Here is a 117,275-nt window from a genome sequence, read left to right on the forward strand (position 1 = left end):
GAGCTTTAAACTAGCCTCGCTGGGGGAGGGGGCCGTAGGAAGACGAGGAGATACCACCTGAGCAAGACAGGTGACAAATGCAAGGAGTGCCCAGGTAAGAAACAGGGGTCCAGACAGTCTCCCAAATTGGGGGGTGGCACACACAGCTAGGCAAGGCCTTAAATGCCTATATACCAATGCTCGTAGTATGAGGAACAAACAGGAGGAACTCGCCCTCAGAATAGCCAGTTCAGACCCAGATATAATAGGGCTTACAGAAACTTTGTGGGATTCATCCCACAACTGGGCAGTTAGCATTAGGGGCTATAGGCTTTACAGGCAGGATAGAGCGCCACACCCCCGCTTTTCCTTCCTTCTCTATGTCAAGGAGTAACACACATCCTCTGCCAGGAAAATGGGGTCAGAGGGGCAAGCTGAAGTGCTCTGGGTCAAGATACAAGGGGGCCGTGGGGAGAGGGATCTAACAGTGGGGGTCTACTACAGACCCCCCAACCAAGGGGAGGAGCTGAACCGGGAATTTTCGGGCCAGCTTGCAGAGGCAAGGGATGTAGTTGTCATGGGTGATTTAAATTACCTGGACATCTGCTGAGAGGAACGAACAGTCAGCCAGGTCGGACCATTCCAGGAGGTTCCCGGCCGAGATACAGGACCTCCACTTAATTCAGGAGGTGCATGGTCCCACCAGAGGAAATTCCTTGTTGGACCTGGTAAGGGGCCTCCAGGTCCTTGACCACCGGGGTGATAGCGATCATCGCTTGCTGGAATTCACCATCCAGTGCAGGGTGTCAAGGGCCTGCAGCAAGGTGGTAGCCCTAGACTTCAAGAGGGCCAACTTCAATGAGTTTAGTGGGAGAGGCACTGAGGTTCTCAAGGGCAGGGGAACTCAGTGCCCAAGATGAGTGGTCATTCCTTAAGGAGACAATGCTCAGGGCCCGAGGGGTGACCATCCCAACAAAAAGCAAGGGGGGCAGGAGTGTCCGAAAGCCCCCCTGGCTCACCAAGGGTGTATGGGAATGCCTGATTGCCAAAAAGGCAGCGTACACCCAGTGGAAGGGGGGTGCTATCTCCAAAGAGGAGTACACCTCCTCTGCTCAGGCCTGTAGGGGGGCTGTCAGGAAAGCTAAGGCGGACATAGAGGTAGGACTTGCGTCCAAAATCAAAGATAATAAAAAGTCCTTTTTCAAATACATAGGGAGGATGAAGAAAGTACCAGGTAATGTGGGGCTCCTGCAAGATCCTCTGGGCAATCTGGTGGTGGTTGCGCCAGAGGAGAAAGCAGACCTCTTTAACCAATTCTTCACCTGTTTTCTTGGGCAGGGACTGGGACTTCCCCATGATGCAAGACGGACTTGAGGGGAATGTCTCCAGACCTCAGGTTGGGGAGAACCGGGTTAGAGAGCTTCTGGAGGGGCTAGACATGCTCAAATCAGCAGGTCCAGATGCTCTCCACCCCAGGGTGTTGAGGGAGCTAGCAGGGGTTATTGCAGGGCCCTTGGCACGGCTTTACAAGCACTTGTGGTGCTCGGCCCAGGTGCCGGATGATTGGAAGATAGCTAATGTGGTCCCCATTTTAAAAAGGGAGGGAGAACCTGGGCAACTATAAGGCTGTCAGTCTTACCTCAATCCTAGGGAAACTCTTTGAGAAGATCATCATGGAGCACATCTGTGATGGGCCGGCTTCAGGGATGATGCTCAAGGGCAACCAGCACGGTTTCATTAGGGGCAGGTTATGTCAGACCAACCTGATTGCCTTTTATGATCAGGTCACTAAAGCCTTGGATGGAGGTGTTGCTGTGGATGTAGTCTTTCTGGACTTCAGCAAGGCCTTTGACACCATCTCCCACCCCATCCTCATTAAAAAATTGGGCGACTGTGGCATTGGTGCCTACACAGTCAGATGGATTGCAGATTGGCTGAAGGGCTGCACTCAGAGGGTGGTCGTGGACAGGTCATATTCGACCTGGGGAGAAGTGGGCAGTGGAGTCCCCCAGGGCTCAATTCTTGGGCCCGCGCCATTCAATTTCTTTATCAGCGATTTGGACGACGGGGTGAAAAGCAGCCTGTTTAAATTTGCTGATGATACCAAAATTTGGGGTAAGGTGAGCACGCTAGTAGGGAGGGAAAGATTGCAGCAAGATCTGGATAGGTTACAGGGGTAGGCTAGCAAAAACAGGATGCGCTTCAATACTGATAAGTGCAGGGTGCTGCACTTAGGCAGTAGTAACCAGCAGCACACGTATAAGATGGGAAATGCCCTTCTTGAAAGCACGGAAGCAGAAAGGGATCTTGAGTCATTACTGACTCCAAGATGAACATGGGCCGACTATGAGAGGTCAAGGTTGGCAGAGCTAACCACACCTTGTCGTGCATCCAAAGGTGCATGTCAAGTAGAGCAAAGGAGGTGATCCTCCCCCTTGATTCGATGCTGGTTAGGCCACAGCTGGAGTACTGCATCCAGTTCTGTACGCTCCATTTCAGGAGGGATGTGGACAACATGGAGAGGGTCAAGAGGAGGGTGACCCACATGATCTGGGGACAACAGGGCAGACCCTACAATGAGAGACTGAACCTGTTCAGCCTTCATAAGAGAAGGCTGAGGGGGGACCTGGTGACTGTCCATAAACTCACTAGAGGGGACCAGAAAGGTTTGGGAGAGACCTTGTTTCCCCTAGTGCCCCCTGGCATAACAAGGAATAACAACCACAAGTTGTTGGAGAGCAGGTTTAGATTAGTCACCCGTAAGAACTACTTCAGTCAGGGCGGCTAGGATCTGGAACCAACTTCCAAGGAAAGTGGTGCTGGCTCCTACCCAGGGGGTCTTTAAGAGGAGGCTTGATGCCTACCTGACTGGGATCATTTGAGCCGTTTTTTCTCCTGCCCAGGTGGAGGGGTCAGACTTGAAGATCTACAAGGTCCCTTCCGACCCTACTTCTATGATTCTATGCCATCTTCCAGACCTATTGCCATTATTTGAATGACTGCATAAGGGTGCCTCATTACTAGTCCCTGCTGATATTTAAAACTATTTACATCACTCTTAATGATCTAAGTTGGATGCTTCTGTTCAGCTGCTCTAGTATGCAGACAACAGTCCTACTCTGTTCAGAAGACACATGGCTTCAGATGTCTGAGAGTCTGTTTTTATCTGCTGTTTCTATTTCCTTCACTTGCTCCATGCTTTAGGTCCTATTTCTACAACACTTCAGGACTAATGACACAAGTTGCCAAACTTTCAGTCCACACTCTGAGCTCCTGCGTGTTTCTTGAGGCTCTCTGCTGGGCTCCAGTCTGATATGGACTGTTTACTCCTCATAATTAATGAGTTTATGTTGACAATCTTTTGCACTAGTTGCTCTCATTTAGTATTTGCATTTGGTTACTTATGGAAGTGAAGTTCATGTTTAAATTATACCCTTGATATTTAAGGCTCTGAGACCTGCATTGGTTTTAAAATACGAACCCTGTTTACCTTCTCTCCATGCAGCCCACACTTACTGCCGAATGTGCCAGGTTTTGTTGCCTAATTTGCATCAACTGTAATGAAATTCTTATCTCCCTGCTATTTACAGTACATTCCACTGTACTGCAATAGCCATGCAGTACTTACTGCACTATTCCATATCAGCAAGCTGCTTTACTGTTTTCATGCATAGGTTGCTCTAAAGCACTGATTCATGTAATTTGTTTCATATTTATTGCTAAAGCAGCTGCTGCATGCCAGCTTGCCCTAAAAAGTGAGAATCTAAAAAAGGTGACACCTGCAATCAGCACTTACTGGTGTTACAGCTGATATGATGGGAGACCCAAGATTTAGCTTTTGAAACAACTGATGACATCTTGAGAAACGGGTTTATCAATTAGTATGGTAGCCTTGTCCTTCAAAATGGACAGAGGAAGTTGTGCTCTGCAATTAACAACTAGCAGCTGCTTGCATTATTAAAACAGAATTCCCAGCCCATAATGAAATTAGGGGCTGAAGTGGCTTCTTGAGCTGCAGGACAGGGTCCTGTCTCTAGCAATGTCCTTCTGCCCCCAACACACACTTTATAGGTCTGCCTGTTTTTCCACCAGTCTTCCACCCTGCCTCTAGTAGGATTGCTGCACCTGTGATGATCCAGGGAATGTGAGAGTGGGGATCTGTTAAGGGAATATCTTTTACCAAACCAACTACCATCAATTACAATCTATATCTGTAGAGGGTCACAACTTGAAAGACATTTTCAACTCATTCTCGTCTTTCAAACAAGTCCATTAAAAGCAAACTTCAGTGATCAGACGGAATGTGACCTAAGCAACAACTGCAAAGCTTGCCCAAACATCTCCACATCACCATGATCAGTGCACTAAAACCACCAGCCTTGGTAAATACTAAAAATACCTTGGGGTACAATTTAATAATGAGAATATACTGTTAAAAGCTTTATAAAACTACATTGAAATATAAAAGGTAAATATCTGTAAGTCAATAAATCATACTTGTTTTAAATCATTCAGCTCATTCATCAGGAAAGAGCTGGGTGGGCAGGGAGCAGAGGAGGGCAGCACTCCCAGAGCTCTGCAAACATGGGGAGAAGTAGCAACTGCCCTCAGTCCCATGTGCTCTGGCCTAGGCAGGACTCAGTTTACATTCACATGAGACAACCAGACTGTGTGAACTTACACCAGGGGTGGGCAATTATTTTGGGCAGAAGGCTGCTTACTGAGTTTTGGCAAGCCCTCAAGGACTACATGACAAGCAGCCCAGGGCAGATAAATATGAATTTTCTAAATTGTTTTAGGGGCCCCGCGGGCTGAATAGAATGTCTTGGCAGGCTGCATGCAGTCCACGGGCTGCATTTTGCCCACCCCTGACTTGCACAGTACTGAGTTATTCTCTCCTGGGACAAGATCTCTGAATACGTCTCCGAAGTTCTGAACCAGCGATCCAGATCTACGAGGCAAGAAAACACTCCAGAGGGTGCACAGCTGTATTTGAGGCTTTCTTGCTAGACCAAAATTTTGGTACCACAAGGTCCACTCTACTAACGCTAAAATAGCTTCCATGTTTGTAGGAGGTTGGAACATAGTCATGATGGTCTAGAAAATGGCTGAGGCAAGGGTTCCAGTGATCTTTTGTTGGACCAACTGTAGAGTTAAGACTGAGAAAGGGTCCTGGATGCCTAAAAGCTTGTCCAACAGTTTTCCCCACTATAGTTGTTGCAGTAAAAGATCACAGAAATACTTACCTCTCTTCTGTTAGGACAGAAAAAAAAGGTGCTGTCACTTAAACATAAAACTTGAACCATGCTCAAGCCAATCTAAGACTAAGGAATCAAGGTGGACACTAACTTCATGGCACCGCTGCTGCTGGTTAGGATCTCTCAAACTCAAGTTTTGTAACAGCAGTCCTTGGTAGTGGGAAGGGAGGGAGGTTGATTCTGTTGTAAGTGAAGGTTGCTCATGTATTGCAGTCAGTCACTCATCCAGTCTTCTTTCCAAGTTTTCTAAGGCCTTAGCTTGTATTTCTAGCTGCAGAAAACAAAATTAGGGGAGATAGGCCTTTGATCCATGTGATATTTGATCCAGGCCTCTCATGGATATTTATACCACCAAAAGGATCATTTCTCCTTGAATCAGGATCATCTCCAGACAGGACTAGCTTAACTTGGCTCTGCAATATTTCAGTAAGTGGGCTTTGTGTAAAGCATTTCAGCACAAAATTCTCGACACATCTGTGCATACTTGGATGCAAAAGGAAATAACATTAATTTTTCCATCTTGATAAGAATTTCACAGCATTAATTTAGAGACCCATAAAAGAAATCTTACTGTAATGTGTCAAGTAATTTCTTCCTGAAAGCTAATCAGAAATAGGAGCTTCCAATACTGGAGGAGTCTAAGCTTCATTTTTTACTGGAAATGTGAGTGTGTAAAATATCTGAACCAATACTGTATACATGAGTCAGGCACCTTGGCAGGATAGGTAATTTTTAACCCAAAAAATAATAAAAAGATGCATGAAGAACAGGGTTCTGCTTATTTTGGTTTAAATAGATAAGTTTGTTTTAAAATCACAGCGTTAGCTAAAGCAGTGAAAAAGCTCTTCCAGCTTAGCCCTCTTTCATTGAGGGAGACCAAATGAAATGCCCCCAGTGGAAGAAGGCTAAGTTTCTGTGGTTTACCTTGCATCTACTGCAGATAAAAGTACCCAGAACAGCACAGCTTCTGCTGTTCTTTAGTTTTACATACTTACACAGCAGAATTGCAGAATCCCTCTGGAAATAAATTAGGGAGGGAAACTTATTTGTTTAAATTAACCCATGTGACAAACCAGAGAGACTACTTCCAGCTTAGTCAAAAGAATTTATTAGAAAATGTTAAGCACTACATAAAACTAGTTTGAGAATATTAGTTCAGCAGACAGCACTCCAGCCATATGCTACAAATATCACAGCATGGACCTGGGGCAGCCACTGTGTTCCTGAAGATACATATTTAGAATGAGATATTCAAGCAGCATGCACAGTGTAGCGCTGCAAGGATATAGGAAAACCCCTTCTGCTTTGCATACAGTCTGCAAAATCTAGACAGTCATAATTCTTCTCAAGGCAATTTAGATCAAATGAATTTGTCCTTGAGGTATCAGCTGGGTCCAGAATTTCCCACCACTATGTACGTACTTTAGTGCATGTTGGGAAATCCCAGTACCCAGGGGTTAAATGCAAGCAATTTCAATAAATAGAAATACAGCTTTAATACTAATCTTAACAAAAAAAAGTCCACAAAGTTAAAGCACATGCTCTCTCATGCACTCATATTAAGGTAGACCTTGTTGATTTTCTGGAAAAATAGAGAAGGATAATCTATGTATTAAGGCAATACATGTTAAAGTTAACACAATTTTTAATCAGCTGCATATTTTCTGATAAATTCTTAAGTATTTCAGTGTAAAAAATAAAAAAATTTACTGATCACATTCTCATTTATCAGATATTCTTCATTAGAATTTGAAATACAGTGGAGCATCACTATAATCACTGCCTCAATTACAATGTGATAGCAAGTGGCATCTTGTCTTCCAGACAGGAGCTGTGGAAACAAACAAAAAAAAAGAACAAATCCTCCCCGTCTCGTATGTTGAAACAAGCATTACCACAAAATTCCCTTTTGCCCCCTCTCCACACTTCTCTTAAAGGACATTCATATGGCTCCTGAAAGAGCACTGTAGCAAGGTTCAACTGTATAGAATAAAAAGATATAAAAGTCATTAACCTCCAAAAATCTGTCAGAGCAGGAAAATGCAATAAAAATAGGTACGCATGGCGTGATTAACCAGGATAGGTATAGCAATTTGCTACAAAATATTTCAAAAAGTGCTAACCAGTTGTAGCTTAAAGTAGTTCAAGAGCCCATACAAATCACTAGCAGAGTAAACCTGGATCAGTTTTGAAAAATCTAAAACATGGCTTGACTGTAGAAAAACTTGTATCAGTCTCTAATTTACACATTTTGATTTAGGCACAAAAATAAATATAGCTAGTCAAACACTTCATTACATCTGCAGAAAGCTGCAATTAAAAGCAAGTGATCAACTGTTGCGACAGCATCTTATAGTTATATCTCCCTTTATATCCCCTGTCTCAGGGTCCTGTGAAAGTTACTGGAAAGGACAGGATAGGTAAGGAACTTGAAGATGCTTGCAACTTTGGGAAGCCAACTTCCATACAGCTCAGACTTTTCTCAAAGTCCTTAGAGACAGAGAGTCCACATAGCACATGCCCACTTTTTTGCGAGGAGTCTTCTGGCTGGAGCATCACAGGGTCTTGGGCTCTTGCACAGTGCTTTCACCATATTCAAGCACTGTGGGATGTGTGCCACTTTTAGTAGTGCTGTTCTTCCAAAACAGAAGAAAATCAGCTGCCCACTGACACTCCTGATGCAAGTTAAAAGACTTCCAAGAAACTTTTTCCATGAGAATTAGAAACCACACTGTCCTAACAAGCCAACCAACTCCATAAACAGGTTTGAATCAATTTTTTCAGAGCAGTTAATCGTTCCACTACCAGCCTTTGGAATGACTGAACAATCTGGACCTAACTCCTTACTGGAAAGTGTTTTTGGGACGTTTAAAAGCTACTACTAAGCTTTTTACTAAGCACTAAGTGACTTTAAGAAACTAATTACCCAGGATTATCTTTGTGCAACTTTAGTGACATGAGCTTGGTGGCGTCTGCTGTAGTCCCTAGCAAACTATAGTTCACATTAATAAAATATCTTACACAGCTAAAATTGGCACAACTGGCAACCTCTGGTCAACAGAGACCCTAGTAAAGATTTCCCCCTTTTACTATATTTGAAGAATTATAGAAAAGTAAAAACAGAACTGCAGTACTTATTTTTCCTGAATATCTAGCCCTAAAGCATAATCATTTCTTAGGTCATTTACCAGAGCTATGCACAGTGGTTGCCTGAACCATACCTTTTGTGACTAGAGGCCTTTGAGTTCTTTTCCAGAAGTTACTCAAATGCAGCCCACTATCTCAAAACAAAAATTGAAAAAAGTCACAAAACAAAACCAAGCAGCATAATCTTTATTTGGTGTTAACAAGAGTGCCCATGGTTCTGGGCACCAAATCTTACTGACGGATGGTGAATTTGTTCTCTTTTCATCTAAACAGTTCTTCTGTTCAGACACAGCCACGTGCTTTTTACATACACATTGTGACCCCTGCATTCAGTCTCTCCAGTTAACACTAGAAATATTTGTCAAGGCAATACATTATTTTATCTTTACTATAATTAGGGAGAAATCAAAAAAAAATCTTACTTTAATATCTTTAATCTGACTGATTACATGTACTGTACATACCTGTTCCAAAAACCAATGTACTTAGACAAGATTTCTAATTTTATGCACTCCATTATTCAAGTGAAATTGCTGTACATCTAGTATCCACACAATCATACATTCCTAATAAAAATGCATTCTCCTTTATACCTTTTACTTTCTTTTAGGCATCTATTTTGAAAAGGGATAAAGAAGTTGCAGCTTAAATCTATATTTAGAACAAAACATTATATACTACATTGAAAAATAATTTTATCAAAACCAGATTCCAATCATAGTCATAAACAATTTTCAGTTAATGGTTCTTGTTGAAATTGCACTTTGCAGATAGAGCATGTTTTCAGGTTTTTCGTTTTACTCTTATTTTCTTTCCGCAGAGAATGCCTCCTCTGGATTTTTCTTCCGTGAATGTTTGTATTTGTCTACATATGCTTTCACCAGATTTGCTACTTTTGTCGAGTTGACTTCTCCACTCTTGCTGTGACAAACCTGTGACAGGTTTAAAACAAACCAACAAGAGGTTCATTAAAAAAATTAAGAAGATAAAATGCCTTTTTTTGGTCAAGACTGGCAGATTCCAAAGAAGAAGGCTGTCTTATGAAGCCAAGAGGAAGCATCATCTACCTCTTCACTGTTATTGCTTTTTTAACTAGGGAGGTGCTGAGCACTGGCTCTGTTACACCCTATGTCAGGATTACCTGTGGAGTAAATATGTTGTGAAACTGATTATTAAAATGTCATTCTTGAATATAACTTACTTTATCTACCGCCTTCCGCACAATCTCTTTATATTCTTCCTTGCTAATATCTTTATTCTGGTAGAAAGGTTTAATTGCCAGTTTGACCTCTTGCGCTGCTTTTTCCTGAATTAACAATTTCTGACAAAAAACAAAATCATATTTTATAATCTTGTAGAAACACCCTTCACACAAAATTACTTAAGATTAGTTCTAACCATCAAAACAGTTTAAACTCTGCAAACAGAAGTTACTCAAATGTAAGGCATCAAAACCAGAGCCACGTTCCAGTCCTTGGAACACAGCACCTGCATGGATCGCAGTGGAAATAGTGGTTGAATCAGAGCAGAATGCAGATCCACTATTGATCAAAATATTTTAACACATTTCCAGTTGTACAGTTCTAAGAGTCTCACTAGTTCGTTAGAGTCAAAGTTAAAGTTCTTGTACTCATACAGTGTCCACAGGGTGACTGCACTGAGAATCCTGCACACACAGGAGACTGCTCTCTAATTTTCAGCGCTGTACAATTTTATTAATTGCTCAACTTGCACTTGCCTGGTCTTTCTTCGAGCTGTCTGCGCTGGCTTCCACGGTTACACTTCCTTTGCTTTCTCCCACTTTTACAGCAGCATTAGAATTTTTTACGTGACTTGATGAAGTTGCATTACCAGAAGTTGGTCCCTGAACTGTTTCCACATTTCCCAGGGCTGCTGTTGGAGCAGGCAACACTGGTACAGTCATGTTATTACTGACATGAGGTGCATTAGGCATACCCTGTTTTAAGAAGTAGCCAGCAGTTAATGCATTATTCTTCAAAGAGGCAAAAACTATTTTTCCAGCATTCTAAGCAACTACAGAAAAATACAACATGAGCTTCAGTTTCTTAGCTAACTTCTACACTGACTATTGGTACTGCATCTAGGACTACCATTAGATTAGCACACAAGAAAAACAAAAGCAGTCAAAAACTGGAAAGAAACCCCCTCCCCCCCACATGCACATCTGTTGTCAGACTGCCATTTTCAAGGGACAAAGACAAGTTGCAGAAATATGGCTAGAGCAGGAGCCCACACACCCATCTGAGTGATCCTTTTGTAGATGTTACCTGGCCAAAGTACAGAAAGCAATCGTGTCCAGTAAACCAGCAGGGAGACAAAATTAAAACAGCAAAAGGCTTGAAGAGGAGGCATTATACAAGGCAGCCTTCAACTAGATAAGCTAAACATTATAATAGCTTTGGTTTTAAAATGTTACCAGTAGTGACTGATGTAACAAAGTCTCTTAAATGTGGTTTTGCTACAGATGCATAGGTAAGTGTTAATTTTAATTTGGTTGTAAAAATAAAGCAGCCTCATCAGGGAAGATCATAAAGCAAAGGGAAAGGAAAACAGGATAGTGGCAAACAGCATTCCAGGATGACAAAAGGAGTAAGAAATCCTCCCTTCCAAAGTTTTTATTTTTACAAGGATATAAATCCCGTCTTCCAAGTCCACAGAACAGTGATTGTCAACCAAGGTGCCGTGGCACCCTCTGACTGATGCACAAGAACATCCTGACCTACTGTGGTCTGAGTTCTCTGCAACAAAAGAATTGCTCTTATTTTTCTTGTAGTCAGAAATAATGGAGTGAGAGCTAAGAGTTTTCCAAGGGCTGCCTTGAGTTTGGCGAGGATTAAAGAAACTTGTTCAGTCTGGCTCCCAAAGTCTCAACAAAGTAGTTTACATAAATCAAAGAGTGTTTTAAAGTAAGACACACATAAATACAGTAGATGAGAGAAAATGGAAGAACTCTACAAATTCAATGCCCTGCTGTTACTCTGCATATCCAGTTCTCCCCTTTCCTGGATCTCCCCTGTGAAGTATATGTAAGAGCAGGTAATACTGCATGGTCCCAGGTAGCCAGGCTGACACTGGGTTAAGTGTCTGTTCTTGAGCTTTGGGGTATAAGCAAACAATCAAGATACAGACCTGTCTGTTGCCTCTTATTGGCAGCCAACACAGCAATCACCTGTAATCCAGGTAACAGTTCTTACCATATTTTGCCATATTGTGTCATTAATACTGCTACTGGCTCTTACGGACCTCCAAATGGAAAGGAGGAATGTTCTGTAACTTGAGACAATGATCAAACCTAAGGAGAGCAAGTTCTTTCAAAACCCGAGTCTTGTCAAATGCATGAGATAAATAGGTCCCGGGTCATTCACCCCTCTAAATATCTTCACCAACACATTGAAATACATGCAAAGAAGAGCTTGCAAAGACCATTCAGGTATTGCAGTAATGCCCATGTTCCATTTTAGAAGACTTGTTCCATTGTTTTATATTAGCTGGAGCTATGGGATTCCCACAGCATGCAACTTAGGATTCTGGGAGCAGCAGGGGCCCAACCCTGAGACTCAACAGCCCCAACAATGTTTGGAAAGGCCAGTGAAATAAAACAACTGTGGCAGGACTCATTCCAGCACACTTGATCCTGTTCCAAAAACGACATCTGTTTATAGCCTGAATGTCCTTAACACAGAGATTATAATGCAGCTCAAAGCATCTTTTAATCTCCCCTCATAGAGATGCAGGGCTGGAAAGGACCTCAGGAGCTAACCCAGTGCAACCACCTCCTCAAGGCAGGATCATCCTCATCTAAACTATCCTAATGCAAGTGTTGATGTAACCTATTCGTAAAACTACACAAACAACCCTGCTGCACAACTATCAGGCACATTGCCCCAAAACACCAAGAACTCCCAAGCCTGCCACAGGTAAAGAAGGGAGAAAAAGGTGCAATAGCACACTGTTGCAAGTGGTAATTAAAATACACCCAAGAGATCCAAGGAAGAGACTGCTAGAGGAAGACAAAAATCCACAGTTCATACCACTCTGACTATGGGTAAAATGCCTTCCTGATCCTAAATGGTCTGAGCGGAGGAGCAAGACCCTGTGACCAGGAACCGCTGGGTTTTAGTCCCAACAGGAGCACCAGTGCACTCCAGTTAAAAATCCCAGTCTTGGATGCAGCAACACCCAATGCTTCTGAGAAAGCTGAAAAAACCCTAACAGATTGGAGGGAAAAATTCCCAGCCCCACATGGCAAAAAGCAAAACACAAAAGCATAAGAAAACCCTATCACCCTCCATCCTGCTCTGCAAGCTGGTGATTGCAAACCCAGCTCTACACACCCTAACTAGATAGCCAGAGATCCTCTTTCTGTCATCCTATCCACTCCATGAACTATCCCAGTTCTCTTTTCTGTTGTATCTAATAGTGGTGCTCTGATTAATTCTGCTGCTTTTGAATATGAGCCTTTCCAATTTCTACCTGCTCCGAGCCACACAGTTCTCCTGATCCACGCAAGGTGGAGCGGAGGCATGCGCTCCTGTCTATTTCACTGCTCTAACAGCAAAGAAGTTTGTGCTGGTATCCAATCTAAACCTACTCTAAAAGCAATTTCAAGTCACTGCTCCGTGTCCTATGCTGCTGCAACAGAGAAACAGTGCTCTCTCTCTTCTTTATGGCAGCTCTTCAGATAATCTGAACACTACTGTCATGTCCCCCTCTTAATTGCCTTTTCTGCAAGATCAACATGCCTATTTCTTTCAACCTCTCTTCATATGATTTGCCTTCCAAGTCCTTCACTGTTTTTGTTGCCTGCCTTTCTTTAGACCCATGATGTCTCCACTGAGAAGCATAAAATTCTACGCTGGGCAAGCAACTGCATGGTCCTGCCCTTAAGGACCTTAGCAATAAAGGGGCAAATCTAACATAAAGATCCTCCCAGAAGATCCTTTAATCAAGTTTCTCAGTCAGCTACTAACAGACTCCAGCTCCTGTAAAGATACCATTGTGTGATGGTGGATGAGGGTCAAATAAATCTGTTGTTCCAATTCTACACCCATTCTTTTGAGCCACAGACTTGGCATTTACAAGCCAAATTACCACTTCACTGGGCAATTCAGTTAGGGAAGGGATTACAGCACAAATTCAGCTCCCACGTTGCTGGGATTAAACTGAAATTCTAACTAATAGTTTTAAGTCTATCAGACTCTGCCTACTGCCAGTTAAAACAGGACTTCATCATTTTGGCCCATGGGACACATGAAATATTTCACACTAACTGAAACATACAGTACTCCTTTTGATTTGTTTCTATAATGGCAAATTTGCCAATCAAGTTGAAAGTGAGTACTATCTAAAACATGGGATTCCAAGATGTTGAATGTGAGCTTCATGATCAATCAAATCACTTCATCTTTTTAGGAGGCAGTAAATGAGGTAAAGTTTGGGAAACGCTGCTTTCAAACCTGGACTGCAAAGGGAAGTATGTCAAAGTAGCTTAGGGACACAGACTATAGCAGAGGATCAATACACAACAAAGTGAACTCCAGATTCACTTGACACACTGAAGGAATGCTCCTCTGTGCCCTGGTAAAGTGTCAGACATCCTAGTGGAAGCCACCCAGCTTTCTTCATGATTCCCGTTTTGACTCCTATAACTGAAGACTGCAGGAAAAGCTTACCAGGCGAGGACTGACCCAGCAGTCGAAATACTTCTTCAAAAAACTTTACAAGTTTCAAGCAGATGCTCTGACCTATTCCCAGCATAACAAACTGGTAGTGACTGGATAAACAAAGAACTGAAGCTCCCAAGACAAGGAATGATGCAAGGGGCAAAATAGTATGACATACACAAAAGAATGAAAGAAAATACGAAAGAATGTTAAATAATGGAAAGAGTTGAGAGAAGAAAGACTGAAAAACTTCACCCCACCCCCTTTCTCCTCCCACAAAAAAATCTCACAGTGGACAAATTATGAGAAAACTGCAACACCCCATTCTTGATTGGTTTATTACAGTAACATACAGTATCAGCATGTTACTGTAATAAAAAGAAACATTACCAAATTATATACTATAAGTTCAGTTTTAAATTAGGCTTCATTTCTCCATAAATACTTCAATAAGATCATTTGGGGGGTAGGAGGATAAGGAGGAACTGTTCACACAAACAGCACCAAAATAAAGCAAGATGCTTTTGTTTGTTTATAATTCATATGGCTCTGTCTTATGACTGTTTAGATCCATGTTTCTGAAAAAACAAAACAAAAAAACAAACAAAAAAACCCACACACCTGCAATTGTTTTCCATCTTGCTGCGAAGCAATATAGTTGACTTGCTGGGATGGAGGAGGAGGAGGTGGAGGTGGTGGTAATCCCTGAGTTACACTGGTAGGAGGAGCTACCTGTATGAGAGGCACTCCTGCATGGAGATGCAATGGTATTGGAGGACGAATATTAAATGGATTGTGTTGGATATTCATCATAGGTGGAGGAACACTGACTGGATATGGGAAGATATTCATAGGCTGGTGTTGTGCATTCACTTGTGGCATGACATTCATTTGTTGCTGCATCATAGTTACTGGTAGCTGAGACCCTTCCCCTTGTTGGTTTGTTTGGTCTTTGAGGTTTGGATCTATCAAACAAGAGAACACAGTATTTAAAGTAAAAAAATCCGTGTTTTGAACATATAGACACACTAACACCAAGATCCTACGCCACCTCTGAGAGTACATCTAGGTGCCACTTAGGTGGCTTTTAGGCATTTAAGTCACAACCATGGACCCATGCACCAGCCACAAAACCACCAAGGTATCTAGGTTCCTTATACACCTGTATTTTGACCTAGAAAGATCTCTATAGCTGTAAACAGATGTCTCCCAAGGAGGAAAGTGTTTGTCCTGGGATCCTACAGATGGTCACACCCATTGTCTAACTTCAAGTACCTGTGAAAATGTATTAAAAAGGTTTTTTCCAAGCACTGTGTGCATCCAGGTTAACTGCAGCTGATTTAAATTAACTGCAAATCATTCTAGGGACAAGCCTATCAGTACATGTGCTCTCCCTTGCCACCTACTGGCAGAAGAATAATGCAATTTGGAAGGGCTACGCATGTAAAGGGCTGTGACACTCCTGTTTTGATCCAAATCAAAACCCAGGACAACCAGAATCACCACAAATGAGATGACTGCTTACAGCCGAGGCAACTGGTCTCTAGTAGTGCTCACACTCAGAAGCAAATCTGACACTACCTAGGCCCCTACCTCCCAGTTTGATCTTACTATTTGAAGAAGTGAAAGACTGCAGAAGTCCCCAAATCTTACCAGAAAAACACACTGTAACTGTTTGGCAGCATGGGTAGAATAATGCATAAATGGCCATGGGAGCAGGAAACTGGAGCCAGAACCCAAGGCTCCCCTCTCCTCCCCTGCAGACCAGAGCAAGGCCCCCTTGATTTTCCCCTGGCCTCATGAATCTTTCACTCTTAGCTGCCTAGAAGAAGAGGGTGGTGGGTTCAACACCATTTAGACTGTACAGGGCCTGGAACCCAGGAAGAACATTTTCTAAGTGAATGCCTTAAGTTAGGCTGTTGGGCAAAAGATGGTCACCACCTCCCTTTTACTTCACAAGTGATACTCCAATAATATAGCTCAGTATGCCATTGAGCTTTTTCATAAGAGCACACTTGGCTCATATTCAGCTTATGAAAAAACACAGTGGACTGGTAACTCTGCAACACAACTCTTATGCCTAAATGCTTTTACAATGATACAAATGAGCTAAATCTCTGTAAATTTAACCTCAAATGAAACAAGAGTGCTACCGAATATTCTCTATAGCATGAATATCACTACCAGTATTTTTAGAGGAACACGTGAGTGTTAAACCTTTTAAACTTTTTGTGCCATCAGGTCAACTAATTACCAATTCTTAAACCTAATACATGCATTTTCAAAGGAAATGCAAGATCTCTCTGAAGAAACGACCTTAATTAAAAAAAAAAAAAAAGGAAAGATAAACTGAATGAAACTACGTCTTGTCTGATCACACTTTACCAGTTTACAAGTGCATCAGTTAAAGCAGTAAAAGAATACATATTTTAAAGGGTATATTTGGTTGCACTGTAATCCTAAGGGCCAGAAATTTAATTCTTAATTTACTGAATGGTCAGACAGAAGCATTTTTTGGTATAGAGGCAGGGTCAAAATTAACAAGGATATTTCCCAATCATCTGTTGTGACATTCTTATGAGTTACATTTTATGGACAAAACAGTAAAAAAAAGTAAAAAAAAATTGTAGGGTTTAAAAAAAAAGTTTATGAAAATATTCCCTATTTAAATCCCTAGATCTAAAAAAAAAAAAAATAAAAAAATTTAAAAAAATAAAAAAAAATACCTTGCTCAGAAGTCTCTTCTTCCTGCCTCATCCATCCAGACTGTGGACTGGAGGAATTTCGTCCTCTTCTTGAATAATAGTTCTGCACGTCGGCAGGTAAAGTCTTCCTTACCGCCCAACTAGATGCAGATGTCCACCCAGATCTATCAGCAGGCGTATCAAAAGAAAAATCCTGTTCGTTTTTACGCCTGTACGGTTGATGTTCTGGGAACCTGACAGTTTCATTCCCAGAACCATTTGAATTCCCTGAGAGGGGTTTTCTATTTTGCCAATGATTTTCATTTCGGTCTCCATACATGAAACCACCTCTGCCCCGGCCACCTCTGCCTCGGCCACCTCTGCCACGATTTGAAATCCAACCTGAACCAAAATTTTTATTCCAAGTATATCCTGAATTATCACATCTGTTGTCTTCCCACTGTGGATCTTTAAAAGTTTCTCTCTCTCTGCTCCTAGTTTCAGGAACAGAATTTATTCTTTCCATTACCCAATCTGGATAATCACTCCCATACTTGTCAGACAAACAATGGTCATTAGAATCTTTGTCTATATTGTCCTTTTCTTTTTTCATATTTTCATTCTGTTTCTCTTGTTCACCTCTTTTGTACCTATCATTTCCCCTTGGACTTTTCCAGCTGTCATTGCTCCATTTCTCCTTCCACCGAGGTGAGCGACCACCTCTCTCATTCCTAGCATAGGAAGGACCCGTATTTCTTGTTCGAGATCGGGATCTTGACCTGGATCGAGATCGGGATCTTGACCATCTCCTACTTCTTCTGTCTCTGTCACGTTCTCTTCTTTGGCTATCTCTGTCGTTATCTCTATCTTTGCTTTGAGACCTAGATTTTTTCTCTCTTGGAGAGAAATCTTTAACTCTTGATCGAGAAGGAGATCTTCTGCTCTCCCTGACAGCCTCCCTTTTGGGAGATCGTGAAGGTGTTCTTTTGCCCTCCCACTCAGTCTCCCTTTTGGGTGAACGAGACCACCTGCCCTCCCTGTCAGCTTCCTTCTCGGGTGAAGGAGACCGCCTGCCCTCCCTGTCAGTCTCCCTTTTGGGTGAAGGAGACCGCCTGCCTGCCCTCCCTGTCAGTCTCCTTCTTGGGTGAAGGAGACCGCCTGCCCTCCCTGTCAGTCTCCTTCTTGGGTGAGCGAGACCGTTCTTCTTTGATAGTCTCCCTTTTGGGTGATGGTGATTGAGATTTCCTGCCCCCCTTCCTTGAAGGAGACCAGGTTGTTGATGGAGAGTGAAATCTAGACCGTCTGGTGCGAGTCTTTTTATCTTTTTTAAATTCTGTTGGATACTGTGTTTCATGTAAACTACTTTCACCTTTTTTGTCAGAAAGTAATGTACAATTTTCAGTCTCCTGAGATAAGGCATTTGCCTCCACTGGTTTTACACAATTAAGTGATGGTGACTGTTCGATATGAGATTCAGCCTGATCACTACAAAATGAATCGCATTCCATTGGTATAATTTCATTGTTATCTTCATTAAAATGTGTATTAGATTGTTCATTAATTATCTTGGATGATTCTCCAATTCCGACTTCTTCATTTACAGGCATGCTCTCCTCTTTAAAGGACTGGTCCAATTCATTAACATCTTGAATAGTAGTTATTAAGACATCTGTTAAAGCATCTTGAACAGGCGAGTTCTGAACTGTTGCACTTTTATCATTTGAATTTTTTTCTTTATCCTCACAACTATCCAAGTCTACAGAGTCAGTTGGCTCAGACAGCTTGTTTCTTGGGCTATCAAATGGTTTATCATCATTTTCCACTAATTCTGGGTACTCCAACAGTTTGTCTCTGGGACTATCTAGTGGCTGATATGCTTCTGTCAAAGTTTCTGTATTTTCCAGTAATTCATCCTGGGGAATAAACGTTTGATCTATTTTTTTAAGTGTTACTGAATGTTCCAATAATTCATTTCTGGGACTATTCATTGTATCAAACGTATTTTCACAGATACCCTCATTCTCAAAATCTGCAATGTTTTCATCGCCACTTTTTATTTCAACTTTCTGACTCTCTTCTTGTAAAGCAGGAGGTTCTTGGATACAAGAACCCAAGTCTGCATTTTCTAAAATACCCCGTTCTTGAGCATAATCTTTTGCAATTTCCTCATTTTCTACATGTTCACTACAGCTTTCCAAGCCATTAGCAGACTCTGTTTCTGCATTACTTTTGTGCAGAAGGCTTTCATTATCTGACTGGTGATCTTGATCCAACACTGGAGGTGCATCAGACTCAGCAGCTTCATCATCTTCCACTGAATCACCAGATGATTTTTCTGTGCGCACAGAACTTCTAAGTTTTTTTTTAACTACAGGTGCCTGCTGTTTAACTCCTCTTTTAGATTGTCGTTTTGGAAGTGGTTTTTCTTCTGGTGCTGCAGGAGAAACTTTCAGAGATGAGTCATCATCATCAGGGGCGTTGCATCTAGAGTTACTTGATCTTGGTGAGCTTCGAGATTGACTCATAGCCTCATTCTTGCTATTCCTTGCAGATCTTCTTCTTGGAGTAGTATTTGTAGGCTTCTTCCTAGTTCCTCTAGTGCCAGATGTGCCGGAAGCTTGCTTTTTCTCTTCTCCTCCTTGCGTATGTGCAACAGCATACCCTTTACCTGAGGATTCTAACATAACAAATAAACATTAAAATCCAATAAATACACCAGCTAAGCATAACATGACATTCTTACGTTTAAGGAAGAATAGACAGCCTTCTGTAATTTTATCCTTGATGGCTCAAATAGCTAAGTCTATCATTTTAGCCAATGCATGTTTTTTCTTCAAAAGCACAGAATGGCAAAAAATGCTAGGAATGAGGCATATTTGCAAACGCATAATGCAAAGTTCAAAATTACTGCAAGATGTGTATTTAAAAATTACTATCAATGTATTTCCTCAGGAAAAGTGTACCGACTGTATCACTCCTACTAAAATCTGATTTGGACAATGCAAACTTACCTTTCCACATTACACACAAGACCCTGAGTGCTCCACGATCAACTGAATATAAACTCAGTTGCAAGCTCTGTGACTTGAGGCCACTCCAGTAACTGATTGTGGTGAAAGTAAGTAATACAAGCAGCACAGGACCTCTTTTGATGGTCTGATATTGTGCTAATTTGTACAGCTCATAATTCAGTTTTCAATGTGCCAAAGATTTTTGTACGAGTGTTATTAAAAAAACCCGTCATAGTGAAGCTAGAGGATTTTACAGCTTGGAAAGAGAAGAGTTGGGACTTTTTGCATCTGGGAAATCATATAATCTGGTACAGGATTATAAACCAGCAAATTAGCTGCTTTTGTTAAAATGACTGGCAATGCAGTAGTTAACAATACTGACATTTAAATTGGGTTACAGTTTCAAAGCTAATATCCCAAAGCAATTAAAGACACATCACAGTCATTAAAATCAGTGTTTCAGGCTGTATCCAGATTTAGAAAAAGAACATTAGTTTATATTTTAATTCAAACTTTAATGTTATATTTTCAATCATAGGGGCTAGAACTCAATTCTCTTTTAAGAGCTGGATTCTGCAGGAGGTTGCATTGTCACAGAATGACAGACTATATGGTACCATGCTTACAAAGTCACAATTCCAAGTCTTAATAGGAAGCTACTGAATTCTTATTCTTATATTTCCCATAATTTTACACTGTGAAACGTTTCAGCTTAGTAGATTTCTGAATTCACCAAAAGGGGAATAAACAACATAAAAAGTGTTTAAGGGACCTAAGGCCTCATCTGCTGCTCTGCTAATAGAATACATTGCCTACTAAGTAGTGGCATGTCATTTGAGGACAGGTTATAAAAGGTATGTTGCAAAATGGTTCATGATCTATGAATCTGAAAGGGCAGAAAAGGGAACACTGTAATTATTTAGCCCAGGGGCCTACAAAATATGGCCTGTGGGTTAGATCTGGCTTGACAGGCGATTTCATCGCAATAGATGGTTGCCCAACTATTAATTGTATCCCGCGTGTGGCTGCCCCTGCTGAGCTCCATGTGGGACTGAGCCCCACCTACTCCTGGCAGGGCAGCAGTCTGTGCTCCCATCCTTGCTCACAGGAGGGCCCTAACCTTGGTCAGTGTACACAGCTGGGCAGGGCTGCTACAGCTACCCAGGGAACTGCTTGGCTCCTCCTCCTGTCCCTGCTACAGCACTCTAGGCAGCAGGTAGGGAAGCAACAGTGGGCATAAGGTAAGATGCAGCTGAGCAAGAGCGCAGGGCCAGTGACGGCAGGAGTGGGCTAGGACTGGAGCAGGATGGAGGGAGTGCAGGGCCAGGGCTGGTGGGAGCACAGAGCCTGGAGTGCAGGGCCGGCAGATGCATGGGGCCAGAGTCAACTCCATCGTGCGAGACTCCCCACGGCTCACATGCAGCTCCTGAGACTTAGCTGGGAGCTGTGCGTGATGGAGCCAGAAGTCTAGTTCCACTCCCTGCTGCCACGTGCAGCTCCTGGAATTCAGACAGGCGGAGCTGGGAGCCCCACGTGATGAATCTAGTGGCCTGGCCCCTCTCCCTTCCACCATGTGCAACTTCCAGGATTCAGCCAGAGCCACATACTACCAGGGGCTCTGCCTGCCACAGGCTACGAGTGCCTGCTACCTGCTGCTGTCGTGGACTGTGCGCCATGGGGGGGGTGGAGGGGGAAGGGAAGAAGGGAAAGTGTGTAGGGGGCCCCCTCAACATGCACAACCCACCATACCCACACACATGCACCCACTCCCCAACCACGCCCCACAAACAATATACAAGAGTAAGACTTGATTTTGAGCTATTATACAAATCACCTCTACATACACTACATAAACACACAAATCAGGATGAAAATATTTTTTGAAACAAAACATGTTGTAGTAGAAGTCTGATTTTTAGTACATAAATTTGGGGATTTTTTCCAGTTCCACGATGGCAACTCCACCGCTTCCCCCACAAAAGGAGCACTTCTGGAAGAGACTTCCAGTGGCACCAGGCAGGAGTTAGAGATGGGACTTCTGGTCCCAAGGTGGCAACCAAGAGGTGGGGCACCTGTCAAGGAATAATGGTCACAAGCTGGCAGAGGGCAGGTTTAGGCTAGATATCAGGAGGCGCTACTTCACGGTCAGGGCGGCTAGGATCTGGAGCCAACTTCCAAGAGAAGTGGTGCTGGCTCCTACCCTGGGGGTCTTTAAGAGAAGGTTAGATGTACACCTTGCTGGGGTCATTTGACCCCAGTACTCTTTCTTGCCATGGCAGGGGGTCGGACTAGATGATCTACTCAGGTCCCTTCCGACCCCAGAAACTATGAATATGAAACTATAAGGGGTGAGGCTACCCTTGTGGCCTTTGACAGCTCACCAAAACTCATTAAGCAGCCCTCCAGCCAAAATAATTGCCCATCTCTGTTTTAGCCTGATCCCACCCCCAGGATAAAGTAGGCCATAGGATTTTAAAACTGAACTAGAAGGTGTCTTCTATAAAAATATCCAATCTTGGTTTAAACACTGATGAGAATCCGATGCAACCGGTGTTGAGAAAAATAGAATTTCTATAAAAGATTCTGTATTTGAGACAACAAAAGAACTAAAAGGGGTTTGAAGGAATGCCAGGTAAGCAGAGGAATTTGAAATAACATTACTCTGTGAGCACAGCCATTGACATCCTATGGAGGTAATCTTATGTTGATCAACCAACTATGTAGTCTCGAACATCTGAAATTCAAAGCAAACTTAATCAGGTCTTTAAACCTGCTATAACTATAGTCAAATGACCTGAAAGGTGAAGCCAGAGATTTCAACCATTCACTTCTATCCACAGATCGTGAACTTTAGCAACTGACCTTCTTTCAGAAAATATTTGCAAGGTATTTGAAAGAAAATCAGGATTAGGATTCATAAGGGAAAGGCAGAAATGACAATCCATGTCACACTTCCAAAATCCATCAGCGAGGAGAAAACACTTTGACATATGAAATATTTCTTACTACAATATAAACAGCGAAAAATTACAGAAGAGACTTAGTAATTTTTATTTTTTTTTAAATAAAAGGAGTTCTAATTGCACCAAAAAGCACAGGCTGACTACCCAAACCAGAGTGTAATACAGGGTATTTTGTCTCAGAATCAACAGGGAAAACAGAGTTGAAGTAGGTAGTACAATTATAAAAACACTACCTAAACTCTTCAACATGGTAACTGAAGTCTTTCAAAATCCTCCTCCATAAGAATAATTCATTTAAGAATAAAGCTGGCTTCTCACAGATTACATTTTGAAACCTCCTGAGTTAAGTTGTGGGGGGAAGGTTCAGCAAGAGAGACCTAACTGTAGGTGTATACTGCAGACCACCAAACTAAGGGGAGGAACTTGATCTGGAGTTCACCCAAGAATTGACTGAGGCCGCATGTGCGCATGACATGGTTGTCAAGGGTAATTTTAATTATCCAGACATCTCCTGGGAAGAACACTTGGCCAAGTTGGACTGGTTGTAATCCTTCCTGACCTATGTGTCAAGGAGCAGATCCTGATTCAGGAGGTGCATGAGCCAACCAGAGGTGACGCTCTGCTGGACTTGATCCTAGCCAAAGGAGACTACCTGGTGACCGACATAAATATAGAGGGAAGTCTGGGCAACAGTGATCACAAAACCATCATGTTCACTGTCCGATGCAAGGCAGATAAATCTGATATTAGGATTGAAGTCTTAGATTTCAAAAATGCAGATTTCAACAAACTTAGGTCACTAGTAAGGGAAGTGCTGCAGGACCAGGGATCAAAGGTGAAAGGTGTGCACAAAGAGTGGTTGTTCCTTAAGGACACTATCCTTGAAGCACAAAGGAAGTCCATTCCCATGCAAAGAAAAGGTAACAAGGGCTGGGAAGCCCTCTTGGCTAAACAGGGAAATCACAGTCCTCTTAAGAAAGAGGCTTATAAACAATGGAAGCTCTGGGCAAGCCCCAAGGAGGACTATTCCATGGTGGCCTGCGTTTGCAGGGAACAGATAAAAAAGGCTAAAGCATCGATCGAATTTAGATTAGCAACGGGAATCAAGGACAACAAGAAGTCTTTCTTTAGGCACACAGGGAACTAGAGGAAAACAAATGGGAGTGTGGCACCATAGCCCAACAACTCAGGAGAGCTTGTTACTGGCACCCACAAGAAAGCTGAACTCCTGAATGACCACTTTGCCTCCATCTTTCGCCAGACCAAGGGGATAACAATGCCAGGAAGAGTACAGGATGAGCAAGGTAGGAGTAATCACTTTCATGTTAATACCATAGAATTGGTGTATGACCAATTAAAAACATTAGACATATACAAGTCAGCTGGACCATATGATCTTCATCTGAGAGACTGCTGAAGGAGCCAGTCGAAGTAATTGCAGAACCCCTGGCAAAACTCTTCCACAACTTGTGACACTCCGGAGAAGTCCCTGAGGACTGAAAGAGGGCCAATGTTGTGCCCATCTGCAAGAAGGGCAGGAGGAAGGACCTGGGTAACTATAGGCCAATCAACCTAACTTCCATCCTAAAAAAATCCTAGAAAAGTTCATCAAGGAGTCTATCTATGATAAGCCTGCAGAAGGTAAGATTCTGAATGACAGCCAGCATGGCTTCATCACAGGCAGGTCTTGCTTTACCAACCTCATCTCTTTCTATGACCAGGTAACTTGCCACCTGGACACGAGAGACCAGGTTGACATTGTATACTTTGACTTCCAAAAGAACTCTGCTCTAGTATCCCACAACATTCTCATGAGAAAAGTGGAGGATCGTTGGCTTAACTCCAAGACAGTCAGGTGGGTGAGAAACTGGCTGCAGAATAGGACCCAGAGTTGTAGTGAACGGTTCTGTGCCATCCTGGTGAGAAGTTGGCAGTGGTGTCCCACAGGGGTTAGTGCTTGGTACTTTTCAACATCTTTATTAACGCTTTGGATGTGGGAGTCAAGAGCTCACTGCCCAAGTTTGCGTACGACACCAAGTTATCGGGAAACGTGCTCATGCTTGAAGATAGGCTACAGATACAAGCGGACCTAGGCAGGTTAGCGAGTTGGGCAGATCAGAATCTAATCAAGTTCAACGTCAAGAAATGTAAAGTGCTCCACCTTGAGATGAGCAACCCCCACCCAACACATGTACAGGCTTGGTGGCACCAAACTGACTAGCACCAAAATTAAAAGGACCTGGGGGTAATAAAAGACCACAGTATGAACTTGAGCCGGCAGTACAATGCTGTAGCCAGTAAGGCAAATAATACTCTTGCATGCATCAATTGGTGCATCTCCAGCAGAACCAAGGAGGTGATTCTTCCGTTCTGCTCAGCACTGGTGAGACTGCACCTGGAGTACTGCATCCAGTTCTGGGTATCACACTTTAACAAGGACATGGACAGGCTTGAGGGAGTCCAAAGAAGAGCCACCCGTATGATCATTCCCTTACACGGCAAGCCATACAAGGAAAGGCTGAGGGATCTGGGACTTTTCAGCCTGAAGAAAAGAAGACGAGAGGGGACCTGGTAGCAGCTTACCACTACACTAGGGGAGTACGTCAAGGGTTCGGTGAGCAACTGTTCACCAGGGCACCTGAGGGCAAAACTAGGAGTAATGGTCACAAACTCCTGGAAGACAAATTCAGGCTCAACAATATGAAAATCTTCTTCACCGTCAGGGTGTCCAAACTGTGGAATAAGCTCCCTCCTGACGTGGTGCAATCACCTACCCCGGAAAAATGTCTTCCTCGGAAGAAGCCAGAATGTTTCAGCATGTAGGCACAGAGCAGCTGTTTGCAGCCTCCTGGCTATAGCCAGCCCATGGAGGCCAGTCTGCTTGCAGCAGGGCTTGCAGCCTTCCAGCTGCCTGCTGGGAGCAGCCTGGGCTCAGTGGCTCCCAGCTGCTTGGAGCCCGGTCTGGCAGTGGTGTGCTGGCAAAATGGTGCCATGCTCAGCATGTGTGCCAGGAGTTGCTGAGCCCTGAACTAGACAGTCACCTTGCTGGGGTCACCTAACCCCCAGTTATCTTTCCTGCTGGGTGCAGAGAGTTGGACCCAATGATCTTCCAAGGTCCCTTCCAGCCTTACAATGTATGAATCTTCTACAGATATTCTCTCAGACTTACTTGCATGCCACTGAAAGTGGACTACCAACTATTCTTCTGTGGTAAGCTTTTCAAATGACTGATGCAAACCAGAAGTCAGGTTAGTGCCTGTAAAAGGTTATGTTACTACTTCCCATCTCATACTGCCCTTTATCTCCATAGAATTAAACCAAGGTGAATTTTAGGATAGATTATCTACGAAGAGTTTGAAACACTCACATCTGTTCCTCCAAGTTCTCCTAATAGACCAGTGTTTCTGCTCTCTCTCATTTCACCTCTCACCCGCCACTCTGGCCCTCTCTCCCATCTCTCTCTCTGATTACATTTTTGTATTTCTGTAGATTGTCTTGCAATATTATTTTTGTCAATTTCTCTCCTTTGCCTTTGTGGAGCCTTCATTTTTTACCTTCTCTCTCACTCAGTCATGTCATCAGCACTTGTAGATGAGTTGCTAGAACAAGTAATAATTTGGGACTTGCTTTAATCTTTCCTATAAATTCTATAAATTTATTTATTTTTGGTGCAGATTAACACAGAAGCCTCATCATCTCATTATGCCTATGCCTCACCAATAAAATTGTGGCAATTATGATGAGGTGACCCAAAAAGGAGTTAGGATAAGTATCAAAACTGCCAAACATCTTCATGTAGGCACAGAGCTTGAATGGAGAAGCTTGAACTGCCTCCATTCAGGGCTCAGTAAGACTAAAAAACACATTATCTGTGGCAACACTCTAAATGCAAACATCACATACAAATCTGGGAGACTATAAAACATCAACTGATCTGCCCACAGATAGTGGAACCATGCACCAATGTGGACCTCGCTAAGGCTGTAGATTAAGCAATAGTATGTACATTTTGGACTGAAATTTGAACATGACAGGACATGGAATGATCATCTAAGGGGAGGCAGTCTAGCACTCTCACTGTTCATAGCAGCAAATTTCCTTGAACCCTGCTCAATGCATCATTAAAAAACAGCTGTTTCTCTCATGCTCCTTCTCACCCCACCTCTCTATTACAACATAGAAGTCATCAAGCTTCCTGTAAAGAGCCCTTCTCACTAACTCCTAAACCCAGCAATAAAGTCAAATGTCTGCAACCAGAAAGTTGGGTTCTTCCAAGGGTGAAAAAAGTGCATTAAAGTAACCAGTATTTAAAACTATAGTCAAATAAAACTTCAAACTTTATAGGTACAATTAGAAAGTAACACAAAGTGTTAAGCTGCTGTCAAGTTTTTCTCTGTTCCAGCCTCCAATACCCAGAGGACTTAAAATCTTTCATTTGAAAAATATAAAAATTCTTGTCTGCATTGGAAAATTGACTATAGCTATAAAGCAACTGCTATTCTGCTATTTAAAAACAATTCCCACCTGTGGATAGCCCCTCAAATTTTAGTCCTTTGAAATATGAACTACTGAAGTGTGCTCCTGAATCTCAAATAGCACGAGAACCAACAGAGAGGATATGGATTAGTAAGCATCAACTGTGAAAACATGACTGGAACATCCACATTAATTACTCAATTTCTAACTGTTTTCATAGTTTCATAGTTTCTAGGGTCGGAAGGGACCTGAGTAGATCATCTAGTCTGACCCCCTGCCATGGCAGGAAAGAATACTGGGGTCAAACAACCCCAGCAAGGTGTTCATCCAACCTCCTCTTAAACACCCCCAGGGTAGGAGCCTGCACCACTTCTCTTGGAAGTTGGTTCCAGACCCTAGCCACCCTGACCGTGCAGTAGCGCCTCCTGATATCTAACCTAAACCTACCCTCTGCCAGCTTGTGACCATTATTCCTGGTCACTCCTGGCGGTGCTCGGGGGAACAGTGACTCCCCCAGTGCCTGCTGATTACCCCTGACTAGTTTATAACAGGCCACAAGATCCCCCCCTCAGCCTTCTCTTTTGGAGGCTGAACAGGTTCAGGTCCCGTAGCCTCTCCTCATAGGGCCTGCCCTGCTGTCCCCTGATCATGCGAGTGGCCCTCCTCTGGACCCTCTCCATGCTGTCGACATCTCTCTTGAAGTGTGGCGCCCAGAACTGGATGCAGTACTCCAGCTGCGGCCTGACCAGTACCGCATAGAGGGGGAGGATCACCTCTTTGGACCTGCTCGAGATGCATCTGTAGATGCATGACAAGGTGCGGTTGGCCTTCCTAACTGCCTCCCCACACTGCCGGCCCATGTTCATCTTGGAGTCAATGATGACCCCAAGATCCTTTTCCGTCTCCGTGCTGACAAGAGGGGAGTTCCCTAACCTGTAGGTATGGTGCCGGTTGTTCCTCCCGAGATGCATCACCTTGCACTTGTCTGTGTTGAATCCCATCCTATTCTCGTCCACCCACCCTTGTAAGCTGTCTAGGTCTGATTGTAGCCTGTTGCATCCTTCCAGTGTGCCCACGTCCCCCCACATCTTAGTGTCATCAGCAAATTTGAACAGGGTGCTTTTTACCCTCTCGTCCAAATCACTGATGAAGATGTTGAACAGTGCGGGCCCGAGGACCGAGCCCTGCGGAACCCCACTGCCCACGTCCTTCCAGGTTGAGAAGGACCCATCCACTACCACCCTTTGGGTGCGGCCCTCCAGCCAGCTGGCGACCCATTTGACTGTGTGGGTGTCTACACCACAGCCCCCCAGTTTCTTAATGAGAACGGGGTGAGAGACAGTGTCAAAAGCCTTCCGGAAGTCCAGGAAGACTATATCCACTGCTACCCCTCCGTCTAATTATCTGGTGATCTGATCGTAAAAGGTCTGACAGGACCTGCCACTGATGAACCCATGTTGGTTGCCCCTAAGCATGCAGTCCCCTGCTGGCCCCTCTTGGATGTGTGCCAGCATAATTTTCTCAAACAGCTTGCTTAGGATCGAGGTAAGACTAACCGGCCTATAGTTTCCCGGGTCCTCCTTCCTGCCTTTTTTGAAGATGGGGACCACGTTGGCCCTCTTCCAGTCCTCCGGTACCTCACCAGAGCAGAAGAAATATGTTTACCTATTGCTACTGGATGCACTAGTTGACATAAAACCAGGAAAGGACCGAGGAGAGGGAAAAAAATTAACAGAAACATTTAGGAAGTCTTTTGGGTTTTTTTTGCTATAAGAACTGCTCTCACTCTCCCCCACCCCACTTCTCGCTCCTTTTCCTTGCCAACTGTGTCCCTGTTGAAGCAAGAAGCCTTTAGATTCTTCCCATACTTACCTGGCATTTAAATCTGAATCACTGCTTCTGCTGAGAGCTCTGCTTTTCCTGCTTCAGAATACTGGAGATTGTGGGAGGGGAGGAAGAGCTCTCTTCTCTTTGAGTTTGGAGATAGAAGAGACTGAAGCAGACACTGGACTGCAGTTCCAGCAGCAAGAGGCAGAAGAGACAGAGTATGCGCTTCTTCCCTGCCCCCTCCTTCCCTCAAGACCAAATGATTCTGCAAGTCTCTTCCCCAAAGCTTGTGGGGTATAATACATGAACACCTTCTCATGACCCAAAGGGCTGTGCCCAAACACTCTCTCATAACCCACCAATGAACTACTTCTAAAAACAGCTACACAAGAAAGGAATGTTCCCTACAATACACTGCCCACTCCGTGTTTTTAAGCAACTAACAATGCGTCAACAAAACTGCTAAAGTTATAAGACTAAAAGTTTCCTACAATGTTGATAGAGAAAATAGTTATTAAACTACACAAGAAACCTTTTAAAATAGAAAGCATGTTTCTTCGCACCAAACGAAAAGGAGTGTGTTGTTGTAATAGACCATTTAGCAAGTGGGAGAGTTTACTCTGTACATTTTAACCACAGAAATAGATTATAAATCAGATGAATTTGATGTTTACCAATTAGACTACATTTTGTTACAATTTAATAGCTACACACTAGGGCTATGCAAAGCTTTGGTCGCCAATACAACTCGGCAGAGATTCGGCCCAATTCAGTGGCTAAATCTCCAAATCTGAACAGAATCAGGAGACCCTTTAATCTCTCCAAGTGGAAATGGAACCCTCCAAATCAATTTGGAGAGATTTGATGATTTGGACATAAACACACCTTTAAATGTTTTTTCTATATACCTCAAGGTACTAGGCAGTTTGTGAACAGTGAGATGGTTGGGCAGATGGAGTGTCCCATGGGAGTGTGGCGGGGGAGTGGGGTGGGGGTGTCAGTGCTATCACCAGCATGCTTGGCAGCAGACGCAACAGTAGACCAGAAGCACTTCTGGGTCCACTTCCAAGTCCGCTGCGGAGCACGCGTGGAACGCCCCCTTCTCTTCCTGGCTCAGCAACTGGTGCCTCCTGGGGCTGGGGGGGTACCCAGAGCCCCCCTGCAGCTGACTGCTGAGCTGGGGGTGGGGGGAAGGGGCGCGGAAGGGTCCCCTGTGCACCCGATTATGGACCTGGAAGTGGGTCCACCACCAAACATGCAGGGTGCCCCCCCCCGCACTCCTATGGGATGCTCCATCCACCCCACCATCTCTGCATTCACAAGTCACACCTGATACCTCAAGGTATGTAGAAAAAACATTTAAAGCTGTGTCTATGGGCAAATCGCTGATTCTCCAAATCAGCACTGAATCTTCAGATTTGGATTTGGCCAAATCAAATCAGGACAGTGATCCAAATCAAATCACTGTCCGCCGATTCAGGTTGAATCTGAATCGAAAACGGCCTGTTTCGCACACCCTTACCTCACTACACATTATTTTAAAAAAAATCATACATGGACAATAAGTCTACATGAACTATAAATAAAACTTACAAAAAAAAAGTTTACCAAAGTTTTCCAAAGGTCGGCTATTTGTTGGGAAAACGGTTCCTGGAACTGATGTTGAAGCAAAGAGAAAAGTTTCTATTCCAGCTTCAGCTTCACAAGACATGAAGGGAATGCTGGAAAATTAAAGAACATTTAAGCAATGATTTAGGAGTAGTTTTGGAAATAAGGCACTATAGTGTCATTTAATACGCTAAGTAAATAGTATCAGGTTTCACCATATAGCAAATGGAATATCTGGCCTAGCCAGGACTGCCAGATAAAACACACGATACAGACACTAAAAGCTGATAAATGAGCTCTTCTTCAGAAAACATTTTTTCCAAGAATTCTTCTTTACCAGCAGCCAGATTAAGATTTCTCTCTCTATATATTTCTGATTAAAAACATAACAAACCTGCAGTAGGGTTTGGGAAAGAATCTAGAGTCCTGCTGTGGCACTCTGAAGTTACTCCATATATTTTTAGCTTGGGCTGAAGCAGGGACTCACTCTGAGGCACATTTGACTAGACTGTGATTGGTTATGGGTAATTGGTGCCTCCCAAGTCTGAGGGGGGCACCAGATAGCCGACAGGAAGGCAGGGGTGTCTCCCTGGCTGATCAAAGACTCTGAGGGTTCCCCCAGCAGCAGATCACCAAGCACAGAACCACCAGCGATGAAACTTCCACTGGCACTTTCAGTTTCTCAGCTGGTGCTTCCAGGGGGTGCATGGCCAATCTTGGGGGTGCACATACACTTGCGTGCACCCCTTACACATTGCCCATGTTATTCGTCAGACAGCAAAGTACTGCCTGAGGATCTTGCTCCATTGCAACATAAAACTGACACATGAGGAATATTCACTGTTTAATGCAGTAAGGCAAAATGGACAGAAAAGAAGAGTGTGACAAAAACCTGAATTTTAAACCAAGCTCTTTTATTAGCTTGCTAGGTGACTTTCACCAATTATTTCTTTCTCCATTTCTCAGCTTCCTCATCTTTAAAACTGGTCCAAGGATAGTTTGATCTCTCTTGTAAAAGGAGGTAACTGTGATACTATCAGTATGCTGAAATCTACTTACGGTGATTGTAAATGCAGCTTAAGGTGATTTTCACTGGTACAGCCTAAGTGAAATGTGGCTTAATCTAATTAATAACATATGGAACCATACAATAATAAAAAATTTGTCAAAATGACTTAAAACATTTAAAAGTTGATTTTATTTAACTCTCATGTAAGTATATTTAAAAAAAATAAACATAAAACAATGACAAGCATTTTTATTCTAATTTAAATTAATATGAACTTAATAAACAATATTAAAAAGGGACTATATTTTCTATCCACTGTAAGTCAACCCACTGACCTGGTGCAATCACTGGCTGAGCACCTATAACCACAACTCCAACAACTTTATATCAACTTTAGACAGCAGAAGCCTTTACTGTGGGTCAGAGAATGTTTTCTTATGTCAGTTTGCTTAACTAATTAGTTTAAATAACAAGTTTATTAAAAATTAAGAAACTTAGAGGTTGAAAATGAAGGAATTTTTTCTCCAGGGTTGGCGTGCGTAACCAAAACATAAATGCTACGGAGTAACTGGTCCCAGAGTTCACTCTGTAGTAAATTTATTGCATAGCGTAAAACACATGACCAAGTCTTCTCAAGCTGCTACCCACAGTCGGCAGTATTATTACAGAGCCCCACTGTTAGATGACCTGAGGCTGTTTAGAGATCTTTTGTATAGAGAACCCTAGGTGGCAAACAGCCACCTAGGGATGAAACTGACCTGGGGAAGGGAATAGACATTTTCTCCCACAAAGTGACCATCAGGCAAAGTTACTACAGGTTTTTTCCCCTTGAGTAACCTTATCCCAGAAAAAAGATACTCCATAGTAAGGTTGTTCTTTGTATGTGCACTCCACTTTTACTACTGAGTAATCATATGTGGTGTCCAACACTCAAGTAGTAAAAACTAGATCTCAGACAGTTAAATGTACGAGTTCAAATATCTTGATGAATATTTTGATGGTTGCTAAATTATATGAGAAATAAGGTAGATATTAAATCAGCTGAGCCCATGATAGCTCCTTCCTTTATTTCTATTTTATGTGTTACAAGATTTACGTTTTCTCTAGGGAGGTAAATAATAATTAAGTACCCGTTTAAACTCCCATAATGTTACTGGTTAAAATGGTTAACCAATAACATGCATCTACAAGGGACTGGCCTAAAAGTCCAAAAAGGTTGAGAACTGCTGATCTAGAGTGATGTATCCCTTATATTAGCCTTCCTGGAATCCACCATTATTGGTTTACGCATGCCAAAGAAAACATCTCCAATCTTTGTTTTCAACAGCTATTAATAGATTTGTCCATAAATATGCCTAGTTCCTTTTTAACCCGGCTATACCATTTGCCTCTACCACCTCCTGTGGCAATGAATTCCACAGTTAACTATGTATTGCATAAAAACATTTAAATATGGTGAAAAATTGCAATCACTTAAATAATGCAAAGCATTTCCCAGGGCTGTTAAGTCTGAATATGTACAACAGATTCAGAATTCAGTATCTGGCAAGGTTAACATAAGAGGAGCAATTACGGGTCTTTACAATAATATATATAAAAAAGGTCTTAATCTCCATTAAACCAGAGTTCAACATGCTATTAAACCAGAAAATTATGAGGACATAAATTTTAGTTCTTTGGTTTATAGTTAACAATATTAAACCTAAAAAGCAATTTGATCCCAAATCTGATTTTAAACCCAGCAATTCCCATTTAACCACTTCAAAGCACAACCAGTTTGGATAAACTTCATTTACCTTTCAACTCTAGCTCGCGCAGAAGACCATAACAATTCTATTTCTCGTCTCTTATGCCTTATCATTGCATTAATTTCTGTAAGTTCTGTACTGAAAGATAAATTTCAAAACATATTTAAATAAGTTTATGTAATGGATGTTTTGCACCTTTAGCAATCAACATATTAAAAGGCATTTTCACCAAATTATGTTGTAACACTTTCAAATGGTATCATCTGATTTCTCTAAAATCTTCCGCTAAGTAAGAATATTCCACAACTACACAAACTTGTGGTAGATGAGGAGTTACTGAAGTGTCATAAAGATAGCATTTTTGACCTTTTGTCCAGATTAAATAGATACAACTGAAGTTATGATTTGCCATATTACAGTTCAGAGGTCAAGGTAGAACTGAATTCATGAACTTCCTAGAATGAGTTGTGCATCAGCAGTTGTTCACTCCCTTTAGGGAGGCTTTCAAAATGTGCAACTTTGAGAAAAGGTCCATGAGGAAGCTAAAAACTGAAGAAACTGAACAAACCTAGCAAAATTCACACTGATATACACAGGACAAGTAAGTTTATTCCCTTATAATACAAGATATACAAGTACCATTTTAGGTTCTATATTATTGAATTAATATTCTTTAAGGCATTAATTACTTTTTTATCACTTTAGACTTCTGTATTTCATGAGGTCCCAAACATTTCCTTCCCCTAACCCCACTCTTCCCAACTCTCAAGTCATCTGTGTTTTTATTAATGATTTATTTAAATATACTGGTTCAACTTAGCAAGGGTGGTTCAGGTAAAGACATGTATTCCTCACTGAGCTGAGTAAAACAATCAAAGAAGATTCTCCCTCCTACATAGCAACCTAAATTCCTGAACTTCTCTTTTTCTGGCCCTTTCCTAAGTATTTAAGGCCTGAATTCATCCAGTTAAGCACTTAAACACATGCTTGTATTTCAAATATGTGGTTAAATCCCATAAAGCCTAGACTTGGGCGAGCAATCAGGTAGTATGCTGAACAGAGATGACTGGTGAAAAGGAAACAGTTTGTGATATTAATTGTTAACATTTTCAAGGATAACCACAGACCTTTGCTTGGCAGTGAGCAAAGAAAAAGTTGAAAGTTTTTCAATGTTTTCAGGCAATGATACATAAATGGAGGTATAATTTAAGTATGATACCCACAATGCTAAAATGCAATTAACTGCAGGCAAAGCATTAGCATATACTAACCAGTCACTTCTATAACCAGAAAAAGATTCTCCAGTGCGAATACTGGACGGAATTTTATTGTAGAAATGATTTCTGAAATGCTCACTTGAGCAGGTCTGTCTTCTGGGCTACAAAATAAAATTAAAATTAAACAGATCCAATACTAAATCTTTAGCAATGAAAACATGTTGATTTACAGAAATACACCAGTAAAATCTCATTTAGATAACAATATTGAGGCATCTCACTGGCTATATAATTAATCCAATATTGGCTTGCAGTTAAAGCCAATTAAAATCTGTTTTTTATTCTCAAATAATTGAATTTAGTCTTCTTTATGTACCTTCTTCACAAGGCAATTTTAATTTTTCAAAATATTCTCTAGCTTTGGCATATAAAAATATTTAAAATAATACTCTCTTGAATGTTTTTCAATCCTTTTTTGTAATTCCTTTAACAAGTGTGCCAAAATGTCTGTATACCCCATACACTAGGACATGCTCATAATGGTTAAATGATGACAGGTTTTAAAAAAAGTTTAGGTTAAGAAAACTTATTTCATCATTGATAACTCATAATAATACTTCCATTGACCTATTCTGGTAAAGAAGTATCAAATTCCAGCACTGGAAAAAGGAAAGGCTTGGTTACCAGCCTGCCTCTGAGTCACTATTTAGTAGAGAGACCCTAAGGAGACAGTTGAAAAGCACAGAAGACTTTTGGGTATAGACCTGTGGATATATAGGGACAGACTTATGAGGCAATACATGCAACTGGGCTCTGCTTTAAAGGACTTAGAAGCAGAGAATTCTGCAACAGGCTTCTCAATTTGTGTGTCAAACCTCAGCAAAAGCACACAACATCACTGGACAGAAGCATACAGCAATTCAAAGGCTGAAAAAGGACTGGATTATGATGGTGAAAGCATAAGAGACACTTGAGAAGGAAGAAGCAGCTGTTTACAAACAGGAGACACTAGGATAGTGGGGGAGAGTTGGACAAGATTTTAAGAGAAACCATGAGTTGAGGGTCCTGATCTGTGTACTGAGACAAGATCTTCCCAGTGATTCAGTTGGGGCAGGAGGGGGCGGGGGGCGTGGACAGGTGGATGGATGTTGGTTCAATGCATCTCTACAACATATTCCATGATATTTCCAACAAAGAAAAAAAAAAAACTGTACACATACTCAATTCCTCCAAAAAAATTGTAAATCAATACCAACCTCATACTCCTCTAACACCATTTGTACTTATTCATCATACCAAGTCACTGTAAAAAGAGTTACTGTGGTTGAGGTCAGGATTAGATTTTTTTTTGCTTTGTTCTGGTCCAATTCAACAGAATCTGGTGTATTCACTGTATAAGCTGGTAACATCAGAATTGTCTTACAAAGACACAGAGCTTATGAGTGACTGGGTAACTCAATGTGGGATATTATAAAATGGTCACTACTTTGCACAAACTGCAAGAGAGTTATTATGCATTTGTGAATTTTAACTCTAAAAGTATTGTTTTTTGAAAGGTAAAAAAAACTCAATTCATGTAATGGTTTTTGTTAGATACAGTTTTCTTCTTGAAATTTACTTTGTAAGTCTCCAAAAATTTACCTGACCACTGTCTTCTCAAATATATCTTAGTTTATTAGAATTTAGATAGGACACCTGTACTCTATTACATGTTTTATACTATTTCCAAAATTCCTCATTGTACACTTGGAGTAATCCAACAAAAATTTCAACCACTCTGGCAAACTCCACAGAATATGCACACCATCTTAAAAATCTGGTGGGGGATGGGGAAGATGTGCTAGCTGTACACCTTGCTGGGGTCGTTTGACCCCAGTACTCTTTCCTGCTATGGCGGGGGGTCGGACTTGATGATCTGCTCAGGTCCCTTCCGACTCTAGAAACTATGAAACTAAGAGGAGAAAAAAAAAAATCAATGTTTCTCACTTGCCCAACAAGTGTATCACTGATTAAAAACGAAAGATTTCTTGTTCACATTCTTTGAAAAGCAGTGTTACTTGAGGAAGAATGCCCCACCCCCTAAAAAAAAAATCCTTTAAGACAGTGGTTCTCAACTTTTCCTGGACTCAAGGCATTCCTTGTCAGACTTGAGACACCCCTCTATAACTTTTTGTTAATTGAGAGGCACCCCATTTTGAAAACTAATTTATTACAGGGCTTACCACCTTGCAGAGTGGCTGGGCAGTGGGGGAGCAGCTAGACAGAAAGAGCCTAAGTCTGCCCTTACTCGCTTATCGGTTCACACGTGTATCTCTTCACATCACCTGCAGCACCTTTCAAAGGATTCTGTAGCACGATGGGTAACCCAACACCCTGACGGAGCATCACTGGTTTAGAAGTACGTTAACCAAAGCTATCTTTTCACACATGGGTACCTTTGAAGGTACTATTCTTTAATAATACTGTAAAACCTCTGCCAGTGTAATAAGGGGCATTTAAATGTTTCCTGAGATCACTGGAGTCCTGACCCAGTTGGAAATCATTTTAACATCAGGCAAGCTTTAACTCAGGGGTGTCAAACATAAGCCTGTGGGCTGGATCAGTTCACAGAGGAGCTCTGCTACCCAGCCCCTGGTGCTGCCTGGGTCTGATCAGACCCACATAGAGCATGGCCTGTGCCCATGTTGCAGGGCCAGACCCTTCTTCCCCCTCCCTACAACCTTCCCCCAAGAAAACCTGATCCAGTGGCTGGTCCAGCCAGTCTGAGACCCATGCTGCATGTGGATCCTGGACTACCTGAAACATGCTGCATGCTGCAGTCTAGTTGAAGCAGCTGCTGTGCTGTGCTGTGCTGTGCTGTACATGGTGGCCATCCCAGCCAGACTGCACTACAAGCAGCACCTGCTCTGACATGTGCACCACACACAGTGCCCACTCCAGCCAATCTGGGACCCACCCTGAACAGGTGTTCCCTAGTGCCACATGCAGCACGGCCCTGGAGTAGGTGGAACAGGTGCTGCATTGATGTACAGCCCCAAAGCTGCTGTGATAGCCACCACAAGCAGCACAGCTGCTGTCCTGGCCAGACTGCATGCTGCACTCATTCCAGCTGCTCTGGGATTTGCATTGCAGCATGGGTCCCAGCCTGGGTGAAGCAGTCACTGGATTGGGTACACCGAGGAGGGACTGGGGGGGTGGGGTGGGGGGGTAAACAGCCAGAGATTTAAAAAGAAGTTTGTGCAACACTGAATTGGTATACATGGTAATACTGACCTCTGCACATGCTACTCTGAACTTTCATAGATTTATAGATTGTAGGGCTGGAAGGGACCTCAGAAGATGATCAGGTCCAGTCCCCTGCACCAAGCAGGAAAGACAGTTGGGGTCAGGTGACCCCAGCAAGGCAACTGTCCAGTCTTCTCTTGAAGATTTCCAGGGTAGATGACTGCACCACCTCTGGAAGGAGCTTATTCCATGGTCTGGACACCCTAGCTGTGAAGTTTTTCCTAATGTTGAGCCTGAAACAGTCTTCAAGGAGTTTGTGACCATTACTCCTAGTTTTCCCCAAGGGTGCCCTAATGAACACTTGTTCACCAAGCCCTTGATGTACACCCCTAATGTAGCAGTAAGTTGCTACCAAGTCCCCTCTCAGACTTCTCTTTTTCAGGCTGAAGAGTCCCAGATCCCTCAGCCTTTCCTCGTATAGCTTGTCGTGCAAGTCTCTAACTATACGTGTGGCCCTTTTCTGGACTCCCTCAAGCTTTATCATGTCCTTGTTAAAGTACAGCACTTAGAATTGGATGCAGTACTCCAGCTGCAGTATTACCAATGCTGAGTAGAGTGGAAGAATCACTTCCTTGGTTTTGCTGGAGATACACTGATTGATGTATGCCAGAGTATTATTACCCCTGCTGGCTATGGCATTGCACAGCCGGCTCATGTCCATACTGTGGTCTATTATTACCCGCAGGTCCCTTTCATTCGTAGTGCTGGTCAGATTGGCACTGCCAAATTTGTAGGTGTGCAGGGGATTGTTCATCCCCAGGTGGAGCACTTTACATTTCTCAGATGTTGAACTTCATCTGGTTCTGATCTGCCCAGCTTGCCAACCTGTCTAGGCTACAGATTCAGGCAGACCTATCTTCAAGCGTGACCACGCTTCTCCATAACTATGCGTCATACGTGAACTTGGCTAGTGAGTTCTTCACCCCCCACATCCAAACCACTGATGAAGATGTTGAATAGTACTAGACCAAGACAGACCCCTGCAGGACACCACTGGCCACTTCTCTGGGTCCTACCCCACAGCCAGCTTCCTACCCACTCAACTGTTGAGCAATTAAGCTCACAATCCTCCAGTTTTCTCATGAGAACATCCTGGGATACTAGATCAAAAGGTTTTTGGAAGAAGTCAAGGTATACAGTGACAACCTCCTCTCTCTTATCCAGGTGGTGAGTTATCTGATCATAAAAGAAGTTGAGGTTGGTAACACAAGACCTACCTGCGACAAAGCCCTGCTTGCTGTCATTCAGAATCGTATCACCCATAGACTCCTTAATGAATTTTTCGAGGATTTTCCCTGGGATAGAAGTTAAGTTAATTGGCCTATAGTTAGTTACCCAGGTCCTCAATTCTCCCCTTCTTAATGTAACCCCTAACTTAATGTAAAAGACTGCAAAAGTTTTTCAATTAAAACAAAGGGACAGGAGAAAACTAAAATAAAGCACCTCTCAATTTCAATTTGTACAAAGTTCTTTGGAGAGATTATGTAACAACAGGGTTACCACCTTTACCTGAAAAACCTAGAGATGTGTGTCAGGGTTTTCTCTTTTTTTAAGTCTTCCTGGGAGACACTGGGTGCTGGCTGCAGGCTGAGGATTTTGAGTGGGCTGTGCCAATGCTCCTGCTGGGGCTTACAGTCAAAGGGTCATGGCTAGGGGACCTTGCCCCTCTGCTCAGGATCAGACTGCCCGCCCTATATGGGGACAGGAAGGAATTTTACCCCATGGACAAATCAGTACAACTGTGGCGAGTTTTGCCTTCCTCTGTAGCCGGAAGTATAGCCCTCTGCCTGGGATCTCAAGTGTATAATCAGGTCTAGGCAATTATTTGGGCTGGGCAAACTGTTCAGTGCTTGACTGAGTGTGTGCATGGGGTCTCCACAGAGACCAGCCTGGGACCCAAGGGCATGGTGCACTAGTCTGGGCAGATTAGATCGGGCTACAGGAGAGTGGGGAGTGGTATTTGGGAGTGGGAGAGGCAAGCAGCGTTGGGATCATGGGATGGTGAAAGAGTAGGGCCATCCCAGCACCTTTGGGGCACAGTGGTGATCCACTACATGAACATCCCTGCAATGGGTTTCATAGTTTCTAGGGTCAGAAGGGACGTGAGCAGATCATCTAGTCTGACCCCCTGCCACGGCAGGAAAGAATACTGGGGTCTAACGACCCCAGCAAGATGTGCATCTAACCTCCTCTTAAACACCCCCAGGGTAGGAGCCTGCACCACTTCTCTTGGAAGTTGGTTCCAGACCCTAGCCACCCTGACCGTGCAGTAGCGCCTCCTGATATCTAACCTAAACCTACCCTCTGCCAGCTTGTGACCATTATTCCTGGTCACTCCTGGCGGTGCTCGGGGGAACAGTGACTCCCCCAATGCCTGATTACCCCTGACTAGTTTATAACAGGCCACAAGATCCCCCCTCAGCCTTCTCTTTTGGAGGCTGAACAGGTTCAGGTCCCGTAGCCTCTCCTCATAGGGCCTGCCCTACTGTCCCCTGATCATATGAGTGGCCCTCCTCTGGACCCTCTCCATGCTGTCAACATCTCTCTTGAAGTGTGGTGCCCAGAACTGGATGCAGTACTCCAGCTGCGGCCTGACCAGTACCGCATAGAAGGGGAGGATCACCTCTTTGGACCTGCTCGAGATGCATCTGTGGATGCATGACAAGGTGCAGTTGGCCTTCCTAATTGCCTCTCCACGCTGCCGGCCCATGTTCATCTTGGAGTCAATGATGACCCCAAGATCCTTTTCCGCCTCCGTGCTGACAAGAGGGGAGTTCCTTAACCTGTAGATATGGTGCTGGTTGTTCCTCCAGAGGTGCATCACCTTGCACTTGTCTGTGCTGAAACCCATCCTATTCTCGTCCACCCACCCTTGTAACCTGTCTAGGTCTGATTGTAGCCTGTTGCATCCTTCCAATGTGCCCACGTCCCCCCACATCTTAGTGTCATCAGCAAATTTGAACAGGGTGCTTTTTACCCCCTCGTCCAAATCACTGATGAAGATGTTGAACAGCGTGGGCCCGAGGACCGAGCCCTGCGGAACCCCACTGCCCACGTCCCTCCAGGTTGCTGGTTCCATGGAGACCCTGCTCACCCACTCCACATCCAGTGCTCCCAGCAATGGGTGCAGGGCAGAGAAGCTAGAATCCAGGCAGCAGAGACACTGGCAGGGGCAACTAGAAAGTGAGGGTGAGACCCAGCTGCTGTAGGGGCTTCCAGGAAGCCAAATCTAGCCATTGCCCCTGCCATGGCCCAGTCCCATGGACTACAGCTCCTGGTATGCCCAAGAGCTGCATGCGGGGATAGGATGGGCTGTGTTCTACACCAGGTGGTACCTCTGTGCCTAGCAGGACCAGCTGCATACACCATGGCTTGGGCTGCCCCCCATGCCTGGGCCAGGTGGGACCAAGGGACCTGCCACAGGCCAGATATAATCACTGAGTGGGCTGGACCCTACCAATGGGCCATATTTTGCCCACCCCAATGTATATTAACAACCCTTTACAAAAGCAGGACATTGGCTGCTGTTGTCCCCTGCTTTAACCTGTGGCAGATTAAGGTGTATTGTGTTAGGGTTGACAGTTTTACTAAGAGGTTAGATTATGAATCTGTATAGAAGGGTTTGGATAAGGATGATCCCGCCTCAACAACAGGATACAACAAATACTGGAACTGTATGCAGGATGTTCTTCCATTCTGCAGCCACATTTTAGGGAGCTAATCCAGCAATAAAGTCTTAATTCCCCACATCAGAAGCTTCTCAAATGACAAATGATTTTTTTCCTCTGTAGGACTACAACCCCAGTCAAAAAACCGAAGGAAAAACCTGACATGAAGGGCCACAATGAGTTAAAAAAGAGCTGAAGCTAAATGCATCCATCCTTACAGTTTCCAAGGCATATAGGCTTAACAAATGGCAACCGAAGAGAAGCCAACCTCAAGCACAAGACACCAAACATGAGTCTCACAAAGTAGTAGGTACAGAACATACCGCTGAAATCGGGATATCTTCTATCTGCCAAAGATGCTCAGGAATATATATTATGCATTTAGAAACAAGTGTCAAAAAGCAACTGATTAAGAAAAGGTTTCTTGGATAAGAAACCAAGAGAAACTAGGAATAGCGTGAAGGCCACCACAACCACAGCTTACGTGAAAAGAAAGAGGGACAGACTGAGATTAAGGCTCTTTATGGCCTCCATTCCACATCCTTGGAGTAATGTTGAAGTGAGGGAAGAGGAAGATGGTAACCAATATTCTCCAGATACAGTTTATATTTGTAATTAGGCTAAGTATGAACACGAATGATTATTTACATAAATTACTTAATATACCTATTATTTAAGGCACAAAATAACCAGAGTACCTCATGCATGGCATGAACAATGCTTTTATTGATACACGCACACAGAGCAAAAAACAGACACTATTTGCCAGACAAATGGCTGACTAGTTTAGCTATGCATGTTTTCAGTATTGGGGACCGTTTATAAATTCCCTGATTTAGAAATGGGAATGGCCAATCACTCTCTCTCAAGAAACCAGAGCAGCCTTGTTATACATCAACAAAGCACACCACTACTTAACTATTGCAGGTAGATTGTGAAAAGAATAGATTCAATAACCACCAGTATTTTAAATGACTGGCTCTTTATTAAAGGTATATAGTTGTGTTAGATAAGGAACACAATGGTTATTTAAAGAAAAAAAGTTAACTAAAAAACTTGCAATTTTCTATTTCCTGTGTACATTTAACTAGAATTGGCAAGACAGTCAACTGACTGCATATTTTTGACTGGTCAAAGATTATAGCAATTTTACAAAAAATACACTTTTTTGTAGTTTTCTTGACAGAGATATGATTTTTTGACACATTTATTAATGGAAAAAAATCTATGCCTTGTATTTGACTGGTTAATTGACTGAACCTTACTTGACCAGTCAAATACCGAACCCTACTTTTAACCAATATATTTTTACACATGCTGTTTGAACAAACCTTGTTTATCTTCACAGATGCAGTCTTCTTTCTTCTGTCATCAGTGGAAATATCACCTGTGGAAAAATTAAACTGATAAATTTCTCTCAATTTAAAAAATACTTATTGATGCAGTATTAAAAAATAATAAACAAGAACACTGATACAGTATTAAAAATAATAAAAATCCGGTATCAAATCAAGTCCCCTCCACTCCTAAAGGAAAGGTATAAAACAATTGATAGAGAAGAACCAGGAAAATATTGGGAAGCATTTGCAGAGGAAATTACTAAGAAGTGCTGCAGTAACAAGAATGGAAAATGAAAGAGCCATTCATTCTTTAAACCATATAAAAACAGCATCGTGTATTTTTACTAGCTTAAATATATATTCAAGAGAAATTGTTCAGAGGCCAATTAAGATGCTACTGGAGCTAGTCATCTATTCCAGACTCCCAATGCTATTGAGCTGAAAATGAAGAAACCAGATTATCTCCATTAGAATTGTGGAAAATGGACCAACTGCTTGTAGGCCACAACTATTCAGCCAGATGCCCCATGAGAAGCAGGAGCTGCCCAATTCCTCTGCTCCATAACTACATGGGAGCTACTTAAAGGTCCACAGCCTGGTTACAGCTGGCAGATGCATAATGGGCTGGATCTGAGGAATTTAATCCCCAACTGATAATCCCCAACTCCATTATCGAGCTTTCTGCCATGTAGGATCTTGAATGTCTACCATGGCAGGACGCAATCGTTGTGAACCAGGATTAAATTCCTCACATTCCATTGAACAATTAAATAATCATCTGCCTAGCTTGCTTTGTTTTCACCTGTAAAAAGGTAACTAAAAAAAACCCCAACATACTTCCTAAAGCTACTTAGCATTAGGAGTGGAATATTTTTATTACATTGTTGTACCTGCCAACAGAATGGTAAGTGGGATGAGACGTAGGTGCAAGCACTTGAGAACAGGTAGGAAAGAGACCCATGAGACCATGTTTCTATTTAGTCATGACCAGAACTACAGCAAAGCTTGTGAGCCCATGGATTACTAATAAATGATAAAACTGTCAAGATAGAATGCCAATTCAACAAGCTGTCTATGCATATAACTTCTGTTGACAACAGACACTTCTGAGGATATGAAGAGTCACAAGAAAAATGCAATGATTGGGAAAAGTGCTGTCAATGTGTAAGATTTAATCTCTTTGGTTTACCAAAAAGGCAACTGTGAAATGACTTGATTATAAATGTATAAAAACGTACATAGGGAAAAACAGTACCATCTGTAAAAATGCACCTCTGCTATAACACTCTGAACCCCATTACTTAAAAGACCTTTTTCCTGGTTATTCTCTATCAGAGGTCCCTTCCGGCCTTACAATCTATGAATCTATTGTTTTATGTGTTTCCTTTAGGAGTGGAGAGGACTTAATTTGATAATTATGCTATCAGAAACTCATTACATTTTGAAATCCATTCAGCTTTAGTTAAGCAGCATGAGAAGGCGTTTAAAGCTCACTTCCGGTTAGTCTCATTTCCTTTGCGGAATTAATTTAATGATGCAATAGTTGGGTGAGGCTCAGGTGTGCATTCTCTCTCTCTATGTATTTCAACTGTGGAAAGAAACACTCTTTGCTTCTCTCGCCACACACACACGAAACACTCTTTGCTTCTCTCTACACACACACACACACACGCGCGTGCACACGTGCGTATGAGAGAGAGTCTTTCCACAGTTGAAATAGCTCAAAAATATATCCAATAGGGACTTAATTTAAATTTTAAAAAAAAAAGAGTCTATAAGCCTGGGAATTTGGGAAAGTTTTTAAAGTTCCGATGAATTTTGTAAAACAAATATCTTAAAAAAAGGAAAAAAAAGGAAAAAAAGAGCAATACTCCTACAACACGCTAGAGTTGGAGTTAATCAGAAAATGTTACCCAAAATGTTGCTAATGCATCCCAGTTCTGAACTGCTCTAACTTAATTGCAGGTTTTTCTGCAAGCAGGGACTAGGGTGAGTTATGATAGGTTCTATAATTGTTTTTTCAATCCACAATACAAGAAATCCATTTAATTCATAGATTTACTGTGATTTAAAGGGAAAATGTTCACAATACTGTTTTGTACGTTAGCACAGTTCTATTACAGGCAAGTATTCTTGTGATATATTTTATTGGACCAAATGTATAGTTGGGAGCATGGGCAGATCTAGGATTTTGAAAATGGTGTGCAAATGGTGTGGTGCATTGTCACATTTAACACAACACATTTTTTTCCAGTTACAAAGAAACTAGAAGTTTTACTAATAAGCTTGGGTCCTAGGGCTATATTACTCAGTTTAAGATGGAAACAAAAAATCTTTATTAGAATGTGTATTCATTTACTATATCATATATTACACTGAGAACACAAGAAAGTAGGCAAAAATAGTAAAAGGATATTGTTTCATTAGTCCTCTAGTCTTGGAAATTAAATGGACATCTCTTTCAGATTCATAAAACAAAATTTAGCCTTCTGGAACTTCTTGATAGTGCATCCAATGCTTCACTGAAAGTTATTTTCACACCCAAGTTAATATTCCCCCTGAACATTTCCATACCTGAACTATTTGACGCTAGAATTACAAACAGTCTGTAGGGCTCAAAAATAGGAACTGCATCACCAGGAGCAGCTACCAAACGATAAAATGCAGAAGAAAGGATAGCTTCATTAGTAAAACTATTAAAAGTTAACACCTGGTGAATGAAGAGTTTAGAAGGAATCAAGTAGATTGTAATAAAAGTCAGCTGACTCCCTCACTTCTACCTGAATAGAAAAAGCTGCTGCCACTGCCAGACAGCTGGGTTTAAACTCTGGGTGGGGCAGGAATCAAAGGGAGCTTAGACTGCATGATTACACGCCCCCCCCCCAACCACCTCTGGTTGAAAGAACTGCTGGACAAGGTTTTTGGGTCTCACATGCCCTTCTTCAGGTCTAAGGCTAGACAGGAGTTCATTTCTAGCACTAAGAATTCCTCTGAAATTCTTATTGGTAGAAAAATAGCCCCAGAGCTGAAGCCTACATGCATTCCAGTCCCTTAGGTGGAGTTGTGCAGATAAGCTCCCCAGCCAGGCAGCACTCAGCCACCCTCATCCTTAAGGGAACCCCATTAATGGACACCCTGCTCTCTCCCTTGCCTTGGGAAGGAGACAGGCTTATTAATTGGTAGGTGGCAGCTGCTGAAAAGCAGCTACTGCCATAGACCACCCAGGGAAGGTTCCAGCCCCAGGAGAATGCCCCCCATCCCACCAATAATCTGATTGAAGACCCTTCTCCTTCAGCTGGAATCTGCTCTGGGAGGGCTCTCCCACAAAGAAGAATGCTCCACTCCCTGCCATTCAGCTGAGCTAGCCAGCAGAATGCAGCAGGGGGAATTTTTCAGGGCAAGGTCCTAACAGGCCTCCCTGACAGCCCAGCCCACCCAAGAGCAAGGTGTCAGAGCACCAGCATTCTCCATCCCTTCCCCCTTAAAGGGAGGGAGGGAGGGCGGGAGGAGACTCAAAGGACTGTAGGATACTGGGTGTGCTGCACACTCAAGAAAAGTACAGATGTTCAAGTTAGACTGGGAGGAGGGAAACCTTCTTGATAAGCATCCAATCTAACTACTCAGAAAAACGAGCAATCTTTCACTAGAAATCCCTTGAATGGCTGTGTGCTCTCTTTCCAAACTGGGAAAAATGCTTTTCTCCTTGCATAAGTGTAACACTTGTTCATGGCTTAAGGAAAAGGTAAGTGAAATATCAGCTAAACGGTATGGGAAAGCCTTCAGGAAAACACAATCTGTTTAGAGGGATAGAGGGCAGCTGTGAACAAGGAGCAAAGAGGTGGTAGAAGGAGCCATTACAAGTAGAGGTCTACTCAACTCTCAGCGAGACAGCAAATTTTGCAGCTTGGTTGTAGCACAAAGCACTGATTTAGCCTGAATTTTCTAGTGGCCCTGTCCCTTGCTGCTGACTGGTGGAGAGGCACATACCATATAACTATAGCAGATTCCACAGAAAGTAATTATATACATTTTAATATTTAAATTTATAACATGACAATTTAAATATATGATAACTTATAGCATCATAATTTATTATATGTAGTGTTCTACAAAAAGTCTAGAAACACTCATTATTGCTAACTTTAATAGAAACATTTTCACTTCAAGGACTGTTCCTTCACTTTGTCCATGCTACTAGCAGACTAACTCCATCACATGATCTAAGGCTGCAAGCGACTATCGTGTTGTCTTTGTATCGTGGTAAGCACTGGGACTTTCTAAAACAGTGTAATATATTAATACAATGGGGGTTTTTCAGGTTGATTTTGCAGGAAACTGTGGCCAATACGATTGCAAACAATGCTGTCTTCTGCAGTTTCTGTGAAAATCACAAATTAAAGCAGACCCCTAAGTTATAAGTAGTACAGCACGCTACTGGTTAGTGGCAGAGAGAGAACATTCAAGTAGTTTTGACCCATGAAGTACAGGCAGATTAGCAGCAGTATTTCCTAGATTATCTGTATTAAAAATGAAGGGGTTTTTTGGTTTGTTTGTTGTTGTTTTGTTTTGGGGGTTTTTTGTTTTGTTTTTTAACTGTCCAGACGGGTTGTGAATTTCTGTTCCCAGGTCTGTTATCTGCAGATCTTTTATGTATTCCCTTTGAACATGAGGACTGTGAGGTCTGTGAAAAAAGTGTGCTCCTACTTGTGTTCATATTTATCTGTCCTTTATATTTTTTTCATTAAGCATCACATTCTGATATAGGAAAGTTCTTTTCTAGTTTCATCCACATAACTATGTATTGCAATTATACAATGTCTCTTTGAGGCCTGCGGAAAAGCACTTGATTGCCTAAAAGCTTTTTGTAGAGCTCTCCCAGCTATACAACTGGTCCAATAAAAGGTATCACAAAAAAATCCTTGCTCCTCATGCATTTCCTGGACTACTGTGGCTATAGAACTAGTAGAGCTGGAGTTCTATCTGACCGGAAAAAATTCCCTTTGCTTCTCAAATTCTGCTGCTTAATATTCAATTCTATCTCTGAATACACATAATACAAGACTCGCCCCCGCCCCCAATATCAATGTTTTTACATCACAAAAGGAAAAAAATCCTAGAGTTTCATATTGAGATTAATGTGGTCCTAAAGCAACAATAAGGAAAAATATCTACTTACTGCGGATTTTTTCCACATCTTTACACAATTTTGCTATTAATGGTCCTTTTTCTAACTGTCCATCTTTTCTGCAATATATTAATGAAGAGTTATTTGCAACAATGCAATGGGCAGCATTGTATAAGATGCACTGCCTAACATTAATAACAAAGAAAGGTGGGTCCTGTCCCAAGTTTTAGGCACTTTTGCCTACTGAAGCACTGATCTTATATGCGGTATGTAACTGCAGCCCCTCCTATAAAATTCCATTAGAAACCTCACTATTTACACATCCTAACATCTAGTCAATTTTCATAACAATGAAGTACCAATTCCTACATAATATTTGATGCCTTACTCAATTTGGATTTTGACTCAAACATGTAAAATGAGGGTCTGGATTCAGCTATTTGATTAATATCTGCCAATGCTTATAATAGGCATGCAAAGCATCAGTGAAATCAAGGCCTGGCCACACTGCATGATTTAAGTCACAAATTTCAAAGTCTTGTCTGTCATTATAATATTGGATCCCAGATAAAACAGATCTTCCAAACCTAAACAAATTTTATCAAAGCCAGACAGTCCTGACAGCCACAATTTTTAGGCATTTCTTCCGTCATATTTCTACTTAAGATGATAGAAACTTTGTCTCTTATCTAATGATCCACCTTATAGGAATGTTAGGATTCCAAAAGAAATCATTATATAAAACTACCTATCTTGAAATAGTTCTGGAACATTCAATCACTTCAATTCATGCTCAGATTTATTGGGATTTGATAGGAGTCACCAAACAGTGACCTTAAGCCACACAAGTGACCTTAAGCCATAGGTAGAAAGTCATCACTTTAACTTTTTTCACTTGTTTGTGATTTTCTTAAATTTAATTTTGGGATGAAGTTTAATCTAAGCCAGGGGTCAACAAACCAAGCATGCATGCCGAGCATGGCATGCAAGGCCATTTTGCTTGGCACACCACCATCAGCCTGAGATCTAAGCAGCTGCTGCCAGCCACAGAGCTCAGGTTGCTCTCAGCAGGCAGCTGGGAGGCTGCAAGCAGACCAGGCTCCGTGGGCCGGCTACAGCTAGAAGACTGCAAACAGCTGCTCCAGGCTCTGGCATGTTGGCACTCCCAAGGTAGACACTGTGTTTTTTTCAGCACTCCGGCCAAACACATTGCCTACCCCTGATCTAACCAATTGAGCATCATAAGGTAAACCAAAGAGAAAGAAGGTAAGAAGTTAAGTCTTCTATAAAGATTAAGATGCATTTTCACAACAGAATACAACAAGTTAATCCTTTGATTACCACTTGGTTACAAGTACATGAAAACTAGCAAGTAGTTAATTTCTCAAAGACATGAGAATGACTGAAAAGGGAATGGCAATACACAGTATTTTGTTTTTTATTACTGTTTTTGAAAATAGCTCAAGTTAAAATTTTACAAACGGTTTTATTTTTTTGGAAAATCTTCTGCAGTTAAACTTTTTAACAGATTTAGAAATTTTCAATTAAAAACAAGGAATTTTACTTGGGAAAGTATAACAAGTATATTAAAAATGTTTAAATTACACTAGTTTATTTTAAGAATCTAGCATGTTGATATGTTGGTGAAATTGCTTCCTGTATTTTATTTGGCATATAAAACTAAGCTTAGTTAAGGTAAACTTTAGTTTAAGCTGAGATCTGTACTCATTCTGACAACCTTCTAAGATACTGCACAATCAAGAGGCACTATTCAGCTGAAATCCCAAACAATTCAGTAAATTATTACTATGACTCCTGTATGCCCAATTTATGTATTCATCTCCCTAATAATTTTTTTTTGCTGTTGAAGAAACTGATTTTCCCTGTAAAAGAAAAACAGCCATTATAAATATAGGACAGGGAAGAAAAATGCTTTTTGTAATAAGGAACAAGAAGCAGTTCTCAAAGCAGTGTGATTTACTCATACACTCTCTGCATCCAGCACCATTTTTGAAGCGGAGCATGGCAGCCCCCCTCCCCACCTCTGATTAAGCGAGGGGCCCTGGGAGTCCTGCCCCTCCCCTGGATATTGATGAGTAATCACCTGTGACTTTGGGGAGGGGCAGGACTTCCAGGGCCCCTTAATCCAGAGGCATGGCAGGGGCTGCCCTGCCACACTCCACTGCAAAAATCTGCCCCTTCCCCATAGGCTTCACAACACCAGGGCCTCCTACCTCTATTTGCAGCCACCCACTTTTCCTTCTTTTTCATACGGACTGGGCTTTTTCCATGGACAACCTATCAAATTTGCAGTTTCCACAAAAATTGCATAATCATAATTTGGTAGATCCCTAGTTATCTTAAAGGAAAAAAATGTGACTATCCAACAGTCTTATTCTTATGGTATAATATTTATCCTTTTTTCCTTAGTGCCTGGACCAAAGAAATCAAGCATAAAAGATGCAAATACATGAAACAGTCTTTTGAAGGATCTTCCAAAATTAGTTTTAAATATTTAAAAAATAGTGTTTATTTTGAACTCTTCCCCAGTATTTATGCAATCAAGTAGACCTAGTATTAGTGATAAAAAAGAATGCTTAAATGCTACTAAAGGGAAAAGGGAGCATTTTGTTTCCTGTAAAAACTTAACTTAAAAATAGGACAGCCACTCCAAAATGTTTAAACTAAGTTATGTCTATATTCCATTATGGCTACTGCTAAATCTTTTATTCAATGTACCACCGACCTCTTAAAGCCTTTTATATTGATATGGCAACATTTTCCCTTACTGCAGCAGCAGTTCTCTTTCTCTTCTTTCTCCCTTAGTTGCCTCACCTGAACCTGCAACAAAAAAGAGTCAGTCAACTTTGGAACAACTAGAGTGCAAACCAACAGATGCATTTTTTTTTAAATTAACATACAAAGAATAGTTAGCTGATACACCCTCTAAGATACATCTAAAGGGCCTGATACATCCTTAATCCATAGGTTATTTGGATCCAACAGAACCTCTAAAACCAGAAATAATTCAATCTGTTCAATTTCATGCATCACTTCAGAACTGTTCCCCTGGTTTGTCATAAACCTAAATACTGTCCACTAGTTCCCCTTCAAAACAGGCTAGCCAATTCCAAGTTTCTAGTTTGAGCTATTCAATATGACTTGCTGTATATAAAAATGCAACACCTGCCAGAGTGCAATGCATACTGTCCCTATATACGGCTCCATTTCCAAACATGTGGCACAATTAATCTCAATAACAAAACAGCCCTCTAAATACAGGAAACAAAATAAAGAGAATTTTCAGATGCACAGGAGCTTTGGGAATGTGCAGAAAATGGTGAAGAAACACTGGTCCACACCAGGAGAGTTTTTAAAGGGATTAAGGAATATAACTTTAAAAGTTGTTTTAAAAGATTTGGGGTGAGGGGAAGGGGGAGAACCACTGCATACGAGTCATTCTTATTTACATTTATATCTATTGCATCACATCTTGTACTAACATTTTACATTCTTATTTTGTCAACTTGCTAATAATGCAATTAATGAATTTTCAACAAATGACTGTAACAAGACAAATAAATGTACAGTCCCTTGGCTAATAATCTCCTTACACTTTAAACGTTAGTTTATCTTACTCTAGACAGTGTCTTGGTTCTTCAGAAGAAAGAGCATACAAGCATGCAGTTGTACTAAAGTATTTTCTAGGAAAGGGAGGTATCTTTTGGTCATACCTCAGTGACAGCAGATTCAAAGACAATCTACAATGATGGGAAGCACAAGAAATAACAGAAGCTCATTTCTTAAACCAGTGCCTCAATTACGTCTCTCAAAATACTACACAAGAAAAAAAAATATGAACAACCCACGTTCTATAACCAATAAAAAAAGTTGGAACGAGGTTTTTTATTAGTGTTATAAAATCATAGGACTGAAAGGAAGCTGAAGGGTAATCTGGTTCAATGCCCTGCACAAATACAGAAATGCTACTGCAGGGACTATAATACAGGACTCCTCAACCTCCAGGGGTTTGTCATAACACCAGCAACAGCAACAGATGCATGCTCCCTTCTGCTAATTCTCTCCAACCCTATTAAACTTGCATTCCTTTCTATACAATCCCCCAGCTTTCAACAGGAGAGATGGAAAGTGCCCTCTATCTAGTCTGTAGTTAAGATACTCCTCCTGGGAGTTTGGGGCAATGGTTTTCAAGCCATGTCTCCCACTTCTTGGGAAACTGCTTTAAGGCACTAAAATTACCATATAAACAGCAACAATCCCCACTGCCATCCTCCTCTAGCCCTATTTTTATTGGAAATAACCAGGGCTACTGTGATCCTGGCTGTGCCTATCTACACATTAAGCCTACCATTAAAAAAAGCCTGAAAACAGCTACTGGATTAGTCCCCAAAAGGGACAGGTCCCTTGTCTGTTGCTACCAAATAGTTGGTACCAGTCTGTTTCTACCTTTATCCATGGAAGTGCAAGGACACTCAGATTGGCCAAGATGACACGAACAGTAGCACTTCAGGTACTTAAAGCTGCTGTAGTGCCAAAGCAGTTTGGCAAGGCTTTTGTGAATTGCTCAACCAGAAGCAAGCATTTACATCCACCTAATTTACATTTTAGGTCCCTAAATACTTTTCTGCAGCTACAGTTCACACTATTTAGGAATCCATATGGATAAGACTTAATATTTCAGATTCATTATACATTAAATATTAGCTTCTATTTTCACTGATAGAGCTATAAAACAAGAGAGAGACATAAACCACTGATTCAAAGACATAATGATTATGTACAAATCTCGCACAGATTCATTTACAGAAAAATTAAACAAATTACATTTTATTTCCATCTTATTTTCAGAAATATATGGACTACACCCAAACAATCTGCTGGAGACTCAACTAGCACTGTTCTGGACATTAACCACTGTAATGGATGGTATAATTGCTTCAGCATAGGTAGTACAATTAGAATTTATTTCCTTATTGTGGTTTAATAAGGTTTTCCAACCCAGTGGGAGCCAACCATTTTGGCAGGCATGTCACAAATTAGCACCAAACACTCATGGCGTGCCACTATGATCCCTTTTTTCCACACTTAACCAATCTGCTACTCTGCTTTCTGCTCCCTGGCCTGTGCTTCCTGCCTGATCTACTACTCTGCTTTACATTCCCTGCCCTATCCACCACTATGCTGTCTCTCAACCTACCACATGGTACCCTACCCATCTTCCCAACCTACCACGTTACACACACAAGCTCACCATGCCACTTGTGGCATCCATGCCTGAGGGTGGTCACTCCTTCTTTAATCCAGGAGGAAAAAGCTTTGGCATATACCTGTGAGACTACATGGGCTATTTAAAAAAGAAAGAAAAAAATGAGAGTTTGGGACTTACCTTTATACAGTCTTTTAATGAATCAAACACACATACTGCTTGAAAAGGTTTGCGGTCAATAGGACACAAAGCCATGATCTGAAAGAAAATTTTGTTTATTATAATCTGTATCAAGTTAAGGAGAAAAAGTCCAAATATCTGAAATTTAACAATAAGTCAGAGAATACAGCTTGCTGAACACACAAAATTATGGCTTACACATCTTAAGAAATTATTGCTTATTATTCTAGAAAAAATTAACTATATCATGATAAATGTTAGGTACAGATTTAGTATTTTATCAATCACTTACATATCTAATCTTTCAACAACGCAGGGTGGATAAAAAATTCACAATTAAAAAAGATTTATATTAAAAAAATCAGATTTTTTATTTAATTGTATTTTTGATCTTTTTTGTTAAGATGCTTTTAAAAAAATAAACATATAACTGTAATTTTAAGATATGTTAAAACTCAAGATGTCATCATGGAATAGGGATTATAAATTCTCATTTTGTACCATTTGAGATAGTATATTCATGTAATCTTTTCAGAAGTTTTATACAGTAGGTCACAATAGGTCATGGACTATATTAGGGGCCCAATCTTATGGAGTTCCCAGTGGCTCCTCTATAGATTAGTAAATATTAAAGAAAACCACTCTACCCACTGGGAGTCAGTGGTCAGTCTGGAAGATCCCATTAAGCATCTCTGTGATGCTTAGTTTCAGTTCTCAAATCCTGGATTTGTCTCTCCATAGATAATGGGCAGACAAGGTTCTTTGGCTAGATGCAATCTCTTTTATTAAACCAACTAAATAGTCAGAAAAATTGTTCTTTGCAAGCTTTCGTACACAAACACCCTTCTTCAAGCATATGGAGAATTTGTCTCCATATACTGCTATTTCTTACCAAGGATATTATCACTGGAGATGAAAGATGACAGACCTGATTATCCACCCATCAGCCCCACTGTCTCTCTGAAAGTTTGTGTGTATACAGTCAAGCTGTTACCTTTCCCTGAAAGTGCAGTTTCAAGAAATTAAAAGAATAAAGGATATCCAACAATCCACTTTTGTAAAAACAGATTAAACAGAGGCTTCCTGATGAGTGATTTAAATGCAATAAGGAGAAAATCTACCTCCGTGAAACAAAATGTATCAGATTATTCAGTTAAGAAGTTATATTTATACAAAATTACCTGCCACTTTTTTCTACAGAGTAACAAGCTTTACTTCACCTTATACAAGAACATTTGCGTTCTCATGTTTCAAAGCTACAAAACTATATCCAAGAAAACAAAAACTTAAGTAGCAATCTGAAAATTATGGCCTGAAAAGTTCTTTTCCATCCTCCAAAATTTACACTATTTTCTAAACCATACAATTAGCATATACACACACACAATCAAGGTAAAACAAAAAAAAATCTGTTGCCCAACAAGGCCTTAACCTCTGTGATGCTTCTATTTGCTGTAAAGGAATTAACATAAGATGCCTGATGCAACCAACAACTGACATTTTTACATGTACCGATTACCAGGATCTATTTCCAAACAAAAGAAGTAAGAAAGAGGAAATAAACCTTCTATTATGTCTCCCCTGTGTGGAGGGATATTGGTTCACAACAGAGAGACAATTATTCATCTTTTACCTGTCTGCGAAAAGATTCTTATTACTAGATCTTGGCTAAGCAGTAGAAGTTTGGTGGAATTCATATTTCCAACCTACAATTAAATCTTAAATGGGTTTTTTTAGTAATGTGCCATTGTCCACCACACTCCACTCATGCTCCTCCTCATTTCAAGAAGTGTGTTTTAATTAAATGCGAGCTAGCAGGTAATAGCTAAAATGGAATAAAAGCCTAGTGAGGACAAAACACAATTTTCTTTTAGAGGTACCTTAGCTTATTAAATACACAATTTTTACATGCTTCAGCAGATTGCAGTACCCCAAGAAAACTGAAAATTAGAAGCTGCTTTGTCTTCATCAGGATTTTAATATAACTAGGGACCTATTTAACTTGCGGTTTTGTAGATTTCACGGATGCTGAAATCTGGGATGGTCTGCAAAATCCACAAGATCAACCAAAATACTTAAAAATAAAACACTTAAAAATGGTGATCCCTGCTGCTGGGAGGGGAAGGCACTGGCTGGCAAGGCAGCCTGAAGGGCAGCAGACAAGATGGCAGCTTCTCCCTCATCCCTCCTCCCCCTGCCTCTCTGCCAATCAGCACTAAGGGGTGGGGCAGCACAAAGGGCAGCCAGCAACGAGGTTGGTGGCTCCGCCCCCTCATCCTTCCTCCCCCCTCAGGCCTCTTTGTTTTAATATCGGTTCATAAAAACACCAACAAGAACATAGGGAGAGTCGTCTTCCATTTCTAGTAGGAATGCACTTCAGTAAACTTCCTCTTCATTAGAAATTAAACCGTGTGCCATAAAGTAGGGGGAAAGAGAGATTTCAGAAAAAGATCACTGCTCTTAAATGACTGACCCTGCACTACTGTCTATACTTCCTATGGAATATCTGAAGGTTGAAGCCAGAAAGCCCATATCATTATTGTGCTAGTTATCAGTAGGGATCTGGGTTACTGTTTCCCATGGAAACATGGAGAAAAACACAGACCTCCCCTCCCTTTTACTGAAGGAAAATGCAGATTTCTTAATTTAAAACAGAGAAACCTGCGGATTTTGCAGTTTTGCAGAGTTCTCTGCAGGCTGGCAGAGGTCCAGCCTGCAAGGGGTTAGGAAGGAGTGCAGTTGGACAGGGGATGACATGTGCATGTATACTTACATGACTGCTAGGCAGCCTGGAGAACAGCTCCCATAGGTAAGTTGGGTGGGAGGTAGTGTGGACTGGGGCTCTCATAGGGAAGGAAGGAGGGAGGAAGAGAGCTGGGCAGGGACAGGGCTGGAATGCATGGCCACAGAGCCCTAGCAAGGAACAGGACAGGGCCACAGGCAGTTTGTCCAGGGGATGGGAGGATCCAGGCCCCACAAATCTATGCATGGGACAGGGGCGGGCTGCCTGCTGCAGACTCAAGCTCCTATCCTGCTGCCCTCCCTCAGGGTTTACACAACCTACCAGGTGCAACCCGACATTGCAAGGAACAGTGGGGCTATGCAGGGATCTCCTTGCCATAAGGAGTTAAATGGATACTTTACTAGTTCAACCAACAACTCATTTCTTCTAGTTGGGAGGACAAAACAATGACTGATCCATACCATAGTGAAGAGTTAATGTTAACTAAAATGCAATTTAACTCAAAGGACAAAACTTAAATATAAAATTGTTTCCTTCAAACTGGAAACATAAACTATGGCTATAGAAAAAAAAAAACTATACACCAACACGTGTTGTTTCTCTACTTCCAACTAAAATCAAAATTGGCTGGTATTCTCAGACAACCTAACCCACAGCAGCAAAATTAGTGTTTAAATGAGGGAAAAGACTTGTAAGAGTCATAAGAAAAATGCACATGACAAAAGAAAGCTTTCCGTTAACCTTCAACAAATAACAGAACCTAAACAATAATTACTGATTATAACAGTACAGCAAAACTGCAGCTATGATCATTACTTTTATACATCAAGTTATTATATTTATCCACAATTAAGGATATGAAAGTTTTGCAGAGCTAAAAAGTTTTTAAAAAATGAAGGGCTGATAGAGTGGGTATAAAAAAAAAACACAACATTTTTTATGTAACTAGCAATTGCAGTTATAACAGCAGGTTATCCCAACTTAACCCTCCAACTAGCCATCATTAACTGGCTTTTTCGTATGCATCACAAGAGCAGTCAGGAGCTAGGTCTTAAGAAAGGAAGTGAAAAGTATCCAATTATTTCATTATACTGTAAAGAAAGCTACTTCATTCTAACAATAATTAAATCTTTTATTTTTAATCAATTAGAATGCATATATTGCCATAAAAAACAGTGGTAACTGAACTAGTAACTATGTCAGCTAACTAATTATTTTTCCTATTACAATTTCAGGAAAAAAAGGTGTAATGTATTCCAAGAGACTAACCTCTGCCCATTTGAGAATACAGGTCATGCAGAAGATGTGACTGCAGTTTTCTGGAAAACCAACTTCCTGTTCTAGAAGACAATTTAGACAGATCGGGCACCTGTCAGCTTCATCATGTAACAAGCCAGCAGAACAGGAACAGCTGTCTTCTTTTTCTTCACCTGTTATTACCAATGACACTTTCAAATTTGCTGCCATTTTGTTAAATAGTTATTGTAGATTTGAGTAAGAAGCAGTTTATTGAATGTGATATTACCATATATTAGAATCTCCTTAGTTCCTCAAATTTGTATGCAATGCTGTCTGTATGATACATTAACAGTTAACATGGTGAGTTTTATAAAAGCAGAGCAGGAAGCTAATTATCAGTGTTTTAGTTACTTTCTAGTCAAGCTGCTAACTAAAACAGCTTAGTTCACAAAGGAATTTGTAGTTGACTAGGAAAATCCTGAAAAGCAGAAACACCTATTATTTTCTGTCCAAAGAAAAGTTAACTCTCAGCCTTTAAAAATAAAACTTAAGGATGACAATTTACTGAATTAGCATTTTCCTACTGCATTTGGTATGAGTACTTCACATAAAAGCCTCCCCATTCACTAAACACTGCTCACGTTTCAGGTACTTCAACATATCAGGATGAGTTAAATGAACAAAATATCTACCTCATTTTAGTTTGAGTGAAATTACAAAACTAGAATTGGATCAAACTAATCTATTATCAGCAATCCGGGCTTTCCACTTGCCATGGGAAAAAAAATGCAGATTTTCCTCCTTTAGAAAGTGAAAACCTTGGATTTCCTCTTTAAAAAGAGAAAGGCAGGAAACTGTGGGTTTCCCCTTGCAGGCTGGAAGAGTTCTAGTGGGAGAGGGGAAGGCCCACAGGTGTTTCATTTTAATCATGGATTAAAAACCTCCAAATCCTCATCTTTCAAAGAATTTCAGATTTTAAAAGAGAAAGCCAGAATCCCTGCTTATTATGCTTACTGTTCCTCTGCCACCTCTGGGAAATTCTTGCCCCCTCTTCCAAATGTTTAATAAAACAAACAAAAACAGTGCTGTGCTTGGTTTTCACTCCTCAGACTTAAGAAAGAATGTCTTGTATTAGAAAAGCTTGTTTAACTCTATCCAATTATGCAGCTGGTCCAATAATATATAACCTTAAAAAATCTTTGCCGCTCTCAGTTCCTGAACCACCATGGCTACATCATTCTAACACTACTTCTAACTTAATAAATTCCTACTGCATATGGTAAATGCAGCAGTGCTCTTAATTCTGCTACTATCTTGTTTTCAAAACCAGTTATCATATTTTCTTAAAATATAACATCCCCAAGTATAATACACACCTTGTTTTTGAAAAGCATTATAAAGCCAGAATTATGGCTGCAGAGAGCAGGGACAGGGCCTAATCTTCAGCTGACTCATCCTCTTTCTGGCTTAACTAAGACCATACCTGCTACTGAAGACTGGTCTCCATGAGTAGACCTATTAGGGACCTACCAAGTTCATGGCAGAAGTAGAGTGCATGGCAGCTCCTTTAATCTTGCATGTTCCCCCCACGCACACCTCACCCCTTGGCCCCTGCCTCACTGCCGATTAGCGGAAGACCCGGAAGCTAAAACCATGGCTTTAAACACGGTGCCATTTTTGCGTCCCTGCTAGTCAACAGCAAACAGGAGGGCCATCTGGGGCCCCTCAGCCAATTAGTAGCATGACGCAAAAATAGCACCATTTTTGCTTGTCCGCTGACCAGAAGCGAGCTGCGAGCAGGGCCCCTGCATCAATTGGGGGGAGGGGGGGCGGCAAGGGAATGGGACCTGCAAGATTAAAGGAACCATAGCCCACCCTGCTTGCGCCATGAATTCAGTAGGTCCTACCTACAATTTTGAAAACAGCTGAAGAGCTGTGAAACAGTGTAAGACCACAAACCCTAACAGACAGCAAAAGGTTAGCTTGACTAGTGGAATGACCATTAGAAAGGAGAGATGATTGTTAACACCTGTGAAGGGAAGAGCAATAGGCCACTAACTCAATGGCATATTAATAGGCCACTGACTCCCTCAGCTGCCTGAATAATGCCAGAGCTGCTACACTGCTGAGCAGGAATCAAAAGAGGGGCAAAAAAATCAGCTTATCTCACTCCAAAACTGGGGGTGGGGGGAGGGGATGATTTTGGGAAAAAAGGTGTGCGCTGTGCAAGTAAATACAGTAATATAAATTACCTTGTTTTAGTTCATTTTTCCAGTTGATAGTTTGGACATGTTCTCCAACACTCTTTCAGCTCAAAACACAGATGAATGAAGACTACTTTGTAATTTAGCAGCAATAGCTGGGAGAGTGCTGGGGCAGCCCCTGCCTGAAATATTGGGTTGTGTCTGACAACTATGATCAGGATAGAGATACCACAAGTAACAGATTTTGGGGCCTTCAATGGGAAGAGAAACATTTGTTATGCTAACTTAAGTTTATAGTTTTACTTCTACTACCTACAATGCCCTAGTTCAGGGGAAGATAAAAGATAGATAGTCAAAGTTAATTTTACATCATTCATTTTATTGTCACAATATAGAAGTTACATATAGATCCACACACCTTCCATGTCTTCATGTTTTTGACCTTCAACATCTGGAACGTATTGCTTTTTGTTCTTCATCTCTATTTGAGAAATACAATCTGTAAAATATTAAAGCAATAATTCAGTTTTTCTTATTATGCTTATATTCCAATTTTAAACATTAAACCACTACCAACTTTATGAAGATACAGGTTTCCCTTGATTTATGCACGTTCTTTATATGTGAATTTGCTCTTATGCGATGAGCATATTTAGACCCGTAATTCGTTATACACAAGGCAAATTTAGCTCATATGCAATCCGCATAGATACCCCCCCCCCACCTAAGCAGGTAAGTTGGTGGGGGGAGGGGAAAGGGCCAACGCCACCTGCCTGCAGCTACTGGGCTGCACCACGCTCCACCTGTCCCCTTGCACCTGGGCTCCGCTTGTCCCCATTCACCTCTGCTCCTGGGCTGTGCCGTGCCCTGGTGCAGGCAGCTGATTTCAGCCACTCCTGGGGCTGCTGCAGCAGAAGCTGGGGTGTGTGGGGACAGGCAGAGCCTTGGCAGGTTTGGTGCATGGTGCAGCCCAGCAGCTACAGGCAGCTGGTGTTGGCTGCTCCCACAGCTGCTGCAGCAGGGACTGGGGTGCGTGCCATCCTGTTCCCTCTGCTTTGCTGCCTTGTGCAGCCCTAGGAGCTGCACCCCTTCCCTAGTCCCAACCTCACTCCCTCCCTCCCCACCATGGGAACCAATCCCTATTTGTTACATTGTAAAGTGGGTTTGCTTTATGAGAATTTGATTTGTGTGCTATTCTCTGGGAACACACGTACCGCATAAATCGAGGGAAAACTGTATTCCCAATACTTTATACTATTTCATTATATAATTGCAGAGCAGAGGTGTCTGTCTGGCAGGAGGAGTAGTAGAAGGCAGCTATGAACCATTTAATATGAACACTTTGTAGCTTTTTTTATTTGAACTGGTCCAGTGAGACACTGAAAATAAAGTAGATGGCTAATCTAAAGGATAAAAAAACCGCAAAAACCCTGTAAAATTGAGATGTACCTATTTAAATATCAAAACTGTATGAATACAAGTGCTGCAACTGACATATAATTATATAGGTAAAGTATACAAATATTCTTCTCAAACTCTAATATTGTAAAATATTGCCATATTTTAAAGGAAAAACATTATTATTAAAATAACATTTACTATTCTTAAGTTGTCTTTGTAAGTCGATCCCCTTAGTCTTCCTATCAAGCTACTCCTTCTGTACCATTACCAAAACAACTAGATTCTGCCATTTGCCTCCCTACCAGTTGTGGAGAAAGAACGAGCAGGTTTTAGATGCATGTGGAAGAATAGGAAAACTGAGTGATCCTGCAAGCCTAAACAGAAAGTACTGTGGTAGAGACAACAGCAGAGAAGGGAGGGGGGGCGGCACACAGGAATACTTTCATCATGAGGAAGGTAAACTCCTGTTCTGGTTTCCAAAAGGATCACAAGATGGAATAGCATATAGGTCTAGTAACAGGCCAAAATCATAGGTATAAATTTAAGAGTGATGGGCACAGCATACATAGATAAAATGGTCAATAGGTACCGTCATCTGTTGAAGAGTGAAATATGAGAAGAGGAAGTACAAAAGAAGTCTCTGGTTCCTCCATCCCACATGACTCACAGACTGCAAAGTAATAAACCAGAAATACAGGTTTGAATGCTAGCCTGTTTACTGCATCAGGAGCTAGAATATTCTCTCCTTAGCTTAGCTTTGGGAATGAAAAATAAAGGGAGTCCTTCCTCTTTCTGCTTTTACTATAATGGATCTCTGTCCTCTTTTCACCATAAAGTAATACCTTGACAAAGTAAAACCTGCCGTCACTAAACCTTATGTATTTAAATCTTCCCTTCTTTCTGAAGTTTAGACTCCTGTGGCCAAATTACAATTGTACCTACATCCATCTCACCTAAATTTGGCCCAACTTGCACTTTAAACACCCAAGTCCAAAGGAGCACTTCATAAAAACCTGCCTAAATGCCGAGGCACCTACATTTTTGTCAGGAAAGCTACGTAAGCTACTGAAACTGGTAATGCACATGCCTGGAGGTATTGTCATCTTGAGTGAAGTGAGCATCTCAGGATCTCTCTCATGCCTAAGCCTACCTGGGGATTCAGTATAAGCTTTCCTATTCCTAAATGCCATGAAGTACCTGGATACGCTCAGATCATTCCCAACATATACAAAGACAAAGGGAGTTAAAACACTGCTTTTAAAAAAGGTGGTGATGGTAGTCACCTTCTAGTAACAGCTTAATGGTTAAAGCATTTGCCAGGGAATTAGACCAAAGCTCTGTGCCCTCAGTAGAGTCTACACCAGAAAAAACCCTGTCACCAGAAGTCATTCTGTTGGCAAAAGTTTGCAAGCTGTCTTTTTTCCTGTCTAGATAGAGCCCCTCATGAAGAATTGTTTTTACATGTGTGGCAGCTGTTGCACTGTCACACTTGGTTATGTTGACTAGATATGCCAATTTAAGTTTGCAGGAATAGATAAATACTCATCTACAGATCTATCTGCATCCTAAATTTGCCATTTTGGACAGGCACACTTTTTAGGAAAGCAAACAGTGGGAGGAAGAGTCAGGAACCATTAAGTTTGGACCTTCTAGAACAGAGTTTAAGTAACTTCTTGAAGGTTTAAAAGGTAGAAAATTGCTAAGCAATGGCAGAGTTTCCCACTATTAAGCAATAAGAGAATGGGTCTTTTCTTCAGTTCTCAACCAGAGAGTGGAGCGAGAGACCAAAAACATTTTAGAAAATTAAAGCAAGTGAGAACCTAAGTAGGAATTAAACCAACTCCCTACCACTATGCATCTGCTCTTACAAAGACTCAAAAGATACATGCACACAAAACAATTACCATAAGGTAAGCTAAAATAAAAACTTGCAGTGAATCAGTTATTCCTTGATAACCACCTGTGTTTTCACTCTTAGTTTCTGGTAAATCAATGAAAAATAAGTTAAACTATATGTAAGCTGGACAGCCCTGCTTGCTTTCATTGAGGGAAAGTTACCTTTGCTTATGAGGGGATCCAAGTTTTCCATTAGCTGTAGAAAAACACGGATTTTCTCCTTTAACGGAGAAAAAAAGTGGGAAGCCATGGGTTTTCCTTGCAGGCTGGCAATGTTCCAGCCTGCAAGGGGCTGCTAGAGCTGGGGAGGAGTGGGACATAGGGGCACCATGTGCAAGTGTGCATGCACACTTGCACATGGCAGCCCAGGCAAAGCAGTGGAACAGCTCCCACAGCTGCCTCCAGGTAAGTCTATGGTGGGGGGGTGGGAGGAGAAGGCCACAAGCAACACGTTGCAGGGGGGCAGGGGTGCACAGGCAATGTGATGGAGGGGCACATGCCCCACTCAAGACTTCTGCACTCACAGCAGGTTGTGGACCACAGGGCTATAGTGGGGTCAGACCAGCTCTGGGAAGCAGCTGCCTCTGTGGCCCAGAGGGTGGGACCTGGCACAGGAGAGAGTGCCGTGCTGCCATTGCCAACTTGAGGCACTCCCCAGCTGTCTGGCAGCAGTGGGGGCACAACTCTGCACCACTGCCATTCCTCACCTTGACAGCCATGGTGGTGCAATACTCCTCCTGCACTGGGTCATGGAGGCAGCTCCTGCCCAGAGCCAATCCAGCCCTGCTGCTGCCCTGCATCCTGCTGTGAGTGCAGAAATCTCAGGGGCCAGGTATCTGACCCCACCCACTGTGTCACCTGTGCCCCCCACCACCTCATGTTGCCTGTGCACACATACACCCTTACACGCTGGAGGGCTATGAGGTTGGATGGAGTGAGAAGCACCAGCAGGGCCAGGGTGCTGTGGCTTGGGAGTGAGGGGCAATGGCATGGGCACCATGATATCAGAGCTGATCAGCACCGCAAAGCAGTGATGGGGAAAGCCGCAGCTGTATACATGTCCTAGTGAGTGAAAGGGGCAGGAGGGAGCTGATTTTCTACAGTAAAAACAACGAAAAATCAAAACAGTAAAATATATAGGTATTTAGAATTTTTTTTTTTTTTTTTTTATAATGATTGAGGCACTGGTAGGCTTCCAAAATGCTTTAAAATTTGAAATATATGAATAAAACAATACATTCAACTGATACATACATATATACAGGTGTCATTTTAAATCACAGAAAAATGCAGATTTTGGGTTTGTTTTTCTTTTTAAAAAGAGAAAACCAAGCTCCCCCACTTATGAGATAAAAACAAGTACATAAGGAGTCACCACGGAGCAGCTGACAAATCAAGTTCATGTTTTAGGTCAAGGCTGTCCAAACAACAGCCCACAGGCCACATGTGGCCAATGAGAGGTTCATTTTCTACGGTTTCCCTCAGTGCTCCAGCTGCAAGCACCTGAGGTCTCTGGGCTCTTCTTCCCTCCTTTGGCTTCTGAAACCTGCCTCTAGGAGCAGGACAGGGCTGAGCAACCTATGGTGCTGGGGGAACCTAGGGCCAGGGAGCTGAGGATAGGAGCTGGGTTGCCCACATGCACAACGCAGCAAGGGGGCACCTGCATAACCCAAGAGATCTGTGACTTCTGCTGGTGCAGCCTGTGGCATATGCAGCTCCTGGCCACTTCAAGGATGGACAGCCATGCTCTAAGCTGTGGCAATACCTTATGAAATCCATACTTTAACATGCAGTCACAGAGATGCATCTGGTACTCACTAATCCCTATTCATTAAATATTTAAACAGGACCTGGAATAAATGCATTTTTACATTTAACTTCCCCATAAAAATAGAAGCATACAAATGCCTAAATCTATTTTTTTTCAAAGCACAATATTCCAAATAATTACAGGTATAAAAACAATAATTTACACTATAATAAATAAACATATGAAAATTTAAACAAATGAACTAAATTGATATAAGCTGTCTTAAGTATGTCTACAGAGGCTTGCTTGAATTTAGAAACACTTTACTTGAATGCAAGCTGTACATTTAGACAAGATCTTGCTTTTAAAATTTACAATTAAGGATGTGCATTAATTAAGGATGATTTACTATCCCCAACCTTATTTTAGGCACTTCTTCACACCCCACTCAAAAAACCCCAAAGAAATAGATGATATCCCATGACTCTTGCCTGTATAGACACACCTAATAACCTCACTAATCAAACTTGCCATATTAGACTTCCCTAACAGTTTGAAGTGATAGACAGCCAAAGGAAATGAGATTAGTTTATTTGTGCAATCAAAAGAAAAGTGGCTGCCTTATGCAACAAGAAAAAACCTATTGAAGCAATGAGCAATGAGTTAATGCAGAATCACATTAGAATAAATTTCTATTTCAGAATAAATACATTTGTTTTAGAAGAGTTTTAAAAGCAGTAAAAGCTGATCAATGATTTTTAATTGACTGCTGTTTTGTAAACAGAGAAGGGGTTTTCCCCAATACAATTTTTAATTAGTTTGAGGTTGTTTCTGGTTTCAGAGGCCTTTACACAAGTCCACCTACTTCTGTACTTGAAAATCTTTTCACTAGATCAGGGGTGGCCAAGGCATGGGCAGCCTGTGTGTGGCACATGGTAGACTGAGGAGGGGATAGGCAGCACAGTGCAGATAAAGCAGGGAGCAGAAAGCAGAGCAACAGATCAAGCAGGGAACACAGAGGGAGCAAAAAGCAACACAGCAGGTTGGGAAGGGGAAGGAACTGGACTGGCACTCGAGGAAGGTGTAGCACTAGGTATTGATCGCTCCAGTTCCAGAAAGGATCTCTCTGAGGTTCCATACAACTTTACAATGATCAATTAAAAACAATGAATACACCCTTCAATTCTGCATCATCTGGCCCAGACAGGTCCAGAAACTAGAAGATTCCTTACATGTACATTAAATAAGGAAGTAAACCCACAAGGGACCACAACCCAAGTCTCTCAAATGCTAAGAAATCCAACCAAGAAACCCATACCCATGGTCAATTTGACCAAATCAGCTCCCTTCCACTTTGGTCTGGGACCATGCTGGTTTCCTTCTCACTGTACAGACAGTCAAAAGGGAGGCACAGCTTAAGCCTCCCCAGGCTTCTTCCTTTTTCAAGGGATTCTGGTATACAAAAGAATATGTTTGTGTCTTGCTGATATGTGAATGTTCAAGTAACCAACTCTCTTTACTGACCAAGTGTTTCACGTTCCTTTCTCCACCTGAAGTGGGACAAAGCATGCAGAATATTCCACTCGCAAACAAAATAGCAAAGCATTACTATCAGTAGAGAACAGATCAGTAAGTTTATTTTCCCACCTTGTAGAAACATTAATTTGTTTTTCTGCTATATGAAGCAACATAGTTCTGGCCAAGAAAGGCAGGTCTTAGAGTAACAGAAGTGTAATGGAATTTTAAAATTTACAACATGCCATCAAAATTGCTTTACAAAAATTAAATTTTTCCCTTAAAGCCGAACAGTTTCTTAATGAGATGGTACAGATCTTGAAACTTAATCTGTGAGAGAGGCAAGGATTTCTTCGTGGTATCTTTTACTGCACCAATTGTATGGTTGAAAGAGCTATTGGACAAGCTTTCATACATCAAGTGTCCTTCCTTCAACCTGAATTCTTCTAACTGAGACAGCTGGTCCAATAGAAGCTATCACAAAGTTCCTCATTTCTTGTATACTTCCTGGACCAAAGCTACAAAACTCCAACTTGATTTAATCTGTAAGAGATTCCAAAATTCCAGAGTAGTTTTAAAGAGCAGATTCTAAATTTTATAGTCATAATCCCATGTCAAAAAGTGAATTTAACATTTATTCCTTTTAAACTAATCAGGAATAAAATATTGCTCTAAAATTTTTATTTAAACATTATCATGTTTTCATCAGGAACACTGTGTAAAATGTAGCTGTTAAAAATGTGTTTTAAAATAAACTGATTAGCAATTCATGTTATTTAATAACTAGTGACAGCCGCTTCATTAAGCACACACAAATGGATGAACCATTACCAGCTGAATCATGTAACTGGACTGTCCCCTAGGAGTAAGCACAACATGGGTAAAAGAAGAAAGCAAACGAAGGCCAGGTTGAACGTTTCATACTTAATGCTTTAAACAAGCAAAATAATTTTTTTTTTAGTGCAGACAAACCCTCTGGAAACATAATTTCACATTTAGATCCAATTTTCATTACATAGAGCTTTCACTTCAGTTTTGCAGGGAAACTGTCAAGTAACTGAGGTCTCAGTATGAATCAGCAGGGCAGAGCATATTGGCCTAAGCAGGTCACACATACACGGCAGATTTAAGCACGGCCCCTGCACTGAACTATACAGACAAAGATTGTCCAGTTTAATTTAGCAGCTCTTCAATAGATCCAGACTTTATTTTGACAGGAATGCATGAAATTTGGACTAATCATTCCTCTTACCATCAGATCTATTTTTATGAACAAACATTGAATACCACTGAAAGACATGCAGTCTGAAGTGCACCAAGCACTAGATTTCAATACACTGTCTGGTAAAAAATAAAACACTACTGCCAGAGGACAGGTGTAACATAAGCAGTGTTTTAGATATTAGGGTTGTTGGAGGTAATGAGGTATTTAAACATTTTTACAATAGCTTCTAAAAATATTTTCTAGCTACTGAGCAGAGAGAAACCATAAAACAACTCATAAAAGCTCTAAAAAGTTGTCTCTAATCTTATCACTAAGAACCTACTTAATTCATGGTTTCACAGATTTGTGGAAACTGTGAAACCTGGGGTTGTCTATGAAATCCGCAAAAATCAACAACAAAAAGAACAATTAAAATAAAGTGTGGATTCCCCAGCGGAAGCCAGCAATCCTCACCGCCAGGAAGGGAAGGCACTGGCTGGTGGACCAGCATGGAGGGCAGCAGACAAGACAGCAGTTGCCCCTCATCCCCACACTGGGTTCTCTAGGTCAATCAGCACTGAGGGTCAGGCCTCACAAAGAGCAGCCAGCAACCGTGATGGTGGCCACTCCCTCATCTCTCCTGGGCCTCTCTGCCAATCAGTGCCAGGAGGCAGGGCTGTTCTGAAACAACCAGAAAATTAGAACTTTACACTGCAATTGACTTGCAAAATGCTGAATGCAATCAACTTGCAAAAACTGGTAAGTCCCCCTGCAATTTAGGTAGACTCCTACCTATCATCAGTCATGAACTGGCAACATTTCAAACAATGAAGCAAACAAAATTCTGTGTTGGTTTTCTTTTAATTGAAAACACAAAGAAGTCATTCAACAAAAAATTGGAAATACCATCCTCCCCAACTAGTTCTGAAGGAGTATTACAGACAGCAAGTAGTTAAGAAGTTAAGAGTACTTTGATCAGCACCCAAGGAGTCTCAAATGTGTTCTGTAGTTCATCTTTGATAAATAAAGGGGATATTAAATTTCAAAAGCAAAATTAAAGATTTGTGTGTGTGGAACAGGGCTGTTGGGCAACATTAGTGGGTGAGGTATTTTATCCTGCCCCAATATAAGTAACTTCTAAATGAAAATAAAAGTGACATAAAATTTATGAATGTTTGAGTGGTACTTCTTAGAGCTCCCTTATTACAATTCTGTCACATTGTGAAAGTTCCTTTTAGAATACATTTACAATCAATATGGAGCTACGAAGAACAATTTTAATCTGTTACATTCCCTCAGTTGCTTAGTTTCTCTGAATTTGTAGGCAACTCCTGAATGCACAATCAGGCAAACATACATTTCTAAGAGATTTTGGTACTTGAGTTGTAATTATGTCAGATTTAGTTGACTGGTTTTGCACATGACACTCCAGAACCTGTATTCAGTTAATCATTGAGCAGTTGACATGAAATAATTGGGGGGGGGGGCGGTCAGAGAGGGGGAAGAGAAAGGAAAACTAGTGTTTACAAAGAGCAGAGGTAAAGATGACATCAGGTAAGTGCTCCAAAAACAAGAGAAATGAATTCTGAAAAATGTAAATACCCTTCAAAAGAAATACATTAAATATGTAGTTTAGGAATAGAATCATATCATAGAACCATAGAAATTAAGACCTGGAAGGGACCTCAAAAGATCATCTAGTCCACCCCCCCTGCTCTGGGCAAGAATATTGCTGAGACCAAATGATCCCAGCAAGATGTCTGTCCAGTCTACTCCTGAACACTTCCAAGGTTGGGCACTGCACCACCTCCTTGGGAAGTCTATTCCAGTTTCTGGTCACCCTTACCATAAAGTTCTTCCTTACATCCAACCTGAAACTATCCTCTTAACAGTTTATGGACATTGCTCCTTGTCCTCCTCTGAAGTGCCTAGAAGCAACGCTACAGGATACTTTTTCAGTTGCTTATATGCCTTCTACAAGTATTAATTTCTGACATGCCATTTCTTGTTCAATATTAGCCTAGAACAAAGTGATGGGTACAATTTAACATTAACTATTTTTCAATTATGCACAAACTACATTTTTCCCCACTAAATACTAAAGATATTTGCTTTAAAGCTGTAATATATGTACTCATGAATTTAAACTATGATTCCAAAAAGAAAATCTTTATCTCAGTCTTTGTGCAAAACACACCTTAGCATGTGTTAACAGAAGCATTTTAAAAACAGTATACCACAAAGTAGTGACAAATTCTTCACTTCCGCTGTGAAAGAGCCTCAAAAAGAATCAGTATGTCCCAACACATCTACACAGAACAAAAAATTGTTTTAAGCATGCTACACAAGGAAAATGTTCACATAAGTGTATTTACGTGATGATTTATTTATTTTTGTTAAAGTGTTATGTTTCAAATAAATGTATTCAATTACAGAACTTGTATGACAAATATGAAGTTATTAAACAACCTTGGCACACTCCATGTGCAGAGAAGGGGAAGGGTCATGGTGCTGAATCACACATTTGAATTTCCTCAATTACCATATTTACTCAAATTTAAGACAACTTGGAATTTGAGGTGATCCCCATCCCCAAAAAACTTAGATTCTATACATGGATTATAAGTCTGTTATAATTTTCCATATATTAGAAAGTAATTATCAGAGGGTTATCTTAAAGTCTTCAGTGCAGAGGTGGGTAACGCAGAGGGACAGGGGCAAGCAGTGTATGTGGGGGAAGTACAGAGGCATTTATCCCTGACCGTGAACTCCCTCAGTGCCTGGCTTCCCTGCCACTTCTCCCCCACACTCCCCCAGTGCACTGGGTCTCACATCACTACCTCAGCAAGTGGATTCCTGCCTCCTCTTCTGACTGTCAGTACTGCAGTTTTACTGGATTTGTGACTCCAAGATTAGGCTTTCCCCCCACCACCCATGTAGAACAGGCAGAATAGGCACTAGGGGACAACAGAACTTCCCTTGAAATCAAGTCAGTACAGTAGCAAATCAAAATTTAAATGTTGCAATAGAAATAAGTCCAATAAAAACAGAGAACCTGGAGAAGGCTGGTGGGGGGAAATCAGATTACAAGACATACTTCTATGCATGTAGGCTTGTACATGCCTCTTTTTGACTAACATAATTGCAAGTTAATGTAAAATTTCTAAACACATTTTACTTATACTAATTGGGAAATGACTAGAAGGAACATTTCCCTAAAGCTATTTTTCGTTCTAAGGGGTTGTACTCATGCTTGTGCACACACACACGCTTAACTTGGCAATATTTAACCGAGACTGTCCACATATTCTTTAGTACCTCCTCAAGCTTAAGACAAGCCCCTCACCCCTCTTAAAAGTAGGAAGAGTTTAAATCAAAATAAGCCACTTTTAAAAAATAAAAGCTTCTCTCTCCTGGGTTGTTCCAGCCTCCTTTCCTTTCCCCTATAAGCCAGGTGGAGCTGCAGGAGCTACTCTGTACTGAAGGAAGACCCAAAACCAACAACTTACCAAAGCTTCTCCACCTGGCCATCTATGCAACTGCAGGCATCTCCAAATGCAAACAGCAACATGCATGAAGAGCTGGCCTGTTGCCTGCTCAACATGACTGCATTTTATAAAAGCTGACTTTTACAGCTGCTATGCGCGTTTTATTTCTAGTTTTTCGTCATCCCCCCCGCCGCAATAACTTTGGGCTTTCTCTGGGGTTTCAGGGAAAAAGCCAAGGAAAAAAAGAACTGTTTGGGTCGTGAATATCATTCACATTTACACTTACCTAACAATGATAGGTCTGAGAGTTCATTACAATTTTTAGAATTTAACTGTTTTATAAGAAGTTAGCTTTTTTTTTTTGTAATTAGCATAAAGTATCTGACCTACTGCAGATTAAATTATCTCTCTTCACTGTCTTAATATATAACAATATTTTACCCGTATTAAAAATATATGACCAGATGTCTGACTTTTTTTTTTTTTTTGACTGGCCAAATGTCCAACCCTATCAGTGAAAGATTCTTATTCTTAAGTGTAGGTTAAGGGTTCCCCCCCCAATTGAGAAATTACCTACAACTAGTGCAATGTAAGGCAAGGTAAAGGTCACTGTCAATATTACAGGAATAATAAGTTACTTTACAGTTACTGGTTCTTGTAGACAAGCTGGCCTCACAAATAGTCTAGGCCATGCATAAGACTGGGTTCTTTTTGAATTATCAGCACCTGGTATAGTTTAGTATGTCCTTAAGTTTAATATGACTTTGTAAGGTTGACCTGGAGAGCATCTTCAACTGGTACGCCATTCCTTTGCTGATCAGAACACTGGTTCTCAATTAAGGTGTTGCAAGATGCTTTTCAGGGGTGTCATTGTGCTGTTATGAACTGAAACTGCCTGGAAGACACTGTGCAGAACTGGACCAGGAAGCAGCTGGTATGGGGGGGGGGGGTACCACATGACAGCTCTACTTGATAGGAGGTCCCATGGCATAACACAGGCATAACTTGTTGGAGGGGAGGTCCCATACAAATCACCTGACACGACAAAAGGCCACAGGAGAACCACAGATGTTCTCTTAAATAACCACGAGGAAACAGAGACTCAGTAAAACTAATTTTTATACATAGACTTTGGAGAAATCAAATTCAAAGCTACATCTCCCATTTGAGGAACATAAATGTTGCATGCATTCACCACAGCAGCTGAGGCTGCCTCACCTCTTACACACACAGTTACAGCCAGGGCAAAGTCCTTCAGGATAGATATTGTTCAAGAAGCATCCAATCTTATGTGCACTGAGTCATATTCACACCTAGAGGACTATATGGACAATACCTAGACAACACAGGAAGTGCCATAATGGATCAAGTTCAAAGCTCATCTGATCCAGTATCCTATCAATGACCAGAACAAAACATTCAGAGAATCATGGAGAAACAAGGCTGGAAGGCACCCAATCCACTGCCCCTAACATTCACACCCAAGCTATCCTAGACAAATCTTGGAGAAAAAAAATACAAAAGGGAACAATCAAGGGAACAATCCTTTAGTCACAAAAGGAGACAATCACATTGCACATAAAGGGGGCCAGGAAACCCTCGTGGCTGAACAAGGAAATGCAGGAAAACCTAGGGATGAAACAGAGGCAAAGAGACTGTGGAAGCAGAAGGTAGCCACAAAGGAGGAATATACCTATTTGGCTTGCACTTGCAGGTCATAAGAAAGGCCAATGCAGCAATGGAACTGAGGATGGCAACAAAAAATAAGGACAACAAAAAGTCCTTCAGAAAAAAAAGAGGGTGCAGAGTAACACAGGACCCCTACAGGACAGACTAGGGCAATTAATAACAGATAGGAGAGACAAAGTTGAGCTCTTCAGTGAGTTTTTTATATTATATTATATTAAGGCGACACTTAATTGAGAACCAGTGTTCTGATCAGTGAAGGAATGGCATACCAGTTGAAGATGCTCTCCAGGTCAACCTTACAAACTTTAGCTTTGGCCTGTAAAACGTCTGTGTTAACTTTACACAATCTGAAAAGTTTTCCAACAAAACATTTTGTTAGTCCTATTATTTTTATGGTTAGCAGTGTCAGCCATTAGAAAGAATTTATCAAGAAATACTGGTGAATTGCCTTTGGTGCTTTATGATAAATATCTATAACAAAGACATTAATTCAAAGACATCTGGTATGTAAACAATAGTAAAAGGAAATTAGTTCTCTCAGTATACACAAACTAGCTCACCTGCTTAACAAAATGTATTCATACCGTAGTCCTACGAAATGCCCACAACAACTACTACTCAATATATACCATTTCAACTGGACAGAAGACTAAATTGAGCATATTTCATGTAAAAATAGAAGTTGACAAAGCATAAATTCCTGACCTACAAAGAAGTTTCACTTATTAGCTGCATCAGTAACTGATGCGCTCTTATCCTGCAAGAATAATTATTAGTTTTGGGTCTAACAGATTTTATACTGTTTTTACAGGCCAGAGGATTCATAAGGACATTCACCAACACTGCTAGGAATGGTACTGAAAGACCTCTAACTGTCTTTCTAAGAAATTGACACATTTCAGCAATGTGCAAAAAAACCCCAAAAACCCCCAAAACCCCAAACTTTACACGTTCCTTCACTGCCCATTTACTAATCATTTGGATTTCTGATCCAAATGCTTATAAAGGTAAAGCATAAGTAATCCTCCAAAGTCTATGCCAAGACAACCCTCCTCCAAGCTCCACTGAAGCTGCCAAATTCCACCTCATGGATGGTAAACTATTCCACTCTGAAGAATGTGAAGCCTGCAACAGAATAAAGCACAAATATTATGCCTGTGAAAGAAATAATCAGACTTCTTTGAAAAAAGATCACAACATTCAAAAACTTCCCAAATAACATAAAACCAATTCACCAACAAACAGCCTATTCTTATTCACATAGTTCAGAACATTTGCCCATCAGGAATGTCTGAATACTATAAAAATAAAAGGCTCAGCCCAAGACTTGCAAGTCTTTAACAAGCCTGGAAGCGCATGGCTAAGTTAAGTAAAAGACAAGTCAAATTTACACCTTATAGGCTAATTAAAGTAGATTTTATAGATTTTGGAGGCTTCCGCACACTGCAGCTCACCTTCCCCTCTGCCCTTCCCATTCTGCCATTTGCATTCAAATTTCTGTGCTTCTTACACACTGCTTTGTGCACATCCTTTCCCAGCGACAGACGAGTGTGAGCTTCAGCCCACAAAAAGTTATGCCAGCTATATCTATTTTGGTTAATCTATATAGGTACAAAGTTACTCTGCCTTCTACTTGACTTCAGATTAACACAGATAACTACATCTCTTGTTAAAAGTCAGTCAAACTACTTGTGTCACTCTTGCCAAGTATCATTCAGAGAAGGAATCTTCCCTTCTTTCTTCAAACATGTAGTAGTCCAACTGATAACGAAAAAAAACGCATGACAAATACATCAGTTCTAGTCAGCTATTACTCACCATCAAGACTTCCTTTCCTGAGCAAGCTCACAGTGAAGCTAATCTAAGACAAACAGTAAATTTGTGCAACTGATGCTAAAATAATATTTCAAGACAGCCCTGGAAAGGATACAAAATACAATGCACCTTAGTGGAACTGGTGGATAGAAGGCAGACTTCCTTCCTGATCTTCCCAAACCTCTCCATAGCATTCAGTACTCTCAACCACTAGATACTGTTGTCTTGCCCGAGAGAGATAGCAGGAGTCTAAGAAAATACATTAAAGTAGTTCAAATCCTTTTTCAAGGGCTGCACCTAACAAGTAGTGATGAGAAACTACGTCTGTACCACTAGATCCCTTGCTGCTGGGGTACCACAAGGATAAATTCTCTTCTGGTACTTTTCAACATCTACAAGAAACTGATCAGAATATAACTCAAGCGCTAAGAGCTGGTAGAAGAACACACATCTATTTATCTTTGCATCATACAATCATGGTACTACCTCCCATGTGGCTCAGTGCTTGGATAAGTTCAGTGCACGGATGAAGAGCAGCAGACTGAAGTTGAACCTGACCAAGACAGAATTAGTACCGATAGAAAAACACTTTGAAGAGCTGGCTATCACAACGTTATCTTATTCAGGTGAACAAGACCAGCGCATACAACCCGTCAATTCAGTCCATAATTTGGATTCCTTGCTAACACTAAGCTCTCCCATAGTGGCAACTGTGAATAATGATTTCTATCAACTCCAATTGGAAAGGAACTGAACAACAATAAGTCCTCAATAACAAGACCCTAGAGAAGACCACTCACTCTCAGCCAGGGTGCAGAGATACCCTGGGGTACTCTCAGATTCTTTTAAGGGTGCTGTGATGTGTGAAGAAATAAGGAGATAAGTCAGACTCAGGCTTGCCCCTGGTAGTCCATGCCCCCATTATTACTGTGAAATCCTGGTGTAAGGAGATAAGTAAGCACTGTAATATGTTAATTAGCTTTTGAAATTGTGTGCCACTCAATTGATAAAAGTTATGGAAGGGTGTGAAGCTGAAGATCCCAGTCCTCTCAAAAGCAGCTCTGCACCCTGGTCTTTTTCAGTATCTTTGGCCCATCTAAAATTCTAGAAGGAACACTGTGCTTGACAATTATGCTCCTCTGACACAGAATTCTCTATTATAAAGTTAAAAATGGTCTGTTCGGGAAAGAGAATTTTCTTGGGGGTGGTCCTTGAGCTGCCAGAAACTAAGGCTCACCACTTACTCCCCACTAAGTCCAAACTGCGTTTTTTTACCTTACTTTCTGGCAAAATGGGTATTTACCAGAAACAAGCCCCACAAACCAAATCATACTACTGGAGGAGTCTGCAATAAAATGTCTCAACAACAGCTTGAGCAAGGGAAATGTTAACTATTTACTTCTTTATAATATCACAAAGAATGTCTGAATAAGGGAAAAGGATGCTTTGTTATTTTTGTGTTTTACCACAAAAGAAATTCAGGTTCTGTGCTCGCTGCATATCTTTGAAGACTATTCACAACTACAGAACTTTAAGATGACATCAGAAATATCAAATGACAGAAACCCAAGCCACTAGTTCTATTCAGACCATTTAAAACTCTTTCCGAAGTGTTGTACAGGTGTAAAGGCAACTGACAGGAAAGAACTTTGTTCAAGATTTAACAGTCTGGCTTCAAAGGTTTGATCTGAACTACATAGTTTTGTTGGCAAAGTTGTACCAGTTAAATTATGAGCAAGTCTATATTCACAGCTCCTTCTGATGGTAGAACCCTTTTTTCTACTAACAGGGCAACAGTGGCACCACAAGTTACAGAAGACTTCTTCCACAACAAGGAAGTTGTCAGAAAGCACGTGTAGACACACCTGCACTTTCTACCAACAGCTGCTGCCCTTTGGCAGCTGGTACCTTATTGGGTTGTGCTACAGGCCCCTTGCTGCTGCCAAAACTCCTAAAAGCAAGAGTTTTATAGTATAGGCAAGCCTTAAGTGACAATTCCCAATCGACTTCTCTGGCTGTTTCCAAGAAGACTACTAGTAAAAGCAGGAAACACAAGACTTAGTATCCCTGGTATTTGCAACGTTAAGTGGACAAATAACATGTAAAAATATGTTCAAACATTCTTTCCTAAATCTTCTATATATTCCAGAAAGCAACAAAAGAAAGTACAACCTCATTTTTCTTCTTTGCAAGTACCATAAGACTCCCCAGAATTGCGTAGAAGACAACTTAAAATACTACACATCCAACAGAATAGTCAGTTTTAGTCTGTAACGTTAATTTGTTATTTAAAGTTTCTGCTAATCTTTAATTAATTATTGTTGCCAAAGTAGGAGTAGCAGGACTAACAAAAGAAGAATTAACTCTCACTTCCTCTTATTTTGCTGTTGAGTACTTCAGACCAGTGGTCCCCAAACTGCAATTTGAGAATCTGTGGTAAGTAATCCCTGGTTCTCAGTCTTCCTTCCGAATGAAATTTTAGTAACAAGGTTGCACAGGGATATGCAATTAATTTGGGATCAGACAATGCTCCACTGGTCCAAATATTTTGAAAACAACTACCTGAGAAAGCACAATTCCAATAAGCTAGTTATCTTACCCTTAAAAATCAGCTGTTTCTTGAGGGGACCCATGTCAAATGCCAAATGTGTAAATTACACTGCAAATGTTTTATTTCAGTAATACTCGATTAACTTTGACCTCCCCGTACTTTTTAAGATCACTGAATTCTCTCTCAGACCTAAAAGGCTTTAGAGAAACCTGAAGCAAAAGGACATTACTACAATGAAAATCAACAGCTTTATTAATGTATAAAATGAATCTTAGGGATCCATTATAAATCCGAAGGCCAGTGGGGGCCAACCTTTTTGGCAGACATCCTGTGAATTAAGCCCAATCCCTCCTTAAGTGCCACTCCAGTTCCCTTCTTCCCCTGCCTGATTTGCTACTTGGCTTTCTGCTCCTGCCCTCTCTCCTTAATCTGCTGCGTACCACACAGAGGCAGCCTGTAACACTTGGCCATCCCACCACAAGCCACCTAGGAACTAATCATGCCATATATAATCAGTTACTGTACACACACACACACACACATATATATTAACAGTGCTCCAATACATAGCTACACACACAATTACACGTGTGTGCGTGTGTGTGTGTACAGTAACCAGTTACACACACGTTTAATTCACTGTACAGCTATGTATTCATATTTCATAAGCTAACAAAAAAGGCACAAGCCCTGCAAGGTACCATAGTTCCATACCCTGTAAAAGAACACCATAACTTCTCTCAGATGCAAAGAATGGCCTCAAAATGGAGTACTACACACAAAGGTAGACATCATAGTAGTGAAATCTCAAAATAACAGGAATCCAAAAGGTATTCGTTTCAGTAAAACTGTAAAGTGCCTCAGAATGAATTATTTTGCAACCCTAATGGATTGCTGCAAGGATCCAGTTTTGTTAAAAAAAACAAAAAAAAGTTATACTAGGCTGGACTTAACATTTGAATTGTATCATGGCAGAAAATTTAAATGGGAACTGAAGGATAGAGCAGCATGGCTGCCACTTGTATTTGTCATTAAGAAAAAAATCCAAGCTAAACATGAACAGCACCCCTCCCTTCCCAGCCTAATGCTTTGAACCCCTTAAAGTTTCAGATAACAAACTATTCTAAGCAGGGACTGTAATTTACTAGATCAGTACAACATTCCTCACAATGAAATCGAACTTCATTATGGCCTTTGTGCCCCAGTACAGTATAAATATAAAAAAAAACACTATATAAAGAGCAAGTGGAAGGGGGGCCAGGTACAGTGGGGCCTAAGCAGCAGGTAGGACAGATAGAAAGAGCAAAGGTCAGGGGAGCAAGGCATAGGGGTCTGCTCCCTTGTCCTCCATTGCAGTTTCCCCTGCCACAGCACAGGAGATGAGCTTGAAGCAGCTTTCCACTGATCAGAGTCCATACTAAGACAATTATAATTGTACATGTAGAGAAACTAACTACAGGGGAGTCCAATCAAGTCTGAAGCCAGCTTGGACTAGAGTAAATACCGCAGCAGCTCCAGGACTGTGGCTCATCCCGGTGGCCAAGACTCCGGAGGGGAGAGCCGGGAGCACTGCTCTCACTTGTTACAGCCCAGCCCAGCTCAGCTTCCCCCTGTACTTCGCTCCGGGTCGCAGGCTCCGCTGGCGCCGATCGGGCTCTAGGAGCCGCCCGCTCACGCCTCGTTGGGGACGGCGCCGGGGCCGCCCGGAAGCGAGGCTTGGAGCACGGGCTGAAGGACGCGGCGCCCCCCCTCCCCGCGCGGGCGGAGCGGCTGGCACGTGGCAGTGGCAGCGGCAGCTGCCGCGGACCCGCCCGGGGCCGAATGCCAGGTGCCTCCAACTCGGCGGCGGGCGAGAAGCACGATCTGTCCCGGGTGGGGGGATGCCCGCAGCCCCGCCCCCGCTGCCCTCGTGGCTTGGCGGCGCGGCCTGCTCGGTTCTGCCCCACTCCCGGCTCACAAAACCCGCTTCCGGCACCAGCCACATTGCTGGGGGGGGAGGTGGAGGGGCTGGAGGCAGAGGGACCCCGCTCCCGGTCCGCCTTTACCTGGCGCCGCGGATCACAGGTTCCGGCCCCGTCAGCGCCGCGCCGGCCCCGCCAACATGGAGGCGGCAGCGGCTGCCTGCGCCGCCTCAGGCGCTTCCGCTGTGTCCGTGCCGGGGCAGGCGCCCCCCGGCGGGCGGGCGGGGAGGGGCGGCTACGGCTCCTCAGCGGCGGCGGCACAGCCACATGTCTGCGCTGCTCGTCCCAGCGGCCAGTGCGCTGCGCCTGGGAGCCGCGTGGCGGCGCTGCACCCCAGCTTTTTGCGACACTGGCCTGGTGCCGCCAAACCCAGCCCGCGCCGCTGCCAGGGGCATTGTGGGAAAGGTCTTCCCGGCCCGGGAGCGAGCCGGCGGCGCCTGTGGCAGCTGGCCCGCGCTGGGCAGCCAATGAGAGGGAGGCGGGGGTAGGGGGGCGCAGCACGCTGGCTCCCTTTCCCCTCCTCAAAGCGGGGCCTACGCTAGTAGAAGCATGTCGCTGCGCATGCGCCAGTCGCGTCACGGGGTGCGGGGAACGTTACAAAGCTGCCTGCTATGTTCCCGCACGCGGTTCCTTGTGTCAGGGTGCAGCGTGTGGCCGCTATCTCTCGGCCCTTGCTGGTGGGCCCCTAACGGCCCTGCCTGCACCTTACCTGGTTGGCACAAGTTTCCTCCTGAATCGCGCCATAAATTGAGGCTAGTCACACGTGCAAAGTAGGTACCCCACCCTAAAAGTGACTGCCAGCTATAAAAGACTCCACAGTTACTGCTTGAAAGCACGTCACAGCTCTAGAACCGATTTGTGCCCAGCTGCTATCTGAACGTGTGACGGGTGTGTCCGGACTCGCAGAGGCAGCTGCCGGGGTTTCAGTGATGGAGCCCCAGCAGATTCCCTGGTGCCACAGCAGGGACTCCCATGGTACGTGCTGACTGTCAGCCGCCTGTGGATCATGTTGCCTTCCCAAGCAGCTTAGGGTCAAGCACGCAATAATTATGCAGCTTGCAGCAAGAACAGGGCTAAATTTTTTTGAGTTGTTCAACCTGGTGTGCTCACAGCTCTTTGGGGTACATGGCAGTGAAGCAAAGGGCAGATGAAGCAAGGTTTACTTGACATATCTCTAATTAGGCCTGCACTTATGTAACCAGCTCATACTTGTCATCTGACCTGCTTAAACCAAGCAGAAAGTTGTGCCATACAACAGCCTTTTTTTTTTTAAACAATACAACCACCCATGCCTCTCACACCGCATACTGCAGGTGGTTATGGTCATAGGCACTGACTGTTTTGGTGCTTGCAGCCATAAAACAAACAATCCCCGCCCCCCAAACAGATGCACTTTGAATTCAATGCCCATTATCAGCCCCATGCATGCCCAGAAAAGGCAGCATGTTGCTTCTACCCAGCTCTGCGGTGTCTATAATAAAGTTCAGGCACTTTAGTGGGGCTTTTTTGGCACATCTAATAGCTAGATAAAAGTGCCAAAAAGCCCTGCTGAACCCACCTGATCTTTAGATGCTGCAGAGCCAGGTTGAAGTCAAGCACTGCTGCTTCCTGTAAAGGGTTGTTTTTTTTTAAACTTCTGCAGCAGTCCTGCCCTTGGGGAAGGGGAGAAGAAGGAGAAGAACAGATAAAGGAGTGGCCACCATCTTGACTGCTGGCTGCCCTTCATGCTGTCCTGCCAGCTGGCACCTTCCCTTCCTGGGCAGGACCACTGGGGAGCCAGAATATTATTTTTATGAAGATTTTGTTGTTGTTAATATCATGGATAATCCCAGATTTCACAGATACCCAAATGTAATGCAGACCACTAGTTATTGTATATGTCATGGTGATGCTTAAAGCGGTTCGTTTCTCTGGAGGCCACTAAAATCACAGACACACACACTCATTAGATGGCACAAAAGGTGTATTTGCAAATAGGGTCAGAGCAGAGTCAAAAACTCAGATTACTCTGAACCCACCAAGGAATTTTGCAGGCTGTATTTATCTTTTTCCTCCTGGGCATGTGTGCAGAAACAGGAACTCTTACAGCTCACTTCCGTTTCATACAAGCATACATGTGGTTACATCACTACATACATCGCATGTATATTATAATTAACTACTTAAGTATGCAGGGCAGAGAGGTAAATATGCATCAGCTAATTAAGCATGCTCAGAGACTACTATAGGTCACCAAGAGTTTAAACCCCCCACTTTCAAGGACACAGTCAGTTGAATTCCAGCTTCTGTAATCTGCATGAGAAAGGCTAGGGAGAAGCTGGGGGAGAGTCTGCAATTTAGTATAAGAAAAGCTGTGGCAAGGCCGGGCAAAGAAAAAAGTCCTTGACAGTGTTTCTTTCTTATTGGGTGCAAGATGCAAGCTGTGCATTTCTAACAATACTCCATTTCTAACAATACTCCATTTCTAACAATGGTACACTAATGCCCCAGATGTTCATGAATGTAGTCTGTGTACCATGAGTTCACAAATCACTAGGTTTTCCAGTTTCCAGTTACTCTGAATAACACAGGATTTCTTTACTAGGGTTGCCAAAACCAACATGTACAAATCCCTGAAGCATAATGACTGAGTCACAAGAAAAAATAAATCAAGGGTTCCTAAGTATGCCCTTCAGTCTATTGGAGGCCTACTACTTGCAGACCACTACTCTGAATAATCCTGCTGTGGTTACTACTGTCCACTTGCCCAGCAATCCAGGGGTTAAGAGTTCGAGAAGCCTTCTAAATTTAGCCTGTAACAAGGCCCTAAGTAACTCTGCTTAACCAACCCACCATCTTTCCTTCCCAAACTACCTGCTGTCCAGCTTCTTCTACTGCCAACTCTCAAGCTGATGCCACCAACCAACTGTTCGTCACCCCAATACCCTCTCTAGCCTTACTAGTGTGTTACTTCAACATCTAGCCAGTAGAGAATGCTATAGCTGTTAGAATGGAACATGCCAACAATGAAGTCCACTGACTAAGATTCCCTGTGTCCAAAGTGGATTAGAATGGGGTTGCCTGTTGCAACAAAAGAGGCAGCAAGGAAGAAGGCACAAAACTGATGCTGGGAGGAAGAGGCTGTTCAGAGTAACGAGAGATAGAAACGAGTAAAGCCAGAGGTAGAAGCTCAACAGGAAAATAAGCTTAATGAAAGCTTAAAAGAACTCAAAGATCACCAAGGCTGATGGACTTCCAGTGTCTCCAATGGGCCTTGCATCAGCCAAACAAAAAATGAGCTATTTTGGAGTTTGGGATTAAGAGATCTAGAGCATGAAAAATATTTGCAGTGTTGGATTCTGAATGGACAGAAATGAGGGGAGATATGATATCTTTCATCTGTCCAAAGAACCTTGCCTGCCTACATCCTTAGACTGAGGGACAGGCAATTATTTCAAGCAAAGGACCACTTATTAAGTTTTGGCAAGTTGTCAAGGGCCGCATGGGTAGCCCCACCCCTTGACAGATGCCCCACCCCCTGGTTGTCATCTTGTGACCGGAAATCCTGCCCCCTAACCCCTGATCTTTGCCACCTGAAGTCCCCCTTCCCTTGCCCCCAGAAGTACTCCTTTCAGCAAGGGGTTTGTCATCTCAGAACCAGAAAAATACCAAATTATATTCTAAAATGCAAACATCTACAGCACTCATTAATTTGATTTAAAGTATTTTTGTTCTGATTTACATGCATTTGTGTAGTGTACATAGAGGCGATTGCACAATAGCTTAAAATGAAGTCTTACTCTTGTATATCATGGGGGGTGGATATAAGTTTGTGGGGGTCTGTGGGCATGTGGAGTGTGGGTGGGTATGGGATTTGTGGGGGGAATATCTGTGGGGGGGGGAGGTGGCTGGAGTGTATGAGGGGATGTGGGTGTGGGAGTCTGCATGTATGCTAGTGCAAGGGCGAGTGTGGGTGCATGTGTATGGTGGGGTGTGTGTGGAACTCACCCTATGAACACACACACACACTCTCTGCCCCTGCCTGCACACAGACACCCCACTGTGGCCCTGTGCTCCTCCATCCCACGATACAACTGGGACTCACCTGGCGCTGGTGCAGGACAGGGGCAGGAAGAGAGTGAAGTGGCTAGGGGTGGGCGGGGCTGGGCTGCTCAATTCCACTGAGGGCTTCACCTAGGTCCTACTACTGCCCCTGGCTCCTGTCAGCTTTGACAGGCAGCTGGGAGCAAATAAATATTAAATTTACCATTTTTTTTTTAGGAGCCCCGCAGGCTGGATAGAATGGCCTGGTGAGCTGGATGTGACCCACAGGCTGTATTTTCCCCACCTCTGCCTTAGATCAACACAACTACAACCAAAAACCCAGAAGAAATGAGGAGAAGCAGAGAAAAAGGAGCTGTCAAGGGAACATTCAAGATGGGTGATAATACAAGGGAAAAGATGCTACATATTTGAGGTTTTGTGAAGCTCCATTACCACAGCACTGTCAACCTCGAGTTCAGAAATCATAAGTCAGAGCCCACAAAATCATGAGATTTGACCCACAAATCTAAGGTTTTAGTTTAAATAATGAGCTATGTTCTTTTTTAATTTGTCTCCTGACTTTTTAATTCTCCCTTACTTTTCTGCCAATGTGCAAGTGTAAGTACTCTCAGCATCTCTCTGGCTGCTCAAAAGAAAGTATAGGACATGGTTACGGTGACAATAGGGGAATGGATTTGATAACCCATGAGGTTCTTTCAATCCAGGTCTCAAGTTTTTCACTTACTTTCAAGAAACATTTATGTGAGCTGCAACTGTATTTACAGACAAAATATTTTCACTGCATCAGTCACCTTGCTAACTGTAGGAAGAAACCTAATCTAAGCATAGCTTTCTACAAGTTAGTTCAGGAATTCTAATTTTAAATTAATTTATATTAACAATAATCATTTGCCATACATTCAAAACTTTGCAAAACTAGTATTAAATCATCCTCATTTCTTTTTGTAATGTAAATCTCTACATAGTATATAAATCTCTACATAGTATATAAATGATCAAATAATGACAATCAGTGGCATAATATAATACATACATTTATACTGAATTATCCAAATAACTACAAATAATTAATTTCCACTTATCTTTCTTTCCTGCTGCCTCAGGATTTATCTCTGGGGACTCCAGCAGGAACTGCATTACAAGTGCAATAGGCAGCAGAGAAATTATGTTTTAGGTCTGGGACCAAAGTTCTCATATAAACCTTTTCCTGTCTGCCCAGCTTTGTGACCTGCAGGAGTAAAGGGCCTTTTTGAATTAGTGTAAGTGTTCCTTTACAGGTACTAAATCTCATGACTATGTAGCCTTTAGTGAGTATAGTGCACTATATTCTGCATTAGGCACTACAGAAAAAAAAATATGTTTATGGCTACCAAAAGGGTAGCCAGTGAGGGCAAATAATTTGAATGTAGACATTTTTTAGACAGGCAAAGTTATTTGAGTAAATGTGATATCTTTTACTACTCAAGGTACTACTACAAGGTTCTACTCAAATAAACCTTTCCTGCCTATGTCCTTAGACCAACATGGCTATAAGCAAAAATCCAGCAACATTTTTAGGAAATCTAAAGATAGGCACATTGAAAAATGAAACCAAAACAAGATCTAGCATGTTTCATCATCTACTCTCACCTCCTACCAAACCTTCTGGTTTGGGTATCAATCAGATAGCAGGTACTTCATATTACCCCCATTCTGAGCTTCTCAAAATATTCCTTTAAAGTACAAGGGTTACATATGTATAAGCTATGTTCATTTTAGTGTTTCCGCATCATAGAAAGTTTAGAGTACACTCATTTGGTAGGTTCTTTACTTTTAACACCCTCTTTTAGTTAGCATTGTTGTCACCCTCTTTTAGTTAGCATTGTTAATATCTACCTATTGCTACGGAAAATCTAGCTAAGACATGGAAGAATCTTTGTAAAAGTTAAGATTTTACTTCTCAAAATTCCCAGTCTTAATGATACACCTATTCTGCATTGGCATATAGTTCATTATGCCATGTGTTTAGCTTTTTGCATTTGCTATGATGACTTAAGTAAATTTATAATCATTTACATTGGCTCACTAAGGGCCTTGTTACACCTTACACTGTAAGCTAAACAAAATGTTAATAGGCTTAGTTTTGTTTGGCTTAGTGAAGCAGTTGCACCTTAAAGTGAAAGCACATCTCGGACTATCTCCTTCACCTGCTGTGACTTGCTCCTAGAGACTTGGTGAGCAGGGAAAGGACTAGGAGCTAAGGGCAAGATGAGCTTGCTGCTCCCACCAAGCAGAGCAAGTGCAGGCCCGGAGCGCAGTGCTTCCCATCGCTGCTCGGACTGGTTCTGCTCCCACTGGGCAGAGCAAGCCAGTCCAGGAGGCAGCAGGGGGCACCATGCTGTGTGCACCAAACTCTTTGGAGCTGCACCACTCTCTCTACCTGACATGCCCAGGACACGAGGTGCTATGCCCAGCCCCACTGCGCCCCAGCATCCCCACTCACCCTGACTCTGGAGGGGCCACTGCATCCTGGGATGCTGAAGAACTTCATCGTGGGTGGAATAGCTGTGGAGAGTGACCACACTTTAATGGAATCGGATCAAAATTAAGTGGATTAGAAATAATCCTGCCCTGGAGTGGCATAATTTTAAACCGAATTATGAGTGCCTGAAGCTAAGGCATTTAACAGGTGTTAACATGCACCCAATACAGGGGTTAAGAGCTCCAGAAGCCACCTAAAATTACTGTGTAATAAGGCCCTAAGACCAAGGAAGGCCTACTCATGCCAACTTCTTTGCTCACTAGTCTTTGTTCTTGAGTGTTTCCTACTTGTGCTACTACTGGTATTTCTTACAGTAACAGGCTATATTTCCCCCTGGCTGTTAAGTGAGGCTTGGCCTCAGCATCCCTGGATCAAGAAAATGCTACATAGAGTCCCCTCTACCTCTTGCCCTCCCCTTGATATTCCCTTTACCCCCATAGTTTCTCTGTCCCCCTTTAACAGAGGTCTATAGCTTCTTATTTCCCATGGCCTTATAAATAATGTAGCACCCACAGCCATTAAGTAGGAGCCATTTTATATACATGCATAGCTTCAGTCTAATTGACAACAGTGGAAACTAGCAACCACCTTTATTAGGGACAGTCTCATCATCACCATGTGCCCACAGGCTGTGGAAGCTATCTTCAGCCCAGCTGGCAGTAATATAAGAAGACAGTCATTTTGAATAAGGTAAAATTCACCAGATGGCTGACTTTCATGAGGAGGTAAAAAAAAACCCTAACAACCCACTCAGGGTTGAGGAGTGGGCAGATGTGGAAATCAGAATTACGTCATAATTTTTTTCAGTTGTTGATGGGGAGAAGCTGGAAATCCTATATACCATGAAGCAGTATTTAAACTTAGTTGGGTCTTCCAGTGAGAACAAAATCATTGTACTCTAAAATCTCATGATTTGTGGGGCAATTTATGGGGAATCATGACTCTGCTTTAAAGTGGATATGGTAGAGACTTTCTTACTGTGTTTTGCCACCATCTCCCATTAGTATCAAAATAACTAAGGCCAAAGGCTGCATCTGAGCAGGATGAATGCCACTCCCACAAAATCCTTTTAGATGGTGGGGAAGCTGCCTCCCATAAAGGTGGATCCTTTTTTCTGTTGTTCTTGATCCCACAGATAGTCTCTGATAAGATGGTGACCCCTTTGGTCTCTATTTGGGGCTAGGGCAAGGATGAAATATAGTTAGAGGAATTTACTGTAGGCTGCTGACTCTGAAACTCATGCTAAGCTGAGGCCTACTTACAAAAGTTAGAATACAAAATACTGATGCTAACTGCATAGTGCAAGAGGATGTGAGTTCATAGCTAGGCCATCTAAGAAGAAATAATGAGGTATCCCTTCCAGCTTATCTTTCTATATTCATGATGATTTCAAGCAGGCTCCTAGTTGTCTGGTATGTAACCTTGTGAAATGTCTATCCTTGATTAATATAGTATGGTAAATATTTCTCTTGCAATTATCTTGTGTTTATGTGCAGGAAGAGACATTCTCCATATGTGATAGGTGTCTCCTCCTGATTTCATTCTGTTTTTGTTGTTTTCTCATGATTCCCTTGATTTTCCAAGAACACGCCCCAAAAACATTTATATTTTTCCTCGTTGTTAATCAGCTTCTTGATACATTCCCAACTTAGTAGAAATGGATAACCTCTTGTCACTGAAGAAGGTAATTTATTCAAATTGGAACTTTCTGATAACTAATAATAAGCAGTTTGATTAACAGGATTTTCCTGTCAATTACTGCTTGGGATTCTTTCTTGATTTATACAACTAAAAGAATGCTTTGAAGATGCTGGACTATGGGTATAAGAATGAAGTAAAAACAACTAACTGTGCACATTTATGAAAGATCTTTCTAACAAGAGCTGCTGCTGTGCCCCAACTATCTCAAGAAGCTGGAAGAAACAGATTGTCCCCTGTTTGATGAGAAATCACCTTATAGCTAATTACTGGACTTTGCTTTGGTTTAGGCTCATTTTACTTTGAATACTTGTAGTAAATAAAGCCTTTCTGTCACTCATTGAATGAGGTGTCGTGTCAATCCCTAGGCTAGTCCAGAATCCTAGATTTTTATGGGTTAGCAAGGAACAAGGAAATAACTACAGAAACAGCATGGGAGACCAGGCAAGGCAATGTTGATCTAGAAACATCTACTTTTAAATTTGTTGATGAAAACTACTTTTTTCCCTTTAAAAACCTCATCATGGATCTCTAATGGATTGGAACAGAGGTACAAAATCCTGGGGCTAAGGAATGCCAGCATTGCCAGCCCCAAACACAGAAAGATCGAGTCATGCCCCACAAAAACATGAGATTGCCATAAATTCCATGTGATTTACATTTTCTAGAAATAAGATATACTTAAGATTCTTACGTAATCATTCAGTGTGAAACATCAAATACACCAAGCATTGAAACAAAACTGTGGGAAAGGAAGATACAGGGAAACTAGGAGACAACAGATGGTATGAATATGGCAGCAGGGAGAAAAGGAAGCAGGGGTATGACAACATGTATGGGCTAACATGCAGAGTAGGGAGAAAAATCATGTTGAAATTAAATAAGATAGAGTAGAAAGCTGGGGCAGGAACAGGGCAGTTACGTGGTACCAAGGGAAGCACAACAGACACCTGGACGGGACATAGCAAACAAAGGGCTGGGCATGGAGAAGGACTAAATAGCAGTCTTCTTTTACCTAGGACACTGATTCTCAACCAGGGTGTCATGGCAGAGTGCCACAATGTTAGCATTCATAGGTGTTCAAACATGATAAATCCAGAGATTTCAAATAGGAATCCATAGTGTTAAATCTATTCTGACCCATTTTCTCTTTCTGAGTTTATGTTGGAAAAAAATTGTTCTATTATTTTTCTGTAATCAAAAAACAAGTGAAAACTAGGAGTTGTCATTTTCTGAGAGGGTCCTTGATTTTCCTGTCAATTATTGCTTGGGATTCTTTCCCAAGGCAAAATGTTTGAGAACCACTGCCATAGGAGGCTGTAGTAGGATAAAAGGGGAGCGAGGGGATGAAGATTCTTGCATCTTTGTGTCTATATTTACATTTTATATTATCAACCAGAATATGTCCCATACAGATTGGGTACAGTTTGCTCAGAAACAGCCCTAGCCCTATGCATTATTTCTTTAAATGTAATTATTTTATGAGTTTGGGTCATTTTTTTGGACTCTTGAAACAAAACTGCACTGTATCTTCTAGGGAGAGCGAGAAGATGGTTCAAAATACTGTATAGTTCTTTCAAGAATGACACTAAAGGAGTTGATTGATGTTGACCACTGTGGCAGGGCACTGTGTGTGCCTGCCACTTTAAGGCTCTGGAGCTGGCAATAACTGTGTGCCTAACGAGGGCAGCCACTTTTAGGTTCAGGGCTGCCCAGATAAACAGGGCAGTTTAGCTGCAAGAGGCCAGGCAACAACACTGCCTGGTCAGAGGGCTGCTGGTATCACCTGGAGGTAAGGGAGGAGCTGTAGGGGATGGATAGGAGGCTCCTGGTCCTGGGCATGACCTAAAACTACACCCTGCCGGGAGTGGGTGGCCTGGTGGGGCTGTGGCATGGGAGCCCTCAGGAAATGCCAGGTCAGTTACTACCCTGGTGAAAGGTGGGTTGGGGCGCCTTAACCCCTAGCCCACACTGGGGGGGGGTTACCCCTTTATGTGTAGGGCCCAGGGGGTGGACCCCTAGAGAGAGTGAGGGGCTAGAGACTCAAATACTGATCGAGAGAATACCCTTGACTGGCCCATGCCGGAGCCAGAACCAGACAGGTCAAAAGGGCCAGGGGCCCACCGTGAGGGATGCCCGACAGCCAAGGGCCAGGGGGTCTGACTGGCCTGGAGGTGGGCCAGGGCTGGTAGCCAAAGGTCCCAGGGAACCACACCCAAGAGGGGAAAATGGCTTCAGGGAGCTATGTAGCCGGTGTGAAAGTGGATGAGACTGCCTGATGAGAGGACTTTAGGTTAGGGTTCAATTAGAAGGATTCTGGGGCCCAGCATAGGCCGGTGATGATAGGAACATCTAGATACCATCTGCAAGGCTTGGGCTGCAGTGTAGGGGAGGAATGGAGCCACAGAGAGTGTCCCCTGGCATCAGGTCAAAAAATGGGCAGCCTCCTACTTAATTAACACCTTTTATTAATCAATTAAGATCAAGGCATGGTGGATGCAAAAGCAGGTGGTTAGCCGAGGAACAGGTGGGTGGGACACACAGAGATGGGCCCTGAGCAGGCCCCCTGTTACAACCACTGAACCAGGGAATAAAGGGACCATTTATAACATGATTTTCCCCACTGTCCAGTTTCTGTAGCAACCAATGTTTTTGTTGTTGGCTTTTCTAGTTTGAATTATTTAAATATATTTGGCAGTGAACACTGAATAATGTACTGCGGTTTCAACTGTGTCATATTTAATCTTTAGGCAAAAGAAGAAAACACTGAAAACATTGATAGGTTATATGTTTTAAAATGCTTAACATTATTAAGTCTTTTTCTCAGCAACAGATTTATCATAGCTTTTAAGTGTGCTATTAAGACTTAAAGTTTTGCAAGCATGAATGTACAATCTGATTAAACAGGTCTGAATGGTGTGCTCTTAGACCTCCATGCTTGGTTGTACTAGTCAGGTTATTTCCTGTTTGCAATATTTTAAAATTTTTTTATCAAAGTTTTTTTGCATTTGATTAAAATATAGTGATGGCTTACTTCTAGACACCACACCCTTGCTTGTGTACTTCATTATTTTTAATCACTCCCAAATACCAACACAAACAAAAGTAAAAAGAGTTATTCAGTGTGGGTCAACAAATACTCAAATAGTGAGGAATGCAAGCTTTCTGCTGGCTAGTCAAAAGGCAAACTAAGACTTGCTTGCAAGAACACAAACTGTACAACATGTATTCCAGAACTGTAGCCACCCTGGTGAACCAGTTTATTTCTTGCAGATATTTGGATGCACACTAAGGCCTCAGTTTAAAATGTTCAATATTAAAGTGACAGAATTATCTCTTGCTTTCTAAAAGCCTTCTCTAGTCTTGCCAGTCTGTTTTCACATTCTGAGTTCAAGAAAAAGATTTTGTTTACCAGCAAATGCAGTGAATTTTTATTCTTTTTCTTGCAATTTTATAAAACCTCATTAAAAAGTTCATCTACTACTATAGATAGCACAATGTTGTTTAATTCAACAGCAGTAGCAAAATCAAATAGCAAAACTCTGGGAAAATGCCAGTCGAGCCCACTTGTTGGGACAAGACCTAAAGCAGATTTGGCAATATATGGTTCAGGTTCATAACCTCTAATTTTTAACTCTTGTCATTTATTCATTCATTCATTCAAAATGGATAAACTGACTGCCAAATGGTATGGGAAGCTTTTAAATAAAACTCTTAAAAATGAGATTGCTCATTTTTCCTCTGAAAAAGGCAAAGATCCTTTTATATAATGCCTTTAAAGGAATCGGAGATTTCTGAAATATTTTTGGACAAATTTTTATTTTATCCTCCCTTGTTAGTGGTCACATTTCAGTTATTCAGAATTCTATATATTCAGCATATATAGAGTGCCATTCTTTTGGGATGAAAGATGCTACAGAAATGAACAATGTTATTAATAGCAATTTTAAACATCGGGGGGGAAAAAAAAGGGTTTCCTGTGTTTAGAGCAACAAGATGGCAGGATGTAAGATAACAAGCCATAATTTATGTTATAGCACCATATTGTCTCCTCAGGAAGAAATGGGATGGGTGTGTCAGCCCTTTGTGGAGACACTATTCTCGAGTTATTTCAACCGGAGTCCCCATGAGTGATTTACTGTCATTCTAGTACTAGACTATTATATTACATTTATTTATAGTACTAAAATCACAACTACTTCCAACACTGAGAAGAATTTGTATTACATACACTTGCTGACTAAAAAGCACTGCTTTGCCTTAGGAGAAATACTCTTTTTTTTTTTTTTTTTTTTTTTTCTTATTTCAGAGAATTTCCTGGAATACATAGAATGATGATTTCTCTTAAGAATTTGGATCATTGGCCCACTATATGCATTGGACCACTCTGCTGCCTTCAGCTGGCCTTATGGTTTCACTCAAACCTACTCTGACAGAATTTTACCTAGCCATTTGGATGAAAAGAAATAATGCCACTTGGCACATCCATGAGCCATAGTTCTTCATAATAACAGTGAATCACTTTACTGGGTATTTGACAGAACAAGTGTGAAATAATTAGGTTCCAGATTATACTTTTCTAAATATCAGTATTCTAGGTGGAAATCGTAAAGTTCTGTGCCAATGAGTTGGGTTGCAGGACTGGAGGCCCGGTGGGAGTGTAACCCTTCTGCCAAGCACCAGTCAGCAGCAAAAAGGGCTGGGTTCACATTTCAGGGTGTAGTAGGCAAACTGAGTTATCCTAAGGCCTGGCCTCCCCAGAACTAAGCAACAAAATTGAAAAGAGTACCTGCTGGGGCACTGGGAGATATGGGTGCTATGACTAGCCACAAGGCAAGCAAGGCACAAGTTTCCCTATCAGGAATGTGCCTGGCACGGTGCCAGGGGATCGGTGCACAATATAAGGAATGTCTGGCACAGAGCCAGGGGACTGGACAATTTGGGATGAGAAAAGTTACAGAAGTTCTGGACAAACAAAGGAACACATCTGTGTTCTGTGTTGCCACCATGGGGAGATAGGAATAACCTTGGACCTCTTGTTTGAACAACAGGGGCTCTAGAAACTAACATCCTGCACACCCAGCAGAGGATCTGAGGCTGGTACCACCAAAGGTTGCCACTGTAATGTCTGAAGAAACAGCTTGCCAGGTCATATTACAGGGAGGAAATTTATAATAAAGCCTAGGGATTGCTATTTAAGTTCACTTGATACTATGTTGGACAAGTTGCCGTGTCAGTTCTTGGGCAATGGGTACCCCATAAATTACACTAGTAGCTTGAGCCCCCACCCAGAAACGTAGGAACACTAAGTCTGCTGGGGTATCCTTTATAAACAAAACTCCCTCCTCACAAGCAGTCTAAACACAACAACCCCAGATTTGTTACAGAGAATAACATCAAAAAGAAAATGCTAAGTATAATTTTAAAACACTGTTAATTACAAAACAAGCTCTATAGGTGGCACCCTCTTGGGGGAGGCTTCACCCATACCCAGGCAGTCTGGGACTTGGGGTTCCCCAGTGAGTAGTTCTAGGGGCCTGCACTTCCTACCTGCCCTTTAGCAAGGGGCTGGAGAGAGGGGGGGCACACCTGAGAGTCCTACGAGCTGCTCCTTGGGTTCATGGCACTGCGAGGAGCTGCTTGAGAGTGTGGGTACTTCTGCATTGCAAGGGGCTCCATTGCTCCTGGAGAAGTGGTAGTGCTGATCTTTGCTTCCACAGAGAGGCTGTGTATGTGTGCATGTTTGTGGGGGAGGAGGGAAGGGAGAAGGAACTGCAGCTCCAACCAGCATGCATACACCCCAAAACTTGTAGGCTGGATTATATGGCCTGCTGAAACAAAAACTGCTGAACAAACTCTGCAAAAACTGCAGGAAATGGAGCCAGCTTGATTACCAGCTACAGCTGATGGAGCCACACAGCTTGACTGGTGGGAAGGAAAATCAAAAGAAACAAAGGAGAAAAGCCAGACCTACCCTACAGTCTTTATCTTGACCAATCTGCCTGAAAAATCTTTACTCCCCCTGGCCAATCAGGCCAGAGGTTTTTTCCTATTTTGCCCAGATGCAAGGCCCCAGGTTTCCATGTGGAGAGCACATAGCCAAAACAATAGGGGCCATCTTACTCACTAAAAAAACAGGCCCACACTACACAACCAAAAGCAAACACTTTGCCATATACAATTATATATATGACTGCAAGGTAATCAGAATTCTCTATATCAATATAGTTATTTTAATATATATATAGTATTGTGTGTATAGACTAGGGGTGTCCAACCTTTTTGAATGTGGAGCCAGATCATGAACTTTTTATCACCCAGTGGGCCAGGCAGATATATTTGAAAACCCTCTGGCCTGGGCCAGAAACATCCTGCCTGTTTAGCCCAACTACACCTGCCTGTTACTGGTTCATGGTCGCTGCTGGTGGGCAGGGGCAAGAGGGACCCATTCTGCATCCAGCCAGCTACTGCCCCAGAGACTGAAGGGGAGAAGTAAATACCTCCACATCTCCATCCCCCGAGCAGTGCAGCCCCACCAGCCGGCGCTGCCTGAGGGGCAGCTGGAGCAAAGCGGCCGCAGCCCCTCACCTAGCTGCCCCACGGCCCCGCTCACCTGTGCACGCAGCCCGTGGCCTCAGCCCTGCCAGCGCGGAGCGCGAGCTCTGGCAGACACCGGCTCTCACCGCCTCGCCCCGCAGAGGTCACGCCAGGACCCAGCCTGCTGAGGCCCCCCCAGTGCCGGCTTCCCACAAGCTGCTGGGGACGCGAGGAGCCCGGCCAGCTCGGCACCAGCCAGCAGAAGCGGCGGCGCAGCCGTGTGCCGCTCGGGACTGACTGGCACAGACAGGGGGAAAATGCAGCTGAGCCCCTGCCGCTCCGGCCAGGCTCGTCCTGTCCCAAGCAGCACACGGCTGCGCCGCCGCTTCTGCTGGCTGGTGCCGACCTGGCCGGGCTCCTCGCGTCCCCAGCAGCTAGTGGGAAGCCGGCTTCAGCCGCATGCTGCTCCGGATGGGATGGACCCAGCCGGGTCAGCACCGACCAGGAAAAGTGCCATGCAGCTGCAGTCGGCTCCTCACGTGCTGCTGGGGATGGGAGGAGCCCGCCCGGGTCGGCACCAGCCAGCAGAAGTGGCGGCGCAGCCGTGTGCCGCTCGGGACTGACCGGCGCAGGTAGGGGAAAGTCAGCCGAGCCCCTGCCGCTCCGGCCAGGCTCACCCTCTCCCGAGCGGCACATGGCTGCTCCTCTTCTCACGCGCACCGCGCCGGCAACGTCGAGCTGACGGGTGCGTGTGGGAACCTTGTGTCTTCCCCTGCCTTTCAGCAGCTGTTAGGAAGCTGACGAGGGGCTGGACGAGGACAAGGGGTGGGAACGAAAGTAAGCTGTTTACTTTCATTTCCCGTGGCAGCACCGCGGGCCTCAGAAAATGCCTTGGCGGGCCGCATGTTGGACAAGCCTGATATAGAGGGTTGCGAGTGCCCTGCAGCCATACAGAAACATAGACCATTATTTCAAGGACCCTGCAGCCTCAGAAGATTAAAAGGTTGGAACCAAGTTTCAAGACAGACCTCTGAGTTCTTTGCAATCTTTCCTTTCTAACCTCCCCCTTTGGCTTTTCTTGTTGTTTCTTTATCTTTCTCCAGTAATCTCTGCTTACTCTTAGTTATTTATTTAAAACCCTATAAAATTGTTTCCCATTGTTTTAGCCATCGCCCATTTCTTTTCCATTTTATGTTTATATACATATGCCTTTCCGGTTACTTTACTAAGCAAGTACTAAACTAAATTCGCAGTATCTAAGGCTCATTAATGAACGTGTAGATGCCCCCAGTGAGAGAGTTAGCTAACACTTCAGTGCAAATTGAAGTATAGTTAGCAACCTAAGAAACTCATTTTTTTCATTGCAGAAATGGCAGATTTGTATGAGAGTATCACTGAAAGGAACATCTGTCCTTGATTTATAACATCAATAATTTATTCTTAGTGTCTAATAATCAGTCTCACCTTGACTCAAACTAAATGTCCACTGTTTCCAGTGTACTCCACTTAACATACCTCAAGATTTATAATTAGGGGTCTACTTAAATCACAATTTCGCAGATTTCACTGAAACTGTGAAATCTGGGATTGTCTGTGAAATCAACTAAAAAAATTACTAAAAATAAAATGCTGGTTCCCTGAGAGCTGGCAGTCCTCACTTCTGCTGCACCCCAGCCCAGCATCCTACCCAGGAAGGGAAGGAGTATATTTTTAAAAAATCACTGATTTTAGTGGATATTCTAGGATTCTTTTTTCCCTATCAGGGACTCAATTTCATTTTCCCTTGAACTGAGCTTCAACCAGATTGCTCTCCTGCATGCCCAAATCTTAATTAGATAGTGCTTAGCCCTTGAACCTTATTGTTCAGTTTAGGAGTCATCAGCACACTGAAGACACCAGGCCTCTACCTCTTTATTAACCCTCCGTGTGGCTCCATAATTACATTGCACAGAAGGAATGACAGACTAGGTATTGTTCATTCATCAGATAAAATTAGAGTAACCAATGAAGGGAAAAGAAAAAGAGTATAACAGCATAATATATGTGCTTACCTATAAAGTCTGCAGTTGTGGGCTGCAGATAAAACAAATGTCACCATCCCAAATATTAGTAAACTGGAAGTATTGTGAAGTTTTAATAAAATATAAAGCTGTGCTAATGCTGAGTGAACATGAATACATATTGTCACTCTTAATATACTGAGCTGTTACATGGAAAAAAGCATGACTTCCTCAAGGCCACACAAATTTTTATATGCGATAGATCTTCTGTTTCAGTTTCTATCCATGTGCCTTTACTTGGTATAATATGGTGTTACTTATCTTTGCTCACCCACTCTTCTCAAGGGTTTTGATATCAATAGCTGAAGGCCAAGTATTATTAGTGGGTCCTTTATATAGATGTGGTGTCAGATATAAAGGGTGCACACATGTTGAATGATTGAATTGCTGGTAATTGTACTGATACAGAGTGCCACAGTCCAGTGCATTCTCATCAGCCAGCTCACACTCAGCATAGTTCTCTGCAACTGTTCCAAAACACCATAGTTCATCTTTGAAGCTACCTCTAAGACAGTTTCTTGTACACTCCCTGAATCAATATTGTTAGGGTGATTTCTAAATTGGTTCTAACAGAGCTAGTTGGGAATACCAATAAAAATGCTTGCAAATATTTTTTGTAAGAATGTTCATGAAAAAATTGCCGTTTTATATTCAGAATATTGACTGGTTGATTTCTTTTTATTTTTAACCACTAAGATCTAAAACGATGTAATTTTCTAAGTGTTTCCCTTAAAACTATCTTTATTTCTGTTACTTTTAATTATTAGTAATCCAAGGAAACTGGGAAAGAAGATACCAGATCTCAGAACTCCATTGGTAATGGCATTATCTCAAAATGGAAGCCAGAACGAATGGTCAGCAGTCTATTCAGAGAATTGTCTTGTGGTGCTCCTGATAAATAATCACTAAGCTGTTAAGATGTTCTTGGAGAGGTGGCTGAAGAATCGTGCAGAATCTGCAGACAGACAGAGAATGATATAAGTAATTTAGCAGAGAGTAAGTTCAAAGAACATTATTATCATTTTGTCTGATCTACTGCATAATATAGGCATTAGAATTTCATCTAGTGATTCTTGCATCTGTAGCTGAACTTCAGCTCAACTAGAGCATATAGGTTAGGAGCATTAATACTGTAAGCTTCAGGTCCCATGACCCCAGCAGTAATTGGCTCAATATGCTATTTCCAGCCAAAGCTTACTAGGTAGAACGCTATAGAGTCAGGGTGGTGAAAGCATATTGGTGGATTTGGGGTGCTCTGGAGACCTGTAGGAACAACAGTAGCTGAGAAACGCTGAATAAGGAAGGATAATTTTATTGAAAACAGGTCCAGGACTTATGAGAGATGATTTATTTCTAAGCTCCATTTACCACCCTTACATCTGAAGTTGTATTGACATGATAGAATGCGGTGTTGTTTTCTCTTCTTGTTCCACCAGATTTTTCAATTTTTTTCCACCTCATCCTTCAATCATGTTTTCTCTCTACTGCCTCATTACTCATTCTCATTACTCATTCTGTCTTGGTCTCTCCTTTCTTCCACTATATTCTCTATCCTTTTGTCTTCCCAATCCAGTCTCAACAGTACTTACTTTCCCATACATATCATGAGCCTTCTATCTTCATGGTGCTGCCTCCTCTCTTTCTGACACATTTTCATATGTGCACACTTACTGGAGTGGGACCCTTGCAAATTTCCCACCACTTCAACTGAAGGAACAATGACTAAGATTTTTATGATTCCAAATTATTTTCCCCAAACACATCCACATTTCTCACTGCACTGTAAAACAGCAATTTCAATCTTCTTCCTCTTTATAAGTAGAAAGGGAATTTGTATCTCCATAGATCAGAAAAAAGTTGGATCTAAGCCTCTTGAAAGGTAGGAAACATTTTTCTCCTTCCATCTTCAGTGCAACGGTTAAACAGAGCTTTTTTGGGGATGAGGAAGATCATAAGCTGGTGAACTGAGCACAGGTGGAGAATAACTAAATTAGCTAGTAGGAAGACTGAGTGGAGGGGCTGGTTCTGTTGATAAAGAAGTCATTGACATTGCAAGAGGAACTCAGCTGTCTACAGGCCAGTTGTCATATTCCTAAGTATGATTCACCTGGTAGGTGGCTCACATGGTATTTGCCAGAAATTATATTCTCCTAAACCTGAAACAAAGAACCAATGTAGAAAAACAGAAAATTTCTTCCTGATAGAGATTCAGTAAGTTACAAGTGGTTAATAAGATAGAGGTAGAATACAAACATTAACGACACACAAACAACATTGGTTACAACTGCTAAAACTAAACCATAAATATACGTAATATAGTTTGATGGACACTTTAATTTATGGGCAAATTTCCACAGTGAAAAATGATTAAAATGGAGTTATAAAATCCTTTAAAAAAAGGCCATCATAAATTTTTACCCATATCTATAACAATACTGTAACCTATGACTGAAGAGTACAATTAGCTATAGCACTGTGTTTCTAGTTGGAGATTGCTAAACACGTCTTCTGCAACAACATTCACTTTAATTATGATAAAATTGGTCTACAGTTAATTATCAAACAGGTGTTAATTACTTAAATCATATGGTAAGTAAGCTCTTATTATGCAGCATTTCCCCCTTTCTCCTGGCCTTCCCTTCCCCCCCCCGGTGAACCAATTAAAAAAAAAGGCAAGCTTAAAGGAAATCAAGGTAGATTTGGTTTCCCAATATATCTTACATAAGAAGTGGAATGCCTAAGTCCTGCAGTTCTTACTCAAGCAAAACTCCCACTGATTTTAGAATTCCAAATCTTAGTCCTACGTGAGAACTTCTTTTAAATTTCAGTTTTGTAGTAATATATATATAAACAGTAGATGGCAGCACATCATTTTTTTATACAATAGCTGTATCCATTTTAATGTAGGTTGTTCTTCACATACAGAATAAAAGATAAATTGATGTATTAAACACTTGGAATCAAATTCTGCCATTAAGACTAATCTGTTAGTACAGGTTCAAAGACAGCATAAAACCCACCTCTTCTCAGTTCCACTTCCTATTATTATTTTATAAATAGAAATAACCATAGCATCTAATAATATATGTAGTAATAAAACATCCTTTTAACATTCTGAGCATCCACTGTCCTCTTAGCCAGCATTGACTTTGATGGTTTAGTTATATGCGGAAAATGGATGATGGTCATATGCTTACGGATTTCTTGTATGGAGAACTCTTTATAGGAAGAAGACCACATGGGATCCTTATCTCCAGTTCAAAGATGCTTGCAAGAGAAATATGAAGGCAATGAATATCAAGCCAAATGACTGGGAGAAGATTGCTGAGGATCAAAGTGCTTAGAAACAGTGTATTAAACATGGAATGAAGGCTTTTGAAGAAAGGTGAGCCCAACATGCAGAGAAGAGAAAAAACCTCAAGAAGAACCTTGCATCACATTCAGGATTGTTTGATATGAACTTCAAATGTGGTAAGTGTTGAAAAGACTGTCGCTCAAGAATTGGGCTCTACAACCACACTCACAGATGTTCAGCAAGCTGATGCCTCACTTGGTGTGATTTTACTGTCTTGTGAGAGACAGATGCATGCTACTGTAATAAAACAAGTATTTTCCCTTTTAAAATTACTGCAGCAGTATGAAGCTGTTTTCTAGTACCTGTACCATATCTCCACGCTGTTTGCTAAGGACAGACTCATAATAAATTATAATATTTCTACAGGACTAAGTGATAGATATTTTTTCTTTTACCATTTACGTTTAAGCTAAACTATTGTACATGACAGTATGTTTAAATAGACATAAATAAGATTTTAATTCAATATTGTCAGTAATCAGAGTTTCTTCTGACAAAGAACATTTTAAACGATTTTCATGGAAGGCAGATATACTGTAGGAGGACCTTTGTATTGTTGGTTAAGTAGACTGAAATTCAGCAGGAATATCTTTAATTTCCAGTAAGAGTTGGGGGTGCTGATAACCTCCCAAGACTGGGTCTTCTCTGACAATTCGTACTTAGCAAGAAATAAGTATTGCCAATTAGGATGTGCACGTTTTCCTGTAATTGAAAAACAGTTCATGGAACTCTTGGTATGTGACTAACAGTCCATTACAGCACTACACCCTCTTAAACAGAGAAAAGCATAATTAAAGTCTCACCCATAAAGGTCAATTACCTCTGACCATCTATTGTCTTTATAAAAACAAGTTAAGAGCCTTCAGTGTATGTTAACAATGGCTTGTTTGTCATTTGTGGTCATTGAATTTCTGGTCTTTGAGGAAGGCGTCAACCTACTATGCTAGGTATATAGTTTTGTCCCTGCAAAAGGAAGAAGGAATCAGGTTAAAAATAGAATTAAAGAGACACTATCACAATAGTAAAAACCTTTGGCCACATATAAAATGGGGATAAATTATTCCAGCTACACTAACAGATAATAGAGGTACATTAATTTGTACCAGCTAGGGACCTGGATCCTATGCTTTATTTGGGCAACTCAGTTAAGTCTCAAACTACATACATTTTGGTTGTCCACTCAGTGAAACAGAATGCTGCTATTAGACTCTACAAAGTGGAACTATTTGTACATTATTTTTTCTATTTATTTCATCCATTTAAACAACATTGAATATTTATTTGCCATGTCCATTTAAATCAAAAGCCTTGTTTCTCACTTTCATTGTGTGTTTGTGCTTCTAACACTGTATCAGAACAAATAAATAACAGATTCATCAAGTAAAAAACAATTACAGTATGAATTATTTACCTATGATTTTTAAAATAGCCTCCAAAAGTATTATTACCGAGAGAGAGAGAAGAATTTCTCTATTTTTAATGTCTTTATTTTATTCATTTGGCAACACTCTACCTGTATACAGTTTAATTGTTTTTTCCTGTATAACCAATTTGGCTCACAAAGGTATTTCAATTTTGAAATAAATGAGAAAGTAGACATCTAAATACAGGCAACCCACTTAATGCTCTTAAACGCTCAGTTTTCCCAGAACCAATTAACAGAACTGTGTTAAGCAAACACATTTTCCCATAGGCATTAATGTAAATAGAAAGAATTGGTTACTGCCTCTTCTTGCCATAGCTTCTCGCCATTGCCGTTGCCTCTCCCCACCCCTCCGGCTGCCTGCTGGCCGCTCTGGCCCCGCGTGCCAGCCTAGGCGTCACACTCCTGCCGGCTCTGGCACCACAGGGCCTTGCACTCACTGCTTTTCCCCACACCCCCTGCCCACCAGCCACTCTAGCACCATGTGCCAGCCTGGGCCTCGTGCTCCTGCTGCCCTGCCCTGGACCCCTGCTGGCACTCATGCCTAGCACTCATGCCTGCCCCCCTACTTGCTGCTTCTTGCTGTCACCACCACTTCTCCCCACCCCCCACTGCCCACCAGCTGCTCCAGAACCACGTGCCAGCCCAGGCCCCGTGCTCCTGCTGTCCCGCCCTGTGCCTCTGCTCGCCCTGGCCCTGCGGCACCAGTGCGGGCTCCAAGTTCATGCCCGTCCGCCCACTTACTCCCACTCATCCCTTCTTGCCACTGCTGCTTTGCTGAGCGCTATAATGAAACTGGCTCAGCGCTAAATGAAATCAGGTATGAATTTTAAATGAGCACTATAGTGAAATAGCACTAAGTGAAACCACGCTAAGCAGGGTTTGCCTGTATCTTGTGGATCTGCGTCTTAGGTGCTTATGTTGTAGCATAAACTCTTACACGTGCATAATATTCCTGATGTGAGTAATCTCATTAATTTGTAACTATAAAAAGACATTTTTTTTAAATCCAACTTTTCGCTGTTTTTTCTTAAAAATGAAGAAAACCTTGAGAATGGACTAATACTGAGTGAATTGTGATAGTCTGTGGGCATATCTACATAAGATGCTACATCACCGTAGCAACATGCTATGGCAATATAGCGTTGGTGGGCACAAACTATAATGCTGCAGCTATGTCACCGTAGCAGCACAATCCCTCACTATTGTGCGTTGTTACAGCGACATAGCAGCTAAAAATAACCAGATGCCACCAGTACAGTGCAGTAATGGCTGTTTAGTACTTCCTAAACCAAGCACTAAATGATGGTGTAGTAACAACAGCACCATAGGGTCACTTGTAGACACACCCAGTGTGAAATGTATTATTTATGTTCCCAGAGGATGTGTTTCCACTTTGCACTTTTTAGGTATATCCAAAGAAGGCAAAGGGATGAGTAGTAGGGGTGTCCTATTCCATTCGGATTTGACCTGAATCCTGTCCTTGGGTGTGGACACTTTACCCCAAAGTTTGATTTGATTTGTTTACTTAGATCACGGTCCCTGATTCAATTCATCCAAATCTGAAGATTGGGGTTCAGATTGGCATTCCCGGGGGTAGGAACGTGGGCCCAAGGCCCCCGTGGGCAGCCCTGTGTCGCCACAGACAGCCGCGCGGGGCGGCCCCGGCTCCCCCGGTACCCCGGGAGCGGGCGCTGCGGCCAACCCGGCCGAAGTGTGGGTCGGACCGCTGCGACGGTCCTCCACGAGCGGGATGAGCAAGGAGTGGGGCCATTGTACTAGTGTTAGAGTAACTAATGACATCAGAACGCTTACACACCCAGCACTGATTAGACACCCCATGTTTTTCAGCAACAGCAAAACAACAGCAGTCAGGAAGGCCACACAAAATCAATTGCTATTTAATTACTTGTACATCACTATATTGTATTAAGATAATAATTGAAAATCTTGCAGCACATTGCTGCTTTTGTTTTTTTAAGGTGTGCTTTTGATTCATGGGGATTCCTGCTGTATATACAATCACTTATAAACTACCTGAAAGAGCCTATAAGGTGTTCCTTTGAGAATATGCAGATAGAGATGAAAAAAAACTGGAAGAGAAGCATAGTAAATTGATACATAGCATGCCATCTGCTTCCATGAAAATAATGACAAACTATTCAAAGCATGGCTAAAAAAGACCCAGGCCTTACTGTGCTCTTTGCAGCTCTTTTGCCAATGTTCTGCATGATACCAATTTTGTGTGGCAGTTTACTGTAGCAATATACCAGGCAAGACATAACTGCCCCACTTCTAGACTGGATGTGTAATAGCAGTCTATGATTCTATCTGTATACTACCCTTCAGTGAATATTGCAGTATTTGATTCTATCTGCTTTGATCTTTGCAAAACTTAGAAGCTGTAATTAATCTACTTTCATAGTGATCAGACTCCTCAAGTGTGAAACGCTGCTGACATTTATCCTGTAGAACAAATAAAACAAGGAGGCAAAGTGTTGAAGAACTTGTTAGTTAAAATGTTTTCTGTATTTGCCCTAAAACTATTATAGCTTTTTTGGAGAAGATATTTAAATTGTGCTTATTTTAGTCTTCACCTGAAAGGAGATGTTATTAAATGTAAATACCTCTTTCAAATAGCCGTCATAGCTCTGATTCTGGGCTTTTTAATTTTGATTTTATTTTATAATATCATACCATTACAAGAGCATGCCACAAAGCAGAAAACACATGATCACGAATTTCACTGTTGCTACAGAAGGTAGGAAAGGTGCCCAAATATTCTGGTGTGGGGCTCTGGGATAAAATATTAAGATAGATAAATCAGACACCAGTTCTGAAAAGGAAAATAATGGTTATAGAAAGCATATGTTGGTCTATTTATGACTGTGAACATATCACACTAGGCTGAGGTAAAGTCAGATGAACCATGATTCTACAGTGCTTCAAAAGTAGAAAGGCTAAGGGAGTGTGTACGTGACACGGGATTTAACGTAGACTGCCGGAGAATTTAAATGCTCCTTTTTTTTGTTGCGGTGTAGTTCTGTTTGCATGATGTGACATTTGTGTTTGCATGAATGGAGCTTTTGAGTGAGTTAAGCCCCTGTATGTCATTCCCCACAGATGTCAGTAGAGGGAGTCTATAACCTTCTGTGCCTATCCCCTGAGCGTTGCATGTTTAGGTTCCTCTCAAACTTTGCCGTGGCTTCCTGGGCTGCACGGCCAGGTTATTGGGAATAACCTCAGGTCAGTTCCCCCAGGGGTCTCTCCTGCCACGTCTTTGATGGTGAATAGTTTTCTATCAGGAGGATGATATCTGGTCCTGCCTCTCCTGGTACTTCCCCTCGGTTGTCCTCATGGTATATCTTTTTGGGGCTCCGCCTCTCCTACACCCTGCCTAATGCCAACCATGCTGTTGTCTGTCAGGGCCGGTATTCTGGCCCCCCCGGCGCTCAGTCCTTTAGGGGCTGCGGTCATTGGTGTTTGGTGATATTTGTATCAAGTATGTCTCCCACAGCTCCTCTTTGTCCCCAGCTTATGCGGCATCTGACTCTGCCCGGGCTTCCACCCTCTCTGCAGCGTTGTTTTCTTCCAGGGTCCAATATCTGCTGTCTGCTGTCCACATCAGAGTTCTGTCCCCATTGTCCCTGCTGGTGTCCCATTTGCTGCCGCCATCCTCCGTCCACATTGGCCCCGTGAGCGACTCCTTAGGCCCTCATTGGCCTGGTTTTCCCATCATGCTCCCCTTCCACAGGAGCCACCATGTTCCTTTGTTGAGAGCTTCTGAGCATCCTGACTCTTCTGAGCTGGTTGGGGATGCTGTTTCCAGTCCCCCCAGCTTCCTTTCTGTTGGGTCTTTTATTCTGGTTCCGGGCATCCACCCAGCCAGTTGTGCCTGGTACACTTTTATAAAGTGTGCCCAGGCAGACACGGGAGTCGTTCCCAGCTCCTCCTGGCTCCACTGCAGGTTTTCTCTTTGATCTTTGTCCGCGGTAGCTCCAGCCACTGTGGTTTCACTCCTGTCGTGCTCTGCTGCTGATGTGGCATCCCGTCACCTGTCGGCTGACTCGGGTAAGTTTTTTCCACAGAGTCAAATACTATTTTACCCCCTAGAATGTCTTTCCTAATGTATTACAGCAGGAGGTGCATGTGAACCAACCGGACTCCCCAGTCCTTGGACTCTCATTGGACTCTGACTGGTCACAGTCATAGTCACCCCAAAATCCTGTCACTTGCACCTGCCTATGCTCGTTCGGTCTGGTCTCTCTCTCTCCATTGTCAACACGATCACAAGGAGCTGCATCCCAGTCCTAAAATACAAACCGCATGGGTGAATCCTTCCCTCCTGTTTGTTCCTTTCCTTTTCCCTTTCCATTCCACCATGGAATTTTTCATGAATATAGCAGCTTAATAACTACCTATCATACAAGTATCAGGTGGGTAGGTATTTGTTGCTGCCCAGTTAATAGGCGATTGCTGCCTATATACATGTTGGTAGTCTTCTGTCATTTGTGGGGGGGGGGGTTGGACTACATTTCCCAGCATTCCCAACCTGTGATCTTCTTTACAGTGTCCAATGGGAACACAGTGACCCTTCATGGTGAAGGGGATTAAGTACAAGTCTTCGGAGTCTGCCTGTTTGCATGAACAAAATCGATACATGGAGCACCGTAGCATAAAAATGATGCACACTAAAACCTCTCTGACCAGTGTTAGCATACGGCACTAAAATGGACTTTAAAGCAGCAGGAAATCGGAGTTGTGCAAACACAAACGCAGTTGCCTCGGCATAAACAGGAAATTTCGTTTTGTGCACATATGTCCTAAGAAATTATTCTTCAAAGTACAATTTTAAAGGCTAACCATGATGGAAGAAAGGAGACAGATGGTTATGTCCCTCTGTTCTTCCACCAGTTCCATGAGTGTGGATGTTTCTGGGTGAACCTGTATGGTGAAGACATCAGGTTGTTTTCATTCTCACCAGGTATGCCTAAACAAGGCACTTTAATGCACATTAAACTAATATGGAGTAAAGAGTCACCATCTACACACATTCAGCAGTTACTGCACAGTATATTAGTCTAATGCTCCCTTTACTGGTATATGTACATACAGGTATTAGAAAAATGGTGCATTAACTAAATTGCTGTACCACATGTGTAGATGTTGACTGGGAGCAAATTGCTCCCAGTCAGCCTAGGCAGCAGGGGGCCATAGGGGTAGGGAGAGCTGTCTTAGATCAGTGAGATGCCAGCCATGTGAAGAACAGGATCCTCCTCCCAATCTCCACGTGGTTAGGATGCAGCTGCCTGCCCACCAGAAATGGCTCCCCTCCCTCCCCCATTCTGGGAGCCAGCCTAATCTCCTCCCAGCTAGGATAGAGCTGCCCACCTAGCTGGGACAGACCTTTCTCTCCCCTCCTCCTCCAGAGCTTGGGGCTAAGCCTGTGCCCCCTGCCAGCCCAGGGCTGGCACCCGAGGGAGCCTGGAGATCCCCTGGGTGCTTCAGGTGGGGTACAGCAGGGCAGGAGCAGCCCTGGACTGAGCTGCTCCTGTTGGGCTCAGTTTGCTCCCAACGGGGGTGCCCGTAGGTATGCCCTAGGAACCACAGAAAATTCAGGCACATTAATTGCACGTGCAGAGATGCTTACGTGGAATTAAATTAGGTTGAAAGGGTCATGTTATCAGAGCATGAGAATTGTCAGGAAAGAGCAAGTGAAAGTGTCATTTCTATTATGGTGCAGCCAGAGGCCTGTAAATTAGAACAGCTTTGGAGTTGGTTTAATTTATGCTGTTCTTTTCTTATCCTCCATTGGGCCCAGAGGGAAAAAATGTAAAGGGAACAGTTTATTTTGTCCATGCTGCCTCCCTTCCATCCATGTGACCACCTCCAACAAGTCCTCTCCTCTGGGGACCTATTGTGGAATTGCTGGAGATTCTTTCTGCCAACTGTACACCAGCTAGGGTGATGGTATTCTTGGGGTCACTAACTTCTTCATAGCTTCCCTTATGCCACCAAACACAACTAAACAGGGGCTTCATTACTACTAATTTTATATTGAAGATGCTCAGATACTCTGAGAGGCAGCAGAACATAATCCAAAGATCCATAAAAAAGCTCATTACTAAGAAAAGTTAGCTCACCAAAGTATCTGTATTTTAATTACCAATTTAATGATAATAATATAATTATAACCTAGCTTCAAGCTCTACTTACTTCTGCTAATACCAGAGTTATGTGTACTAGATCTTTTTTTCTCTTTTGTCTACATTAGTGCATGCTATCAGAGGTGCATCATTTATGATTGTGGGCAAATCTCACATGATAGAAAAGGCAAATTTATTCTGCTGATCATTAGGCATTTACAGCATGAAGTAACACCTAAGTTTTAAATGTGCAAATATAAAATGATACTTAAGGAAGAATTATTGTTTGTGACTATTTTTTACCACAATCAGGCACAGACCTACTTCCTGTCACATGCATTATTAAGCTGCAAACCTCGGTTTCCAGTGACCATGAATCTCTGTGCCTTGGCTTTGGTGCAAAAAACTCTGGGACTTCTGACAGAAGTTCCACATTGACGTGTTTGAATTACTGTTTCATCTCAGACAAGGACAGTTAACTTGTGTCGAGATTTAGTTGTACAAGTAGCCTGGGAGAAAAAATCATACGGAGAGTCTGGGTGTCATTTTTACTCAACAGATCAAAGAGACTGCATGAGGCATGGTCAAGGTAAAGTTAACTAAAGACCATACAGGCCTATGGGGCCAAATCTTGCAATTCACATTCACGTCAATGGGCAATGCATTTAACTAAGTACCATTAATCAAACAATCAATAGTTCACATGTGTATACCTCAGTACTGACCCAGGGAACTTTGTGCTGGCAAGGTCAGTTCCTGGCTGGACAGTGAAAGTGGTTTTTGTGTCATGTCTACAAAATTAAAATCATCCGCCTATTTCACAGGAGTGCCTAAACAGCCATCAGTAGAAAATAGATATTTGGTAGAAAACAGACAAAACCAGCTCATAACTACCAATTATGGGTTTTGTTTTGTTTTGCTATAACCACAAAGGTGCATGTTTTCCTTTCTTAAAAGGTTGTCTCCGAGTATCACAGACCTTCATTGCTGTTAATGTTTCCAGGTAGTTGCCGATTTTTCATATCTGTTACAAAGGCAGCTTAGCTGTTTTTCAGTTCTTACAAAAGCTTACAGTGACTTACACATTCTTCCTTAACAATAAAAGGTAAAAAGAGTTGAAGGCTGCCTAATGTTGCCTTGAAAATAATCCAAAAACAAATCACAAATAGGTTTGATATTTCAGTAAATCCTTAAAAAAATCAGACTAAGTCCTTAGTGTAAATAAGAGTTGTTCCAGTGGAACTATGCCAGCGTACACCAACTGAAGGTCTTGCCCTTCAGATAATTGTTACCATTTCTGCATGAGAAAGTTTGGGACTTTTACCCATGCTTTTGGGCATTGGACAGTTTGAGAGATACTAATTAGTAATAGCATCATACTTCTGATTTATTAATTCAACTATGGCCCACATCAACAGGAATTCAAAGCTGTTTGTGGCCTATGTAAAATAAGTTAGTTATCCCAGTCCAGATCCTTTATGGATCTGGTTTCCACAGTTAAAAAATCCCCAACATCCAATTGGTTTCCTCAGTAACTGCTTTTTGTTTACATTTCTTCATGAAAATGCAGCATAATTTTATATAAATGTGCTTAGCCAAGGTCAGGATATATAGTTTTACTGACTTCTCATAAGGCCTTATAGAAAGCCTGTAAGATGGAAAAGTTGCCAGGATGGGATAGAGTGCAGCAGAACTACTGAAATGTTCTTTGTCCCTGCGAGCTACAGGGGATCAGTGCAGCCCCAGAAAGTATGCCTCAGACTTGGAAGGGCATCAATGGTGTCTGGAGAGTGCACTGGTTCATTTTGTCCCACTAATGAAGCCCTGGGGAGAATGTTGTCTTGAGCAGAGCTCCAGGGAATGGAGGAGATAGAATCACTGCATGTCCCTCCCAGGGGTAAATGCTTCTGTGGGTACCAGGAGGCTTGCAGGCACAGGGAACTGTAATTTTCACCTCTCTGTGTCAGCTTCAGTGAATCTAAATCTTTGTGGATGTTGTTTTAATTACTGGGCTGCACTGACCACAGGGTATTCACAGTGGTAGTTAAACTATAAAAAAAGATTGGTATTGCCAAAGTTATTTGCTAGCCTTAAATTTTGAACAGTTTTGTTTACTGGTGTCTCGACTAGTCATAAATAATGATATCCAAAATCTTTCCATTCTTAGATAATTGCTCTGAGTCTGTCTGGTGTCCAGATTCCCTGGAGGGAAGTATGGGTTATTTCTGGGGGAAACAGGAATAATTATCTCTGGGTTTGGTATGGTGTCAAATAGACACATGGGCACGTACCTGTTAGAATAAACTAATATTCTTTTGCACAGAATGATTAGTGGCTTCACAAAGAAGGCAGTCTTCCTGTTCTATGCACCAAATGTTTATGCATCCAGTGTTTGTTGTTGGTACCACATAGCTGACTGGAGTTGGCAGCTTTTGGGACGTATACCTTTGTCTGGGTAAAGTTCATGCTCAGTGCTGTTGAGAAGAAGGGAAACAGAGTGGCTCTGAGCAATTGGGCCTTTTATTGGCCAGAGGCTGAAACAGCCATCCCTCAGTGTAATGAAGAGCATGCAAGGATTTCCTCAAGTACTGTGCAGAGAGAGAGAAAATACCTGAGAGTACATCTGCATTAGGGAATCCTTAACTGCTTTGTTGGCTAGCTTTCTAATTATTGTGTGCTACTTGCCAGAGCAATGATGAGAATCTGGCTCCCTACCTACAACAAATAGATTTTTAAGGGTTTAAAAATGTTACTATAGCATTTAAAAATGGGTTTAGAAATGGATTTTAAAAGGATTTTTTTTAATGTTACATTTAACTGGGAAACTTTTGAGAACAGCACGGTGAAACCAAAAACCATACGCTAAAGCAAACCTGATTGCTCAAGATTTTCCAGAAACAAAGTTAAATTGTTGCTAACAAAACCCTTTAACAAAGCAAATATCATTTGGTTTTCAGAGTCCTATTTCCTGGGTTTTGTTGCATCAACAATGATGATCGTAAATGTTGATTAAAATAATCAGCCTATGTGAAGTGAAGAATTTGACCCTGTTTCTTCATATCGGAAGTACACCAATTTGCTTTCCACTGTAGTCAAAAATTTAACAAAGATGTGTTAGGCTTGAATGTTCCTGTGCCTGTTGCTCAATGAGATTGTTTATCAATTGACATGGAGCCCATACTGCTGTTTTAAAGTGCTGTTGGAAGGCTGCCAGGAGTAATAAAAAGAAACTGCTTTCATTGTCTAAAAGGCATGACAGACTGATGCTTGTTATCCTTTTATTTTATGATGATCTAATTGCAAGAGATAAATAATTCCTTGTTATGTCAGGGAAACCATTTCCTTAGCAACTGGTACTTTTCTATCTATAAACAGTATCCGATAATTAATAGGTATTTCAACTTTAGTGTGAAAACACCACTGAGAACTATTGCATGTGTGGAATACCAGAAGATGTTATACGCTTATACTCTGCAAGAACCAGTTCTGTCATATCATTTTTTACTTCATAGTAAATTACAGACTTTGAATATGGTTTCAAGAAATGTGCTCTGCAAATGTTGTAGCTTCTGTATTGTGCTGCTTTTACTGCATTCATCACTGATGTCATTCATCTAACTTCACATTATAAACATTTCTCCACCCTCTTTATAAGTTTCTTTGTTATGATAATACTTTCTAATACTTTGGCGACTATCTCCCCACACTCTAGTACACTTTTCTTTACTAAAACAATTCTTGTATGCTGTTTAACTTGCTTGGGTCTAGAAAACAGTGTTACATAGTTTGCCACGTTTCTGTGGTAAATTAAACAATCAGGAAAACAGGCAGGAATGTTGAAGAGCAGGCAAGCCTTTTGGCCAATAGACTCTCTGCTCTTGCCTGGTTTGACATATTGGCAGCTGAGAAGTCTGTTCCAACAGAAAAGCAGAGGCTTCTTACCTTGTATTCATTCGTGCACTGAAGCTGGGTAAATAGACATACATAATGGCGTCCATGGAGCTACTCCAATGACAGCAGTGCAAATGACAGTAGAATTTGGCTTCACATAGTAGTTCAGAAGAACAAGTTGTACATAAGTTCTATGTCAACTATTATTGCCGCCAGTGTGCGAGACATAAAAACCCAAATGGCAAGAATGAATTATGGACCTCAGATGAGCTTCCTTCATCTACTATTACCAAACTTTTAAACAGCATCATGTGTATGTTAAGTCTGTTACCATGCTATTTCCAAATGGTGTTGTTAGTGCAGGGGCGGGCAATTATTTCAGGCAGAAGGCTGCTTAACGAGGTTTGGTGAGCTGCCAAGGGCTGCAGGGGTAGCCCTGCCCTTGCCAGTTGCCCTGCCCCCTGGTCACCATCTTGGGACTGGAATTCCTCCCCCTAACCCCTGACCTTTGCCAGTGGAAGTCCATCCTCTCCCTCGCCCCCTGAAAATTCTCCTGGGGGGGGTGCCATCTTAGAACCAGAAAAAAAACAAGTCATACACTAGAAGTCAAACACCTAGTGGGTTATAGAATTATATGACCATAAAAAATAGGGCTGGAAGGGACATCAAGAGGTAATTTAGTTCAAGGTAGGATCATCCTAGTCTAAACCATTTTAGACAAGTGTTTTTCTAACTTGCTTTTAAAAATTCATAACTTTGGAGATTTACCCTCCTTCCCCCTCTAATCTGTTCCAGAATTATAAAGTTCTTCCTAATATCCAACCCAGACTTTCCTTGTTGCAATTTAAATCCATTACTTTTTGTCTTATCCTCTGTGGACACAAGGAATAGTTAACTACCATTCTCTTTATAACAACACTTTGTGTACTTGAAGACTGTAATGGCTATGTAGGCAAGGGCATATAACTAATTAGGCATGAGGCAAGGATTTCTTGGTTTGATATCTTTTGTTGGACTGTATAGGTGGGATAAAGGTAGACAAGCTTTCAAATGCAAAGCATCTGAAGACGGCTTTGCATTCAAAAGCTTGTCTAACTTTATCTCACCTATACAGTTGGTCCAGTAAAATGTATCAGCCAAGAAACAACCTTGCCTCTTGCATAATTCCTGGACCAGAAGGGCTATGACATGCTTTTAACACTACCAATTAAGTGTGGACATTGCACAAAAATATTTGACTTTGACAGACACAACCTCTGGTAGCTTTATATGTTGTCTTTTCTAGCAGTACACAGATTATAGTTTCATAGTTTGTAGGGTCGGAAGGGACCTGAGCAGATCATCTAGTCCGACCCCCTGCCTTGGCAGGAAAGAGTACTGTGGTCAAATGACCCCAGCTAGATGTTCATCTAACCTCCTCTTAAACACCCCCAGGGTAGGAGCCTGCACCACTTCTCTTGGAAGCTGGTTCCAGACCCTAGCCGCCCTGACTGTGAAGTAGCGCCTTCTGATATCTAACCTAAACCTACCCTCTGCCAGCTTGTGACCGTTATTCCTGGTCACTCCTGGCGGTGCTCGGGGAAACAGTGACTTCCCCAATGCCTGCTGATCCCCCCGACTAGTTTATAACAGGCCACAAGATCCCCCCTCAGCCTTCTCTTTTGGAGGCTGAACAGGTTCAGGTCCTGAAGCCTGTCCTCATAGGGCCTGCCCTCTTGTTCCCTGATCATACGAGTGGCCCTCCTCTGGACCCTCTCGATGCCGTCGACACCCCTCTTGAAGTGCGGTGCCCAGAACTGGATGCAGTACTCCAGCTGCGGCCTGACCAATGCGGCATAGAGAGGAAGGATCACCTCCTTGGACCTGCTCGAGATGCATCTGTGGATGCATGCCAAGGTGTGGTTGACCTTCCTTACTGCCTCTCCACACTGCTGGCCCATGTTCATCTTGGAGTCAATGATCACTCCCAGATCCCTTTCCGCCTCTGTGCTGACAAGAGGGGAGTTCACCAACCTGTAGGTATGGTGCCGGTTGTTCCCAGGTGCATCACCTTGCATTTGTCTGTGTTGAAACCCATCCTATTCTCGTCCGCCCACCCTTGTAACCTGTCGAGGTCAGATTGTAGCCTGTTGCATCCTTCCAATGTTCCCACGTCCCCCCACATCTTAGTGTCATCAGCAAATTTGAACAGGGTGCTTTTTACCCCCTCATCCAAATCGCTGATGAAGATGTTGAACAGTGCGGGCCCAAGGACCGAGCCCTGCAGAACCCCACTGCCCACGTCCCTCCAGGCTGAGAAGGACCCATCCACTATCACCCTCTGGGTGCGGCCCTCCAGCCAGTTGGCGACCCATTTGACTGTGTGGGTGTCTACACCACAGCCCCCCAGTTTCTTAATGAGAACAGGGTGAGAGACGGTGTCAAAAGCCTTCCAGAAGTCCAGGAAGACTATATCCACTGCTACCCCTGCATCTAATGATCTGGTGATCTGATTGTAAAAGGCCACCAGGTTGGGCTGACAGGACCTGCCACTGATGAACCCAACATGTATATAGGCTGTACATGCAGCTCACAGTTAGATTTCGCCATTATATTGCCATAGCGGCACACTAAAATGGGGGAATGTGCTGCTATGGTGATGTAGCTGCCAATTGTATGTAGACCCACATGATCACTATGTTGCTGTAGTGCTGTATGGCGATGTACTGCATTGCTACGGTGACGTAGGGTGGCATGTAGGTGTACCTGTGATGTATTCTGTGTTACCACAACCCGCCATCCTCCTTTTACTTTTTTTACTTTTCTGTTGTCAAAAAAAGAGTGAAAGCTAAGAGCTATCATTTTCTAAAGAGTGCCTCAAGTCTAATGATGGGTGCCTGAAGTCTAAAAAGGTTGAAAGCCACTGCTCTACACAGACAAGACTTCCACTGGCTGTAAGGCCCCAGGGACAAGACCAAAACCTGAGTGCAGTGTGATATGTACAACCTACCTACAGTATTCACTGAATGCTGAGATATCCTCACAGAATATAGATGGGTTGCAGGACATGTGTCTGCAGATCTTATTTCAGAAGCTTAGTGGTAGTTTCTTCTAAGCTTTTCATTACTAAAAAAAAGTACCCAACCCCTCCAGTCCAGGTATTCTCAGTAAAGACAGGCAAGTATTAAGGCTATTGTGCAAGACACTGGTAGGACCTAATCTGGAACACTGTATACAGTTTTAGTCATGCATGTTTAATTAAGATCTAAAATGTTCTAAAATGAGGACAGGTGCAGAGCAGCCCTTCTACAATGGAGTTATCAACATGGAAGAGCTAGAAAAGCTGTGTTTACTTACAAAACAAGTCCGAGAGAGCACTTGGTAGCTGCCTATAACTCATAGGTGCAGACTTTCATTTTTGCCAGGGGGGCGGTGCATAAAATGATTCCCCCACCACTGGTGGTATGGCTGCAGCAGAGTCAAGTGGAGCTTGTGTTGGGGTGGGGTGGATCTGGGCTGCCTGCTGTGGGCTTGGGCTCCCACCCTACTGCCCTTCCCCTGGGAGCCCCGCGTAAGCTGAACCCTTGTGGTGAGGCATGACTCACAACTGTGTGCCACCGGTCCCGTTGCTGCTGGGAGGGCAGGGGGTTCCTTGCCATGGCAGTGCAGCTGGCACGGGGCTCTCAGGGGGGAGAGCAGCAGGGTGGGGAGCCCTGAAGCTGCAGCAGGCAGCTCACATCTGCCCCCACCCAGCTCACAAGACCTGGAGGGCATGTGACCCACCATGCTCCTCTTCCCAGGACTGCACGCACCCACAGCCCCATGGAAAAACTGCCTGTGGCTCTGTTGCGCTCCCCTGGGTTCTATACACTGCCCTGCTAGGCAGTGCCTCCAGGGCCAGCCCCTGCCCCTGTCCCTCCTTCACCATGGTGGCCTCAATCTGCCCTCCCTCCATAGACTTACCTGCAGACAGCTGGGAGAGCTGATCTCCACCACTGCCTAGGACTGTTCTCCTGGCCACATGCCTACATGCAAGTGCACATGTGCAAATGGTGCCCCCTGTGTCCTGCTCCCCTTGGCCCCCTGCAGCCTGGAACTCTGAATTGAAAACCTGGTGAATGGAAAACCTGGTTCCTTGCACAATATTGGGAATCCAGGACAAATCGTGTCCTGGAGTCATACACCTCGGGACTGGGACTTATGTTCCCATTTTGGGACTGTGCTGCCCTGTTAAGGATGGCTGATCATTCTACCCTCTTCGTGAGGCAGGCCAGAACCTTTAGGCCCCCACGTCCTCAGCACATATGCTATAAATACAACAGACAATAAATACTAGGGAGGGAGAAAAAGTATTTAAGCAAAGGGACAATTTTGGCACAAAAACAGATAAGCATATATTGGTCATGAATAAGTCTAGGCTAGAGTTTAGAAGATGCTTGTTAGACTAGTGAAATACTTGAAGCACCTCTTGATTGGAGTAGGGGCAACCAACCCCTGCTCCCTCCCCACTTTTAAGATGGAATTTGATTAGTCTGTGAAAGGGAGAACATGAGGTGGCTTACTGCAGTAGCAAGGGACTGGACTTGATGAACCCAAAGTCCCTTTCAATCCTTCTTTTGGCTGGAGTGGGTGTCTCACACTCACTTCTGGTAAAAGTTCTGCTTTGCAGAAATAATAAAATATTTTTTAGCACAGGGACATAAACTCAGATCTCATATATCTGGTGAGGGCCCTGAGCACTGGCCTGTGGAATCAGCCTTTCATGATTTTGTCAGAAATTCCAACCTAGAGCTAATATTTTCCTGATAACATTTCCATTAAAAATGGTAATCACCTTGAATTTGGCTAAATAGCATTTTCCACAACACCCCCACCCCCCCACAAATAATCCAACCAACCAAGTGAAAAACTATGTCATAAAAAAGTTGCCGACTTATTCTGTATTTATCTATATAGGAAATAGAACTGGAAGAAGCCTCCTGAGCCATCAAGTTAAATTCTCCCACATTTGAAGGCAACATGTATCAAGATGCAGCTACGGAAGCCTTTTGAATGGTTTTAAAAAAAGTGTCAGGATTCAGAGTGGAATGGGCACACTGTTCCATCCTGGTTTGGATTTATATTACATGTTTACTTCAAGGTTCGCCTTTTAACCTGTGTAAAACCCTTGACATTTGAGTACTCTGTGATCTACTTACACCTCACATACTGAGCCCCAGTTAAGATTTCCTGTAAGCCTTGTATCTATACCTATCACCTTCTCTGGAATGCTGTCTCAAAGATGAAAATCATTGATATCCATGTCTATGCAGCTACCAACTACAATGAAATTGTTTTCTGGATGGGTGAGGGGTTGGGAGGCATCATTAATCCTTCTGCAGTTCCGTATCAGTTCCTGTAAACAAAAGTGGCAATCTTTTGGGAACTTTTTATTTGAATTCTCTTCTGTTCTACACAGCATCATATACTGCTCGCATCTGAGTGCATTCCAGTAGTGCACTGAGAAACATTACTAATATTTGTCATGTCTGGTCTGTTATCCTCTGAACATTTTTCTATTTATAAAATGCATAATTAGCTTCAGGATGGCTGAGCCCCTGGAACTATTTCACCCATGTCAGTGGTGATGCATAGAGGGGGCACAGGGGTGTATGTGCACCTTCTGAGTGCACTGGTGCCTCCCCGACTGGCCACGTTCGCTGCTTAGGCGATGGGCAGGGATGCCCCCCTCAGGGATCAGCACTCTGGAACCATCCTCAGTAAGATTAGCTGCGGGGGGACGCCCTCCCTGGTTGCTGACTGGTCACTGTTGGGGGGGGGGCACCAGCTGCCCGTGACCCACGTTATGTGTTATGTAGAAAATATATGATGGTGTTCTATGAAGGTTTGATCAGGGCATGGCTTTACAGCAGATTAGCTGCTCTGTAGTAACCACCCCTGCATATTCTGCCTTCGTAATAAGTGCAAGCTCAGTCTGGACAGTTTACCCCTCTTTCATAGAAGCTAGCCCAGGGTCACTTAGCTTTAATCTGCTGGGGGCAAGATTATGCAGTTACCACACAGCAGCTGACACACTGTAAAGTACCACTCTTCTTCATCTCAGCAAGCATGTCTACACATGCATATTAATGCAACACAATAAACTCCAGCACTAGTTTATTGCTCCTGGGAGCTGTGTTTGCACCTGCGCTCAGGACCATAACACACTGAACCAGGTCAGAGCAGCCCCGGCTGGGAGGGAGCCAGGGGGGTCAGTGTGCCCCTCCAGGGCTACTCCAACCCAGGTCAACGTGCTGTGGAGGGGTTGGCTGGTATAGTAGGGTGCTCTAGTGTGGGGCTAGCCAGCAGGCAGCTCCCACACTGAAGCACTCTCATACCCTGGCCAGCTGGGTCAGCATCTACATGTGCTGCTATTGAGTAAAAAGCTCAGTGGTAAGATAGCACTACCCTGCTGCAGAGTTTATTAGTGTATTCCAGCCTAATAGCCTTGCATGTGCAGATGCTGAGATGTTTACTGCAGAGCCAATTAGGCAACTTTGCAGTAAATGTTTTATGTAGATGTGCCCAGTAACTTGTTGGTGTGCCCACTGCCCAGCCCCTAAATTACAGAGCTTATTCCCAAAAAGTACCAAGGGATCCTTGATGACAGCACACCAGACCCCTGGGACTATTTTTTGTCTCCCTCTATCACCAATAAAGGTAGACATTTTCAGTATCATGACCCACATT

At 42.3% G+C, this 117,275-nt stretch overlaps 1 protein-coding gene and 1 long non-coding RNA gene across 3 annotated transcripts; one reads left to right on the forward strand and one right to left on the reverse strand.

The window, feature by feature from the left end:
- Positions 1-6,329: 6,329 nt before the first annotated feature.
- Positions 6,330-85,437, reverse strand: SCAF11 (SR-related CTD associated factor 11). Its single transcript, XM_090042394.1, has 16 exons — positions 85,419-85,437; positions 60,041-60,121; positions 57,449-57,609; positions 53,437-53,514; positions 50,776-50,870; positions 48,081-48,148; positions 42,896-42,951; positions 34,666-34,772; positions 33,443-33,532; positions 30,638-30,750; positions 17,908-19,429; positions 16,795-17,780; positions 14,690-15,033; positions 10,123-10,341; positions 9,586-9,705; positions 6,330-9,316 (listed from the first exon to the last, which is right to left on the reverse strand). The coding sequence occupies exons 2-16, from the start codon at positions 60,099-60,101 to the stop codon at positions 9,188-9,190; spliced, it is 4,149 nt and encodes a 1,382-aa protein (XP_089898520.1). The 5' UTR covers positions 60,102-60,121; positions 85,419-85,437; the 3' UTR covers positions 6,330-9,187.
- An 8,809-nt stretch (positions 85,438-94,246) lies between these two features.
- On the forward strand, positions 94,247-99,746 carry LOC149865760 (uncharacterized). Of its 2 annotated transcripts, none has more exons than XR_016441556.1 (3): positions 94,247-94,324; positions 96,520-96,748; positions 98,967-99,746. It is a non-coding gene; the product is annotated as an uncharacterized LOC149865760 (long non-coding RNA). The 2 variants fall into 2 exon arrangements; XR_016441555.1 differs by lacking the exon at positions 94,247-94,324 and adding an exon at positions 94,507-94,695.
- The last annotated feature ends 17,529 nt before the right edge of the window (positions 99,747-117,275 follow it).

The sequence above is a fragment of the Crocodylus siamensis genome, chromosome 4 (assembly GCF_052110815.1).
Source record: "Crocodylus siamensis isolate JL-2025a chromosome 4, ASM5211081v1, whole genome shotgun sequence".
Lineage (NCBI taxonomy): Eukaryota > Metazoa > Chordata > Crocodylia > Crocodylidae > Crocodylus > Crocodylus siamensis.

What these genes read in the sequence shown, in the direction of transcription:
- SCAF11 (XM_090042394.1), bottom strand. Translation starts at nt 60,101, where the DNA reads ATGAAGAACAAAAAGCAATACGTTCCAGATGTTGAAGGTCAAAAACAT. An exon ending in AGATGTGGAAAAAATCCGCA is followed by an intron (nt 42,952 to 48,080) that starts GTAAGTAGATAT and finishes ATTTTTCCACAG; the next exon opens with GTGATATTTCCACTGATGAC. An exon ending in GCGCGAGCTAGAGTTGAAAG is followed by an intron (nt 30,751 to 33,442) that starts GTAAATGAAGTT and finishes TTAATTTTCCAG; the next exon opens with CATTCCCTTCATGTCTTGTG.